Source organism: Heptranchias perlo, chromosome 9, assembly GCF_035084215.1.
Source record: "Heptranchias perlo isolate sHepPer1 chromosome 9, sHepPer1.hap1, whole genome shotgun sequence".
In the NCBI taxonomy this organism is placed as follows: domain Eukaryota; kingdom Metazoa; phylum Chordata; class Chondrichthyes; order Hexanchiformes; family Hexanchidae; genus Heptranchias; species Heptranchias perlo.
In genome coordinates, this window is record NC_090333.1 from 65,523,321 (window position 1) to 65,667,499 (window position 144,179).

Below are 144,179 nucleotides of genomic sequence, written 5' to 3' on the forward strand. Positions count from 1 at the left end.
CAAGCTTGTGTTTTAATCTTACAACTACACTCCAAAAGCACTGGCTGTAAAGTTGAGACATCCTGAGGTCGTGAATACAAGTTCTTTCATTAATGGATCATCCTGGAGGTCTCATCACATGACCTCTTGCCTCCAACCGCCCCGCCCCCACACTCCCGCCATCGGTGGCCCAACACGCCCATCCTCGCGGTGCTCCGCTTTCCCGCGGTCAATCGGACAGCGAATAGACTCTTCGTTACCCGATTGGATGATTCTTGACTGTCAGTCAAACAGGCTTTGTTCCCCTGTCCAGTATTTTTATAATTAGTAAACAAGTGTTCAAAGAAATTTATTTTTAAAAATAAAATCACTTTTTTTTTAATGCCCCTGTGGTTTTTCTCCCGGGTTGCTCACAGCAACGTCCTGGAGATTAATCGGCAATTCCCGGAGAGTCGGAAACCGGGAGCTCTTAATCCGACTCTGTGGATAAGGAAGGTTACTGGTTGAGCTTTGCCCATCTAAAAACAAAATGTCAGTTGTTCCTCCCCTCCCCACCGCCCCCATCTCCCCCCTCCTCTCATGTCTTGATACTCTGCCATGACAACCGAAATCTATGATTGAGGTCAAACAAAACCTGACTGGATGATTGTTTCACCAGCAATGGGAGTCTGCTGCTCTTTATTTGTCACCGTACAGAACCTTTTATTTTTCTGTACAATTAGACAGTGAGAGCAAATTCATTTCAGCCCCTCACAATATTCAAAAGCGTTGGGTTTGGCTTTGATCTCGGCAGAGCCACTGGAAGTGACTCATGCTAGTCAGCTTCTTAATTGAGGAAAATAACACATTTATTTATTTATCACTTTGACCTACATTGGATTCTCCGTAATTTTGCCTGGTGTCATCAAGGTTTTTCCCCCTCTTCGCCCACACGCGATTCTCCATCTGAGTGGGCAGCCAGGTGAACTACTTCTGAGGCTCCGTCAATGCTGCTCTGCAGCCGGCCACTAGGAGGTGCAAGAGAGCAACATAAAAAGAAAGAAAGACTTGCATTTATATAGCGCCTTTCACAACCTCAGGAACGTCCCAAAGTGCCTTACAGCCAATGAAGCCAATGAACGCGGCAGCCAATTTGCACTCAACAATGAGATAAAGACCAGATAATCTGTTTTTTAGTGATGTTGGTTGAGGGATAAATATTGGCCAGGACATCGAGAACTCCCTTGCTGTTCTTCGAAATAGTGATATGGGATCTTTTACATCCACCTAAGAGGTTTAATGTCTCATCCAAAAGACGGCACCTTTGAATCACCATCTGATCCTCATGTCCTTTATTTTTTGGTGGGGGGGGGTGGGGGGAGGTGGGAGGTGCCATTCCTGTGCTCCCCTCCATCTCCCTCCGGTGGCCTGGCTGAGATTGGCAATCCGAGCTTGAGAAATCGGAAGGGGTGCTACCACTCTGAATCGCGTCCTCCTACATCACTGCCGTAGTTTTGGGGTTTCCCATTAAACACCGCAAAGCCACAGCTAAAAGGATCAAATAGCTTGTAATTAAAAATAAGTCTTTGCAACGAATTTTTTTTTTAAAGTCTCCAAGAAGCGCCCGCACTAAGAGTTTATTTCTGGCAATGATTCCTAAACCATCTGTGGAAAGCAGGTTAAAAGAATGAAAAGAAAGACTTTCATTTACATAGGGCTCTACAACCAATGAAGTACTTTTTGAAGGGTAGTCACTGTTGTAATACAGGGAACGCGGCAGTCAATTTGCACACAGGAAGGTCTCACAAACAGTAATGGAGATAAAGACCAGATAATGTGTTTTTTTAGTGATGTTGGTTAAGCGATAGATATTGGCCAGGACACCGGGGAGAACTCCCCGGCTGTTCTTTGAAGAGCTGTATATTGATGCTGTTGACAGAAGCAAACTCAGTTACGGCCCACAGCGTTCGACTCAACCATCCGGCTCAGCCCTGCTGGGCGCTCGCTGCGTTGGCATGAATTTCTCATAAAAAGAGAGATTTCTCGTATTTTTCTTTCCTCTCAAGAAATCGAAACTGACACCTGGAAAGGAAAAACAAAAGGCGTGTTGTTGAGTCAAGTTATTGTTTTTAAGGTCGAATCTGATTCAGCAACTTTCCGAGATTCTCAGCACGATCTGGCTCCTTGTTTGACGCTAAAACAAAAGTAAAATGCGGGTGCTGGAAATCTGAAATAAAAACACTCAGCGGGTCAGGCAGCATCTGTGGAGAGAGAAACAGAGTTAACGATTCAGGTCGATGACCTTTCCTCAGAACTGGAAGGCGTTAGAGAGGAACAACTTTTAAGCAAATACAGAGCCAGCGAAAAGAGGTGGGGGGGGGTTCAGGGAAAGAACAAAAGGGAACAAAAGTCTGTGATAGGGTGGAGGGCAGGAATGATTCAATGAAAAAAGGGAATGATGGTCCAAAGCAAAGGTGATGATAATGAGACAAGTATAGAAGCAAAAGAGGGGTCCAGAGAAGATGTAAATGGCTACAAAATGTCCGAGAGCAAATAGGAGCAGAGGTTAAGGTCTAAAGTTGTTAAACTCAATGTTAATCTCAGAAGGCTGACGGCCTGGGGTCAGTTCAGGATCAAAGCCTAAAATTCAAAGAAGCTTGCTGTCCTAATTTAAAGGTGCATTTGTGGAAATGGGACTGCAAACCTTTCTTGGTTAGAGGGGGTTCAGATGACACAGAACATCTGTGTCATCTGAACCACGAGATAAATACAAAGGTGAGAGAGACCATTCGGCCCATCTTAGTTTATCCATCTAAAGAAACCCACAGTTTCCCTCCATCGCAGCATCAAACTGTCCCTTAAGCCTTAGGATGCTATTATTTCTTAGGAGTCCAGGTGTCTGGAAATGTGCAGAGCCCCCTCTGCTGCTGCACTCCATAGTATCAACACTCCAGTTTTGGGGAACTCGTGACATCATAGACCTCTGAAAACAAATGAGCGATCAGATCAAGGCTGGACTTGGTTCTAGGAAATGAGGTGGGCCAAGTGGAGCAAGTGTCAGTGGGAGAGCATTTAGTGAGCAGCGATCATAGTATCATAAGGTTTAGAATAGCTATGGAAAAGGACACATACCACTCTAAAGTAAAAATACTCAATTGGAGGAGGGCCAATTTCAATGGGATGAGAACAGATCTGGCCCGGGTAAATTGGAATCTAAGATTGGCAGGCAAAACTGTAATTGAACAGTGGACGGCCTTTAAATAGGAGATGGTTCAGGTACAGTCTAGACACATTCCCATGAGGCAGAAAGGTAGGGCAACTAAAGCCAGAGCTCCCTGGATGACAAAAGAGATAGTGAGTAATATGAAACAGAAAAAAGGGGCGTATGACAGATGTCAGGTTGATAACACAGTGAGAACCAGGCAGAATATAGAAAGTTCAGAGGGGAAGTGAGACTGGAAATAAGAGGGGCAAAGAGAGAGTATGAGAATAGACTGGCGGCCAACATAAAAGGGAATCTAAAAATCTTCTACAGGCATTTAAACAGTAAATGGCAAGTAAGAGAAGGGGTGGGGCTGATTAGGGACCATAAAGGAGATCTACTCATGGAGGCAGAGGGGATGGCCGAGGTACTAAATGAGTACTTTGCATCTGTCTTTACCGAGGAAGAAGATGCTGCCACAGTCTCAGTAAAGGAAGATGTAGTTGAGATACTGGATGGGCTAAAAATTGATAAAGAAGAGGTACTTGAAAGGCTAGCTGTACTTAAAGTAGATAAGTCACCCGGTCCGGATGGGATGACTCCTAGGTTGCTGAGGGAAGTAAGGGTGAAAATTGGAAGATTATGGCCAGGACCTCCGCAAACATCCGTAGATACAGGGGTGGTGCCAGAGGACTGGAGAATTGCTAATGTTACACCCTTGTTCAAAAAAGGGTGTAAGGATAAACCCAGCAACTATAGGCCAGTCAGTTTAACCTCAGGGTGGGGAAACTTTTAGAAACGATAATCCGGGACAGAATTAACAGTCACTTGGACGAATGTGGATTGATTAGGGAAAGACAGCACGGATTTGTTAATGGCAAATCGTGTTTAACTAACCTGATAGAGTTTTTCGATGAGGTAACAGAGAGGGTAGATGAGGGCAATGCAGTTGATGTGGTGAATATGGACTTTCAAAAGGCGTTTGATAAAGTGCCACACGGTAGGCTTATCATCAAGATTATGACCCATGGAATAAAGGGGGCAGTAGCAACATGGATACAGAATTGACTAAGGGACAGGAAACAGAGAGTAGTGGTGAAATGTTGTTTTTCAGACCGGAGGAAGGTGTACAGTGGTGTTCCCCAAGGGTCAGTGCTGGGACCATTGCTTTTCTTGGTATATATTAATGACTTGGACTTGGGTGTACAGGTCACAATTTCAAAATTTGCAGATGACACAAAACTTGAAAGGGTAGTAAACCGTGAGGAGGATAGTGATAGACTTCAAGAGGATATAGACTGGCTGATGGCATGGGCAGACACGTGGCAGAAAAATGCAAAGTGATACATTTCGATAAGAAGAATGAGGAGAGGCAATATAAACTAGAGGGCACAAAGGGGTACAAGATCAGAGAAATCTGGGGGTATATGTGCACAAATCGTTGAAGGTGGCAGAGCAGGTTGAGAAAGCGGTTAAAAAAGCATACAGGATCCTGAGCTTTATAAATAGAGGCATAGAGTACAAAAGTATGGAAGTCATGATGAACCTTTATAAAACAATGGTTCGGCCACAACTGGAGTATTTCGGAAAGATGTGAAGGCCTTAGCGAGGGTGCAGAAGAGATTTACTAGAATGATTCCAGAAATGAGAGACTGGAGAAGCTGGGGTTGTTCTCTTTGGAACAGAGATGGTTGCGAGGAGATTTGATAGAGGTATTCAAAATCACAAAGGGTTTAAACAGAGTAGATAGTGAGAAATTGTTTCCATTGGCGGAAGGGTCAAGAACCAGAGGACATAGATTTAAGGTGATTGGCAAAAGAACCAAAGGTGACATGAAGAAAAACTTTTTTACACAGCGAGTGGTTAGGATCTGGAAAGCACTGCCCGAGGGGGTGGTGGAGGCAGATTCAATCATGACCTTCAAAAGGGAACTGGTTAAGTACTTGAAAGGAAAAAATTTGCAAGGCTACAGGGATAGGGCAGGGAAGCGGGACTAGCTGGATTGCTCTTGCATAGACCCCGCACGGACTCGATGGGCCAAATGGCCTCCTTCCGTGCTGTAACCTTTCTATGATTCTTTGATAATGCAGCCAGCTTCTGTAAAGATAAATGTGGGGAGCTTGTCCCCCACATTATCGTTACATTGCAGGGCCACAGAGAAAGAACAAGGGGGAGTGGGACTAATTGGATAGCTCTTTCAGAAGAGCCGGAGCAGGCACAATGGGCCGAATGGCCTTCTGCGTTGTAACATCCTATGATTAAACAATTGGGGTTCCCAGTGCACAGCACAGGCCAATTCAAACCTCACCTGATTGAAATCTAGAAAGGAGAGTGGTGTTTAAAGGTTCCCTGGACAGGAACAGTGGAAAATAGGCAGTTTAAAAGCAGTTTTAAATGACTACAGTTTTTCAATTCGCTATCCTACCCACAATTCTATTCCAAGTTTTAGTCACACTTTATGGGACAAACTTACTGATATGATCCTAAATTTAACTTTCACCTGTGACCCCCTTTATCCTATTTTCATGACATGCTTTATAATTGCGTTCAAATTTAGCTTTTCTGTAACATTTAATATTTTTATACTTCTTCGAGATCTCCTAACAGTCGCCTCCTATCAAAGCTAAAGAGCCCAATTTCCTCGTACTTCAATCCTCTGACGTGACTGATCAGCTCCATTGGCTCTTCTCTCTCTACGGCCTCCAGGGTTCCTGTCTATACTTCTCACTGCAATGATGTCGCACAAAAACAATGCAAGGATGCAATCTGGCACGGTTTGCATCATCGTGATATGTGTTTGCAAACCAAAGAAAATAGAACTTACCAAACACATATTTACAAGCACGGCCCCTCTTTGAAAATGGAGCAAAATCACTCGCTCCCACGAGTTCAACACTAAACGCTGAAGGTGACCATTTTCTACACTTCCACCAGAGGGCACCTAACTCCTATTTCTTTGTTCACAGTGAATGTTACAGTGGTAAACAATTTTACAACACCAAGTTATAGTCCAGCAATTTTATTTTAAATTCACAAGCTTTCGGAGGCTTCCTCCTTCCTCAGGTGAACGATGTTTTTTTTCACATCGTTCACCTGACGAAGGAGGAAGCCTCCGAAAGCTTGTGAATTTAAAATAAAATTGCTGGACTATAACTTGGTGTTGTAAAATTGTTTACAATTGTCAACCCCAGTCCATCACCGGCATCTCCACATCAGTGTTACAGTGAGAAGAGGTCATGTTATTTGGCTACACAATCAGCAGGAAGTTCCTGAGGAGCTTCTCCCGATCGGCTGGACTAAGTCCAGCGGGAAATATCAGCGGAAAACCCGGATACACCGAGTAAACGTAGTTTCTGCTGAGGTTAAGAACATAGGAACAGGGGTAGGCCATTCAGTCCCTCCAGCCTGTTCCGTCATTCAATTAGATCATGGCTGATCTGCATCTTAACTCCATCTACCCGCCTTGGCTACGTAGTCCTTAATATTCTTGCGTAACAAAAATCTAACAATTTCAGTTTTGACATTTTAATTGACCCCCGGCCTCAACAGCTTTTTGGGGGGAGAGAGTTCCAGATTTCCACTGCCCTTTGTGTGAAGAAGTACTTTCTGACATCAACCCTGAACGGCCTAGCTCTTATTTTAAGGTTATGCCCCCATGGTTCTGGACTCCCTCACCAGAGGAAATAGTTTCTCCCTATCTACTAATTCTAATTTAAAGGTGCATTCATGAAAATGGGACTGCAAACCTTTCTTGGTTAGAGGGGATTCAGATGACACGGAACAATCACGAGATAAATACGAAGATGAGGGAGGCCATTCGGCCCATCTTAATTTATCCATCTAAAGAAACCCACAGTTTCCCTCCATCGCAGCATCAAACTGTCCCTGAAGCCTTAAGATGTTATTGTTTCTCAGGAGTCCAGGTGTCTGGAAATGTGCAGAGCTCCGTCTACCGCTGCACTCCATAGTATAAACACTCCAGTTTTGGGGAACCTCTGAAAACAAACGAGCGATCAGGTTAATAGAGCCAGCTTCTGTAAAGATAGGAGCAAAATACTCCGGATGCTGGAAATCTGAAATGAAAACAGAAAATGCTGGATACACTTAGCAGGTCAGGCAGCATCTGTGGAGAGAGAAACAAGAGTTAACGTTTCAGGTCGATGTCCTTTCATCAAAAGTTTTTAATTTGATGAAAGGGTCCAAAAAGGAGATCTACTCATAGAGGCAGAGGGTATGGCTGAGGTACTAAATGAGTACTTTGCCTCTGTCTTTACCAAGGAAGAAGATGCTGCCAATGTCAGAGTAAAAGAGGAGGTAGTTGAAATACTGGATGGGCTTAAAATTGATAAAGAAAAGGTACTAGAAAGGCTGGCTGTATTTAAAGTAGATCAGTCACCTGATCTGGATGGGATACGTCTTAAGTTGTTGAGAGAAGTAAGGCTGGAAATTGCAGAGGTGCTGGCCATAATCTTCCAATCCTCCTTAGATATGCGGGTGGTGCCAGAGGACTGGAGAATTGTAAATGTTACACCCTTGTTTAAAAAAGGGTGTAGGGATAGACCCGGCAACTACAGGTCAGTCAGTTTAACCTCAGTGGTGGGGAAACTTTTAGAAACAATAATCCAGGACAAAATTAAAAGTCACTTGGACAAGTGTAGATTAATAAAGGAAAGCCAGCACGGATTTGTTAAAGGCAAATCGTGTTTAACTAATTTGATGGAGTTTTTTGATAAGGGAACAGAGAGGGTTGATGAGGGCAATGCAGTTGATGTTGTGCATATGGACTTTCAAAAGGTGTTTGATAAAGTGCCACATAATAGGCTTGTCAGCAAAATTGAAGCCCATGGAATAAATGGGGCAGTGGCAGCATGGATATGAAATTGGCGAAGTGACAGGAAACAGAGAGTAGTGGTGAACAGTTGTTTTTCGGACTGGAGGAAGGTATACAGTGGTGTTCCCCAGGGGTCGGTACTAGGACCACTGCTTTTTTTGATATATATTAATGACTTGGATTTGGGTGCACAGGGCACAATTTCAAAATTTGCAGATGACACAAAACTTGGAAGTGTAGTAAACAGTGAGGGGGATAGTGAGAGACTTCAAGAGGATATAGACAGGCTGGTGGAATGGGCAGACACATGGCAGATGAAATATAATGCAGAGAAGTGCGAGGTGATACATTTTGGCAGGAAGAATGAGGGGAGGCAATATAAACTAAATGGTACAATTCAAAGAGAGTGCAGGAACAGAGATATCTGGGGGTATTTGTGAACAAATCTTTGAAGGTGGCAGGGCAGGTTGAGAAAGCGGTTAAAAAAAGCATACGGAATCCTGGGCTTTATAAATAGAGGCATAGAGTACAAAAGCAAAGAAGTTATGTTGAACCTTTATAAAACATTGGTTCAGCCACACAACTGGAGTATTGTGTCCAATTCCTGGCACTGCACTTTAGGAAGGATGTGAAGGCCTTAGAGAGGGCGCAGAAAAGATTTACTAGGTCATGGGTTCAAGTCCCACTCCAGAGACTTGAGCAAAAAATCCAGGCTGACATTCGAGTGCAGTACTGAAGGAGCGCTGCATTGTTAGAGGTGCCGTCTTTTGGATGAGACATTAAACTGAGGTCGCATCTGCCCTCTCAGGTGTACGGAAAAGATCCTACGGCATTATTTCAAAGAAGATTAGGGGTGCTCTCTGTGGTGTCCTTGCCAATATTTATCCCTCAACCAACATCACTAAAGCATATCATTTGGTCATTATCACATTGCTGTTTGTGGGACCTTGCTGTGCGCTAATTGGCTGCCGTGTTTCCTATATTACAACAATGATTACACTTCAAAAATACTTCATTGGCTGTAAAGTGCTTTGAAACGCCCTGAGGTCATGAAAAGCGCTTTATAAATGCAAGTCTTTCTTTCTTTCTTTAGAATGGCTCCAAGGATGAGGGACTTCAGTTATGTGGAGAGATTGGAGAAGCTGGGATTGTTCGCCTTAGAGCAGATTTGATTGAAGTGTTCAAAATCATGAAGAGTTTAGATAAAGTAGATAAAGAGAAACAGTTCCCATTGGCGGAAGAGTCAAGAACCTGAGGACACAGATTTAAGGTGATTGGCAAAAGAACCAAAGACGACATGAAGGAAGTCTTTTTTACGCAGCGAGTAGTTATGATCTGGAATGCACTGCCTGAAAGGGCAGATTCAATCGTGACTTTGAAAAAGGAATTGGATAAATACTTGAAGGGAAAAAATTTGCAGGGCTGCAGGGAAAGCACGTGGAAATGGGACTAACTGGATTGCTCTTACAAAGAGCCGGCATGGGCTCGATGGGCCTAATGGCCTCCTTCTGTGCTATTAACATTCTATGATCCTACGTCATCGACCTGAAATGTTAACTGTTTCTCCGTCCACAAAAGCTGCCTAACCTGCTGAGTGTTGCCAGTATTTTCTGTTTTTATTTCTGTAAAGATAAATGTGGGGAGCCTGTTCCCTACATTATCGTTACGGGGCTACAGGGAAAGAGCAAGGGGGAGTGGGACTAATTGGATAGCTTTTCCAAAGAGCCGGCACAGGTATGATGGGCTGAATGGCCTCCTTCTGCAGTGTAACATCCTATGATTAAACAATTGGGACTTCCCAGTACACAGCACAGGCCAATTCAAACCTCACCTGATTGAAAACTAGGAAGGAGAGTGGTGTCTAAAGGTTCCCTGGACAGGAACAGTGGAAAATAGGCAGTTCAAAAGCAGTTTTAAATGACTACAGTTTTTCAATTCTCTATCCTACCCACAATTCTATTCCAAGTTTTAGTCGCACTTCATGGGACAAACTTACTGACAGGATCCTAAATTTAACTTTCACCAGTTTGAACCTGTGACCCCTTTACAACAACAACAACTTGCATTTAACGTAGTAAAACGTCCCAAGGCGCTTCACAGGAAGGTTATTAAACAACAATTTGACACCGAGCCACATAAGGAGACATTGGGACAGGTGACCAAATGCTTGGTCAATGAGGTATGTTTTAAAGGAAGAGAGGGAGGCAGGGGAGTCGGAGAGGTTTAGGGAGGGAATTCCAGAGCTTGGGGCCCAGACAGCACAAGGCACGGCCGCCAATGGTGGAGCGATTAAAATCGGGGATGCGCAAGAGAGCAGAATTAGAAGAGCACAGAGATCTCGGAGGGTTGTAGGGCTGGAGCAGGTTACAGAGATAGGGAGGGGTGAAGCCACGGAGAGATTTGAAAACAAGGATGAGAATTTTAAAATCGAGGCGTTTTAGTGGCGTTCAGCTTTAGCTTTGCTTTAGCATTTAATATTTTTATAATTCTTCGAGATCTCCTATCAGTCGTCTCCTATCAAAGCTAAAGAGCCCAATTTCCTCGCACTTCAATCCTCTGACGTGACTGATCAGCCCCAGTGGCTCTTCTCTCTCTACGGCCTCCAGGGTTCCTGTCTATACTCCTCACTGCAATGATGTCGCACAAAAACAATGCAAGGATGCAATCTGGCACGGTTTGCATCATTGTAATGTGTGATTGCAAACCAAAGAAAACAGGATTTGCCAAACACTTATTCACAAGTACAGCCCCCCTTTGAAAATGGAGCAAAATCAGTCGTTCCCACGAGTTCAACACTAAATGCTGAAGGTGACCATTTTCTACACTTCCACCAGAGGGCGTCAATCTCCTATTTCTTTATTCACAGTGAATGTTACAATAATAAATGGTCATGTTATTTGGCTACAATAATAACTTGCATTTATATAGCTCCTTTAACGTAATAAAATGGCCCAAGGCGCTCCATTGAACAAAATATGACACCGAAGGACATAAGGAGATATTAGGACAGGTGACCAAAAGCTTGGTCAAAGAGGCAGGTTACACAATTACAGGAAGTTCCTGGAGAGGTTCTCCTGATCGGCCGTCGTAACTCTGGCGCATCAATTGGGGACTCTCTTGTATCCATTTATATGAGAGCTTATCTAGGGTGTGGTGTGTGTTGTGTGGAGCTCTGTGAATAAAGGCTTGGAAATAACTGAGGACCAGTCTCTGGTATTCCATCCTTCACTGGGCTATCCAGTTTACTACACTGGATGGGGAGGGAGCCTCGTGGTGGTGTGAACTGGCAGGTTGGGAGCGATGGAGGGCAGAGATGGCGAATGGTGGATGCTGGAAGGGGAGGGATCTGGTTAGAGGCGGGAGGTGGTAGGACGGAACGGGCAAGGGGTGGATAGGCATAGGAGTTCATGGTGGGATGAAGTGAGAGAGAGGGAGAGAGAGAGAGAGAGAAAAGAGCAAGGGGCGGGAAGGAACGGGAGGTTGTGACCCTGAGGTAGGACGTGGAAGGACACAGAGGGAAAGGCCGAGGGGTAGTTGTTTCAGCTGAGAGGCGGTGAGGTGAGGGAACCAGCGAACAGGAGTGGGGCAGAAGCTGAGCATCATCGCCCCACTTCCCCCATAGCATAGTTGTAAAGCTGATTCCGAATACTAGAAAGGAATTGCTGCTCACCAGCACACTGTTTCAGAGAGAGCATTTCTCATAGTGACTGGTGCCTTGTCCAACATTCCTCCTTTAAACAAAACTACCTTCGGTAAACGCAAGGATCTTGTCTTCATTAATCAAAAACACATTAATTTCCCACTCATTTCATTGCAGTTTACTGGACTTCACTGTGCACAAAATTGCTGCAGTGACAAAACATCAACAGTCACTGCACGTCGAAGCAAGTGAAGCACGTGAAATACTTTGGGATGTTTCGGAGAGTTGCTATATAAATGCAAGGCTTCTTTCTGTCGTTCATATAGTAGAGAGTATTGCTCTGATCAGTCTTAGTCCTAAATACATCGATGCCCACACATAGTGGAGCATTTTAATAGTGAGCGCCAAGTGTGGCACATTGCACTACAGGTAGCAGGATGCAGGTGTGCACTTGTGATTACTGACGTGGGGAGTTCCTGATCTCCGCAGACTTTTGCTAGGAGCAGCCAAGTGGAAGTCACATGCTCCCTCACAGGAAGGGAGAAGGAGAGGGCCAGTCACACTGGGATGCTCTCACACAACTTCTACTGCTGCTTTCAGACCTCACTAGTGAAAATAGGCAATACTGGTCCATGACATGTCACCACTATTCGGAACATAGGACCATACTACCTCTGCTGAATCTAACAGAAAGCTATGGTCTGTTGTGACCTCTGACCTCTCCATGCGCCCTGTTTGGACAACCTTCACAGTTCATCCAGGTTCACATTAGAGGTTCACACTGCATCCTTTGGAGCAGGAGATGTGAGTGGGCAGTGAAGGAACAAGCACTTAAAGCTTGTTTGCCAGTAGCTAGATTATGGGATGGCATGGGCACCTAGCATCCTAGCCAGCTCAAATAGAGGATGCAGTGGATGCTCCGAGCTTTGCAAAGCCATTGGCTCAGTAAAGATCCTTTGCTTTTGGTGAGATTTCGTCCACCAAGGGTTCACCGTCCTGCCCAAAAATGGCCCATTGGGATGTCAGGTTACTCAACTATGTTGTATGAATTAACCAGTAATTGTATCTTTGCCCACCCTTCACTACAAGGAGGTCTTACTCATTGAGAGCAAATGACCAGTCATCAAGCTTAAAATTAAATCAAACTCTCCTTTGGGCACCAAAGCTATAGTATACTGATACTGAAAACTGAAACCGATTTGTACACATCCATTCTTTTAAACTCAATAGATTTTGGGATAATATTGACTTTGTGCGTTAAACGGGTGATAGCGAGTCGGCAGCCCTTTTTACATCTCTCCCCTTTTTATTTCTATTGACCTGTTTTACACTATCGCACAAAGTCAAATCTACCCCTTTGTCTGTTACTATGCATAGGATACAATGATTAGCTCAGCGGGTAGCACTTTTGCTTCTGAGTCAGAAGGTTGTGGGTTCAAGTCCAACTCCAGAGACTTGAGCACAAAATCTAGGCTGACACCCCAGTGTAGTACTGAGGGAGTGCTGCACTGTCGGAGCTGCCATCTTTTGGATGAGATGTTAAACCGAGGCCCTGCCTGCCCTTTCAGGTGGATGTAAAAGATCCCATGGCACTATTTCGAAGAAGAGCAGGGGAGTTCTGCCTTGTGTCCTGGCCAATATTTATCCCTTAATCAACATCACTAAAACAGATTATCTGGTTATTGTCACATTGCTGTTTGTGTGACCTCGCTGTGTGCAAATTGGCTGCCACGTTTCCTACATTACAAGTGACTACACTTCAAAAGTACTTCATTGGCGGTGGAGCACTTTGGGACATCCTGACAATGTTAAAGGCGCTATATAAATACAAGTCTTTCTTTCTTTCTATTGAGACCCATGAATACTCAACTACTTTCTATCATTTCAAAAACTTAGAAGGAGAACTGATCTGCAGGTCAATAGCTCCTCTTGTGGTTCTTTTAAGTTAAAAGAGCTCAGTAGCATTTAAGTCTTTCACCTATCTCCACAAGTGTGACCACTGAGGCTCCGGTCTTGTTTTCTACTCACTGCTCTGCAGGTGTTGTTTTAATTAATATCCACAGAACCTTCTAGCTAGTCACACATTTATACCTACGTAAACATTCAGGAACCTTCCCAATTGTTACCACATTGTTAGCAGCACGATCTTTTCTTTTTTATATTTATGTTCTTTAATGTGTAGTAAAAAGGTTTTCATAGACTCACTTTTCACCAGTTGACTAAAGCAAAGTATCTGTAATCCTGAAAGTCCCCAGACTAAAGTTACTATTATTGTGGCACTCACACACACTACAGACGACAGGAGGCAGATTTACCAACCGGCCTCCACCAATGTTTCAGCAGATCTGCAGTTAGCACTGCGGAAACTTCCTCAGTGTCCAATGTGAAATGGTCGGTGAAGGGAGCCTGGAGGATGAATCACAAAGGGCCAGTGCTGGCACTCTCAGGAGGAGATTGGCACAGGTCCCAGCAACAGCACCAAACATTTTAAACCAAGAAAAAAATACAACCTTTAGTGATTTCTTCCTTTCTCTCACTTCCTTCCATGAGACCTGCCACAGCAAGTCTCCACCTCCCCAGTGCCACCCCAGTGCCACCCCCCACCCCAGGTCTGGCGTGATTCCACCTCCTGTGTGCAAATGACCCAGGACCAGAAGTACAGCAGAGATCAGGAAGGCATCACTCGGGTGGAAGATGGTGGAAGTACCACCATGCTGGACATGTGCCCCTATCAGGAGATCCAGACCCACATCAATAAATTGTAGCCCCCATTGTCTATTGTAAAATTGTGAGACAACCAATTCAGTCAGAGTGTTCAAATGGGAATTTGTGCAGTAGAGTTAGGTTGGCTCAAGAAACAGTCTGACCTTCTGGGAGAGATGTGAACAACAGTGAAAAACCAGACTGATCCAAACTGTGCCAAATATAATTTCCTTCAGGAATAGAAACTTTGCTCCATTATAATAAATTCAAGTTTTATTTGGCCTATCTCTTTTTTAAAAATTAGAAGCTCACATGCTCAGAAACAAAGGGGTGGAATTCCCATAGAGTTCTCCCAAACTCCAGTTGTGATTCAGTGGAATATCAACAGAAACCCTACAGAAAAGATACAAAACAGCCATTTACACCATTTCTTCTGGATTTCCGCCAATCTTCCACTGAAGAAGTTGGAGCTGGAGATTAGGAGAAGCCCTGTGGAAATTCCAGATGGAAATATCCTTCTACAGATGGACTGGAATATCCCTACCCTGGCATACGCTTCCCTGCTCTAATTCCACATTGCAAGTGAATGGCAAACATAATATAACGTATCTGGACCCCATGAAATCTCATGGCATCAGGTCAAACATGTGCAAGGAAACCTCCTGCTGATTACCACCTACCGCCCTCCCTCAGCTGATGAATCAGTCCTCCTCCATGTTGAACACCACTTGGAGGAAGCACTGAGGGTATCAAGGGCACAGAATGTACTCTGGGTGGGGAACTTCAATGTCCATCACCAAGAGTGGCTCGGTAGCACCACTACTGACCGAGCTGGCCGAGTCCTGAAGGACATAACTGCTAGACTGGGCTTCGGCAGGTAGTAAGCGAACCAACACGAGGGAAAAACTTACTTGACCTCATCCTCACCAATCTACCTGTCGCAAATGCATCTGTCCATGACCACCGCACAGTCCTCCTGGAATCGAAGTCCCGTCTTCGCACTGGGGATACCATCCAATGTGTTGTGTGGCACTACCACCGTGCTAAATGGGATAGATTCAGAACAGATCTAGCAGCTCAAAACTGGGCATCCATGAGGTGCTGTGGGCCATCAGCAGCAGCAGAATTGTATTCCAGCACAATCTGTAACCTCATGGCCCGGCATATTCCTCACTCTACCATTCCCAACAAGCCAAGGGGATCAACCCTGGTTCAATGAGGAGTGTAGAAGAGCATGCCAAGAACAGCACCATACGTATCTAAAAATGAGGTGCCAACCTGGTGAAGCTACAACTCAGGACTACATGCATGCTAAACAGCGGAAGCAACATGCTATAGACGGAGCTAAGCAATTCCACAACCAACAGATCAGACCAAAGCTCTGCAGTCCTGCCACATCCAGTCGTGAATGGTGGTGGACAATTAAACAACTAACGGGAGGAGGAGGCTCTGTAAACATCCCCATCCTCAATGATGGCGGAGTCCAGCACATGAGTGCAAACGACAAGGCTGAAGCGTTTGCAACCATCTTCAGCCAGAAGTGTCGAGTGGATGATCCATCTCAGCCTCCTCCCAATATCCCCATCATCACAGAAGCCAGTCTTCAGCCAATTCGATTCACTCCACATGGTATCAAGAAACAGCTGAGTGCACTGGATACAGCAAAGGTTATGGGCCCTGACAACATCCCGGCTGTAGTGCTGAAGACTTATGCTCCAGAACTAGCTGCGCCTCTAGCCAAACTGTTCCAGTACAGCTACAACACTGGCATCTACCCGACAATGTGGAAAATTGCCCAGGTATGTCTTGTACACAAAAAGCAGGACAAATCCAAACTGGCCAATTACCGCCCCATCAGTCTACTCTCAATCATCAGCAAAGTGATGGAAGGTGTCGTTGACAGTGCTATCAAGCGGCACTTACTCACCGATAACCTGCTCACCGATGCTCAGTTTGGGTTCCGCCAGGACCACTCGGCTCCAGACCTCATTACAGCCTTGGTCCAAACATGGACAAAAGAGCTGAATTCCAGAGGTGAGGTGAGAGTGACTGCCCTTGACATCAAGGCAGCATTTGACCGAGTGTGGCACCAAGGAGCCCTAGTAAAACTGAAGTCAATGGGAATCAGGGGGAAACTCTCCAGTGGCTGGAGTCATACCTAGCACAAAGGAAGATGGTAGTGGTTGTTGGAGGCCAATCATCTCAGCCCCAGGACATTGCTGCAGGAGTTCCTCAGGGCAGTGTCCTAGGCCCAACCATCTTCAGCTGCTTCATCAATCAACTTCCCTCCATCATAAGGTCAGCAATGGGGATGTTTGCTGATGATTGCACAATGTTCAGTTCCATTCGCAACCCCTCAGATAATGAAGCAGTCCGAGCCTGCATGCAGCAAGACCTGGACTTGGGCTCATAAGTGGCAAGTAACATTCGTTCCAGACAAGTGCCAGGCAATGACCATCTCCAACAAGAGAGATCTAACCACCTCCCCTTGACATTCAACAGCATTACCATCGCCGAATCCCCCACCATCAACATCCTGGGGGTCACCATTGACCAGAAACTTAACTGGACCAGCCATATAAATACTGTGGCTACAAGAGCTGGTCAGAGGCTGGGTATTCTGCGGCGAGTGACTCACCTTCTGACTCCCCAAAGTCTTTCCACCATCTACAAGGCACAAGTCCGGAGTGTGATGGAATACTCTCCACTTCCCTGGATGAGTGCAGCTCCAACAACACTCAAGAAGCTCGACACCATCCAGGACAAAGCAGCCTGCTTGATTGGCACCCCATCCACCACCCTAAACATTCACTCTCTTCACCACCGGCGCACAGTGACTGCAGTGTGTACCATCCACAGGATGCACTGCAGCAACTCGCCAAGGCTCGTTCGACAGCACTTCCCAAACCCGCGACCTCTACCACCTAGAAGGACAAGAGCAGCAGGCACGCGGAAACAACACCACCTGCACGTTCCCCTCCAAGTCACACACTATCCTGACTTGGCAATCTATCTCCGTTCCTTCATCGTCGCTGGGTCAAAATCCTGGAACTCCCTTCCTAACAGCACTGTGGGAGAACCTTCACCACACAGACTGCAGCGGTTCAAGAAGGCGGCTCACCACCACCTTCTCAAGGGCAATTAGGGATGGGCAATAAATGCTGGCCTCACCAGCGACACCCACATCCCATGAAAGAATTTTAAAAATGCCTGTAACCAAGGCAACAAAGTGTTAGTGACTTGGTTTAGTTGGTGCATGGGGTTAGGATTCCAATTGTATAGTCTAGTGGTGGCTCAGTTTTGCACAGTGGGTGAGCAGTCTCACTCCTCTTCACTCCAGTATCAAATCAGGCCCCAAATCCAGATTCAGGCTACATTTACACTATAGCATTTCACACCTATGCTACAATTATAGTGTCAAAGCAATCTGAGAAAGGGTTGGTGGATTGACTGGTCCACAGATGTGTATCTGCACCTCATCCCTGGTGGTGGAGCTGTCAGTATAATGTTGAGATAGCCTGTGTTCCCTGGGGGTGTAGAGAGACTCGTGCCCCTGGGATGAGAGGGTTGTCCTATGAGGAGAGATTGGGTAGAATGGGCCTATACTCTTTGGAGTTTAGAAAAATGAGAGGTGATCTCATTGAAACATATAAGATTGTGAGGGGAGCTGGACAGGGTAGATGCTGAGAGGTTGTTTCCCCTGGCTGGAGAGTCTAGAACCAGGATAACGGTCGGCCATTTAAGACTGAGATGAGGAGGAATTTCTTTACTCAGAGGGTTGTGAATCTTTGGAATTCTCAGAGGCTGTGGATGCTGAGTCACTGAATACATTCAAGACTGAGAATGATAGATTTTTGGACTCTAGGGGAATCAAGGAATATGGGGATAAGGCGAGAAAGTGGAGTTGGGGTCGAAGATCAGCCATGATCTTACTGAATGTCGGAGCAGGCTCGAGGGGCCGTATATCCTACTCCAGCTCCTATTTCTTATGCTCTTATGTTCTTCAGTCACATTCAATTTCGCAAACGCTCGACCTACAAATCCGAACTTTGAATCTAGTTCTGACGTAGGAGCTACGCCTGAAGTGCAACACGTCTGTTGTCTCCACAGAGGCTGCGTTTTCTGTTTTTGTCGCAGCTTTCCAGCAGCTGCAGTTGTTTTCTTTTGCCTTTTGTTGAATCATAATCTAAGCCGTTAAAAAAAAATCAAACTTACTAAACTCGGACCTACCGCAAGCTACATTTGTCACATCGCCATAGAAACAGTACACGATACTTGTCAAAAGAAGCTATGACAACAAAGAAGCCCCAAATCCATTTATTGCAATTGAAATGCTTGACCTATTTTATCTGTATGTTTTGTTTTTAAATCCCATTAAGCTTACTTGAGCAGTTTCATTCCCTCAGCACTATTAAAGATGCCAAAGCCAGTTGGTCCCCATTATCTATTCACAAAGCAAGCAGTATGATTTGTCTTGTTTTGTCTGCCCAGTCATATCTTTATTATATCAAGGCGATTTCCCCTCATGTATTATATATTTTTTTTTAATTATGAGGTGATTAATATGTTGTGAACTACATGTGACATTGACTGCTCACAATGAAGAATCTTGCCTGCATTCTACAAAAAGTTACTCAGGAGACCAGCTAAAGGCAGAGTCTCAAAGCAGAATAGGAAAAGATTCTTGCATCCCTTTGAAGAGTGATTCATAAAGAATAAATATTGCTGACACTTCAGGAAAAGGAAGTGAGCCTATTTTTTTTTTAAAGAAAACAGCTCCTACACAAAACGTCTTACTGATCAAGAAAAGATGTATTCTCTTTGTGTCATCGTGAATAGGAAGAAAAACAAGCAGTGATCTGATTCTAGACTATTATATTTGCACAATTAACAAGGAATCTCACCTCTTGATTCAATAAAGCTAATGATACACCCTCCACCTTTCTGTGCCTTTATTCTCCTCCAGTTTTTCTCCCCTTCCTCCCTTAAAGGTGCCATAATGTTGTCAGTGTCTAGCTCCGTGGGAGTCAGCAGTCCTCCAGTGACTGACTGTTCTTCATATTTGAGGCAAAAACAGTGCGTATCAGCAGACTACACTACCATATTGGACATCACGGACCGAGATACCTTCTTAGGTTCAGCGCTCAGAACTGACCCAGCAATAGCCTTAGTTCCCCGAGTTTCTTCAGGTGTGGGGAGCCTGAGACCTTGTCCAACTCGGTCAGCAACTTCTACAGCTGCCTGCGCTGGACCAATAAGGGTCTCCTCTTCTCTGAGCTTCTTGTCCATAAACCCCTCAGTATCTACATCATTACTTCCTAAACCTTTGAATGGCATTGACAAATAACCCTCTACTTCTGTGACCCCGGCCTTCCAGATCACAGCAACTCACTGCATAAAAAATTTCTCCTCATCTCCCCTCTGGTTCTTTTGCCAATTACCGTAAATCTGTGTCCTCCCGTTACCAATCCTCCTGCCACTGGAAACATTTTCTCTCTATCTACTCCATCAAAACCCTTCATAATTCTGAATGCCTCTATTAAATCTCCCCTTAACCTTCTCTGCTCTAAGGAGGACAGCTTCTCCAGTCTCTTCACGTATCTGAAGTCCCTCATTCCTGGTACCATTCTACTAAATCTCCTCTGCACCCTCTCCAAAGGCATTGACATCCTTCCGAAAAATGTGGTGCCCAGAATTGAACACAATACCCCAGCTGAGGCCTAACCAGTGATTTAGAAGATGGTCGAACTCCCCTGTATAAATCACACTGGATGGGAGCGGAATATTGAGCAAGGAGCAGTCCCTGTTACCTACTGCTACTTCTGGGATTTCCCGCTGTAACGAACACTGTGCGATCAATACGTCTGCCCAAATATGGGTCGGAGTATTGGAAGGATATCCAGGAACACATCACACAGCTGTTTACCCAACAGCATCCCTGATGTGCAGCATCGCTATGGCAACTATAAATCCCCCACCAAGAAGGATGACTCACATTCACTCTGGCACAATTTAAACATTTATTTATTTTTTTGAAAATTAAATTTTCTTTTTCTGCGCCAGAGACTGCTGAGGAGGTCACTCTGCCTCAGGCTCCCGAGGCCTACAGCAGCAATTTTCCTCTCTCCTCCGAGGCAACTCCCTGACGTATGCAGGAATCCTGCTGGGAGCCCACGATCCTAATTAAATGAGCCTGACCCCCGGGACATTAGCGGGGTCAGGGTCGCAGGCTTTGGGAGACTGGCAGAGGTCCAGCAGTGCCAAGGTTGCCCCACCACAGGCACCGGGGGTTAAATCGGCCTCCCCTCACCCTCAACCACCGCCCCCCCCCACCCTACCCCCTCCCACCCCTCCCGATCTGCCGACCAGCTCAGTGTGGGAGCCAGCTGATTTGCTGCTCTGCCACAGTCGGCAAACTGCAGCGAGGCTCGTTTGGCCCCAAATCTCTGCACCCCCCCCCCACCACCGCTCTGCCCACCACACCTTCTCCGGCAACTTCTCAACCGTTCTGGGCAGAAGTCGAATTTCATCCCCACCCCCACCCCCACCCCCCGCGTTTATAAAGAAGGAATTGCTCATTACTGCCATAGGAGGGAGGCAAAGCATCAGGGTATCATTTAGCTGTCTGTTAGGGTAGCCTTTAAGAGCTCGCACATTACTGTGCGCATGTTGTTCCTCGCCAACACTGTTATCCAGCCTGAAATGAAACTTTGACTGGATTACCAACAGACTGCAGATATCGTGATGTTTAAGGATTACACACCATGTATCTTTAATTATTGGATTGCAAGTAGCTGAAACTGTGCATTGAGATGTAAAAATGCACAAATACATTTTTGAAAAGGCCTAGGAGATAAATTTTTGAAAAGGCCCCAGAGGGAGTGTTCCTCACCTGCTTACAAGATCCTTGCCCAGTGATCAAACACTTAAGTCAACTTTGGGCAGGTTTAAAAAGTACCCTGGACCACCTGAATAATTTTTTAAAACCCAAGCTGGACACCATACTGGAGTTATACGCCCCGTGATGAGAGACTGTCTCCACCAGCAGTTCTTAGTCTGCTTCTCTCCTGGGGCAGGCCCACACTCCAGTCTTATACTGCAACCATAGCATTGTTGACAAGCACAAATTGCTTCATAGTCGCTGCTAAAGTTACAATGGGCCAGATCTCACTGGAGCGGGGCATCTCACTGGAGCGGGGCATCTCACTGGAGCGGGGCATCTCACTGGAGCGGGGCATCTCACGGTATGCGGCATCTCACGGTGTGCGGCATCTCACTGGAGCAGGGCATCTCACTGGAGCAGGGCATCTCACGGTGTGCGGCATCTCACTGGAGCGGGGCATCTCACTGGAGCGGGGCATCTCACTGGAGCGGGGCATCTCACGGTGTGCGGCATCTCACTGGAGCGGGGCATCTCACGGTGTGCGGCATCTCACGGTGTGCGGCATCTCACTGGAGCGGGGCATCTCACGGTGTGCGGCATCTCACTGGAGCGGGGCATCTCGCGGGAGCGGGGCATCTCGCGGGAGCGGGGCATCTCGCGGGAGCGGGGCATCTCGAGGCGTGCCCGGTTAGACTTTATTCTGCACTCTTCAGCTCGAAAATGTTTGTCCCGTGACTTGCTGGAAGTGCGAGCTGATAACGGTGTGTCGAGGGAAAAGGGGCATCTAGGACCTTAGTGAACGGTGGGACTAACAGTGTATCTCAGTTTCCCGATTGCGCCCCATAGTGGAAACTCTACTCCATTCTGGATAAGTTATCGGTGTAGTTCACAAACGGTGATAGGAAGTATCTTAAATCATATTGTGAAATCTTGCTTAGGTGGGTGTGGGAAACCATCCCAAACAAGCACATTTGAATGAGAGGTCTAAATTTAAAGTGTGCATTATTCAAATAGTTATTTGAGATCTTGCAAAGTGCTGCCCTTAATTTTGTAACACGGCTCAAATTCAGTGCTCGCTATTCCCGTGGAGGTGGCTTTACCGTGACGAAAGGCGCAAGTCATAACTTTTTATCAGAAAGCTTAAAAGTATATCGCTGAGGTGAGATAGAAATAGCAATAAATTGCCAGTGTTGCACACACAGTGCACGGTTTAAATGGTGTCATTTGATGATATCATTTTCCATCACAAAATTTTACCAAGTTCTTTTTCCTTTGTAAATATGCATGAAGTATATTTACTTTAAGGAGGTGGTAAAAAAAGACTTTTGTTTTTACATTGCTTTCTCACGGGACTGTCTCTCTAGGTGAATTCACATGCATCAAAGAATAGAGTAGCCATTTTGCGCACTGCAAGATCCCAACCAACATTGACGATGACCAGTTCATTTATTTTTGGCAGTTTCGGTTGAGGGACGAATGTTGGCCAGGGCACCTTGCTCTTCTTTGAATAAAAAGAGAAAGGAAGAACTTGCATTTATATAGCGCCTTTCGTGACGACAGGACATCCCAAAGCGTTTTACAGCCAATGAAGCACTTTTTGAGGTGTGTTCACGATTGTAATGGAGGAACAGTGCCTTCAGATCTTCAAACTCTATTCGAACTACCGGAGTGGGCAGACTGAGGCTGTGGTTTAACATCTCACCCAGGAATCAGCCCCTTAACACATTAATGAGGATCAGATGACCCATTCATCTCCCCTTTCCTGGAATTGTGATAGTTCTGACTCAGTTTTCCAACCTGAAGTGTGATGAAAGGAAATGGAAACACAGCCTCACTCCATTATGATGCAGCTTGTCACCTTCAAACACTTCGGATAAACATTTCACAATCAAATTCCTATACAGTAAGTGAGTCATATCTTGCAGTGACTGTAACTCCAGTTTTGTAGAGAATCAGATTCAGAATTATTATCTAGTTGATGGAAATAAACAGTTGCATCTGGTGTGACAAGAGAATGGAAAAATCTGAATCATTTCTGTGGTGGGGAGCGGGTGGAAGTGACAGTACAGGTGGAATGAACAGTAATTGTTTTTTTGTTTTTCGATGCTCTCCTATCCTCTCCTAAAGCTGGTGACTCAGTGCTGCAATCCAGAGCTACTGGCACTGACAGACAGGCTGAATGCCCATTTATCATGTGTAAATCTAGGCAGTAAGGGAGTCATGTTAACCGAGCTCGCTGGGCGAGCAAGCCACGGGATCAGGTGGAACACTGGTTTTACACTCAGCCCGACATGTCTCTCCATTGACTTCAGGTTCTCGATGGGCAGGTTAGGTTAAAATTGTGTCAGCAGGCTATTTAACTACCGAGGGAATCCCAACTGAGCCTTGTTCTCGACCAATCTCCACACGTGTAGAATTTCCAATAGGGACACTGGAAAAATGATCAGGGAATCCAGAGTCTTTTTCCTCCATTCTAGGGCACTTAACTCGGCTAAATCGACACAGACCAGGGATGAAGTTTGGGGGCGGGGGGGGGGGGGGGCTCTTACCATGTCTCAATTCTGCTCCATCTCCTTTGACATGAACCCAGTTGGTGGCATGTTGTAGTGCTGTAAAGTCCAGGGAATCTGCACAGATGTAATTAAAGGGCATGAGGTAGTTTTATTGAAGAGCAGGGTGTCTGGATTATCTAGGCATTATCACATTGCTTTTTGTGGGACCTTGCTGTGTGCAAATTGGGTGCCGCATTTCCTACATTCCAACAGTGACTACACTTCAAAAACGTACCTAATTGGCTGTGAAGCGCTTTGAGACGTCCTGAGGTTGTGAAAGGTGCTATATAAATGCAAGTCTTTCAGGTATTTATTATTTAACTGCTCATATAAATTCTTGTTTTATATAAACGGATTTCTTTTTTAAAATGAGTATTTGTCTGTATTTGAAAAAAATATATTTATCCATTGTGTCAAATATCATGGGGGTGGGCGGAGATAGTAACTTTAACACTGCAGCATTACACTGCCCGTCCTGAGCATCTTCGAATCCACACTCCTTGCTGCTGCTGTGTCACAAGCGCTGCCATCTCTGAGCTTGGCCACCAGATGGAGCACTTTTCCATCTATGTAGATAGCAGATCTGAATACACTGTTCAAAGTCCAATGAAACTTGTCAGTCTTGCATCATAATTAGTGGCTTTCACCATTAGTATCCATGGTTAAAATTATGTAGACAACAAATTATGATTAACGTTAACACCCTGTTGATTTTTTTTAAAAAGGACTTTGTTTAAATAGCATAATCCAGAAAACTGACTCGGAGGATTTATTAAAGCTGACAGTTTGAGAGAATTAATTTAGAGGCACTATCAATTTATTTAGATTGCCTCAGTAATCGTGTCATTTTTCCTGTATGTTTATGATTCAGCTCCCACACACTGCCATATCCTGTAACTTTCTAACCCTAGTCAAACAAAAACATTCCACAAGAAACTAGAGAGAGAAAGAGCAAAGTCAAGCCAATATTGTTTTTAAAAGGGAATCCATTCTTCAAATTCCATATTTTATTGACCAATGCCCTGAAAAATGGCAGTAGTCTAAACTAAAATTTTTTGTTTATTCGTTCATGGGATGTGGGCGTCGCTGGCGAGGCCAGCATTTATTGCCCATCCCAAATTGCCCTTGAGGAGATGGTGGTGAGCCGCCTTCTTGAACCGCTGCAGTCCGTGTGGTGAAGGTTCTCCCACAGTGCTGTTAGGAAGGGAGTTCCAGGATTTTGACCCAGCAACGAAGAAGGAACAGCAATATATTTCCCAGCCGGGATGATGTGTGACTTGGAGGGGAACGTGCAGGTGGTGTTGTTCCCATGTGCCTGCTGCTCTTGTCCTTCTCGGTGGTAGAGGTCGCGGGTTTGGGAGGTGCTGTCGAAGAAGCCTTGGCGAGTTGCTGCAGTGTATCCTGTAGATGGTACACACTGCAGCCACTATGCGCCGGTGGTGAAGGGAGTGAATGTTTAGGGTGGTGGATGGGGTGCCAATCAAGCGGGCTGCTTTGTCCTGGATGGTGTCAAGCTTCTTGAGTGTTGTTGGAGCTGCACTCATCCAGGCAAGTGGAGAGTATTCCATCACACTCCTGACTCGTGCCATCTAGATGGTGGAAAGGCTTTGGAGAGTCAGGAGATGAGTCACTCACCACAGAATACCCAGCCTCTGACCTGCTCTTGTAGCCACAGTATTTATGTGGCTGGTCCAGTTAAGTTCCTGGTCAATGGTGACCCCAGGATGTTGATGGTGGGGGATTCGGCGATGGTAATGCCATTGAATGTCAAGGGGAGGTGGTTAGACTCTCTCTTGTTGGAGATGGTCATTGCCTGGCACTTGTCTGGCGCAAATGTTACTTGCTGCATGCGGGCTTGGACTGCTTCATTATCTGAGGGGTTGCGAATGGAACTGAACACTGTGCAATCATCAGCGAACATCCCCATTTCTGACCTTATGATGGAGGGAAGGTCATTGATGAAGCAGCTGAAGATGGTTGGGCCTAGGGCACTGCCCTGAGGAACTCCTGCAGCAATGTCCTGGGGCTGAGATGATTGGCCTCCAACAACCACTACCATCTTCCTTTGTGCTAGGTATGACTCCAGCCACTGGAGAGTTTTCCCCCTGATTCCCATTGACTTCAATTTTACTAGGGCTCCTTGGTGCCACACTCAATCAAATGCTGCCTTGATGTCAAGGGCAGTCACTCTCACCTCACCTCTGGAATTCAGCTCTTTTGTCCATGTTTGGACCAAGGCTGTAATGAGGTCTGGAGCCGAGTGGTCCTGGTAGAACCCAAACTGAGCATCGGTGAGCAGGTTATTGGTGAGTGCCGCTTGATAGCACTGTTGACGACACCTTCCATCACTTTGCTGATGATTGAGAGTAGACTGATGGGGCGGTAATTTGCCGGATTTGATTTGTCCTGCTTTTTGTGGACAGGACATACCTGGGCAATTTTACACATTGTCGGGTAGATGCCAGTGTTGTAGCTGTACTGGAACAGCTTGGTTAGAGGTGCAGCTAGTTCTGGAGCACAAGTATTCAGCACTACAGCCGGGATGTTGTCAGGGCCCATAGCCTTTGCTGTATCCAGTGCACTCAGCCGTTTCTTGATATCACGTGGAGTGAATTGAATTGGCTGAAGACTGGCTTCTGTGATGGTGGGGATATCAGGAGGAGGCCAAGATGGATCATCCACTCGGCACTTCTGGCTGAAGATGGTTGTAGGTAAATGTTATTGAGTCCTTCTTATTAATCACATTCATTGCTAACCAGTGGTATTTAGAGCTGGTAACCCAAACTTCAAATGATGTAACTGGTATCTATGATAGTTACTGCTCAAATCTGCTTTCAGAAGTTTCAGTCCAAATAACGTTGAAAACATTCCCTCTTTATCAATTATTAAAATCTTAAGATGTCATCTCACCTCTGAGCATAAAGGTTGTGGGTTTAAGTCCCACTCCAGACGCTTGAGCACAAAATCTAGGCCGACACTTCAGTGCAGTAATGAGAGAATGCTGCACGGTCGGACGTGTCGTTTTTCAGATGAGACATTAAACCGAGGTTGCGTCTGCCCTCTCAGGTGGATGTAAAAGATCCCATGGCACTGTTCGAAGAAGAGCAGGTGAGATCTCCACATTGCCCTGGCCAATATTCATCCCTCAACCAACATCACTTAAATAGATTATCTGGCCATTATCACATTGCAGTTTGTGGGATCTTGCTGTGCACAAATTGGCTGCTGCATTTCCTGCATTACAACAGTGTCTACACTTAACAAAAAAAGTACTTCATTGGCTATAAAGCGCTTTGTAAAGGTCATGAAAAGCACAAGTTATTTAGAAACACACAAGGGACACTTTGAGTCCAAGGCCATCATGAAGGGCACTACAAAGAATTCCAGCATTTAAATGTTCTGTTAATTGCGGAGCTCCGGGACAAAAAGGCTGAAGCATGAATCCTGTCAGCTGTGCTGGTAAAGTGATGCAGTTGACCACACGCCCCACAGTTAGTCAATGCAAAGTGAGAGAGCGCTGCATGGTGCGTATTGAATCTCTACCTTTCAGCATATTAACGTATTACTGACGCCACGTTGTGACTGTGACGCCAGAGAGGGTTACCCTCAAGGGGCGACAGTGAGCCGAAGCTATCACAGTCTACTTTCATATAAACATCTAAAGCTGCGCCAATGGAAAAATTACATAGAAATTACAGCACAGAGACAGGCCATTCAGCCCAACTGGTCCGTGCTGGTGTTTGTACTCCACACGAGCCTCCTCCTACCCTACTTCATCTCAACCTGTCAGCCTATCCTTCTCGGATATGTTTATAGGGCGAGATGAAAATGAAACAAATAAGTTCTGATACTGTTAAAATTAAAGGTGGGGGAGGGGTGGGGGGACTAGCTCCATCTGAATATGTGCAGCAATAAAAATGTTTCTTCCAATTTGGAATCTGGGAAAGGCTTGATAAGCAGTGCACTGGTTCTGTTCAAGTCTAATGTAAGTGATGTGAAGATGTGTTTCAACAATTCTACATTGCCCAGTGATTTGCAAAAAAATAATAATCAGATATCACAGAGACAGTATTCCATTACGGTTCTTTCCCTCCAGTTTAATATATTCCAACACCACTAAAGTGGTCTTATCAATGCTTCTGGCTTAAGACCCACAAGACGACAGGGTAAAAAGAGAATCCGGCTGTCAGTTGATCTTAGGTAAATTGCTGTTCCTGTTTAATCTTCACTGATGCAGCTGTGTACTGGGAGGCGATTTTAAACCCTACCCGGCCTGGCGGAAACTGGGCGATAGGGCAGTTAAAATTGCCCAAGTTACTTCCCCCGCTCTGGGGCCGTTGGGAGCCCGCAGGTTTGTATTTTAACCTGCTCTCCTGAGCAGACAGCAAGGATGCCCCCCCACCAAAAGCCAACGGGGTCCTTATTAACAGAGGCACGTCGGGTCCCTAAGTGATCATAAGTCCCCACTGCAATTTTTACTGGAAGGCCTGAGTGGGAAACGACCGTGAGTTTCCCACTCAGGCCCACCCAGCGCGGAGGTGGATCGGGGAACCAGAAGACACTGGAAAACCGAAATTTAATTTTTTTTCCCTTATGGGGCCTGGAGGAGCAGGAACATATATCGATGTGGGTGGGTTGTTAGTTCCACGCAAAAAATAAAAGCTAAGGCCTCCCCTACCGTAATCTTGCCACCCTCCTCCCCCCCCCCCCCCCGCTCCGCTCCCGATCCTGTGGAGACCCCCACTGGACGGCCCAGTCAGCCGAGTATACTGATAAAGGGAATGTGATGGATGTTGCCAAATTGAAAATTCTCCTTGTTTTCAAATCCCTCCATGGCCTCGCCCCTCCCTATCTCTGTAACCTCCTCCAGCCATACAACCCTCCGAGATCTCTGCACTCCTCCAATTCTGGCCTCTTGCTTAATCACTCCATCATTGGCAGTCGTGCCTTCAGCTGCCTAGGCCCTAAGCTCTGGAATTCCCTCCCTAAACCTCTCTGCCTCTCTACTCTCCTCCTATAAGATGCTCGTTAAAACCTACCTCTTTGACCAAGCTTTTGGTCACCTGTCCTAATTTCTCCTTATGTGGCTCGGTGTCAAATTTTGTCTGATAATGCTGCTGTGAAGCGCTTTGGGATGTTAAAGGTTCTATATAAATGCAAGTTGTTGTTGTATACATAGGTTTTCAGAAGCCATTTACTAATTGCAGTCAAGATCATGGACTCAGGGCAATCAAACCTGCATTCTCCACTGCCATAGTACCAACGTAAAGCATCTTAATGCTGCTGCATCCATTGCTCGAACTGTGGAATTTGACAATCTCAAGTAAATTGACTGTCGGTGCTGGGAGACTAGAAAGATAAAGGAGGCATTACCTTTTCATTGGGGAATGAAGACAGCTAGGAGCCCGAACTGTGCTTCAATTTTGTCACCAGAATGTCATATCATAATGCTTAACAAATACTTTCCAGTACAGCCAGTGCCTGTTTAAAGGTTGCTTTGAGCCCTGCTATTTTGTTCTCCTACCCAAGGAATGTCAGGCTGGGGAAGTTAAGTATCGCAGAAACAGTCATATAAAATCTAGTGGCAAACATTCTGCTTACCTGACAACAAGATTGAGTGTCTATCTCAAAGTAATCATGGCACATTTTTTAAGAAAAATGAAAAATAGAAATTGAACAATAAACTGGCCATACAAATCATCCACTGAGAGGCTGACATCTTTATACCGTGACCCCTTTATTTACAGATCAACCCTCAGATCAGACTCCAAACAAAATATTACAAACGGGTCCTTTTTGTGTAGTGTTGAACAGGTATTAAAATCTAAACATAATTACATTTTTAAAAAAATTATACTAAACCTGACAATCATCTATAATTAAAACTATTACCCAGATGTGACAACAGTGGTGTTCCACTGAATTTTAACAATAGTGACAAGTGTACTTCAGTCGTATCACTGAACGGCTCGTAGGCAATTGCATTTTAGAGAGCACTAGAACATTCCAGATAGCACAATTTGATAAGTTGACCTACACAAATTAAGTACACAGGGGTTCAAGAATGTTGTTACCGAGTCCTCATGAGGACGATTAAAATGGATCCTGGCGATTTCATTAAGTGGTTGAAGCTTCACTAGAGGATCTGATTTTAAATATTATGTGGCTAACAGCATGATCACTGATTTGTTCTCTCCCTTCATGGTTTGTGCGACATAGTCATGCTCAAAGGTTACTACAGCACAGAGAGAGAGAGAGAGAGAGGGGAGAGATCCATTGACAATTGAAACCAAATTCACCAAATCACTCCCAATTCATTCCATCGTACAGAACTCTTGGTTCAGAGATCATGCCCTTGCACATTGTTAGCACAATCGCTGCTCTTAATTCAATACAACACCTCAATTCCATTTTATGCACCGTGATCCTTGCAAAGATAGTTTACATGAACTAGCTGTTCTCTTGGATTCAGCTGTGGCACAAGTCATTAAATGGACCGAGCTACAAATATTACAAACTGATCATGTTTAAATAAACAATTTATATAAATCCCACTCAAGTACCACATTTCTTAATAGGATACAAGTCTAAAAGTGGATGACTCGGAGACAGATTAGCACCAGCGAAAAGATGTTCTGCAGCAAAGGGCACAAATATGAACAGCTGAGATTCAACTACTTACCTCATGAGGGGTCTAGACAGAGTAGATAGAGAGAAACTGTTCCCATTGGAGGAAAGGTCGAGAACCAGAGGACACAGATTTAAGGTAATTGGTAAAAGAACTAAAGGCGACATGAGGAAAAACTTTTTTATGCAGCGAGTGCGAGTTATGAACTAGAATGTACTGCCTGAAAGGGCAACGGAGGTGGATTCAATCATGGCTTTCAAAAGGGAATTGGATAAGTACTTGAAGGGAAAAAATTTGCAGGGCTATGGGGAAAGGGCGGGGGAGTGGGACCAGCTGGATTGCTCTTGCAGAGAGATGACACAGGCACGACGGGCTGAATGGCCTCCTTCTTTGCTGTAACCATTCTATGATTCTATACCTAGAGGGGGGTGAATATAAGTAACAGGCAGCTGGGGAGGCAGTCCTGGGGGGGGGGTTGGGGGGGTGCGGTTTAACATTACCCCTGTGGTGTCCCAGCACAAAGCTGTGCGCCGTGTACTAAACCATTAGGCTTGCCCTGCTGGAATAGTGTGCAGTACTTCTGAACCCTGGGACCAGCCAGATGCAACACAGAAGCTTTTGATCCTGTGAAAAAGCTTCAATCTCATGTGTACAGGGCATTGAGATGGAAATTTAAAGGCTAAGGGAGGAAACTTATAATGAATAACACACCGTGCCTTCTCTCTAGAGAGCAATGCAAAAAGCATGTTATGAGTAATATATTTGCTAAGGTTTCTCTATGACAGAGGAAAGCATAAGCCTCTGTTATATTGGAGATTGTGCAATTGGGTACTGTATTTACTGCTGGTTCAATTTTCATTCCAATAGCCCTCATTTTCTTCTTCCATGTCCAGGTCTTATTTGCAATAAGACGGGACCTGATGTGTGTTCAGTCTTTGCTACATGAAAATGTGTTTCCAAGCCTTCAGTGCCTTGGGAAAATAACCCAATACTCAGTTACCGCCTCCCCACTAACCCTGCTCACTCACTTACACTCACACTGGTATCCAGCTGTCAACAGCAGATGGAGCTTTCAAATATCTTTTCATTTCATTCCTGTGGACTTCCCATCTGCTTTCTCAAATTATGTAGTTTGTGTTCAAAAGCATTTTGTAAATATTAATAGATGCCACCCCCCATTGCTTACTAATAGCCTGGTATTGCAGTACATTTGCGATGATTAACTAATAACCTGGCCAGTCCCTTTAAACCTGCAGTTCAAATGTTTCCGGTGAGAATCCAGTTAATTGCAGCTGCTTATAAATTGGTAACTATAGCAGAGGTCAATAACTTGCTTGTAACTTCCAAATTTCAAGTTAGAAGAACCAAGGATAAAATACCTGGCTTTTTCTCTCTTTAAGATTGCTTTGCATTTGCAACAAAAGTATGATGACAGGCTAGACTCGAGATTTTTATTGCATAGGGGAGCACTAGAGTGTGGAAGTGGTGAAGGAGAGCACAGGATTTGGAAAGAAGTCTGTAAGGGAGCTCTCTGTTAGCAGTAAAGCAAGAGTTTTTTGATTGATTCCTAGTAAATAGCATTTCCCTACCCACTGCAGTAGATAAAATAAATACCACGGTCACCTAAATGTACGAACAATTCTTGTTTTCAGCTTTTTAGCATAAACAAATAGAAAAACAGCAGCTCTAACCATTTAGAATACATTACAAAATATTGTTCTATCTCTATCTTTCATGCTCCCTCCCCTTTGTCTGCTGTCTCTATAAAAATCATTGCTTGAAAATAGGTTCCTGTCAAAGCTTTTCTCGGAACCGTTCCAAAGTTCACACTTTAATATGTTTGATGCCTTTAGGAAAAACAAACTCATCATTATTGTTATAGCCTGAGGAATAACAATGTTCAAGTTGTACTGCACAAATTAACCAGGGAAAGTCGTACTTATGCCTACTGGGAGTTCTTTCCACAGTGCACATGCTCAAAGTGTGGCATGCTGAAAATTGTAATTGTTTCTTCAGCTGCCAACGCTAGTAAGCCAATAAACTCAAGCCCCAGGCTTTTCAGAGAAGCTGAGGCCTCTGAAGGGACTCAAAAATACAAAAGACAATGCTATAAATAAAGTTGTCAGCAATATAATTTTTATGAGTTTATGTTAGAAACATCATTTTCAGCAGTATGTAGTTCATTTACTGAGAAACCAAGATGGCAGCTAAAAGTATATTCACAAATATTTGGAGCAATTTGTGAAAGTTAAGGAATCCATTCAGAAATCAGTTGCTTGCATAAGAGTTAACTGATTATGAAATGTGCATATCAGCCAATCATCTGCAAGTATAACACAGAGGTTTGCCTAGGTGTTTGCTTCTAATTAAGTATGGTACAGAAGTCTGACACAGGGGGCCCGATTTTACCAGGGGTGCGGGTTCTCGGCGGGTAGGCCAGCGGGCGCGTTGAAAATGCGCCCGGTGAAATTAGTGGGTTGCCCGCGCGATCGTAGCAGGCAACACACTAATTGGATCCACTTCCCTGCTCCTCCGGGTTCCCCGATGCTGATCTGCGCGTCGGGCGGGCTGCGCATGCGCAGTAGATCTGTCAGCTGGAGGCGCTCTATTTAAAGGGGCAGTCCTCCACTGACAGATGCTGCCACAAACAGCAAAAATTACAGCATGGAGCAGCCCAGGGGGAAGGCTGCTCCCAGTTTAATGATGCCTCACCCCAGGTATCATTAGATGGGGTGAGGAGGAGGGGGAGGACAGAGATCTTCCCCCCGGCGGGCGGGAGAAAGCGGCCCACCTCTGCCACCAAGAAGGCCTGGCTCGAGGTGGCAGAGGGGGTCACCTGCACCACCAACATATCGCCCATCTGCATACAGTGCAGGAGGCGCTCCAATGACCTCAGTAGGTCAGCCACAGTGAGAACACGTAGTCTTTCCCCTACACTCCGCCTGCCACAACACTGCCCCCACCCCACATCTCCTTCGGCACTGCCAACACTACTCTGTCACATGACCCCTCATACCCACTCAAACCTCATCCTCAACTTACCTGCACCTACTCACCTCGCGAGTACTCACCCCGCCACTACCACTCAACCCAATCCTCATACAATCTCATGGCTTCATCCCATAGTCACCCTCTCGTGCATCTCTCTCACGGCCAGCCTCACTCAACCTGCCACCACCTGTGCTGCAGCCACAGGGCATGCATCACATATGTGCAGTAGGCAGCGTAAGGCAAACGTGTCGTGAGCATGAAGGGGATGCACAAGGGTGTTTGAGGGATTGTCATGGTTCTTACTTCTATTGAATTAAAGAACAACTCACATCACACATTATATTGGCACCACTACTGCCATGTCTTCGCGAATCCTGTCCGGTTTGTGCAATAATGCCCGCTCCTGGGTATCCCTATGAGGACCCACCACTGATGCCACCCAGTGTGTCACTGCAGAGTGGGTGTAGGTGTATTTGCAGGGCTCTTCTGCGCAGACGACTGAGAGACATCGGGGATGTCCCCGGTTGCAGCCTGGAAGGATGCGGAGGAGAAGTTGTGGAGGGCAGTGGTGACTTTGACAGCGACAGGTAGGAAGATGGTGCACGGGCCAGCCAGGAGCAGCTCGGCATGAAAGAGGCTGCAGATGTCAACGGCTACATGTCGAGTGACTCTGAGCCTCCGTGTGCACTGCTGCTCAGAGAGGTCCAGGAGGCTGAGCCTCGGTCTGTGGAACGTGTGGCGAGGGTAGTGCCCTCTGCGACGCATCTCTCTCTGCGGTAGCCCTCCCTCCTGCTGTACAGGTGGATGTGTCACAGCACTGTGCTGTGGAGCTCCACGCGTCAGAGGTGGACAGCGTGGATGGCGAAGCTGGTGAGGCTGGTGATGCCGTTCGCCCTCCGAGGAGGTCATGACTGCAGCTACGGCGGCCCCCATCCGCAAAATGTACATCTGAGGGGGTCCGCAATGTAGATACATGTCTCCGGACCCCGGGGTAAGTGTGCAGGTTGGTGACTTCGACCATCAGGAGGAGGGTGGTGGAGGCCAAACTTTGTCCCAAGTGACAGAGCAGCCTCCTGCAATGGCTGAGGGTCTCCCCCCACCCCACCTGTCAAATGGACCTTTGCAGCTGCCACAGGCTGACGGCTGCAACACGTCCATTTCAACTGGGACTGTTTCCCCCAGTGTGTGAAACAGTCCCATGTTTATCCAAAATCACACACAGTCCCTTAATCAGGTCTGTTAATGACCTGAACAACCAAAGTAAATACACTCAAGTGGCATCCCGCTGGCTTTAATTGCCTGCGGGATTCCCACCAGCGGGGGCTGCGCACGCACCCCCGCACGTCAGCGCAGAACCCGGACGTGGGCGGGATCGAGGCGCGATCCGGTCCCGCTCCGGGATTTCGGGATTTTCGGGGCCCCCCCGCCGAGAACGCACCCGGTAGCGGGTGCTAAAATCGGGCCCAGGAAGTTTGGACACAAACTACACTACATCTGCCCTTTTTATATAAAGAAAGAAATTGTACTTGAATCTTATAATAAAATCTTCAATTATACCCACATCATCGCTAGTTGACCTTCATCCCCAAGACTTTTTAATACTATCTTTGTTATAGATTACTGGTCATTAACTATGAAATGAACTTCATACAAAAAGAATATTGTATTAGGTGCATTACAAGGTACAGCTAGAGACAATTGCGTTAAGGACAGGCACCTCACTAACTTGCATTTATATAGCACCTTTCACTATTTCAGGACGTTCCAAAGTGCTTTACAGCCAATTAAGTACTTTTGAAGTGTAGTCACTGTTGTAAAGTGTACTGGTGTGTCCTCCAGGGTATAATGGGTCAGATAATACTGTCTTATAAGAACAGAAGTAATGCATAAAATACCATGCTGCTGTTAAGGTAGAATTGAGTTTCCTTAAGGCCACAAAGTCTATTTGTTATGTGGACAGATAGTTGGGTCAATCAATTATTTGTTAGTTGAGCAAAGAGGATGAGGTCAATCAGAGTGTAACAGCTTTTCATGGTGTAAATTGGAACCACCTGGATGAAATATGTGGCTTTTGTGCTTTTTGGTAAGTGTGAGTGCTAAGGTTATTTTCAAGACGTAGGCTACAAACATTCTGGCTCCTGGGTTAATGAAGTATTCTGTTGGTTGGGGACTTTCTCTGTATATTCCGAACGACCAATTTTCTTTCCCTTTGAAAACATAGTTGGAAGAACCACACGGCCATAGACAGCACAGGAGGCCATTTGGCCCATTGCTAGAACAATTCAAAACTATCCCCACTGCCATGTTCTCTATCCCCATAGCCCTGTATCTCCCTCTGCATCAAATGCCCCTGTCTCAACTACTCCTTAATAGATGTGATGGTCACTATCTCAAATGCCTCAAGAAATAAGCCAAATAGTTGCGAGGAATTTGCCTGGAATAAACTTGCCTATAATTATTATTATTATAAGTTATTATAAAGAAGTGTAACAAAGTGTGTGATGTAGCAGATAAGGAGCGTAGGCGCATGTACCATTTTAATTATATTTCTAGGAAAGCTCCCCTGCCCACAGTGAGTCTAAGGAAGGGGATATATTGTGACATTCGTTACCGTAGATGAGACAATGCGATGTGTGGGAGTGAGTTATTTATGTTTTTTAAGGATTTGGGAGGAGTAATTAATTGGGTCGAGGAAGTGAAATGTCAATCCATCACTTCTCCCTCCCCCCTCACCCCGAAACCCCCTACTATCCGCAGCAGCCCCCCACCCCCCAAACCCCAGGCCAGCTCTGATCAAGGGGGAAGGATATAGCTAAAACCTGAAGTCACTAAATAAAACGTTCAGAATAGAGGGCTGCCAGATGCCCAGGAGAAAGATGGGACTCTAGGGCCAATTTTGCAGTCCAGGTTAAGTTTAGGTTTTTCTGCCTAGCCACTGGTGCAAAGCTGGCCAACCGGTCAGTCAATCGACTGCCCACAATTTTCAGGGGTCAGCTTATTTGAATAATTATTCATAGCTGCCTGTGCAGCTTTGGCCTTGAGCAGGGAGCTAGCCTACATATCAAAGGCACAAAACCCAGCCAGTAGCCCAGATTTAAAGGGATATGCCCACTTAAAAGTATTTGGCCGCACATGGGCACAAATATTATTTCAAACCTTTATGAAGCTTCAAAATAAACCTAAAATATTTGTCAGTCTTTGCCAAACATTTGAGTGGGGAAGAGTCACAAATAAAGTGAAAAGAAACCCAATGAGAGACACTAAACAGATTCTCTGGGCAAGTGACGGAGCAGTACGATACACGATCTGCTATTTAATGGCTGGCGAAAGATGAAGTCGGTGCGAGGAGGAATGCCCGTTTGGTACTTCTGGGGCATCCCTCCTGGAAGACAAATGAACCATTCCTGGCAGTTGGTGGTGACAAGGTTCAGCACTATGTACATTACTGGCAGGACCAGTTCACAGATGTCTCAGATGATGGCACACTGACCAGGTGACCAGGCCAGTCCCTCACCGGGTGACCAGACCAGTCCCTCACTGGGTGTCCAGGCCAGACCCTCACTGGGTGACCAGGCCAGTCCCTCATTGGGTGACCAGGCCAGTCCCTCATTGGGTGACCAGGCCAGTCCCTCATTGGGTGACCAGGCCAGTCCCTCATTGGGTGACCAGGCCAGTCCCTCATTGGGTGACCAGGCCAGTCCCTCAACAGGTGACCAGGCCAGTAGTGATCAAAGTGTGTTTGAGTCTGCAGCCCTCAGAATGGGGTGTTGTAGCGGAGGGAATGGTGGGGTTTGAGACTGGGATTCATTGGGAACATGGGCATTGAAGTGGAAGTGAAGAAACTGTTGAACAGGACAGCGGAGGCAGCGATGTTGTGAGGCTTGGTCATAGACAGGTCTGTTGAAAACGAGAGAACATCTAGTTGAGGGAGCTGGAGGGATATAGATGGTGAGGGAGATGAAGAAGTGATTAGAGACAGCGCTGTCAGTAAAATCACACAGCTAAAACAAATTATCCGGGCATTATCACATTGCTGTTTGTGGGATCTTGCTGTGCACAATTGGCTGCTGCGTTTCCTACATTACAATAGTGACTACACTTCAAAAGTACTTCATTGGCTGTAAAGCACTTTGGGACATCCTGAGATCATAAAAGGCACTATATGAATGCTAGTTCCTTCTTTCTTTACTCCATCATAGTGTTCAAAGTAGCTTCCAGGAAGTATGGAACAGTTTATTTTTAATATTGTAGCAACGCTTTTTATTTTCCCTTGAAACAGAAGTTAAAATTATTGTATATGAAACCCTCAAAAATGTACTCTTCTCTTGACTTCATCAGGCCTTCACGGGTTAACACTTAAAACCCATGACATAATCCCCACAGATATTTCAGTCAGAATCTTGATGGGAAAAATAGCCACTGAAATATGAGTTATACAACCAGGATGCCAATGCCTTTTAAGGAGCTAAGATCCGAGTCAGAAGTGAATAATAAAGTCTATTTGTACTCATACCTACTGACAAGGTCACGGCCATTGCCAACCATCTTGCATGAGGTTATCATGCCATCATTCATTTCAGTTGTGCAGCTTGATGAACGCGGATGTCCTTGATGCCTAAGCAAGCGAGTTTCATTTGCTCGCAGCCCTACCTATGAACAAAAGAAAAGTCAAGGACGAGATAAGGCCATTCGGCCCATTGAAGCTCGTCTCTCTATTACCCTGACTCTATCGCAGCATCCAGGCGCATTTTGAATATTCTTAATGTTTTTGGCTCTACTACCCTGATGCAACATTTCCCACCCAATCATTTTCAGTATCTGATCTCCCTCAGCTGACATGATTTGAATCAAATAGACAACGTATCCTTGTGTTGAAGCATTTACTCGGGTAAATCCGATTCAGATAGGACTGCGTGGTCTGTGTGGATCTGTAGAATTAACTATTGCCTCAAAACAAACCAGGGAAAGACATGGATGCACTGATTCATAGTGCCCGAGGTACCAATGATTCAGCTCCAGATCATTATTAAGATTAAATCAAATGCGATCAGTTTGATAGCAATCAGCTAAAATAATCATGGATGACACACCAGAGGTCTGATTCTAATCAGCACCCATCTTCCTAAAGTCGATGTATATTGTGCAGTTTGTGAGATCTGCTGCAGAGTATCATTAGATATTAAGCCCCATGGGGGAACCAAATCATCTGTGCATTCCCACTGCAGAAAAAAGAAACAGCATCTCTTCTAACTGTCGGTGGAACTGTTTCAAGTTGGTCTCTTGACGTATCTACAGAAATACCAAATGTTACAATCGCTTGTCATAATCATGTTTACGGTTTAATGTTCTGTAGAGGTATTAGTGATGAAACTGTGATGTTTTTCTGTACGATATACCAAAAACAATATTGCAAAGAAAGCATTTTATTGCTTTCTCACAGGGATAAACAGCACATGACTGCATGCTCAGAGGCATGGCATTCAGTAGAAGAGCTCAGAGTTAAAGGGGAAATGTATTCATCTGAATTGTCAAAATTCTAATTTTATAGAGTAAGTTATCTGCCCATTTAATGGTGTCTGTTGGTTTATTGTTTCTGTGCTTATGTATTACAAATACTAGTGGGCTTGGCATCGCCTAAATGCTACTTCCTGATTTATTCTTTTATTAACCTTGCACTGTGGGTCTTGGCCCTCCACCTTGGTTTTGCAATTAAAATAAACTTTGGAACAGATTTTTTTCCCCCCACAATATCCTCCTACAGTGACATTATGAATGGGAACAATGGGCTATGAGCAGCACTTCCCAATAACAGTGCTGTGGGAGAGGATGTTACAATGTCACTGCAGGGGAATTCCATTCATAATCTTCACCTCCAGATTTCCGTTTTTCTTTATTGAGAAACTAGGCCCAAGGCCCACAGTGCTGAACTGCGCCGGAGGCTGAAAAGAATAAAAGAGGTAACAAATAGTAGGTAACCTACGTGGCGGGCAATGCTGATCACTGACCAGACAAAAACAAACAGCCATCTCCTCCTGACCTTCAATATCATCACCATCACTGAGTTCTCCGCCATCAACATTTTGGGAATGATCACGGTCCAGAAGCTTAACTGGACCAGCCATATCAACACCCTTGGCTACAAGAGCGGGGCAGATTTTGAGTACTTTGTGATGAGTGGCTTACCTCCTGACCCCTCAAATAGAGTCCACCATCTACAAGGCACAAGTCAGGAGTGTGATGGAATGCTCCCTTCTTGCCTGGTGCAGGTGTATCAACATTCAAGAAGCTCAACACCGTCAAGGACAGAGCAGTCTGCTTGATCGACACCCCTGCCACTTGACTTAATATCCACCCTCTTTGACACTGACATATCCCAGGGGCAACAGTATAGACTATCTGTGGGATGCACTGCAGCAACTCACCAAGGTTACTTCAACAGCAACTCCCAGCCTGGCAACCTCTACCGAGAAGGACAAGAGCAGCAATGATATGGGAACACCACCACCCCCAAGTTCCCCTGCAAGTTACAGACCATCCCAACTTGGTCATTTACTGCCATTTCTTTATCTTTGCTGGGTCAAAATGTTGGAATTTCCAACCTAACATCATCGTGGGGGTATCGTCAGCACAGTTCAAGAAGGAGGCCTACTACCATCTTCTCTGGGCAACTCGGGATGGACAATAAATGCAACATTTTGTCAGCATCGTCCCCATCCTGAGAACAAATAAAAAAAGATTGAAAAGAGTAAGAGAGAGGACAAGATAAATCAAAAAGTAGTGGATAATTGATGCCAAGGTTGTGTTTAGAAAACCTGTGGCTAACAAATTCAATAGTATAAAATACAGAAACAACATCCAACTGTGGCAGGTAGATTGAGCTCTCCATACATTTATGATCAGCAATAATTCCAAGTGCGCAGAATAACAGGACTTTCCACGTTAGATGAAGATGGAGGATTGAGCTGTTGAACAGGTCCTGATATGCTGTTGCAAGAATAGAAGAATTTTGGGTTGCCTCTGAGGCAGAAGATGGTCAGTTCAAGGCCTACTCCTGAGACTTGAGCACATAATCTAGCCAGATATTTCAGTGCAATACTGAGGGAGTGCAGAGTGTCAAAGGTGTCAGCATTCAGATGAGACGTTTGTCTGCCTGTTAGGTAGATGTAAAAGATGCCATGGCAGTCCCAATGTCCCGGCCAAAATCCCTCTCTCAGTCAACAACACCAAAACAGATTAGCTGGTTATTCATCTGATTTGCTGTTTATGGGACCTTGCTGTGCACTTACTATGGCACATTTACTTACGTAACAACAGTGACTACATTTCAAGAAAGTAACTTATTGGATCTAAAGGATCCTGATAAAGTATTATATAAATACAAGTTCTTTCTTCTCTCAAAGAAGGGCCATTTGTGACTGACTATTTTTACTGCATTCTGATCCATAGACAAACAGTGATATGTCATTTTTACTCCAATAGCAGGTAGTGACAAGGAACTCTTTGTTTCATTGATATTGTTGAAGAAATAACATTTTCATTAAGCTGCATTAAGTTTGTTTCATTTGGTGCAGAAATGCTATGGAAAGTCAGTACAATGAACACCACACCAGGTTAACAATAAAAACCCTGGCAATGCCAGCATCTGTGGCATCCACTCCTCGCTGGCAATCTTTCAGCTATTCAGAGTTGGACATTTTTCGGCTCCTTTCTTCATTTCCCTTCGGTGGATTTTTTTTCTGCACTCCAGGGATGACAGGACAAGAAAAATGTAATTTTATAACTGGAATTAATGTCGAAGTTGATACAAATGGTATTTAATCCATGTTAAACGGTGGTCGTGCAGTGAGCACAAGTGATGATTACATCTGTTCCAGAGGATCCCATTCAAAGGAAATGGCCACCCAAAAGAAACACTTTTGGTTATGCACCATTTTCAGAATCATTCAAATATCACTAGGAAGATACCAGTCATGACAGAATGTAGTTATGGCAAGAGATTTGGAAAAACTACTCACCAGAGCAGAAAAGGTTAAGGGGGATCGGATAGAAGTGTTCAAAACATTGAAAAGTTTTGAGAGGCTAAGCAGTGAAAGATTATTTCTACTGCGTTTCCTCATCTGCATGCTGGCCGTCAGATTCCCACCCAAATCCGGCGGGAAGCCTCTGCGGGCAGGAGCAGGGTTTCAGGAGGCAGTGGGTCGCTGCTGGGGACCCGAAGGAACGATCCCCACCAGTCAGGTAAGTGCGTAGGATGGAAAGACATTGCGGTCGGGGGCATGGGGTGGGGGGTGGCTGGAGAAAAGAGAGGGGCTGCAGTAGCCCAAGGTTTCCTTATGAAGCACTCTTGCTTTTCCTGGCCCGCAAAGAAACAAAAAAAAATTAAAATAACTAACTTCTCGGGGGCCTTTCTGGCCCCGGATCCACTAGCCTCCAGGTTGGCTGGACGGGAAACCACAGCGGCTTCCCCATGCAAGCCTGGGGTTAAAATTCCAATCGGGCCCTGATGACATCATCGGGACCCGATCGGCATATTTAAAGAAGGACCCCGCTGCCTTAGGGCGGGTGTCCCGGGAGCCTGTTAAAAACAGGAGATCGCCTGATTTGCTGTGCATCGACTGCTAGGAAATGGTTACAGGCCAAGAAATGGCCTCACAAACTCAATCATTCTGGCATTGGTGGGGCGAGGGGAAGGGGAGGGGAGTGGAATTCTATCCCAGTGGGAGGAAGGAAAATCAGAGGCATCAGCCCTGCACTGCACTGCGCTCTTGAAATAACAATGTTATATTGCGATGGTGGCACTTGCCATACAAAAGATTAAAAGCTCGCCTCCTCAGCAGTCGCGCATTAACCCCAGTAGCAATTCAAAAATCTGATACTATTGCAGTTGCAAAGACAGTAAACTCGCGTACAAAGATTTAAACGACTGAATGGAATGTTAATGAGGCCAATGAAAGACTGCTGCCTATTATTGAAGTTGGGATTTAAAGCTAGAATATGGCGCTGACTCATGATTTGTGCTTCAATTGGCCTCCAGCTGGTGGATGAGTTGCAGATGTCTTTACCACAGTGCAAATCCTCTCATCTGCTGAGTCAATGGACAACACTTCCTTTCTGACCAAGATGCTCCACACCCGGATGTGTTTCCTCAGGGTTACCCCATCTAGTGGGCTGACTAAGAATTGATGAAGCTCATCCCTCAGACCTGCAGCCAGTATATTCCAGCGTGAAGGAAATGCCTTAAATATAAACATTTCTTGGATTGGAGAAATCCGGGAACCTATTGTTCTAGGAGTGCTCCTACATTAACTCCATTTGATGGAAATTTGGACTGTTTTTCTTCCCCATCTCCAAATTGTATCCAATCTGTTTTGTTTCCCCTCGGACAACTCCCACTTTTTTTTTATTTTTTCGGTCCCTGCCCGACTTTCTACTCAACCCTTTTGTCAACTATTCCCTACTCTAGTCTTCCTCCTCATTTAGCTCCTGTCTTGCTTCTCCCTGCCTCTTTGATATCTCCTACCCTGCATCTGTCTCCATACCCCTTCCCTGCCCTGCATTTGGTTCGTCCCCTGTTTTCTGTTTACTACGTCTGTCAGCTCCTGTCCAGCTTCAATTTCTTGCCTCTGTTTGCTCCTTCCTTACTTCCTTTATCGGCTTCTTCCTTTGTCAATCTCCTTCCCCTGTCGCTTCCGGTCCGGTTTCAGAGTTCTCCACCAACATTGGTGTCGGCCGTGGCTCAGTTGGTAGCACGCTTACCTCTGAGTCAGGCGGTCATGGGTTCTTAGTCCCACTCCAGAGACACTGAGCACAAAATCTAGGCTGACACTCCAGTGCAGTACTGAGGGAGTGCTACACTGTCGGAGGTGCCATCTTTCAGATGAGATGTTTACCCAGGCCCTGTCAGCTCTCTCAACTGGATGAAAAAGATTCCATGGCACTATTTCAAGTAGAGCTGGGGAATTCTCCCTGGTGTCCTGGCCAGTATTTATCCCCCAAGCAACATCACTAAAATAGATTATCTGGTCCTTATCTTATTGCTGTTTGTGCGGCCTTGAAAATTGGCTGCCACGTTTCCTACATTACAACAGTGACTACACTTCAAATGTACTTCATTGGCTGTAAACTGCTTTGGGACATCCTGAGGTTGTGAAAGTCTTTCTTTAACTCCTATCTACCCCTTTTTGCTGTTGTCTTCCCTGGTCTTATCTCAAATCCCTCACTTTTATCCTCCCACAGATTATTTACACATTCACTTTTCCTTATTGTCGCCAACACATTGGAGAGTTTAAACATGCTGTGTGACTCAGGCTGACAGTCACTCCCCACAATTCTGTACCTTCGCCTGGATTATAAGCTAAATCTAGCCAATCAGACCGACAGAACTGATAGGCACAAATGTACATTTTATTACCAAATGATGCAGCGTGAAAACGCAGGCACACACTGCATTTTTATTTTTATTTGCCACTGTTCCACTCCCAAAGAAGCTGTGCTTACTGATTGTAAATAATTCAATTATAATATGCGTGGACATGAAGTGCAAACACCTGGCACTATGGAGGAGATAGTGTGTTCGTTTTGATCTGACATTCATTGCAATCTGTCCCTGATTTTTTTTTAATACAATATATGTCGGCCACTATGTACAAAAGCCTTTCTTGGTGAAATAAGGGTTTCATGTTTCGCATTGGCACTTGTAAAAAAGAACAGCTTGCTTGGCACATCGCCCATCCTTTCCCCCAATGCCTTCATCCAAGATGTGCCTGTTATTCTTCAGAGTAGTGTTGTTCCGCATATATTAATATATTAAAATGGGTGCGTGTCACAGCTTGTGGTGCCTGGAGTGATGCAGGGTTGCAAATTCAAATGTAAAAGAAATCAAATATCACAAATCAGCTGAGGCACTGGTGTGTACTTGCACTGTACACCACCCCTGAGTTACTGTGATCAGACTGTGTTAAATTTACGCACTCACAAAACTATTTTTTCCACCATTCTTTCTCCAATCCTTTCTAAACTAAAGGCATTTGACTCCTTTACTGAGTACAGTTCCAAAAGCATTAGTCGCTCTCTGGCACCTCACCTAAAATAGCCGTGACAGCAATTCTTGGCAGGCTATTCTGCCTTTTAGGGGCATAGAAATCATAATTGAGTTTGATCCTGCCCACTCCTGACATTCACCCCAAATGTATTTCCAGCAGAGATAGGGAGGGACAAGGCCACAAAGTCATTTAAACACAAGGATGAGAATTTTCACTCCGATGTACTTCCAGCAGTAAAATCTTGCCAGATTCTCCCCTCCCTAACTCAAAGGGTACTCGGGTGAGATGTAGAACTCCTGTTACTGCCCTGGCTGAGATCAGTTAAGTCAGCACAGACTGGGGTATCAAACCTGGGGCCTTCTTAGCCTTGAAACTCTGCTACCCATGTCCTATCCCGCAACAAGCCCTACCACCCATCGCTCCTGTCCTCGCTGACCTATGTTAGCTCCTGGTCTCCCACAATTTAAAATCCTTATGTTTAAGTCTCAGAAGGGCCTCTATTTTGAGGGATGCCCAGAAGAAGTAGGCTTTTGGACCTGTGCCCAGCAAAGTCCCGAATACTGGAAATATGAATCTGGCATTCAAATAGTCGTCTTCTTGGCAGCCTCGTTGTAGTTATTAAACTATTCCTCCCCCATCATCTCCCTAGTTTTTCGATTGCTAGTAAAGACATTCAAACACTCAGCCGCCTCAGCCCAGGCCATATTACCGGCTCTAGCTTGTTGGATTCATGGTAGTCGCAATTATGGACCTACTTTACAAATATCGACCTTGTAAAATATGACAATTTTGCAACAGTATTACTCTGTGGCAATTTATAAAGGTTCAAGGGCTTAATTCAGAATTAATTGAGTTGGTTTAGACCATCTTCTGGATGCAGGTTTAGATCAGATGGCCTCACTTCCCATCAGTGTTAAATTATCAGATGAAAAAGAAACATACTAAACAATTCAACAGCAAAATTGTTGAACTGTTGCCAAAGTGGCCTTAACACCTCCAGCCAGACTGATTCCAGACGGGTTTTATTCCAGGAAGCACATGAAGTTAGACTGACACACCAGTGCGGTGCTGAAGGAGTGCTGCATTGTCAGGGGTGCCAACTTTTGGATGAGACATTAAACAGAGGCCTCATCTGCCTGTTCAGGTGGATAGGTAAGATCCCATGGTACCATTCAAAAAAAAGCAGGGAACTCTCCCAGTAACATTTCTCCCTCAACCAAGATTAACAAAATCAATTTAACTTCGAATTCATTCAATTACTGTTTTGTGGGATATTGTTAAGCAAATTGGCTACCGCATTTTCCTGTACAAAGGTTATTCCGTTCCCATTGTATGTGAATTATTTTGGGCCATTTGAGGGATGTGATAAGCTACCATCTAAAACCAGGGCCTCAATATTAACCACCCCCCCCACCTCCAACCCCACGACGGGCAGGAAAGGGTCAGGGGGAGGTTAAATAATTAAATACGGAGAACACGTCCCCAACACGCCACGGAGACAGATAATGGGGCGTCCGAGTTTCCCGCTGTGGAGAGGCGGGACGTTTAATTGTCATATTTAAATCATGCTCCCACAGTGCAATTGGGAGCCTAATTTAAAACTGACTGCTGCATGGGTTTTCCAGGGGTCGGGAAAACTGGCACCAAAAGAGAGGTGGGAGCTGCCGGCTCTACAAGATAAGTGCCTCTTTCAGCACTCCTTGTGGGCCAGGAGCAAGAGTGCTTCCCACAGTCCCTCAAGGAAGCCTTCAACCTCCCCCAACCTCAATTGGCAGCCTCCTCCCCCCCACCCCCCCCCAAGCCCTCCCGATTGCGGCCTCTCTGCCCCCTCTCGTTCTCCGAATCCACACAACCCTTCCCTCTTCCTGATTGCCAGGGACTGTCCCAAAGATTACTGGCTGTGGCCTCCTGCCTCTGGTATTCCCTCCCACCCACCGGCCTGGCTGGGGAAAACGGAACAGAGAAATGTTAATGAGGCCCTGCCAGCAGCACCTCTGCCTCCCCGGCCTTGCCGGCTTCTTCCGCCATTTTCGGCCTCCCACACACCATCCCCACCTCCCCATAAATATCGGGGCCAGAGTCTTGCTTTTTACACTAATAGTGATGTTTAGGAGCATGTAAAGGTACATGAAGGTTTGCAGTGTCGAGCTAGGTGTTGATTAACGAATAATCAGCTGCTGGTTGACATTTCAAGTGAAAAATTAGACTAGGGATTAGAATTGTAAACAATAATCCGATGTTTAAATGCAGATACAGGATGCAAAATAATACATTTGATGACCCACTATTAGGCATTTCTAGTTTGCAAACCAGAAAGTCCTGATTACAGGGGCAACATGACACTAAGTCCAAAATGCACACGCTAGACATGAACATTTTGATTCAGACTGAAGTTTTGAACCATTTAAAATTCAGATTTTCTGAAGCTTAATTTGGTGGGATGGGAGAAGAGAACAGGAGCTCAAAAAAAGAAAGACTTGTATTTATATGGCGACTTTCACAACCTCAGGACGTCCCAAACCCCTAATAGCCAATGAAGTACTTTTTGAAGTGTAATTACTGTTGTAGGAAATGCAGCAGCCAGTTTGCACACAGCAAGGTCCCACAAACAGCAACGTGATAATGAGCAGATTATCTGTTTTTTTAGTGATATTGGTTGAGGGATACATATCGGCCAGGACACCGGGGAGAACTCCCCAGCTTTTCTTCGAAATAGTGCCATTGGATCTTTTGCGTCCACCTGAGAGGGCAGACAGGGCCTCGGTTTAACGTCTCATCTGAAAGACGGCACCTCCGACAGTGCAGCACTCCCTCAGTACTGCACTGGGAGTGTCAGCCTGGATTTTGTGCTCAAGTCTATGGCTAGGCTACTGTACTAAAGCTATTTCCATAGACAGATCTCCCCAGAGCACTCTTTTACAATCTCACTCTCAAATATCTGGATAAAATATTTGAAATGGGTAGTGACTGGAAGAGAAACCTATGAAATAGTTAAGCAAAGGATCAAGTTAGATGCCAGAAAAGATTTCTTTTCGCAGGCGAGTTGTCTCCCTCTGGGTCAAGTTTTTTAAAAATTCGTTCATGGGATGTGGGCATCGCTGGCGAGGCCGGCATTTATTGCCCATCCCTAATTGCCCTTGAGAAGGTGGTGGTGAGCCGCCTTCTTGAACCGCTGCAGTCCGTGTGGTGAAGGTTCTCCCACAGTGCTGTTAGGAAGGGAGTTCCAGGATTTTGACCTGGTTACTGGTGGATGTGGTAAGTTTGCTTCAGTCCTTTAGAAAGGGATTGACAAATTCCTGAGAAAAGAAAGTGTGGGCGTGTTAGGATGTGTGGGTTAGTTAAAATGCTTAGTGATGTGTCATGGGTAACTGCAGTCTCCTGGAGATTGCTGGATTGCCTTATGGAGCCAGGGAGGAATTTCTCAGGAGTTGTCCTCGAAATTACCCACAGGTTTTCTTCTCCTATTTCATGCCTCCCCCAAGGGGTTAGTGTTGACGCAGATAGGGAGGGTGATGGACCAGGTTGCACCAACGGGTGGATAGAGTGAGCACTGATGGCCGTGAGGAGATTTTCTCAGCCCTCCTTTTTGTATGTTTTGTGCTCGTATTCACAATCTCACCTTGTGCGTGCATTTTCTCTCCATCATCCCATATCTCACTTTCACGCCTGTGGGCAATCAATACAGGCCCACCTGTTGCCATACTGTCCTTCACTCCCTACCCCCGGAGATTAAGATAAAAGAAAATCACACAGCCAATCCTTTTGACCTCCACTCACTGCAAGACACAACACTTGGCAAATGTGAAAAGAGTTTTCAAGTACTAATTAAATTATTTAAAGTTAGTATCATTCGAGGTAGAGTTCAGATCTCAGCTGTATCTGGTTCCCGTTTCTAAAATCTTAATTATTTCTTTGTTAATGAACCCATCAATACTTTACTGTCCTTTCCTTCATATAAAAAGGATTTCTTTAACTCGAGAGTTTGGTAACGTAACTTATTGAAATGCAGCTTCCTCACTCTTGGGATTTGAGTTTGAATTCAGTTCAGAGAGATGGGTTGAATGGTGGGCGGTTTGCTATGGGATGGCTGGTATGGGTCCCAGGGAAACTAGCTTGGGATAGCCTCAGTTTAGTTCCAGGTGGAACGAGCCCACAGCGCAAAACTATTCGCCAATTCAACAATAACTGGCAGTAATTCAGCAGTGCTTCTTCAAGATGTCGGCAAAATAGAGTGTGGGAAACGGAAATGATGCAGAGAGGAGAGCTTTTCTGTAGATAGATTAGCGGTACCACAGTGATATAAGAAGAGATTGTTTGCAGACCAGAAGCCACACCATATCAGTACTGCAAGTAACGGGAGTTGTGGACGAAGGATTCATTTTCCAGCATGTTTGGTACGGTCAGCTGAGTGCCTATTTCTGCATTGGTCAGTCATTCAAAGGCATTGACCAACATTGGGCATGTATTTCACACATAAAGTCTTCGAAAGTAGAAGATAGTCTGTGAAAACAAAGGCAGCATCCTAATTTTGTAGACACATCCCAAGCATGTAGTACAAACCTTATGGACTTATGAAACAAATAAAATTGAAACGCACAAAGAATTCAGACAGTTGGGGTTGCAACATATTGGCCTGGAGTTTCCGCTCAGTTTCTAAGATCGCGGAATTTAAAACGCAAGTGAGTTACGCCCATAACCATTTACGCTCGAGATTCCGCTATCTTTTGCGCTGGTTCGCCTGAAGCAGACCCAGCTGTCAGAACTGGCTATGCGCCCCAGGTCGGCATGATGGGAATGGAGAATTTCTGCTGACTGTGCCCGTTTGCGGCCGCTGTGCCCGCTCGTCATATTGCGCCCGTTTTCTTGGGTGCGCAGGCACCCGTAGTCATGGGTTTCCAGCCTGCCTGCAGTTACCAGCAGTGAGTCCAAGCTACTTACCTGCCTGACGTAAACATTAGAAGCAAACACTAGGAAAAAAAAATCATTAAATTCAGTCAATTGATCTGTCCTTGGCACATAGACCTGTGACTAGGCCCTGCTGCTGCTGCAAACAAAATGCCGCATTTCTTGGCCATTCCACTCCTGCTTGTGATGCTGGAGGTTGAGGTGGAGGAGGAGGAGGAGGCGGAGGAGTCATCGTCGTCGTCTGTTCGGTTTTAAGTATATTCGCACAACTATTGTAACATTGTCTGATCTCCACTCTCTTCTACACTTGTGGGTATGTCCCTATTGCAGAAATTCACTTCCTAGTGCGTCACGTTCTCCTCCACTATGTGATTTTTTTTTTGTGGTGATCACTTTTTGCCCATTCCGTAAATTCCCAAATTGATAAATATATTGTGTGACAACCAGCCCAGATATTGCAATTATTAGGAGTGTAAGTTTGTCAGTGAAATTACAATGTCACAGGCAAAATATCATGTAAAGAGAATGAAGTTATTTACTGATCTTGGCATGTCTGTAGTGGTGTTTTAACATAATTTTCCACTCAAATCAGAGGGGAGATAAGATTTACATTAGCGCAGGGTCAGTGTGAAGAATTGCGTGTTTGTACTCCGATATTAAACCTTGCTGATTAATGTTTCCCTCTCCAATACATTTCATAAAATCCCCATTTGCGAATTCTCCAGCAGTTGCTTCATTGGTAGCAATGGATTTTCAGTGTTGTTTCGAGCTGTTTAAAAAGTCATACCACAAACTTCTTTCTAATTCATTCTTGAGATGTGGGCGTCGTTGGCAAGGCTGGCATTTATTGCCCATCGCTAACTGCTAGTCCACTTCAGAGGGTAGTTAAGAATCTACCGCATTGGTGCGGGATTGGAGTCATGTATAGGCCAGATTGGGTAAGGACAGAAGGTTTCCAATTTTAAAAAGGACATTAGTGAACCAGTTGGGTTTTTTTTATGACAGTCCATCAGCTTCATAGTCACTTTTACTGATACCAGACTTTTTATTTCCAGATTTTTCAAATTCTCAAACTGCCATGGGGGGCTTGAACTCATGTCATACTGGACTATTAGTCTAGGCCTCTTTATTACTAGTCCAATAACATAACCACTATACTACCGTACCCCCTTTCAATCTATCCTTTAGTAATTGTGAAGATGAAAGAACACTCCGCAGCGACAGCTCCCATTATCGTTACAGCCATTAGGAGGGTATTAGAGAGTGACCCACCAGGCCAAAGGTGCTGATTTTCCTAATAGATGAAGCATTTGGCCTCCACACAGCTCCTCACTTTAACCCTCAGATAATGAAGCAGTCCGTGCCCGTATGCAGCAAGACCTGGACAACATCCAGGCTTGAGCTGATAAGTGGCAAGTAACGTTCGCGCCAGACAAGTGCCAGGCAATGACCATCTCCAACAAGAGAGAGTCTAACTACCTCCCCTTGACATTCAACAGCATTACCATCGCCAAATCCCCCACCATCAACATCCTGGGGGTCACCATTGACCAGAAACCTAACTGGACCAGCCATATGCAACCATCTTCAGCCAGAAGTGCCGAGTGGATGATCCATCTCAGCCTCCTCCCGATATCCCCACCATCACGGAAGCCAGTCTTCGGCCAATTCAATTCACTCCACGTGATATCAAGAAACGGCTGAGTGCACTGGATACAGCAAAGGCTATGGGCCCCGACAACATCCCAGCTGTAGTGCTGAAGACTTGTGCTCCAGAATTAGCTGCGCCTCTAGCCAAGCTGTTCCAGTACAGCTACAACACTGGCATCTACCCGACAATGTGGAAAATTGCCCAGGTATGTCCTGTCCACAAAAAGCAGGACAAATCAAATCCGGCCAATTACCGCCCCATCAGTCTACTCTCAATCATCAGCAAAGTGATGGAAGGTGTCGTCGACAGTGCTATCAAGCGGCACTTACTCACCAATAACCTGCTCACCGATGCTCAGTTTGGGTTCCGCCAGGACCACTCGGCTCCAGACCTCATTACAGCCTTGGTCCAAACATGGACAAAAGAGCTGAATTCCAGAGGTGAGGTGAGAGTGACTGCCCTTGACATCAAGGCAGCATTTGACCGAGTGTGGCACCAAGGAGCCCGAGTAAAATTGAAGTCAATGGGAATCAGGGGGAAACTCTCCAGTGGCTGGAGTCATACCTAGCACAAAGGAAGATGGTAGTGGTTGTTGGAGGCCAATCATCTCAGCCCCAGGGCATTGCTGCAGGAGTTCCTCAGGGCAGTGTCCTAGGCCCAACCATCTTCAGCTGCTTCATCAATGACCTTCCCTCCATCATAAGGTCAGAAATGGGGATGTTCGCTGATGACTGCACAGTGTTCAGTTCCATTCGCAACCCCTCAGATAATGAAGCAGTCCGAGCCTGCATGCAGCAAGACCTGGACAACATCCAGGCTTGGGCTGATAAGTGGCAAGTAACATTCGCGCCAGATAAGTGCCAGGCAATGACCATCTCCAACAAGAGAGAGTCTAACCACCTCCCCTTGACATTCAACGGCATTACCATCGCCGAATCCCCCACCATCAACATCCTGGGGGTCACCATTGACCAGAAACTTAACTGGACCAGCCATATAAATACTGTGGCTACTAGAGCAGGTCAGAGGCTGGGTATTCTGCGGCGAGTGACTCACCTCCTGACTCCCCAAAGCCTTTCCACCATCTACAAGGCACAAGTCAGGAGTGTGATGGAATACTCTCCACTTGCCTGGATGAGTGCAGCTCCAACAACACTCAAGAAGCTCGACACCATCCAAGATAAAGCAGCCCGCTTGATTGGCACCCCATCCACCACCCTAAACATTCACTCCCTTCACCACCGGCGCACTGTGGCTGCAGTGTGCACCATCCACAGGATGAACTGCAGCAACTCGCCAAGGCTTCTTCGACAGCACCTCCCAAACCCGCGACCTCTACCACCTAGAAGGACAAGAGCAGCAGGCACATGGGAACAACACCACCTGCACGTTCTCCTCCAAGTCACACACCATCCCGACTTGGAAATATATCGCCGTTTCTTCATTGTCGCTGGGTCAAAATCCTGGAACTCCCTTCCTAACAGCACTGTGGGAGAACCTTCACCACACGGACTGCAGCGGTTCAAGAAGGCGGCTCACCACCACCTTCTCGAGGGCAATTAGGGATGGGCAATAAATGCTGGCCTCGCCAGCGACGCCCACATCCCGTGAACGAATAAAAAAAATAAAAAAATTTTAAAAATATATAAATACTGTGGCTACAAGAGCAGGTCAGAGGCTGGGTATTCTGCGGCAAGTGACTCATCTCCTGACTTCCCAAAGCCTTTCCACCATCTACAAGGCACAAGTCAGGAGTGTGATGGAATACTCTCCACTTGCCTGGATGAGTGCAGCTCCAACAACACTCAAGAAGCTTGACACCATCCAGGACAAAGCCGCCTGCTTGATTGGCACCCCATCCACCACCCTAAACATTCAGTCCCTCCACCACCGGCGCACAGTGGCTGCAGTGTGTACCATCCACAGGATGCACTGCAGCAACTCACCAAGGTTTCTTCGATAGCACCTCCCAAACCCGCGACCCCTACCATCTAGAAGGACAAGGGCAGCAGGCACATGGGAACACCACCACCTGCACGTTCCCCTCCAAGTCACACACCATCCCGACTTGGAAATATATCGTCGTTCCTTCATCGTCACTGGGTCAAAATCCTGGAACTCCCTTCGTAACAGCACTGTGGGAGAACCGTCACCACACGGACTGCAGCAGTTCAAGAAGGCAGCTCACCACCATCTTCTCAAGGGCAATAAATGCTGGCCTCGCCAGCGACGCCCACATCCCATGAACGAATAAAAAAAAACACAAGGTTGGGATGGGAAGAATCCATATTCTGCTATTCATGCCCGTTCATGCAAATCATTTGAAGTGTATCTGCTGATGCTCTGTGTTGCTTCATCGGGCCAGTTTCAGCCACATGCAACATCCTTATTCATTTTGTGAGCATTTAAAGAATTCTTTCTTTCAAAACGTATGTACATATTCCACATGGGAACGCAGTTAAAACTAATATAATGCCCTAGATACAGTACATAAATCCATATGGCAAGATGCATTAGTGCTAGCAATTAACAGATTCAAAACTAAAAGTGCTATTCAAAGCTGAATGAATATTTAGAGCTTACATTTAAATATATTACGATGCAGCACAATGCTGGAACAGTACTGATCAATGACCATACAACCAACCAGTATATAAGAAGCCCATTCCCTGCTACAATCATTGTTAGGAATAAAGGACTGAATGATGTTGCTAATGGTACAATTATCTTTGGAAAACCCTGCACTGCCAGGATCAGGTGCTGATACACAGTTTTAACTAATGGTTGTGAGACTGGGATGGAAGTGATGGCATATCATCACTACACCACTTTCAGATGGTCATCAGTCTGCCTCAGGGCTCAGGCCCGGGCAATGCTGAAATAAGTAGTAATAATTGCTGACATTGATCACTGCATTTATCTGCCCTTGTCTCTCCACAACATAGAGGGCCCTAGGCTGTATTCCCACTAGGAGCACTGATGTCCATGAAACCATACAAGTATACAGTGCAGGAAAGACCGTTCGGCCCACTGCGTCTGTGCCAGCTCTTTGCTAGAGCAATCCAAAAACAAACCCGCTGCTCTGCTCTCTTCCCACAGCACTGTGTCTTCCTCTGCTTCAAATATTTATATACCTTTCCTTTAAAAATGCAAAGATCTCTGCCTCAACTATCCCCCATGGCGAAACATTTCTAACAGCTCTCTTCATAAAAACATTTTCCTTCACCTCTCTCCTCACTCTCTCAGTAACAATTTTAAATGAAAGCTTCTGTCTTGGGGTAATATATTTGTAGCAACATCTGTTCTATCCTGGGAGTGCTTGATGCTGACACTGGGTTCAAAACTCCCTCTGCTCTGCTGGAACAATGAGTGTTAGCCACGGCCTTACGCTAATACCCCTTACTACACCAGTGTAGATTTACCATTTCCCACACTACCTAACCTTCTCACCTCTCCGAGCGAGATTGCCAAATTGTGTTTTGTTTTGTGGCTTAATGCCCATCGGGATGACTTTGCCCAGTTGCCTAGCAACATGTTAAAATAGAGGTGGGAGTATAATAACTTACAAAGTGACAGATGCCTCTCTGTTTGGTGCCTGCACAGGTGCAGACCGTTTTAAGATCAGAAGAAATTCTTGGAACCTGTAAATTGAGCAAGTTGTTAAGGTTCGGGGAGATGAATGGCACTGTGCTCGAATGCAGATTAACCTGGCGGCACACCGGATGATTGACACTGTGCAAATGATGCTTTTAATGCGCGCACGACACCTAGAATTAACAGCCTTTTTTCCTTTTGTGATGAAAGGATCAATCGATCAACAACTAAAGGAAGAACTCGCAGCTGGCAAGGGCTTTGTGCCAGCAAAGTGGCACAGTGCATGGTGCCAGATTACCCATGTTACAAAATACATGGCCCCCCCATTTTGACTCTGGGCAGGAATCGGTGGGGGGAGGGGCGAAAAGAGTGGCAATCTGTCCGGCCCCTAAAGTGTGAGGCCAGGGATTTATAAGCCCCGATGGTGACTCTAGCCCAAGGCTGGCGGAAATTATATCAACGGGCCTCACCAGCAAGGCAAATGATGTTGTGGGGGGGGGGATGGGCAGAGTTCACAATTGGGGGAGCGGGAGAAGCCTGAGGCAGGGGAAGCCCAATGGGAGGCCCAAATGCACTTCCTGGCCCATAAGGAACCTGTAAAAAGTTTTTAAAAATAAACATAGCTGGGCTTCCTTTGACCAGGATGCTGTCTGCCACCAGCCACCAGCTTTTGCTGCCAGGTCCAAGACTGTGCGGTCCTTAGTTGGCCTGCGGATAAAATGGCGGACCCCGCACCTCTTGAAGTGGATAGCCTTCTTGTGCCTGATTTCAGGGAAGTTAAGATGAGGGCGGGCAAACCCCTCTGTCATATTAGAATCATAGAAAGGTTACAGCACGGAAGGAGGCCATTCGGCCCATCGAGTCCACGCCAGCTCTATGCAAAAGCAATCCAGCTAGTCCCGCTCCCCCGCCCTTTCCCCGTAGCCCTGCAAATTTTTTCCTTTCATGTACTTATCCAGATCCCTTTTGAAAGCCATGATTTAATCTGCCCCCACCACCTCCTCGGGCAGTGCATTCCAGATCCTAACCACTCGCTGTGTAAAAGGGTTTTTCCTCATGTCACCGTTGGTTCTTTTGCCAATCACCTTAAATCTACGTCTTCTGGTCCTTGACCCTTCTGCCAATGGGAACAAATCTACCCTAATTTGGAATACCTCTATCAAATCTCCTCGCAACCGACTCTGTTCCAAGGAGAACAACCCCAGCTTCTCCAGTCTATCCACATAACTAAAGCCCCTCATAACTGGAATTATTCTAGTAAATCACTTCTGCACCCTCTCTAAGCCTTTCACATCTTTCCTGAAGTGCGGTGCCCAGAACTGGACACAATACCCCAGTTGTGGCTGAACCAGTGTTTTATAAAGGTTCATCATGACTTCTATACTTTTGTACTCTATGTCTCTATTTATAAAGCCCAGGATCCCTTATGCTTTTTTAACCCTATTAGGGATGGGCAATAAATGCCGGCCTTGCCAGCGACGCCCACATCCCGTGAACGAATAAAAAAAAAACCACTTTCTTAACCTGCCCTGCCACCTTCAATGATTTGTGCACATATACCCCCAGATCTCTCTGTTCCTGTACCCTTTTTAAGAGTTGTGCCCTCTAGTTTATATTGCCTCTCCTCGGTCTTCCTCTCGAAATGTATCACTTCGCATTTATCTGTGTTAAATTTCATCTGCCACGTGTCTGCCCATGCCACCAGCCTGTCTATATCCTCTTGAAGTCTGCCACTATCCTCCTCACTGTTTACTACCTTTCCTAATTTTGTGTAATTTGCAAATGTTGAAACTGTGACCTGTACACCCAGCTTGTAGCTTGTAGATTTCAAATAAAATCGTTGGACTATAACTTGGTGTTGTAAAATTGTTTACAATTGTCAACCCCAGTCCATCACCGGCATCTCCACATCATGTACACCCAAGTCCAAGTCATTAATATTTATCAAGAAAAGCAGTGGTCCCAACACTGACCCCTGGGGAACATCACTGTACACCTCCCTCCAGTCCAAAAAACAACCGTTCACCACTACTTTCTGTTTCCTGTCCCTTAGCCAATTCTGTATCCATGTTGCTACTGCCCCCTTTATTCCATGGGCTGCAATCTTGATGATAAGCCTACCGTGCGGCACTTTATCAAATGACTTTTGAAAGTCCACATCAACTGCATTGCCATCATCTACCCTCTCTGTTACCTCATCAAAAAACTCTATCAGGTTAGTTAAACGCGATTTGCCTTTAACAAATCCGTGCTGGCTTTCCCTAATCAATCCACCCTCATCCAAGTAACTGCTAATTCTGTCCCGGATTATCGTTTCTAAAAGTTTCCCCACCACCGAGGTTAAACTGACTGGCCTATAGTTGCTGAGTTTATCCTTACACCCTTTTTTGAACAAGGATGTAACATTTGCAATTCTCCAGTCCTGTGGCACCACCCCCGTATCTACGGATAATCGGAAGAATATCGCCAGTACTTCTGCAATTTCCACCCTTATTTCCCTCAGCAACCTAGGATGCATCCCATCTGGACCGGGTGACTTATCTACTTAAAGTACAGCTAGCCTTTCAAGTACCTCTTCTTTATCAATTTTTAGCCCATCCAGTATCTCAACTATATCTTCCTTTACTGAGACTGTGACAGCATCTTCTTCCTTGGTAAAGATAGATGCAAAGTACTCCTTTAGTACCTCAGCCATTCCCTCTGCCTCCATGAGTAGATCTCCTTTATGGTCACTAATTGGCCCCACCCCTCCTCTTAATGCCTGTTTACTGTTTAACCCTCCCCCACCCCCACAGGTCCCACCAGTATGATTTCATGAGTGGAACATACTAGCTAATTTGCCAGGCATATCCATCATACATTTTGCAATAAACTTTAAGACATACACCAGGAAAAATGCAAGGACGACAAACTCCACCCTTGGTTTACAGGAACTGACCCTAGATATTGGAGTATACCAACAACCTTCAGCACGCAGTGTATTTCATTAATATGGAGACCTGATGTGCCCAAATCTTTTTATCTCTCTGGTACGTAAGTTTGCTCCATGACTCAGTACTTTACAGTGATAGAAACATGACAATAACATACTGCATTATATTATGATATATAATGACCCGGCAATCGTTATATAGGCAACTTTTTCTCCAACCCAAGATGATGTTATCCTCAAGCGTTCATCTGAAAATAGTATTTCCGTAACTCTTTTAAAAAAAGAATCACAACAGTTCTGAAGTTGTACCCTGAAAGATGTTTTGTCACTTAGCATGAGCCCTGAGCAGGCCTCTTCCCTCCCCCTCACTTGACGTTCTGGTAGCCAAGCTTAACTGATAAAAACAGGGTTCCATGCTAACCTTGGAGTCTAAGATAACAAGGGAGTTTCTAAAATTTATTTATTCATCATTTTTTTAAAACTATCCACAGGAGTGCTATAAATACTTGGGGAAAAGCCACTTTAGATCCTCAGCCTACAGTTTTTCTTTAATAATTTCAAACTGGTTTGGAACTGGCAGACATAAAATTATTTTTAGAAATAAACTTTTTTTTTAGTACTGTGGAATGTATTCTAGAGAGGTTTGACTCTCCCTTACAATGGGGCCCTCTGTAATTACTGATTGAATTGTCATTCCATTGTTTCAGTTTCCATGTGTACCATGTATGGAAATAATGAACATTGGAGTATCTTAATAATGGATTCTAAACCGACTAATACTCCAATAAACCGATCAATAAAACTGAATTGGGCCCTGCAGTAAATGAAGAGAGGACAGTGAAAATGGAGTACTTTTAGACATGGTGCAAAAATGTTGTTGTCATTCTTAAAGTTGAATTGTCCTTTTTTCCATGGGACATTGTTGCACAATAAAGATAGACGTATTTAATACAGTGCGCAGCAAAGATGACTATTTTAGCTTGGGAAGATAAACATGACCTGCCTTGCATGTTGGCTTGGTATTCCCAGACACATGGAGGGTTGAATGCTTTATGTCTTTTATGTGCTTATCAGAATGGATTCAAGTCAGTAGCGACGTTTACAGCAGGTGATAAAATACCAGCATGTTATATTTTCCTACCTCTGTATCAGATATTCTATTCAAAATGCATCTATTATCTTAGCCTCCAGTGAGGCTGCGGTGATGAATACTATGAGTGTAGCTCCTCTGGACTCATTTTACTCTCTCAGATTTCACAGGATCGCAGAAAACTGTTATGAATTTTGTAGATTGAATTTGGAAAAGCTTAACAAGAATATTCAGGCATGTCCACCTTCGGGCACACGGGGATTGATCTCTCTGCTTGAATGGTGAGGCCCAACGCGCCCCTAATATTGGGCCTCGGGTCTCATTACCATTGGGGCAGCAAGCTGGTGAAGCAGGATGGAAGATCGGGCCCCTGCGACACCAGCAGCAGCCCTCAGGTGGGGGAAGGGGGGGCGACCAGGAAAAGGGGAGGGGTGGGGGGGATGAGGTTGGGTCGGAAGAGGTTGGGTCGGGAAGGGGAGTGATTGGGGCTGGCAGGGGAGGGTGGGAAGTAACAATGGTCAGTGGTAGGGAGTGGTGGATGGGAGGAGGAAGGAAGGGGAGCGATTGGAGAGTTTGGAGAGGGGGTGGAGGTGGGGTTAGCAATGGCCAGAGGTAGGGAGTGGTGGATTTTGGGGGAGGGAAGTGGTAGTGATCGGGGGGGAGGGGGTGATCAGTTGGCAATATGTTCAAGAATTCAATTGAGGAAGTATCCTGGACCATGAGAAACGTTTGACACCGTTGATATTTGGGAGGATCTGAAGACTCTGAGGTATTCAATGACTGTGTCAGGATATACAGTCTACTCCTAATAATTCAAGATTGCTTTTTGCACAAAAAATAAATTGAATTGTCCAATAATTTGAATTAAGCAATAACTCAGAAAAGTGAAAATTTAATGCTAAAAGATAGTTGAATCCAGCGTGATGATCTGGACTGCACTGCCTGAAAGGGTGGAGGAAGCAGATTCAATAGTAACTTTCAAAAGGCAATTGGATAAATACTTGAAAAGGAGAAGTTTGCGGGGCTATGGGGAAAGAACAGGGGAGTGGGACTAATTGGATAGCTCTTTCAAAGAGCCGGCATAGGCATGATGGGCTGAATGGCCTCCTTCTGTGCTGTATGATTCTATGATTTGAATTAAGAGAAATAGAATGTTGATATTCCAGTCAACATATTTTTGGGCAGCATGTTGAGAATTTTTAAATTAGCCAACTGAGCTGTTGAAGGTAGGAGCTGGTCCCATCTGCAAGTACATAATGTTGTTTATTGGGTTTTTCTGAGAGGCCAATAGTTTGCTCAGAGGAACATTTTATCGGATGAATCTGGCATAGTTATAATACTCTTTTTGCAATAATATTCTTCACGATGTTGGGTTATAACTCAACTCTTTACCTAACGAGAGGTCAGTTAGACACATGTACATTTATCACTTTTACTGGTGGTGACCTTATGAAGTTTATGCCTACAATTTTTTTTAAGCAATGACTGTGGGAAAACATGTTCACTTTGCACAGCTGGGTAAGTTTCATTTCACAACGGTTTACAAAACTGTGGACCAGGGGTCAAATCAAATGGTTTTGATTTTCGTAATCTCGGAATCTTTGGCATGGCCTATGAAGTCACGCCGATCCCTGCTGAGAGAAACGGTTGTTTTATGGGGTTTAAACACATAGCAAGCATCAATGGCATGGTTTTCAAAGCAATGGCTTTTATAGAGCGTTGTCTTGCTCCTCCAAATTATCTTTCAGAGAAGGTTTCCGATATATTTTATGTGAGGTGGAAGATCTGTGGCAGGAAACAATGTGGGAGTTTGATATTCGATTTCATGTGACATGGGGGAGGGGTGGCAAAGAAGCTGACTGCAAAAGTAGAAGGAAAGGGCAGACTTGCATTTATATAGCGCCTTTCACAACCTCAGGACGTCCCAAAGCACTTTACAGCCAGTTAAGTAATTTAATTTAAATAATAATGTTATTATTTAATAACAATTAATAAGCACATAATCTATGGCTGTCATTTCATTGCAGAACTGAGGGAGTGCTGCAGTGTCGGAGGTGCTGTCTTTCAGAGGAGATGTTATACCGAGACCCCCTCTGCCCTCTCAGGTGGAATGAACGATCCCATGACACTATTCAAAGAAGTGCAGGGGAGTTCCCCAGTATCCTGACCAATATTCATCCCTCAACTAATATCACTAAAACAGATTATCTGGTCATTATATCAGTGTTATTTGTGGGATCTTGCTGTGCATAATTTGGCTTCCGCGTTTCCTACTTTCCAACAGTGATTACACTTCAAAAGTACTTCATTGGCTGTATAGCGGTTTGGGATGTCCCGAGGTTGTGTAAGGCGCTATATAAATGTAAGTTGTTCTTCTTCTTTAACTTGGTATCGACTCCTGTGGCAATCTTCATAATCTGCCCAGTCTGACAGTTTAGGTTCTGGGTGATAGGAAGTTGTATTACCACATGGCAACAGCATATTGAAGCCATCTTTCTTGGCAAGATTAGTTCTGGAAGGCACAGGGATAAGAGTGTGGAGGAGTGATGGCTGTTGTGAAGTTGTGTGTGTGTGAGAATTCTGCTAAGGATTGTGTGTGTGTGAGAATTCTGCTGTCATCCATGCATTTGTTACCTCTAGACTCAACTATTCCAACGGTCTTCTGGCCGGCCTCCCACCTTGCACCCTCCATAAACTTGAGCTCATCCAGAACTCTGCTGCCTGTATCCAAATTCGCACCAAGTCCCATTCACCCATCACCCCTGTGCTCGCTGACCTACATTGACTCCATGCTTCCAGCAATGCCTCAATTTTAAAATTCTCATCCTTGGGTTCAAATCCCTCAATGGCCTCACCCCTGCCTATCTCTGTAACCTCATCCAGCCCTACAACCCACCGAGATCTCTATGCTTCTCTAATTCTGGCCTCTTACACATCCCTGATTTTCATCGCTGCACCATTGGTGTCCGTGACTTCAGCTGCCTCGGGCCTAAGCTCTGGAATTCCTTCCCTAAACCTCTCCCCCTCTCTCTCCTCCTGTAAGGTGCTCCTTAAAACGTACCTCTTTGACCAAGCTTTTAGTCACCTGTCCTAGTATCTCCTTTTGTGGCTCAGTGTCAAATTTTGTTTAATAATCGCTCCTGTGAAGTGCCTTGGGACGTTTCACTACATTAAAGGTGCTATATAAATGCAATTTGTTGTTGTTTGGTGGGGTGGGGATGGGATGCTAGTGTTAATGGTAGTTCAGGAACAAAACACACACTGCATGTGCCATATCTGACTGGGCAGAAGATGGCTTACTAAAATTTACAGTGCTCTGGTCAAACAGCACTGGTCCAGTTTTGGACACTGGGATACAAAGGAAACATCTAAGTTCTAGAGACTTGCATATTGTTAATTAAACACTAGATGGCCCTCTGATGGGAGTAAGCACACTGTAGCAATTACAGTCGCGGAATGTTCTATAGTGTCGGAAAATAAAAGCATATTACACAGATAGTGCAGAAACGAGCCACAAGGCTCATCCCATTCATTAGAGAAAATAAAGCAAGACTGGAGAAACACAGGGCTGAACGGATGCTACAAAGAGGGAATCATGTAAACAGAAGAGAGAAAACAGCATAGAAAAGATATAAAAAGAACACTATTTTAAGCTAAACCATGGCAACAGAAGAGGGGCACATGTTCAAATTGGTGAAAGGCAAATTTAGGCCTAAGGGCAAGAAGTTCTTCTTCACACAGCTATCACTGTGTTGCAGCTCTCTCGCCTTTGAGTTAAAAGGTTGTAGATTGAAGCCCCACTTTAGTTTTAAGCACGTAATCCAGGCAGACTCTTCAGTACAGTACTGAGGGAAATAAAGTCATTCGATGAGATGTTAAACTGAGGCTTTGTCTGTCTGTTAAGGTGAAGGGAAAATTCCCATGGTACTATTCAAAAAAGAGCAGAGTGTTCTCCTGGTGTCCTGGCCAACATTCAGCCCTCAACTGGTGACTTACCTCATTTGCTGTTTGCAGAACCTTGCTAGGCACAAATTGGCTGCTTTGTTTGCCTACATTACAATAGTGACTGCAGTTCAGAAAGTAATTCATTGGCTGTAAAGCACTTTATGACATTCAGAGGACATGAAAGGTGCTATATAAGGGCAAGTTTGTTCTTTCTGTCACACAAAGAATAAAGAGTAAAAGGGTACGGCAGTGTAGTGGTTATGTTACTGGACTAGTAATCCAGCGGCCTCGACTAATAATCCAAGGACCATGAGCTCAAATCTCACCATAGCAGTTTGTGAATTTGAATTCAGTTCAAAAAATAAAAGCTGGTATCAGTAAAAGTGATCAGATTGTCATTAAACCCAACTGGTTCACTAATGTCCTTTAGGGAAGGAAACTTGCCATCCTTATCCAGTCTGGCCTACATGTGACTTCAGTCCCACATCAACGTAGTTGACTTTTAACAACCCTCTGAAGTGGCCTAGCAAGCCACTTAGTTTTATTAAACCATTAAGAATGCAGCGGTTCAAGAAGGCAGTCCACCACCACCTAGACAGGCTTGGGCAATAAATGCAATATCGCCCGTTTCGTACTATCACCCAAAGTCAAAATGACCAAGTATTATTTCTATGGGGGGGTATTTGTGGTGTAGCTGGTTGTTCTTGGCAGTAGGACAGGTATGGTGGGGGGAGAGGCAGGGGGTTGACTATTTCCTTGCCTCGGAGCCTCCAGCAGTCCACCGGGGCTCCAGGATTCCACTGTGAGCACAGTGGTTTTATCTTAACCTGCCCCTCCTTTCAATTTGTCACATGTCACAGATGGCTTCCTACTCGGCCATCAGCCATTGTTATTTTCAGGCCTCTCTTTTCCCGGCGACATTGTTGCTGAATTGGTATTTTCTGTGTACCTGAGAATGAGGTTGGTGTATTCCAGTAAAACTGGTCTTTGTGGGAGGGTCTCGAGTGGACAGACAAGTGAGTCATTCCCAATTAGAACTGTTTGTCAGGGAATGATCGATTTGTAGTTATTGGAAAAAGTCCTTGTCTATTCTGTACATAAGAACGTAAGAAATAGGAGCAGGAGTAGGCCATCCGGCCCCTCGAGCCTGCTCCATCATTCCATAAGATCATGTCAGATCTTCCACCTCATCTCTACTTTCCCGCCTGATCCCCATAGCCCTTGATTCCCTTAGAGTGCAAAAATCTATCTATCTATCAATATACTCAACAACTAAGCATCCACAGCCCTCTGGGGTAGAGAATTCCAAAGATTCACAAGCCTCAGTGAAGAAATTCCACCTCATCTCAGTCCTAAATGGCCGACCCCTTATCCTGCGACGATGCCCCCTAGTTCTAGACTCTCCAGCCAGAGGAAACAGCCTCTGAGCATCTACCATGTCAAGCCCTCTCAAAATCTTATATATTTCAATGAGATCACCTCTCCTTCTAGTCGGCTTTGAGGTCTCCAAACTCTTTGTGGATGCATTGGCCCCACTTAGTTTTAAACACAATGTTGTCATTTTGACTTTGTGCGATAATATAAAACAGTGATAGCGAGTCGGCAGCCCGTTATTAATTTTTTTTTTACTTCAATGGAAATAAAAATGGGGAGAGATGTAAAAAAAAGGCTGCCTTACTTGCTATCACACGTTTTATTTTATCGCACAAAGTCAGTATCTACCCCCAATATCTACTCTAGTCCCACTTAAAGTTCCAGTGTGGGAAACAGAGGAATTCAAACCTGGAAAAAATGAACCCCTGATAAGAACTTACCTTTATGAGATTGTAATAATGAGGTTTGACAATATTTGTATCGGTATAATTTTGGGTATATAAGGTTTGTATTAAATTAATATTTGAGTCACTGAGATACTTTGTGGTTATAAAAAAAAATTTAGAATTATAATCAGATAATTATGTTAAATGTACAATAATAGCAATGATAAGACTTAAGGCTCCCTTCCTTTTTGACTTTGAATTTAGTATACATTTTACTGTATATATTCACTGTACATACTTGCAGATTTCTGCCACTGTCTAATTAATTGTTCAAAATCCTTTTATGCTATCCAAGACAATGCCTCAGAAAGCTGAAACTGCTTGCCAAAATTTTAAGAATGTGGATACTCCCACAAAAGAACCTTTCAATGCATTTCTCAGCAGGAGACTGGACTTTTTATCTGCAGAATCAAAATGAAAAAAAAAATGGATTTTAGTGTAAACCTTTTCAATTCTGCCCCTCTCTTATCTCTCAGCTGCAAGCCAAACCACCTTAGCACAAGCAAAAAGCCTCCCTTCCTCCTTCTCCTCCCTCCCCCCTCCCATGCCAGATGAATTTTGTATGAATTCTAGGGCTCTGAATGCATTACTGTCTCGAGCAAGGACACAGAAGGAGCTTGGTACAGACTGTGCCCTCAGAGACTGCAGGAGCCAACAATAGCTGGAGCTTGTTAGGATGCAAGACTGGCATACAGACAGTTCCCCTAGTGAGGCTTGAGTAGAGACAGAGTGAGCAATCTGCCTTCACACAATCTGATGTACCAAGAGATACCCGACGGTTTTATTCAGAGCATTCCTGCTCCAGTACTGACTACCAACTGCAAGAAAAGCCATTTTAGAGCTTCATTTACATTGTTTACAAGTGCCAGAAAGGTAAGGTTTATGCCTTGTTAACTGCCTTGCAGTTTATAAGTGTGAATTCCAAATGCTATGTTAAAGTAGAAGATATTCCATTACTAATGTAAAATATTTTATAACAACAAACCTTTGCAACTTGCCGTTTCTCCTGCTTCACCTTGCTTGGTGAGAGCAAACTCTATTGTTTGTTTTTACATCTAACATGGATGAATTTTGGAATGCTGACTTTGCTCATTTTCCCTTGTTCTTGGATTTATGTGCAGAATGTAATGGGTAATTATTAACTTTAAAAGCAAATTAATTAGACTTTTTGGAGGGTTCCTTGGGCATGTTAAATCTTGAGTAAATGCCTTTTTTAAAAATCAAAATAAAGATTTGATTCCTGAATACTTTTTTAAAAAAATCTTTCGAATACCATTCATTTCTTGGAGCCTTCAAACCACATATGAACCTCGTAAGAAAGGAATCCTAACTAAAGGAAACTTGGCTACTAAAATACAAGATTGGCTACCAAATTTCAGAAGCTTGGTTGACCACTAGTTATCCTTTTTTTTTTACAAAGAAGGCACCATGCAGACTCAGTATGATGGAGATTATGCCAGCATAACATGGCAAAAACACACTTAAATAGGTCACCTTCTTACTAGCCTTCTGTAAAAAGAAGCCACTTCCATGATGGGCTGCATACATTTACAGTGAGGCCACCAAACCTAAATATGCAGGCAGGCATCACTTGCCTGTAAACTAGAACTGAACAACTGGGCAGAATCGTGTAATATTTCTTTACTGATGCTATTCTCTGGAAAAGCAAGAAACAAACTTGATATATGGCGTGATGCATGTCATGACTGAATGAGACTCACATTCAGAGGCAGGGCTGCCCACGTCTGCATCAGATGTGCTTAAAATGTTGAAGTGTGGACACAACCCGGGCAGCAGTCAACACCTATACTTATTTTTATCAGGCGTGTGTAACACATAGCCAGCTATGGCCAAACTTCAGTTTCAAATCACACTTGCAGTGTCTATAAAGGGACACATTCCTACTGGTTTCTAGAAAGGAGAGGACTTATATTTACATAGTGCCTTTCATGACCTCAGGACATCCCAAAATGCTTAACAACTAATGAAGTACTTTTGAAATGTAGTCACCTTTGTAATGTAGGGAAACACGGCAGCCAATTTGCACACAAGATCCCAGAAGCAGCAGGGAAGTAAATGACCAGATATCTTTTTTTTTAAATGATGTTGGTTGAGGGATAAATATTGGCCAGGTCACTGGGAGAACTCCCCTGCTCTTCTTCGATTGTGCCATGGGATCTTTTACGTCCACCTTTGAAGGCTAACGGGAGCACGATTCAACTTCTCATCCGAAAGACAGCATCCCCTCAGTACTGCACTGGAGTATCGGCCTGGATTATGTGTTCAAGTCTCTAGAGGGGGGTTTGAACCCAGAACCTTCTGAGTCAGAGGTGAAAGTGCTACCACGGCTGACACCAGAGGTACCGGGGAAGAGAAAGATTACATTAATCTTTTTAATGTTGACTCAGAATATGAATTGTACTAATCAATTTTCAGGCAGGCCCTTGGTGTAACTCATCAAAAAGACGGCACCTAGGACAGTGCAACACTCCCTCAGTACAGCACTGAAGTGTCAGCTTGGGTTATGTGCTCAAGTCTCTGCGGTGGGCCTTGAACCCACGACCTTCTGAGGCGGGAGTGCTACCACTGAGCCAAGGCGGACACCCTGAAGGTGGAAACGTTTAGAAACTGGTAAAACAAAAGGTCCCCATCACAGTCAATCATACCATGGTTCCCCACCAAAAAGTGCTTTAGCTCCATCGAGCCTGGCATTTAACCCCGTAGCTGCCGCCCCACATTCTCCATCAGTTCAAACGGACACTTGTTAAGCTCGGAGTAAGTTCCACTGAGATCCAAAATGGGTCAATGTGTGAGCAGACCTCCTCGTCACTTTTTTAAAAAAATTAAATGTATGACCTTTGGAGAAATAACTGATTTATTCAAGAGGAGAGCCTGATAACGACCAACAAAATCAGCATTTATTAATAGGGCTACATGGGGAAAAAAAAAATTCCCACATGGTTACAAAACTATTATTTTACTCCTCCCCCCCCCTCCCCCCCATAAAGAGAGTTAACAACATGAAATTGCTTCACAGCTAAAGTATTGCCACTATGCAAAGATATTGTATTTGAAGGCAGTGCTTTGGCAGACTGACTGGACTGGAATAAATCCCGCTGTTGCAGCCCAAGGCTTTTTAGCATTCTTAGCTCCAGCTTTCTCAAAAGGAAAACAAATGGCTGACTTTCTGATTGATGGAGCGTATCATTGCTAAGACATCTGCGCAGCATTCATCCTGTAGCATTTATAGAACCTTTTCAACCCAACTCTGATTGCATTCATTGCATTTGGTCCAGTGCCTGCACAATGTGCACATTCGAAGCAAAAGGGGAAGCTTTGATCATGTTAGGAGGCTTTCACAGAGAGCATTTCTGTTTCTCTTTCAAGCTGTGTTACTTCTAGGTAGAGGTCGTTCATATCCTTCAAGTGCTTAACTGCAGTTCCAGTCTTTTCGGTCAAATTTTTCAAACATCTTAATCTGTGAGTGCTTTATGCTGAAGCTTAAATTGAGGCACATTTAGAAACATAAAATATTTAATTGAATTTATTTTGGAACCATCAGTTTTTCTTTACCTCCTCCCCTCTCTCATCAAAGGCCACGCACAATTCTTTGGACAGGATGGTCGACGAGGCCTCGATTGCATCCCCTCACTAGTGCTACTCTGTAACTTGCTCTTAGGAGCTTACACAACATTGGTCCTGGGCGACAGGCTCACTGGCTTTTGCTCCCCCTTATAGGGGAAATGCCCAGGCACTGCTGGAAGCTCATGCGAAAGGTGTGCCAGGTATCAGGAGCTTAATACATGGGGAATCACAAGAGTGAACCCCATGTCCACCACTTTAAGGAGATACACCACATAAAAGGTGTACTCACGTGAAGTTAAAAGGCACGTAGGTCTTCTAGGGCATGCAATACAGGAGATAAAAGCATTACAATATCTTGATGGATGGACCCTATGACATCATGACACCTGCGCAAGTAAACTCTCCAATTCATGGGGCTGCAAGAAGCCAGCACTGCTCTGCTATTATTTATTTTGCTGATGCAAAACTCCTTCTGCTATCAACTTATATGTAAACTGATTCCTTTCTGACCAGTAAGGTAGCCCAGCCTGATCCAATCTTGACCCACAGCAAATATAAAAGAGTTCATGACCATACCAAGTTATAGGAAGAATAAACACATCTTGGAACTAAGTGCTTCACTGGCTATTTCAACGATCAACGGGTGTCACCCCATTTGAGCGCAAAGTCACCCAGCATTGTTTACTGGGAACAAATGCATTAATACATTCATATCAAGTTCCTTTGTCTGCTATCTTAAAGGTCAAAATAAACTGGGTTAATATCTTCATTTAAATAGCAAGCAGAGGAATTTCATACGAACATGTTAGCACATTTATTATTAATATTGGCAGAGAAATATTTCAACCCAATTCTGCCCATCTATAAGAAGGGATCAAAGTCGGATCCCAATAACGATGGAATATCTACTACCAATCATGTCAAAACTCATGGAAATGATAAGGAGCGATACTATTAATGTCCATCACAAATTTAGAGCAGTACCCCCTCAACATAGCAAGATAATACATTCCATTCTCAGTGAGCTTCTTGTAGTATCTGCGGCCTGCTGAACTTGATGTACTCCTCTCTCAGAAGATGCAAACATTGGGTCACAGTGAACGAACACTCATCTTTGTACTGAAATATTATGCAGGAATTCCTCAGGTAAATGGCCCATCGATGAAGAATGGCTCCATTCTTCATCGATGAGCTGGTGGATGTCATCAAAAATGATGTCTTTCGCGATGCTGATGCCACTCCCTCTACAGATTGAGACGTCCCCAGCTGGAAGATAAGCAGCAGTTGAATCACTATGGCAATGATTGGATAGAATTGGCACAGCATGTTCTTCACACCACCGAGGGGACCAAGTGGTAATCTCTCTCAATAAATGTTATCTCTCCACCCTTACTCAATCAATACCGCTAACTCTCCTCAGTTAGAAAGAGAAAAAAAAATAACTTTCTGAAAACAAACTCCATATTCTTAAATGGTCAACAGAAAGAAGCAAATCAAAAATGGTTACTTAAAATCAATGTATTAAGTGACTCATCCTGAATCCGGAGTAATGTTCTAGCATTTGTCCTAACTGGGTTTCCCCCACCCCCAATTTTCTCTGCAATTACTTCTCTCCTCTTGGTGGCACTGGCTTCTACTGAGATACATTTCCATTGGGTTAGCACCCATCTGCGTACCTAACCTGAGCATCTATTCCTCATGTGCCAGTTCGTCAATTGATGTCAGCAAACTATTTGACAGCAGGGAGCATCAACGCCAAGCCTACTCCTGTCCACAACCTGTAGGGGTACTGGTCAGCAATCAGGAGCGGGAATGCTGACGGATTTCTCCGCTCCCTGTCCTGGGGTCGCTGAAGTGCAATTACCATCTTGGCAGGGATCAACCAACTCAGCACAGACTAGAGATCAAGTGCTGGCCACCCTCCAGAATCTCATCTCTATTCTTCATCTGTGAGCATGGACAGAGAATGTCAGCAGGTTATTTAGCAGCAAAGGGTATCAGAGCTAAGCTCAATTCTGTTCTCACTTAATATGCTCAGATGCACACTCTCCAGCGAGAGTCATTGAATAGCAATCTGAAGCAGAAACAATGGCTGATTCCCCTCTCCGCTTGTTAGTCTAAAGGTGTTGAGGTCAGTCACCCCAACAGTTACCTTGGTTGAGATCAGATCACTCAGCATGCACCAGACATTGAATCTCAAACATTCTGCTTTGCATCATATCAAAATTATATTTGCGTTACAAAAACACAAATGCATTTTTGCTGCATGGAACTACAAGCTGCTTGTCATTTTTAGTGCTTGTGTGTTCAAATTGTAAACCCTCAGTTTTGATGAAAGGACTAAGATTTTGAACCCTCCAATAGTTTGGTGGGTGAATGTACCATGTAGTGCGGCAGTAGGATACGATAATTGTTCTCGGGTGGAGAACGGGTTGGGGGAGGGGCAAGGGAACAGAGGGGGAAAGGAGAAAAAAAAAATCAGCCAATGCTCTCTTCCCCTCCCTCACCTTTCCCCAAATGTTCTTTAGTAGCCAATGCTGGGAAGTATGCAGGTATACATGTCAGTGGAAGAAAGGATCAGCTTAGTTGTGATGCTCTTGCAGTTGAATAGCCTGCTGCCAAAGACTAATAAAAAGAACAAAGTGACAATAAAAGGAAGCAGATAGAAAGAAAAAGAAAGAAGAAGAAGAATTGAATAAAATAAATGTCTAGATTGACACAACCATGTCTGTGATTTGAATAAAAGGTTAGGTGGCATTTTATAACAAAACGTGCTGAAGCAGGTGTTGTCATCTCACTTATATGACGGAATGTTTAGACTGCTGAGTTTCTGAGTGAAATGCGAGCTAGGTTAGGAAATTGTTGGACGACTAATGATTTCAAAGGCTGGCATCGCCGCAGACACAGTCAACAGTGATTGAGCGATCCAATCTGCAAATCACCGTTTAATTCAGCCTCAGAGAATACGGATGACTTATTTTTTTTAGGGAAAGTAATTTGTTACCTCTCAGAAACTGGCATTGCCTCTGGGACCTTATTTGTGGAAAATTGCATCAAGGTGTCGCGCCATCCCCCGGTGCACTGCGTCAAGACACTTGACCTACTTAGTCCATCTCATTATCGCTGTGGAAGTAGAAGGGCCAGGGTAGGCAGCAGTAAGGCAAAGAAATCTGTCTAACCAGTGCCAACATCAGGCCCTAAAAGTGACTAACAGATTGTCTGTGTATTTCATGCTTTCAGCTTTAGAAGGTCAGGCTTAATTGCTGAGATCGTTACAGTTAACTACTTATTTTTTTCATACGGAAAGTGTAAGAACAGTGCAGCTATGTACACACTTAAAAATAAACATGACACTGGTCTAGAAAGCTGACTGTGCATTGCTGGGATGAGTTGGATGCTTAAAAACAGCATGTCACAGAAAACCTACCTCAAAACAGCTCTTGATAAGAACTGTGTTACAATGAGCATTAATGTGTAGACAAGGAACTCTCTCTCACTAATAACACCTGTACATCATTTGGGCACCTCTGAGAGATTATGCAAATTTTTTAATCCCAATGGCCTTGTTAGTGTGGCACATCTGCACAATGGGTGCACTTCAACCCTCATGGGAAGATTTAATTAGCTATGTTTGGAAATCTCCACACATTCAGCTGCACATTATCTTCCATGAAAGACCAACAAGCTGGTTAGAGCAGCAGTAAAATTACCACACACCAAATTCACATTATCATAGAATCATAGAAAATAGGAGCAAGAGTAGGCCATTCAGCCCTTCGGGCCTGCTCCGCCATTCAAAACGATCATGGCTGATCATCTAACTCAGTACGCTGTTCCCGCTTTTTCCCCATATCCCTTGATCCCTTCAGCATTAAGAAATATATCTATCTCCTTCTTGAATATATTCAGTGACTTGGCCTCCACTGCCTTCTGTGGTAGAGAATTCCACAGGTTCACCACCCTCTGAGTGAAGAAATTTCTCCTCATCTCGGTTCTAAATGGCATACCCCGTATCCTGAGACTGTGACCTCTGGTTCTGGACTCCCCATCCTCTCTGCATCTAGTCTGTCTAGTCCTGTTAGAATTTTATGTTTCGATGAAATAAACTCTCATTCTTCTAAACTCTAGTGAATATAGGCCTAGTCGACCCAATCTCTCCTCATACGTCAGTCCTACCATCCCAGGAATCAGTCTGGTAAACCTTCGTTGCACTCCCTCCATGGCAAGGACATCCTTCCTCAGATAAGGAGACCAAAACTGCACACAATACCAAGGCCCTGTATAACTGCAGTAAGACATCCCTGCTCCTGTACTCAAATCCTCTTGCAATGAACGCCAACATACCATTCGCCTTCCTAACTGCTTGCTGCACCTGAATGTTCGCTTTCAGCGACTGGTGTACAAGGACACCCAGGTCTCGCTGCACCTCCCCTTTTCCCAATCTATCACCATTCAGATAATAATCTGCCTTTCTGTTTTTACAACCAAAGTGGATAACCTCACATTTATCCATGTTATACTGCATCTGCCATGTTCTTGCCCACTCACCCAACTTGTCTAAATCACATTGGAGCCTCTTTGCATCCTCCTCATAGCACAAATTCCACTCCAGCTTTGTGTCATCTGCAAACTTGGAAATGTTACATTTAGTTCCCTCATCCAAATCATTGATATATATTGTGAATAGCTGGGGCCCAAGCACTGATCGCTGCGGTACCCCACTAGTCACTGCCTGCCACCCGGAAAAAGACCCGTTTATTCCTACTCTCTGTTTCCTGTCTTTCAACCAATTCTCAATCCATGCCAGTATATTCCCCCCAATCCCATGTGCTTTAATTTTGCACACTAACCTCTTGTGTGGGACCTTGCTGTCTATCGGATCTTCTACGAATTGGCACTCTGGCAACATTACTACGTCTATCATGGTGCTTTTGGTTTGACAAATCTATTGTCAATTGCAAAGGTATAAAGTCAGCTTATGGTTTTTAAAAAATCTTCACATGAAGTTAGCTCGTTGCTGTTTTGAAGCGATCGGAATGAAATGACAAATTATATTTCCTTCAGTCTTCATGCTCCCTGCAAGCGCTCCTTCATTACAGTGAAAATATTAGCGATATTGCACAGGAGTAAATCTGACTCGCGATCTCTGCCTTGTGCAGCACGGCACACGAACAGAGGAAGAAGAGTAACATCAGAACAGGGCCCAAAAAGCTCATCACCATGGGAACCAAGTACACCAGTGTAATTCCACAAATTCTATATGGTTCAGTAACATTTCCAAAAGAGTATCAGATCAGGAAGAGTGCCCTACTGGATCTGTTTCACTAGTGGACTGAGGCTTAAAATGACCAGTCTTTAACAACCGTGAACTGAAATGTGCCTGTACCAGTGCAGCATCCCACGTAAACCCAACGTGAGGAACGACACAATGGCTAGGAATGAAGTCCTGGCACTTCCTGAGGGGGAGAGCCAGCTTTTTATCCTGTTAAACACAGAGCAAGGGTGGGGAGTGATTTTTATTTCCTTCCATTTATACAGAAACAATAAGAAACAAGATTCTCATTATTCGGCCATTAAGTGCCTAGAAGAATAAGTGAAAGCAAAGGGTACAACTAAATAAAGTCAGTGGTCCTAAAAGTCTTTCATCAACCTTCTTTATCAGGCTTTTCGTCTTGCTGCTGGACTATGCATCACACAATAAGATCATTTGTTTCACTGGAATTAGTCATTTTACTCGTTCACAACAGCCACTCTGTCTCAGGCCCTACTTGGAAAGCGTTTCCTTTTAACTCTTTGTCAGAGGAGCGCTGTTGTGTTAGGACACCAGTTTGGCAACTGCCTCCTCCTCTCCAACAATGAATAATTGTGCTCAGCAGTTCATAGATCCAGATTTTATGATTGGAACCTCTAAAAGTCACACACACCGCACACACACACAAAAAAACTGAAGAAATGAGTGTTTTTCACAGCCATGTCTAGGAGACCGTTCCAAGGATTTCATCATCAGTCTCTAAAAATGTAATTGCTTCAAACAGCAACAAACCAACTTCGTGCAGATTGAAAAGTGACTGGTCTGCACAAGTACAATTGCTGTTTCATTTCAGAACGTGTATCTTATTTAAAATATCACTTTTTTCTCCCTGTACGGAACTAAAGAAAGCAGCCCACCCAGATTAAAACAAAAGCAAAATACTGCGGATGCTGGAAATCTGAAATAAAAACAGAAAATGCTGGATATACTCAGCAGGTCAGGCAGCATCTGTGGAGAGAGAAACAGAGTTAACAGCCTGGATTTTCACTCCAGGCTGTGGAGATAGCAGGGAGGTGGGGAGGCATTTCTGGATGGGAAACCCGGAAGTTTGGGTTTCCTGGACGTCCTTACAATTTTGACGTGAGGGGACATCTTTTAAATTTTTTCTGCAGGTTTCCCGCACGGCAGCCAGCCAGATTGGCAGGTAAGCTGCCTGTCGGACGGCAGAGCATCTGGGGATCAGGTGCTAGCGGGTAGGTCAGACATCGGTGGGGGGGGGGGGGGGGGTCGGCTGATGTGTGTCGGATCGCGGCAGATAAGCTTGTTGCGCCTGGAGGAAGCACTCGCCCTCGCCCACAAGCAGTGCAATAAAGCCAGTTACCTGTTGATCCGGGACTTCTCGCCTCCTCTTACGTGGCGTGAAGCAGAGGGCCCGGGAATCCCGATCCCTGAGAGTTAAAAATAAATAGGCTATTAAAAGGGAGGCACGCAGCCGCCTTAAAAGATTTGAGTGACCGACCCGCCTCCTGATAGCAGCTTGGTCGCCCGCCCCTCGACCTGCCTCCGTTAAAACCGGAAGTGGGCAGGTTTTACGTTTTTACCTTCCCCCCTCCACCCCCCCCAACCCACCCGTCCTTGGGGGTTAAAATTACCCCCAACGTTTCAGGTCGATGACCTTTCGTCATTGCCTGTAGCAGTATTGAGTCATACAGATTAACCTGACATGCTGACCTGCTGAGTATTTCCACTCAGATTAAATGTGTCTTTCCAGCATTGTCCATTATGGAGATTCACAACAGAAACCATTTTCAGTAAGTGTACTCATGTGTTGACCTCTGCTCTATGAACCCTGGGCTCTGGAGCTTGGGCCAGTAGTGCAGGTCAGTGGTGTTAGTACACAGACCACGGTCCTGAAATGATCCTTTACTGCATAGCCTTCCATATCTTCTCAGCAACAGAACTAGAAAGAGCGGGGGTTAAATTGGATTAGGCCATAAACCGGGCCCGGGTACTGTGATCCGTGACTAACCTACACCTGGTGCGTCCTGCGCAGGCAGGACGAGACATTCGTCCAGCCTCAGTACACTGAAAGCAGCGTTGCAAATCAGCGTTGACACGAGGATTTAAGGACATTCTCACTTTTCACCAGCAGGGGGAGCCCCAACCTCTTAAAGGCAGGATGTCTGTCTGACAGCCTGCCAAAATCTCTTAAAGGTAGCCGGTCGGTACCTGTTATTTGCTAAAAGTAACTATCTGCACAGAGTTTGAATGGAGATCAGACATTGCACATGTAAAACACTGATGCAGGTCCTGTCCCTATGTTTACACACTGATGAGTTATGTTAAAACATTGAATAAAGGTTGCGCGCAACTAAATCCCACATCCTCCAATCTGCATGCCACACCTCACCGATCTGCCGGTCCGAGTTTGTACCGGGCCTGCGCGAGTGCGTGCACCAAGGTTTTCTGATGATGCACTAGAGGCCTTGGTGCAAGAGGTGGACAGAAGGAGGGACATCTTATATCCAGAGTGCAGTGGGAGGGCAAGAGGCCCTCCAGACAAATGCTCAAAAGGCAGTGGGAGGCAGTAGGGGACGCAATCAATGCCAGGCGCATAGCACCACGAACATGGATGCAGTGCAGGAAGAAGTTCAATGCTTTGACACGAGTGGTCAAGGTGAATGAGGTCAACTGTCAAGTGGCATCTCCTACCAACTGCACCACTAGCCACATCCACTGCTCCACAAACTACACCCCCCCATCACCCACATCCCAACAAATACGTTCCATCAGTATGCAACTCTTCCAATCAAATGCTTCCTCTCACCCTTACACATTACCACTGTTGCAAGCCGCACATCCACAACTTTCAGGTCGCACACACCGGCAGCTATTCAACCATGACAGGCACATCACCCAGACACACGTCCCGCTTTCTTGCAGGAGAAGGTGTTGCATAACAGGAGGCAGCAAGTGGCAGTGGCATTTAGCCCCTTGAGACTGTTCCGCCTTTCAATAAGATCATGGTTGATCTGTGACCTAACTCCATATACCCACCTTAGCCCCATATCCCTTAATACCCTTGGTTCACAGAAATCTATCAATCTCAGATTTAAAGTTCACAAATGAGCTAGCATCAACTGCCGTTGCAGAAGAGCGTTCCAAACTTCTCCCACCCTTTGCGTGTAGAAGCATTTCCTAAATTCACTCCTGCACGTCCTGGCTCTAAATGTTAGGTTATGTCCCCTCGTCTTAGTATTCAAGTATAGGAGACCTCCAAAAACAGTCACAAATGCATCAGCAGCCAGAAGCAATAATCCAGCAACTAACCTATAAATCCTGCATGGTCCCTTTAAATAGCGCTAGTGGGGGAGTCCACCACGCACTCTAAGATCATGTTCAGATGGTCATGGTTAAGACAGTGCGTTGAGTGGAGCATTAAATCCTAAAATGGTGTCCATCACTTTAAATCAGCGGTGCACACTGATCGAACACATGTTCTCCCTACTTTACATGCTGCCGGTGTTCGTTATTTGTGCATGCGCTAAACCCTTTACCAAGATGGCATCCGGCGCGTCTCACGCTCGAAGTGTGCATGCGCATCCAAGACGCCATCTTGGATTTTCGGGAAGCTATGTAGCGCCGAAACAATGGGCACTAGACGGCCCAATTTCTAGCCCAACATGTTTGTTTCAAAGAAAAAAAAAAGAGTTCCCTTTTATTGGGTCCTACTAAAATGTCAAAAATACTAACTGGCACATACAAGTCCCTGGAGTTTTTACAACACGTGAAGACGCACAGTACCTTTTGAAAAACATAAATCAGCAAAATACAAAAATCTATTTTAAGAGCACAGTATTGTCTTCACAGTTATACAGTCACTTTCCTGTGGCATACTGAGTTGCCACAAGATACTTAAAAATTTTGAAAGGAGAATATCTGTACATTTCCTGGTGTCCATTAACCCCCTGTTCCTCCACCCCGCAGTTTTGCTCCACTCCTTTCAGGTGTCATGCCTCATGCTGCTGAACAGTTCCTTGGACACCTGCCGTCCTCGGGTACCTCACTCGGGTGGTCATTCTTCCACTGTGAGCTAAGAAAGTAAGTGGACAACATCACGTCACCATATCTGCTCCTATCCTCCATCAGGTGTCCACTCAAAGAAAGAAAGAAAGAAAGACTTACATTTATATAGCGCCTTTCACAACCTCAGGATGTCCCAAAGTGCCTTACAGCCAATGAAGTACTTTTTGAAGTGTAGTCACTGTTGTAAGGTACGGTTTTCCAGAAGGGGTTACTGAATACCTAGCAGGAGTAGAAACTCTGGTTGATATTTATACACCCTAGCTCTGGACTGTTGAGGTCAATTGTTGTGTCCTGAGACCTGCCAACTCAACACTGACCAGGGTTTAAAAGCTGGAATCTTTTTAATCTGTATGACTCAATACTGCAACGGGCAATGAATTTACTCAATTAAGCTATTGGGGGAAGAAAGAAGGAAGAGTTACACTGATTTGTTCTTGAAAATTGCTAGTTAGAGGTAGTCTGTGGGCAGACATGATGTTCCACTCCAATGACACCATGAATGATGACATCAGCACGGGAACAAAATGTCATCATGTCACATCTGGACAAAGTGTCCGTTACCACCCTACCTTAAACCAGCATTTCAGCAGTTACAAGGGATGTCTGGGAGACCCCAGTGAGTGTCTATATATCTCCTTTTACAATACTGAAGTATTATGGAGCAATTCAGTAAATACACTTCCCAATTAAGCGGCCTTATAAGAACAGAATAAAATAAATTGAAAGGTGCACCATCTTTTATTGGATAGGTTAACAAGTGAAAGTCACACATTATTCCCCTTACAATGACATGCAGGCAATTCAATTACACTTTTGCAGTTAAATAATGCATTTTGATGCAAGTTTCATCACTGCGTCACTATGTTTGGGGAGCACAGATAAATGGTTTACCAAACACATTTCAACAACGGCAATGTATTTAATAAAATGGGAATCAATCACTTAATCAATGAAAATGAACAGAACTGATTGGTAATTATTCAGACCATAAAATAGACAGAACGAGGATGTAAAAACATCACAAAAATACATGTAAAGGGATAAAATGATAATTTCAAAGTCATTTATTTACATTCTAAAATATTCACGACTAACTATAATAACGACTAAACATAGGCCAATCACACTGAAATATTAGGTGTGAAAAGGTTTAAGTGTGTTGTAAGTCAATAGAATTTCACATTGAGTTTGAATGTAATGTACTTAAGTCAGAAACTAGACTCTTAAACTTAAATAAAGCCAATTACATAGGTTTGAGGGGCGAGTTGTCAAAGGTAAATTGGGAAATTAAATTAAAGGGTTTGACAGTTGAAAAGCAATGTCAAACATTTAAAGACATATTTCAATATTCTCAACAGATATACATTCCATTGATAAATAAAAACTCCACGGGAAAAGTGATCCATCCGTGGCTAACTGAAGAAGTTAAGGATAGTATTAGATTGAAAGAAGAGGCCTGTAATGTTGCCAAGAAGAGTAATAAGCCTGGGGATTGGGAGAGTTTTAGAAACCAACATAGGATGACCAAAAAATTGATAAAAAGGGAGAAAATAGAATATGAAAGTAAACTAGCAAGAAATATAAAAACAGATTGTAAGAGCTTCTTTAAGTATGTAAAAAGGAAGAGAGTAGCAAAAGTAAACATTGGTCCCTTTAGAGGCTGAGACAGGAGCAATTATAATGGGGAATCAGGAAATGGCAGATACGTTAAACAAATATTTTGCATCTGTCTTCACAATAAAAGACACAAAAAGCACAGCAAAAATAGTGGGGAACCAAGGGGTAAATGAGAGTGAAGAACTTAAAACAATTAATATCACTAGAGAAAAAGTACTGGACAAACTAATGGGACTAAAAGCCGATAAATCCCCTGGACCTGATGACCCACATCCGAAGGTTCTAAAAGAGGTGGCCGCAGAGATAGTGGATGCATTGGTTATGATCTCCCAAAATTCTCTAGATTCTGGAACAGTTCCAGTGGATTAGAAGGTAGCAAATGTTACCCCACTTTCAAGAAGGAAGGGAGAGAGAAAATAGGGAGCTACAGGTCAGTTAGCCTGACATCAGTCATCGGGAAAATGCTGGAATCCATTATTAATGAAGTGGTAACAGGGCATTTAGAAAATCATAATATAATTAGGCAGAGTCAACGTGGTTTGATGAAAGGGAAATCATGTTTGACAAATTTATTAGAGTTTTTTGAGGATGTAACTAGCAGGGTAGATAAAGGGGAACCAGTGGATGTAGTATATTTGGATTTTCAAAAGGCATTCGATAAGGCGCCACATAAGAGGTTGTTACACAAGGTATGGGCTCATGGGGTTGGGGGTTATATATTAGCATGGATAGAGGATTGGTAAAAGGACAGAAAACAGAGAGTAGGGATAAATGGGTCATTCTCAGGTTGGCAGGTTGTAACTAGTGGAGTACTGCAAGAATCAATGCTGGAGCCTCAGCTATTTACAATCTATATTAATGACTTAGATGAAGGGACCAAGTGTGATGTATCCAAGTTTGCTGACGATACAAAGTTAGGTGGGAAAGTAAGCTGTGAGAAGGACACAAAGAATCTGCAAAAGGATATAGACAGGTTAAGTGAATGGACAAGAAGATGGCAGATGGAGTATAATGTGGGGAAATGTGAGGTTATTCACTTTGGTAGGAAGAATAGAAAAACAGAACATTTTTTAAATGGCGAGAAACTATTAAATGTTGGTGTTCAGAGAGACTTGGGTGTCCTCGTACAAGAAACACAAAAAGATAATATACTGTTACAGCAGGCAATTAGGAAAGCAAATGGTATGTTGGCCTTTATTGCAAGGGGGTTGGAGTACAAGAGTAAGGAAGTCTTACTACAGTTATACAGGGCTTTAGTGAGACCTCACCTGGAGTACTGCATACAGTTTTGGTCTCCTTATCTAAGGAAGGATATATTTGCCTTGGAGGAAGTGCAACAAAGGTTCACTAGATTAATTCCTGGGATGAGAAGGTTGTCCTATGAGGAGAGGTTGAGTAGATAGAGCCTATTCTCTCTGGAGTTTAGAAGAATGAGAAATTGAAATATATAAAATTATGAGGGGGCTTGACAGGGTAGATGCTGAGAGATTGTTTCTCCTGGCTAGAGAGTCTAGAACTAGGGGGCATAATCGCAGGATAAGGGGTCGGCCATTCAAGACTGAGATGAGGAGGAATTTCTTCACTCGAAGGGTTATGACTATTTGGAATTCTCTACCCCACAGGGCTGTGGATGCTGAGTCATTGAATATATTCAAGGCTGAGATGGATAGATTTTTGGACTCTAGGGGAATGGGCGGGAAAATGGAGTTGAGGTTGAAGATTAGCCATGAGCTTACTGAATGGCGGAACAGGCTCGAGGGGCCGTATGGCCTACTTCTGCTCCTATTTCTTATGTTCTTATGTTCGCCCATTGATATCAGGTTAGTTTAGGCTGGATGTGAGACTTCAATACGAACATACAAATATGGTGGTCAGGAAAAGACCAGCTAGTCCATCAAGCTTGCCCTATGCTCATGGTGCCTGGAGCATCATGACTAGACCCTTTATAACGCCCCCTACCCCCCCACCCTTCCACAGGTGTGTAATCTCCTGGGAGAGGCAAAAAAGCATTACCCCCACCAAAAAATACTCTAAACCCAAATCTGTGGAGTAAAATAGTCTAATTCACAAAAATAAAAACTAGAAATTGTTTGGTGTTTTGAAGTTCTATGTTCGAGCAACTGATTAAGTTAATAGATGGAATTTCATAGGACATTTATGAACGTTTTAGAACAATAAATACTTAATTGATGAATTAACTCTGTAAGTTCTTGATATTAAACAGTGACTTGAAACTCTAGGTACAACTTATGAAGAAAATATAATTTTGATAAAGTGTGGAACACAACCTTCCAAGCAGTCGCTGGCCTCAAAACCATCCTCAATAGGTCACAATGAAGCCTTAGAGGATGTACAAAAATTAATCACAAAACAGAATAAAATTTCTTGAGATTTATTAGGCTGATGGGATAGAGAAGTATCCATTTACAACTAATGTTGAACAGAAAAATGGTAATTAATAGAATATTGCATTTCAGTAGAGGCCAAGAAGTCCTGAACTTGGGGAAGGGAATTGAAAGGATGTTCAGCTGAAATACATTTGTATGGCAGGTATGGGGGACATAATGTAATCTTAGAGGGCATTTTAGGAGCCTGACTAATGTAATTAAGTACAGGACATTAGGAATCTAGCACACTTGCAACTGAGGTGTTTAAAGTGTTAGAAGGATTTGATAGGATAGATATGGAGGAACTATTTCCTCTGGTGGGGGAATCAAGAACAAGGGGACATAATCTTAAAATTAGAGCTAGGCCATTCAGTAACAAAATCAGGAAGCACTTTTTCACATAAAAGGTAGTAGAAATTTGGAACTTTCTCCCCCAAACATATGGATGCTGGGTCAATTGGAGCTTTCAAAACTGAGATCAATTGATTTTTGTTAAGTGAGGGTATCAAGGGATATGGAGCTAAGGCAGGAAAATGGAGTTGAGGTACAGATCAGCCATGATCTAATTCATTGGCAGAACTGACTCAAGGGGCTGAATGGCCTACTCCTGTTCCTATGTTCCTATGAAGTCAGACAGCCTGACTGAAGAATAAGACAGGAGGTTGGCTTTTTTGGTAAATCTGATGCCCTCAGTAACAACACATCTATTGTGGCAGTTCATTAATTTGATTTGATAATGTTTTTCTTTTAAACAATAATTAAATTAATATTCTAAAGCACACTTGTTCTTTCATCATTGATATTTGTGGGCTCTAAGGCAGCTGACTAAAATGGTAGCTTCATGAATGCTGCCCATGACTTTGGTTTAATGGGGAATGGAAATTAAAAGCCAATATTGGTTCAGTAGGGAATTCAAGTCACATGGTGTGCATTTGGCTGAAGATTTTAGCTTTGCTGCTGTTGAGATCTGGAAAGAGAACCTTACCTTTTACAATATGAATCTGGCATTCCCATTATTTTGCAATGTCTTTTTACTGGGCATCTTAATTTTATTTTTATGGGACTATTTTATACCAAAAGTCTGTACCAAGTTACAAGCAACAAGTTGTGATAGTTTGTGTAAACACTAAGTAATACAATATTTCTAAAAGTCCTGCATAAGGTAACTGGACCATCTCTGTACTGTGCCCATGTCTTTGACTCCCAGGAACATTGCAATAAAATAGGACAGTTAAATTATCTGGATTTCAGGATAGACAACAGATCCAACCTAGAGGTCAAGAAAAGTTGCAGTGACATGAAACAGCACACAAAATAAAAATTGGCACATCAGGCTAGATCAGTGAGGAGAATCTTCTATCGAGGGTAAATGGAGGGAGACTACAAGAGCACGACTTCTATTAGTGTTGATTACAGATCTCCATTGGTCCCCCTAACGCAGGTCTCCCTGGACATCCCTTCTGACGACGTGGATGTCTCCCATGACCTGGAAAAATATCCAGGGATAGAAGCCCCTGTCTCAGAGACAAAGATAGGAGGGAGGCTAAGTATATCTCCCACCTTTCTGTATTTGGGATAAAAGAAAGGGTACCCCTTTCAAGTGGAAAGCAGTGCTGTGTAGAACATGTTAACAGTTTTAGGCCAATGATGGGAGTTGGACACTGCTGTCCACTAAGTAGATATTTGCAGACATGCAAGGTTTAGCGAGCAGCAAGGGCTGCACTGTACCTCATTTTGAATGTCACCAAACAACAATCTGTTATCACCAACAACAACAACTTGCATTTACATAGTGCCTTTAACAGAGTAAAACGACCCAAGGTACATCACAGAAGCATTATCAGACAAAATTTGACACCGAGCCACATAAGGAGATATTAGGACAGGTGACCAAAAGCTTGGTCAAAAAGGTAGATCTTAAAGGAGGAGAGGGAGGTAGAGAGGCAGAGAGGTTTATGGAGGGAATTCCAGAGCTTGGGGCCTAGGCAGCTGAAGGCAAGGCCGTCAATGGTGGAACGATGAAAATCGGAGATGCACAAGAGGCCAGAATACACCTCCACTTGAATTACAATTCAGCTCCTTGGCGGCCCACACCCCAATTAAAATTCTTAATAGCGGTATTCAGCAACAGTTCCACCACAGCATACGTGAGAAATGCAAGCACTCAACAAAGCGAGTTTGCAGACGTGATACCAAAAAAAATGGCCAAAGCTCGATGTCGAGTCCCATGCAGCCAATCTGCCTGTTTCTGAATATGCACAGGGACATCTCTCCTACATGTTGGTCACATGGATCGTCTACTTTGCAAACAAGGAACAGTGGCCTCAAATGGAGAACATACTTATGTGACTACCTAGTGCATGACACTAATGTGAAATAGCAGTTTTGTTAACAATGACGCTTTCTTCAGCGCAGCAGCACATCTCTTGTATTATCTCACGGCAAAAACCAAACCAGCACAGTCCATTGTCCTGATATCCTGCAAAATCCTTACAAGGACAGTAACATTTGCAGCAATTCGCAAAATGCTTGTGACTGGTGCCCCGGAGTGTTAGCTGCAAACCATTTTCCATCAAATCTTGTATGCGTTATTTATGAATCTCTCTCTCTAAAAGTGAGCTTAGTCTATGGGCTAAATTTAGTTGGCTTTTTATCTCACTGCTTTAGCCTTCAGGGAATAATGATGTGAAGGTTGGCTTTTGCTTAATTAAGAATCTTTTCCCATTGCCTCTGTTTCTTTTGCTGATGAAACTCCACAGTAAGCATTATTATCTGTATCTGATATAAATACCAGCAAAGGGCACAGTGGCCTCAAAATGATAAAACTATATTTTATTTCTGAAACAGGACACAATGTTCTTGCTTTGAATACCATAGGAAATTAAACTACCTATTTTGGCCAGCGTGTCAGGTTATGCCCCCTTTTCGCAGCCTGGGGGAGAAAAACAAATGAGTCATCATTCAAATTCAATTCAATGCATCCCAAGAACACTTATCAAAACAAATGATTCCTATCGAAGCTGCTGTCAACATGGCTGACAACATCCAGTCATTTTCAGTAACAGTAGAGACACACGATAAAAAAAGGAAGCATCCTAGTAAGGTAAGCTTTTCAGTTTCCACCAATCCAAAGCAAAAATACACACAGTCATTGGAACGATTAATGGTGGATGACAAATATTATTGTGTTGAAGACAACAGAGTGCCTTCCTTTTGTTAATCGACATTCTTGTCGAGCAGAAAGCATTTTTTAAAAATTCCGCAAGAAATTGTACATTGATGGGGAAATCGGTGAGAGAGAAATCACACAGACTGCTTCTCCTATCTTCACAGCACAGCTTGTCCCAGCATCAAACAGACAGCTTGTCCGACTGCCGAATCCATAAAGAGAATCCTGCCGAGAAAAGGACCAGCGCAACACAGTAAGTGTGTTTTGTTTTTCTTCCGACTAGGGTTTCACAATATGACAGCCCAATCGCAGGTGCTGTTGGGCCGGATCTGCTGTCCCATTTTAATAGACTCTTCCCCAGCCAGGAAGGAAGCCTTACTAGGAGCTGGCCTAGATTTGACTGGTGAAATGGAATCCCAAATTCGACTAGGTTTCCTCTTTGCCATTGCGCTAGCATTAGTCTGCTGTTAGGGATTCAGTGGGAGACAGTTCATAAATCTGCATTTTTTGTGGCTATCATTAGGTGGAAGTCTTAGTGGCTAAAAGGCGAGGGAGCACAATTCACTCAGAATTTTACCCAGGAATATAAAAAAAGTGCACAAACCAAAACTTTTTATTTTACAAGTAGCTGGCAAAGTCACTGTGTGACTGAATCATACAGAAGAGGAGGGTCCCAGGTTCAAACCTCAGTTTGAGCTGACCTCAGCTAGGGTGACATAAGGGTACTTCAATTGTCTCAGTACTCTGGAACTGTGGGCAGGAATGGATATCCGCAGGGTTACTGCTCCCGATTGTAATCTAGTGACTCATGCTAGAAAGTCCACGTGAACATGGGGTGAGGACAGGATAGGACTCGGTCATGATACCTCAAGGTCGAATCCCTGGAGGCACTCAATATCCAGACTGATATCTTTCCTAAGGCCATTCTTCATGTATTAGATGAGAGCTGGCATTTGTGGAACTATACCCCACTAAGAGTCCGTGCTGTCAGGATACAACTGGGGAAAAAAGAAAACTGGCTAGAAAATCAAATTCAAACTCTTCAGAGATTATTGGAGAAGATTAAGGAATGTGGAATTAGGGGAAGGGTAGTAAATTGGATTAAAAATTGGTTAGAAGAAAGGAAACAGAGAGTAGGAGTTAAGGACAGCTTCTCAGAGTGATTGGAAGTAGATAGTGGTGACCCACAGGGTTCTGTCCTGGGACCGCTGCTGTTCACTCTGTACATTAGTGATCTGGATTATAGGCTGGAGTGGTGTCCAAATCTGCTGACGGTACTAAAAGAGGAGGTGCAGTAAATAATTCTGAGGACCAAAGGAAGCTGCTAGGGACATTGATAAGATGGTGGACTGGGCAAAACAAAGTGGCAACTTGAATTCAATGTCAATCAATTTGAGGTAGTTTTTAGTAAAAAGCAATAAAAGTAAGAATTATACTGTGAATGGAGGAAGGATAGGTGATGTGGGTGATCAGAGGGATGTGGGAATTGAGGTTCACAGGACATTAAAAGCATCACTGCGAGTGGATGAGGCTATAAAAATAGATAATGGAATATTGGATTTTATGGCAAAGGGTATAGAATATAAAATTTCAGACATAATAGTGAATCTATATAAAATCTTAGTAAGACCATATTTGGAGTATTTGCTGTAATTTTGGAATCATCCTATAGGAAGGATGTTGAGACAATAGAAAGGGTACAGCGTAGATTCACTAGAATGCTATCTGGTATGAGGAAGTACAAATATGAAGACTTGAAAAATTGTGACTGTTTTCGAACTGAGGAGATGAAGGGATGATTTAATACAGGGCGTTAAAGAACAAATGGGAAAATGAGAAAGGAATATTTTCACACATTCACACAGAACATGTAGCTATTGAGGCAGGTGCTATCAGATCATTTAAAAGGGAATTGGATAAGTGTTTGAAAAAGAAGAATATAAAAAGGACATGGAGACAGCTCCCATTGAAGCACACAGGCAGGATAGATCAAATCCTCTTCCAAGTGTCTATTGACACCATTGTGTCAGCCAATGAGTTAGAATTAGGGCAGGACTTACATCAACCAGTCTATTTCACAGTAAAGAAAACAAACAGCAAAGCAAACAAAGTCTATTTAAAAAGAGTCTCTACGAACTACAGCAAACAGAACTCATGATTGAAACTGCAGCAGCTTCTCCTGATAAAAGCAGGTCTATTTCTCCAGCAAAATGCAATGAGTGGAGGATAGTTACACACAAATTATGTGCGTAAAATCAATCCCAGTCACTTACAGCACTGCGGTATCCAGGCGTGATTGATGGGGGCAGTACCCAATCATCTCCATTCTGGCCGGGAATAGTGGTGTGATTATATGCAGCTAAAAGTCTCCTTCTGTGCTGTGATTCTGTAATGTGGTTTTATGTAGATGAAAAAAAAAGTGAGCTTTTGTAATACTCTAATGGAACAGGAGCATACGATTAAAGTTACAAGTGTTATGCTAATAAGGCTCTAGGCAAATAATTTATCAGATCTCTGGGAACCACCTGAAAGTTCCCCCAAATTATAATAACAAATCGGTTACATTTTATAGAAATGACAGTGATTATATTAATGGCCTAGTGTATCTCCACGTCATTAATCTTGGCTAGCCTGAAAATTCAGCGATAGTTTTAATTGTTATTTGCCGTGATGCACTATGGTGACGATTTTGCTTTTTAAATTTTTCTTCACAAAATCTGGTTCCAAAATAGCAAATCAACAGTTTTTCCCCCCCAAGAGTAAGGATCACTTCTTTTAATATTAAAGCTGCTTTTCCCCTTCTACAATGTCTTGCTTCCTTTATTAGTGAAGCTTTGTTGAACGTACAATTTAGCATTTCAGAACACAATAGAATTGTGTTTCCTTGTGTTCATTTGAAACAGAGTACTTGAGAGGGGTTTTTTTTAGCCCTCGGAGCCCCACCGATAGTATTTGTTGAGTCTACCATGCAGACTTCCTGACTATTCAGCAAATGTAAGAATTGGAACACAATACAGCATTCGCGGCACTATACGATCCAGTCAAGCCAAAAGCTCCATATCAGTTCACCCTTATCTTCTGTGCTGCCTTCTTTATGAACATGTTACCAAGGAAAGATGAGTTTTTAAAAATAGCAGAGAGTTTAATTTTCTGGCACGTTTGCTTACTTAGTTTAAAACGTAACGAACCAGCTCCAGCGTCTCTTCCATCTACTTAAAGTTCGATTGTCCCGAAGTAGGCCTTAGGAGGGGTAATTTTCCAACCTTGTGTTTTCTGGCTGGGAGTCTTGGCATTCGGTAGCACATATTAGGAATCCTGCTGCGTGCTGTGCCTGATTTTCCAAAATAGCCAAGAAGTCATGCTCAGCACTCTCCTGAACTTCCAATACGTGCTGCCCGTGGGGCATGGCTCCTCACCAAGGGCGTGAAGCTGCCCAGGCCCTAAGCAATGAAATTCCTGCCCTAAACCCCCTCCGTCTCGCTACCTCTCTCTCCTCCTTTAAGATGCTCCTTAAAATCTACCACTTTGGCCAAGCTTTTGGTCACCTGTCCTAATGTCTCCCTCTTTGGCTTGTGTCAAATTTTGTCTGATAACACTCCTGTGAAGTGCCTTGGGACATTTTACTATATAAAGGTGCTATTTAAAATGCAAGTTGTTGTTATAATTGGAAAATGGCCCCTTGGAGGTGAACCATTTATACCAAAAGCCGTTATCACCCTGATGAAAAATGGTAGAGAAGTGGGAGGAAGGACGGAGATAGTCCTTCACTTCAATCTGCTTTGTCAGTTCATTATTGGACTGTCACTGCACTCTGGTTTACTTAGGTTTTGTTGGTCTTTCATTTGGGATCCCATGTAACATCAAGTAACACTTGTAATCAAGACAGTCCCTGCACTGCTGTGTTCATCTTTCATAGCACATTTTTGTTTGATCAGCCAGGTGTCCGACGCATGCAAGAACCCATCACCGTACCAAAGATTCTTCAAACCAAGATATCTAGAAACCCACCCCAGTAGACCTTCAGTTTATTTGTTACACACTCTTCCCCTACAGGGACACAATTTACTCAAATCCACAGATTTTAGGTCCAGGCTGGCAAAAGCCAAGGCCCAGGGAACCCTTATGGGAACTTGCGGGCCCCCTGGGCCTTGGCTTTTTAAGTGGCTAAAACCATGCCATTTACCAGCGTAGGGCACTGGACAGCTTTCCACTGCTCGTCCAGCTACACCAATCCTACCCATGAGGACATTGACACATTGATCCAGAACTATGCAGTGATGATGATGAAGCTGCTGCTGAGCAATTACTTTATTACCAGGGAGTCAAAGCATGTCTGAATCAACTTGCTGCATGTGGCAGTAATAGGTTGACCTCTCCGCGTATTACAGCACAGGTTTCCCTTGCATCATTACCATAACCGTTATGATTTGCATTACTAAGTTATGCACAGTTCAGTAACCACGCCATGATACTGTTACTAGGCCTTGACCAGCTCCCTTTTACTTCTCAAGTGACACAGTCTGTTCCTAATATCCAATGATGTAATGACCAGGCCAAATTAATGACGTCTTCTGCGGGCAATTTCTAGCAGAGCTGCTCAGGGTGGTTTCCTCAGTCTTGCTCTCCTAATCATCCTCCCTGGTGCCAGCTCTCAACTTTCTAGGTCGAAACTCCCTGGCTTCCCTTGCTCTCTCTCTCTGCCGAACTCATGCTGTGTCCCGGGCTTCTTGTTCATTTTAACCTAACTCACCGGGCGGGAAATCCACGGAATCGGGTGGAATGCTGGTTTTACACCAGGCCCAATATTGCTCTCCACTGCCTCCAGAGAGTAAAATCAGACGGGGTGTAAAATCAGCATTGCATCCGATCTCATCAGTTTCCCGACTGGCGAGTTAGGTTAAAATTGACGCCTTAGTCTCTCTGCCAAATCTAGGGATCATGCTGTCCAGCTGCCCTCAAGGTTCTCTCCTTGGTTGTGATGCCGTCTCACTTGATTATCTGGATGTGACGCACTCTCAGTTTCTCACTCGACCTTTTCTCTCTCACTTATGAAACGATTCCTTATTCCCTGATGCTGTCACCTCTCTCTCTCTCTCTCTCCCCATCTTTCTGTACTTTTGTTTTGCTTCCTATCTTGCTCCTGCTTCCCATACCATTTTCTTTCCTGCTCCTCCTCTTCCTACAGCTACAGAGATCCATTGTTTCAAGCTTTATGCTAGAGAAGTGAGGAGAATATTTTGCCTCACTGCACTGTGCCAAAGGCCAGTAGGTGATCTGCTCATGCCTTAGGGTTCCCACAAGCAAGTCCCAGTAATGATCATTGCAGCAGGATGAGGTACTGAGGCCAAGACAATGTTCATTCACTAGGCTGGCTTAAAAAGTAGCATTGGCAGAAACATGGGAGCTTCCTGATTGGGAAGTGTGCATGGGAAATGGGGGAAAAGCGGAAATGGCGGAGGGGGGCGGGGGGGGAAAGAGAAAGAAAGAGGAAATGGCGCATGGTTAAGAAAACAAGGAAAATGTTCCAACACTGTGGAGCTAGCATGAATTATAACTTTTAAATTGTTAAGAGGAAATTATATGTTACATAAGTGCTGACCGGAATTAATGCACACAACATGAAGTACGTTAATGAAAGGGGACTTGGGCCAACGGATGCCAAGTAAACTATGAAAAGGGAATGTAAACTGAGTTCAATCTGTGGTGTAAATATAGTGTTTCATTGTTCAGTTGTCTTCAGTACCTCTTGAAAGATTGTTTTTTTTACATTATATAACCATGCTTGTTACAAGCTTCAGCGATTTCCATTATTTTCAATGTGAATTCTCAGCCACTTTGATTCCCATGGGCGGGGTGGGGTGGTGGGGTGTGGAGTGTGGGGAGAAGAGTCAGGGCTCAGGAAGTGCACAGAGTTCATGGTGAGGCCACTTAATATCACTTTAAAAGTAGCTGCAACGGAGATATGAATCCTTTGGGCATTTACCACCTTCACATTCCCCTCTTACTGAACAGGGCACAGATGATATAAAAATGCAGCTCCCACCCACATTGCGGCTCCATCGACATTTCAATATGTAATTAAATGACGAGCTCTTTTATGTTATGTCCCACATGCAGTTCGTTAATCCTCCAGTGTTCACATTTCTAGTCGGCCTCTCGTCATCTAATCATACTGTTGGAGGTTCTTCCCTTCACTTTCCCATATTGCGCTAAATCTAATTTCTGAACCTGCTCAGCACGTAATTAAAACATTATCTATTTAGCAAGCCTGTTCTCAATGTTACTTCCACTCTGGAAGACAAGTAGGAAAATACTTATTCCTTTTTAACATGCATTTCTCTGCCAAATTAATGAAAATGACCCAGACTGACATTCATTTTTTAGTGGCTCAACAAAGCCAAAAAATGCAAGCAAAGCACTGGGGTTCATTTCTAGAGGAAGAAAATTCAGAAGCGTACAAGTTATGTTAAGCTTATATAGAATCTTGGTTAGACCACACTAGAGTACTGTGCACAATTCTGGTCTCCATATTACAAAAGGGATATAGAAGTACTGGAGAAGGTGCAAAAAAGATTTACAAGGATGATACCAGAACTGAGAGGGTGCAGTTATCATCAGGAAAGACTGTACAGGCTGGGGCTCTTTTTTTCTTGACAGAAGACTGAGAGGTGGCCTGATAGAGATGTTTAAAATTACAAAGGGGTTCGATAGGGTAGATGTAGAAAAGATGTTTCCACTTATGGGGGGAGTCCAAAACTAGGGGCCATAAATATAAAATAGTCACTAATAAATGCAATATGGAATTCAGGAGAAATCTCTTTACTCAAAGTGGTCAGATTGTGGAACTCACTACCACACGGAGTGGTTAAGGTGACTACCATAGATTCACCTAAGGAGAAACTAGATGAGGGAGAAAGGAATTGAAGGTTATGTTGATCGAGTGAGATGTAGTAGGGAGGGAGGAGGCTTGTGTGGAGCATAAACAACAACATAGACCTGTTGGGCCGAACGGCCTGTTTCTGTGCTGTAAAAGTCTACGTAATCTTCTAATCTGCTGATCAAGTTCTTTTATGCAATTAATATAAAAAGATACAACTAAAGACATGTGACTTCAGAACAGCAACTTTGGTTTAATAGGTTTATTAAAATGAAACAAAGAACACCCACTGTTTGAACCATTTTTCCATGGATACAGCTGCTTATATAAATCTTCAAGGGGAATATACACTTCCACATCGCTTCAGTGCATTGTATGTATTTTTAAAAATAATTAGAAGTGAACTTACTCACATCCAACCCCCAAAGGCCAGATGTTGAAACAGATGTTGCCAAAAACTGACCTGCCTCTTGATTTCCCCCCCACACATTTTTAGTCCATTGTATGAAGGTATTTCTTGTGACCCTCACAAAGTTCAGATACCCTGACATGAAATATGTTTAAATGAGTTAATTAATATTCATTGTTTAATTGAGTGACATGGAATATCAGACAGGCTGAGCAAATTCAGTACAAATCCCATAAAAAGGTGTTTTTAGGCATAGCATATCATGATGGGTACAGGCCACTATTGAACAATGAGGTGCAGCCCTGAATTAGTGAGCTTCAAGCTAAGGGCCTGATGATCTCAGAACAATTATGACATTGATTTAATCTGTGGCTCTGGTTGGTAACTTTACTGACTACCATTAGTATAATCTAAAGGGAGATCCACATCCATATGACAAACCAAGTATTTTGCCATTGTTATGAACACATCTTTAACTGTGACTTTATCTCTGCATTCAATTAATGTTTATAAACGTTGGTTAAGTTATAATAGCTTGTAATTTGCTCTTAGATAAGGATTTTTCTGTATGCATTGTTTCTGTTCATTATTTCGCTGATTCTAGCTCTATTTCTGGCAAATTTGTATTTCATAGACATAACGGGGGTAGGTTTTGACTTTGCTATCACCCGTTTTATATCTCTCCCGATATTTATTTCCATTGCAGTCAGTGGAAATAAAAAATGGGGAGAGATGTAAAATGGTCTGCCGACTCGCTATCACTTGTTTTATACTATCGCACGAAGTCAAAATCTACCCCAGCATATTTATAACTTAATACTTTGGGATCATTTTGAGTTGATGTTATGAAGCAATCCTTACTGTAAACCTTGCAATGCACATTTGCACGCTAAATATATCACATTGTACAGCACCAGGAAGCGGAATACCTTCTTTCAAAGACTGGGATTGTTGCTGTGTCTTTCTGCAGGGCCAGAGCAATGAAGACCCGACTGGGCTGCTTATCACAGAAATCAGACTCCTACAGTGACTTCAGCACTTTTCTCCCCAATAAACATGAGAAGCCAATTAGATGCATGAAGTGAGTGATTTGTTTTCTGGTTTGGGGGGGCGAGGGGGAATAAAACCAATAGGTCTAAGTGTTTAAAGGGGCATGGCATTCATGAAAAATTTATTGGCCAAACAGCAGAGAGAATCAAGCATCATTTTCACTGCAACATCACGTACTAGTGATGCCAAGATATCCTCCAACACAGCTTACATCATTGCACCACTTGTTTGTAAACAGAACGAGGAAAGGCTTGCCAGACAGTTAGACAGTACCTCTTTAGATGTGACTCAATCTCAGTAATTTATAGTCATTCATTAACCACTTGTAATTTATAACAGTAAAGCTGGTTTCTTCACTTCAATCAAAAGCTGATCATTTTTCTTTGGCATTAAAACAGTTGGGTAGTGTAAATCTGTATCTCTCTTCCCCCAAAAGGTTGTGGATGCTGGGTCAATTGAAATGATCAAAACTGAGATAGATAGATTTTGTTAGGTAAGGGTATCAAGGGATATGGATCAAAGGCAGGTAAATATGGTTGATCTATACCTCAACTCCAATGTAATTAAATGGCAGAAGAAGCTCGAGGGGCTGAAAGGCCTATTCCTTTTCCTATGTTCTTATTGGCCTTTTGAGTGCAGAATGGATTTATTAAAAAGGCACAATTTTTTGTGGGTAAGGGAGGAAGGGATGCTGGTTAATAAAATCAGTCAAAATACAGGTAAACAAATTCGGTAAAAATTCTAAATGTTGTTGAATCTGATTTTTCAGAATCAATTTTTTTTCTCTGTTCCATCATTACTTTCTGCAATGAAAGGCAGCAGAACGGTACAAAATTAGTAAAATGGGGCCTCCAGTGAGCAGAAGCAGATGTACAGGCGGTGATAATATGTAACAATTCCAATCATTAGCCCTTTCAGCAATAACAGAAAATGTGAATCTCCATCTAGCAGACCATGCACGTTCTAACATTATATTTGAAAGATGGTGGGATAACACATTAACTCTTAACTTGAGTGGCTAGAGTGTATTGGAACACTAGCAGCAGAGTGGAGTGATGCAGGCTCAATTCCTCACTCCATTTAGTTCCTAACCTTGGTCATACCACCACAGGGAGGTTTGTGGGAGAGGGAGGAAGTAAAATTGAATGAGTTGCCACCGCCAGGACACTGCCACCTGTCTCCTAGCAATCGGTTAAGTGTAGCACTGGTGGTGATTTGGGATCTGCTGGCAGTAAAAGGAGCACAGACAGCCCAACAGGATGTAAGGAGTCGCACAACACCAGGTTATAGTCCAACAGCTTTATTTGAAATCACAAGCTTTCGGAGCTTTGCTCCTTCGTCAGGTGAGTGAAGGATTCCATAAAGTCATAGCATATATAGTCAGAGAACAATGTCTGGTGATTACAGATAATCTTTCCAACTGCCCGTTATCACACCTCGGCAGAGAGATAATCACAGCACTCAAAAGGAGTGGATGGCAGCCTTCGAGACACACGACAACGCAAAATCGTCGAGCAGAAATTGATAGCCAAGTTCCGCACCCATGAGGACGGCCTCAACCGGGATCTTGGGTTCATGTCACGCTACATGTAACCCCGCCAGCGAAAAAAAGTTATCTGTTTTTAATACAACTGGTCATTCTCTCTCTCTCTCTGTCGTTGTGATCTGACCTCTTGTGTATTCAGTATTCTTGGATGTAATGTTTCCCTGACTAACAGTCTGAACACCATCCACTCCTTTGATTGCTGTGATTATATCTCTGCCGAGGTGTGATAACGGGCAGTTGGAAAGATTATCTGTAATCACCAGGCATTGTTCTCTGACTATATATGCTATGACTTTATGGAACCCTTCACTCACCTGACGAAGGAGCAAAGCTCCGAAAGCTTGTGATTTCAAATAAAGCTGTTGGACTATAACCTGGTGTTGTGCGACTCCTTACATTTGTCCACTCCAGTCCATCACCGGCATCTCCACATCACAGCCCAACATGAAGCAGTGAGCAGAGAAAATAAAATGGGGGAGGAGGGGCAAGAAGGTGATGCTCTGATGGGATGGAACGTTCTTTAAAAAGACAAAACAAAGCCAATAAAAAAAAAACACATGTGGAGTTAAGGAGAAACTACAGTTGGATGTTACAAGCTGGACATGCCAGGGCATATTGGGGTAAAAAGTAGTTCATGCCCAAACTTGGAGATTATAAAAATTAAGCTGGGATGACTTGACAGGATAGTAATTGTTATTCTTTTCTGGGTTTTCAAAGGCTGTCCACAGAGGAAGCTGTGCAATGGACCGAATCATTCAGCGTACTTCTGGCTCATAAGTGTAAGTATGGTGATAATTTCATGTACCAACTGGAACAATAAATACAATGGCAGCGGTTATTAATGAACCATCATTCTAGAACTGATTCAACACCGCAATGAAAGGAAGACAAGAGCTGACACGAGATAATATCACCCCAAAGCACACTTACTTTGCTAATTTAACTGTATGATTCTGGTAGTAATAATATTAAAACAAACATTTTTACTTTTAGTTCTTTGTTAGTTTTGTTATACAGTGGGTCCCATTTAATTTTACTGAGTGATTGGGGGTAATTTTAACCCCCAAGAACGGGTGGGAAGTTAAAATAATAGCTTTTTGGAGTGGGACCGTATCCCGGTTCCAACGCACTCAATTCTGAGTTTGACCCAGGCAGGTTTGGATATGTGCGCACAACAGACACCTGGATGTCTTGTCCTCACTTAAAGCCAGCGGGCCGATACTTCAAGGGGCAATGTACCGCATTGAAATAGTTGAGGTACTTAATGTTTTGTGTATTACAAAAGTAAAATGAATTTAACCTGACCTGTTCGGGTTTCCCATTGCCTCTGATTCATGTCAGGTGAAAGCAGGTGGGAAGGGCCAGATCCATGAGGTGAATGCCTTTATCGCACTGCTTGTGGGCCCGGAGGAGCAGGAATGCTTCATCCAGGCCCAACAAACTCACCTGGCACAACATGACCCCTGCAATCGGCCGCTCCCCCCCACCAATGTCGTCCATGTCCCACCACCTCAATCGCTCTCTCTCCTTCCCGCCCCTGCTCTGATTTGCCTGTCAATCTGGCTGCCTGGTGCTTGGGAAACCCAGAAGCTCAAATACTCACTTTCAATTGAGTTGAGATTACAGATTGCGCTTCTCAGTCAATTCGCTTCTGGGGTCCTCACGCGAATATCTACAGACACGCGGAGTCCTCGGCTCAGAGATAAAATCATGCCCATTTTGTCAGCACGGAAAGCTGTTTTGTAATTAACCAGGCAATTAAATTAAATTAAGAAGTACTGACCTACCGAACAAAACGTTGGACAAACTGGAGTGCACACTGACCTTTCCACCGCATTAGCACTTGGCTATAATGTAGAGAAGGATCACATGGGATAAACTACCATTTGGAGTTTATGCAAATGAATCAATGATGAAGGAAATGATGCAAATACAAGGCTTCAGGCCATTAAATGGTTTAACAAGGAATGGAAGCACAGAAGCAGGTTTGCAAATAACTTTTATGCAGTTCAACATTTAAAAAAATACGATGGGGCCAAATTTTGTCTTCAGGTTGATATCAGTTCTAGATGCTTTAAAATATGTGCTAATCCCACCCAAGAGGTTCAGTACAAATTTCATTCAGTTCTCCAGCTTAGACAAATTTGCATCATTATTTACAACTCCAGGTGCAAACTCAGATAGTTCCAGGAGTGACACCATGGAATCATAGAACAATACAGCGCAGAAGGAGGCCAATCGGCCCATCGTGCCTATGCCGGCTCTTGAGCTATTCAATGAGTCCTACTCACTAGCAGTAAAAGAGGAAAAATTGCTAGTTAATAAAATTTAAAGGGACGGGGACAATTAAAGGGGAGTGTTACAATGGGGTCAAAAGCTTCTGGAGAGCATCTCAACCCATCAGCAGCCTTTGCCGAGGCTTTAGGACGGGGAATTAAGAAATGGTAGATCAGGGGAAAGGGGAGACCTAGATACGGCCATAAGTCGGCAGACAAGTGATGGAGGAGCCCAACTTCTGCCCCTTTCAACCCCCCCTCCCGTCTGATGCCTGCTGAAGTTGATGTGGCGTTGCATGAGCTGCTCACCAGGAGGGTTGATCACTGTGCCACTCCACGGTGACATCCCATAAGGTCAGCGCTGCAGCATGCCTGCAAGGAAGTGCAGCCAAGTTTTAAGACCACAGCTGACCATTACTGTCCCCTGCACGTGCAAGCTCTCTGCTGTAGGGTAGCCGCAGGTGTCCTTGCAGCAGATGGTACAGTTTAGCATTTGCCCATCTGCTGACTCAGTCCGAGAAGACAAACCCCCCCCCCCCGCCGCCCCCTTACCCCACAGTCATTGACAAGTAGGTGCTGCATAAATGGTTGGTTAGCATCTTTTCGATTCAGGCCAATCTGACAACACTGGCCCCTTGATTACCTTGGCCGTACCTTTATTCAATCCGTTCCACATAAAGCAGGACAGGCTTTGATTGAGGTGCTTCTGAAGAACCATCCTGCATCCAAATATTGTAGTGAAGCCATTGGGGATCTTCTGACGCAGCTTCCTTTGGGAAGAGAGGCCTCTTCCAGCACTACATCTTCCAAAGCAAGGTGATTTCACGTTTCCATACAGATACCAAGTTGCATGTGCCAGATGGAGGGCACAGAGCACCTCTCTGACAGCCAAACCTGCCTCATTACCCTTCCATTGGGTGCTCCTCTTCCTCCGAACATGCGAGCTCACAGGATTCCCAATGGCGCCTAGAAAGGGAGCTTGGTGGAGGGGTGGGTTGGGGTGAAGTGAATAATTAACAACTAGCACAAAGTCTCATAATAGTCAGCTGGGTATAAAGAAAAAATGATTAAAAAAGAGAGCACAGAAATGGCATACAAAAAAAACTTACCTGCACTGCTGTGGGTCTTTTAAAGGCCCTCCTACCTGAAAGGAAGGGAACCTCAGGGCAGAACTGTCAGCTTTCCTGGGCATGCTGGGAACCTGGCACCCAACATGTCCCCTGGCAGCAAAATGGAGCAGCGCTCTTCCCCACCCCCTAATGAAGCTCCTCCCAAATAGAAGAAAAAGACACTATTTGAATTGTTCACAATCCACATCTTGAGTTAAGGTTACACAAGACTACAGATCTAGGTCATATTTTCCAACCTCCAATCCATTCTATTTAACCTGGGTATGACTAATTGCACTGCTTTGGTTAGCTGTCTGAGCAACAGCCATTCAAATCAGTGACCATCTCTCCATTTTCACATTGACACTTAATACTGCTTTTTTATATACAGTTACCATCACCAGTAAGCTTTCAGGGGCCGATTGGTCAAAAATTCAGAGATCTTGTACTTTGCTGCATTTAAATGAAGTATGTTTTAGTCTACACATATTTGATTGAAGCCAGATCAATTGGACGATTCACTTACTTTGCAGGAAGAGGGAGACTTTATTCCTGAGCTAATGGGGGGAGAAACCTCATGCATCATCTTGGCTCAGTCGTTAGCATTCTTACCTCTGGGTCTGATCGTTGTGGAGTCGAGTCTCACACCAAGAGTGCATAATCTAGACTGACAGCCCAGTACAGTACTGAGGGAAGGCTGCATTGTCTGAAGTGCCACCTTTCGAATAATTTTATAAATCAAAGTGAAGCACTTTGAGACATCTGAGTGATGCAATAAGACACAAATAAATGCAATTCTTTCTTCCATGGCCATCCATTTAATGTATTTGCAACATAAATGGTGGTGGTATGTTGTAATGAGCATACCTCAGCCCAAATCATTGCTTTTAGCAGTGGAAGGAATAAAGGGGAAGGACATTGTTCTTGGGTGGATTGGAGCGAAGGCAAACTGTTGAATACTGAGGAGGATGCTCCTTTCTCACTTTTACCCCCTCCCAGGCTACTGGCAGCAATTCTTTCTGGCGTTGGCCTTAGTGCCTCAGTACACTAGATGTTACATTGAGTCAAGGTATGCATCTTGAAACGGTACAATAAGGTGATGGGAAAACATATAAAACATTATTGCATTCCTGTATAAAAATAGATTTTTTTTCGTGACAGGGAAACCTGTGCTTATAGAATGAAGCCATCAATCTTTAATGGTTCAATACAAATCTAAATACTGATCTAAATATCAAAAAAAACTTCAAAATTACAAGAACTGCAACAAATATGTGGAAGTTTAATATGTTTACTGAGTAGTGCAGTGATCCCAGAAAAAAAAATGGTGGACAATAGTAAAAGCCCAAGTCTGGCAAAAGAATAGTTTACTGTGCAAGATCTTGAGGTCAGAAATGTTACTGTATTACATGTGGCCAAGTCCTTAAAAAAACCCTTTGTTCACTTCCAAACATCTTAAAGCCAGCTGGATAATGTAAACAGAAGCAAAGTTGCAGCATGACTGTGAAAGTTGGAGATGTTAAGTCACTGGGGCCTGTCCCATTGCTCTGGAATCCCAGAGTATGGCTCAAAAACAGGGTCAAACCAAGGTTGTGTTACCAGCAGTAGGCCATGGGAAAAGAACTCTGGTCACATGCTCTGTTACGTTTCTCACGAACGCATCTTCTCATGCATCTTAAATGGTTATTATGTGATCCTTATTAAACAGACATGGTAACAAGATATATTGGACCTCAAAGCTGCAAATGTCTGCACACACATAGGGGTCTTTGGGAGTTTAGGGAGTATTGCAAATAAAGGAAACGATGCAAAGCTATTGGCCTAGAAATTCAGTCGCACAATGCCTGGTCTTCCTGCGCTAAACGGCCTCCTAAGCCTCCAATATTACAGGCAGGAAATGCATGCTCATTACGAGCTGGAAGTGTGCCGCCCGCCATATTGGTAAAGGCCAAAAATCGTCATGCAGTGCCCACACCTGAATCCGGTGTTAGACTCTTTGCATATGCAAATAAGAGGCCTAATGCCCGTTTGAGGCCCGCTCTGCAAGATTGGTTTGCCCTGAGGTAGCTGGCACCAGCTGCACTCAGGAAAACCAGGTCTACATGCAGCCTGACGGGCGGACCTTAAAGGGATTTTTAAATATATTTACACCTACATTCAAAAAACGCGGGCCACTGCAGGCCACCATTCCCTCAGCGATCGCCGCCACTGTCTCCCTCGCCGATGCTACACCCCCCTCAATCGCAGTCGTTTCTCCCCCACTCCGATCGGCGCTATGACCTCCCCCAACCCCCAGCCACCGCTACCTTCCCGACCTGATCCTCCCTACCATTGAACTGGTGACCAGTAAGGAGTTAGTGAGGCCCAGGCCCAATATCTGGTGTGCCTTGGGCCTCACCATTTAGGCGCAGTGAGTTTTATCTCTGGAATTTCTAGGCCATTGTCTATTACACAACATGATTCATTAAAAACAATCTCAAAAGAGGAGTTATTCAAATCTAAACAATATCATTGTAGGTGTAAGTTCTGTTTAATTGAAGCTTTGGATTTGGTCTGCTTGCATTATAGATTAGCTGAAATTTAAAGCCTAAAATGTAGGGAGAGCTTCCAGTGGATAGAAGGGTGCGATTGGACACTTAGTAAACCCTGAGTGTGTCAGATGCAAGGTTCACTAGATTAGTTCCTGGGATGAGAGGGTTGTCCTATGAAGAGAGGTTGAATAGAATGGGCCTATTCTCTCTGGAATTTAGAAGAATGAGAGATGATCTCATTGAAACATAAGATTATGAGGGGGCTTGACAGGGTAGATGCTGAGAGATTGTTTCCCCGGCTAAAGAGTCTAGAACTAGGGGGCATAGTCTCAGGATGAGGGGTCGGCCATTCAAGACTGAGATGAGGAGGAATTTCTTCACACAGAGTTGTGAATCTTTGGAATTCTTAAGCCCAGCGGTCGGTGGATGTTGAGTCATTGAATATATTCAAGACTAAGATGGATAGATTTTTGGACTCTAGGGGAATCGAGGAATATGGGGAGTGGGCGGGAAAGTAGAGTTGAGGTCAAAGATCAGCCATGAACTGATTGAATGGCGGAGCAGGCTCGAGGGGCTGTATGGCCTACTCCTGCTCCTATTTCTTAATTTCTTATGACCCCCACTAAATCATCAGCCATGCAACATAACATAAATGGAACATAGGATTTTAAATGTCAGACATCACCATGCTATTACAACTGCTGAAACTTTCCGAAGATCAAGGCAGATTTTTTTTTTGGCAAAACTAACAAATCGGTGTCAGAAATGTGCTGAATTTACATGCACGGACTGGCAAAATTTGTTTTTTGTACATGGCCGTGCACAAGGTCATTTTTTTAATTTTAAAAAGAGGGCAAGCTGATTGCAAATCAGACATGGTGATTGGACCAAAACTCCAACCACTCACAATTTGACTCAATTAAGATTTGGAAAAAGGTTTTGGTAGCCCTTGTCACACCTGCAAAAACAGGTCACAAAAACATTCCTTTTGCCAAAATAATGGTGGCGTCATACAGCTATCACTATTTCCATGTGCTTCTGCAGGTATTGGGCATGCAAGCTGGAAATTCCTAATGAAGTTGCCCCTTTAAAATGTTACTGCACACAGAAATTATATTTACAGTTTGTTATGGGAGGATTTTTTTGTGAAACCTTTTAGATAATATTGATCCCAGCAACAGCAACAACAAATAGAAAAATAAAACGTTAAGCTGTCTTGGCATCCCTTCCCCTTTCCAGATGGTCTGGCTGCCTTCAGAGCATTCCTCCGCTCAGAGTATAGTGAGGAGAACATCGAGTTCTGGCTGGCCTGTGAGGACTACAAGAAAACCAAGTCACCTGCAAAACTGACTTCGAAAGCAAAGAAGATTTACTCAGAATTTATAGATGTTCAAGCTCCAAGAGAGGCAAGTATTTGATTGTAAAATAAAACACCAGACTGCAGTGACGTAAAGTGTTTAATTTCTTACTTCCAACTGCAGATGAGGTTACACCTGACCTAAAGATCTCTGGTCCCTGTGTCGAATTTCAGTGTACTGAACCAGTTCCCATTTAGAATTACAATTCCCCAAAACAGGCCTAGCGCAAAAATGCATAACCCTGAAGCAGTTATTATAAAAAGTTATATGATCATTTGCCAGAATTAGCTAATTAAAAATCTATTTGCTTGAGCATTAAAAGGGGCAGTATCTTCACAAAAAAAGTAGCTTGTTTACCAGCGCATAATGATGATGACATAAATTGAATGCATCATCACACCACTTAGATGCAATCTCACGGTGATAAAAACCGTATTGAAAGAAAAGAAAGGCCTGTATTTATATAGTGCCTTTCATGACCTCAGGACGTCCCAAATGCAGCCAATGTATATGGCTCTTCTCTCTCCCCAACCCCCAAAATTGGACAGTGAGGACTAAGCCCATCATTGGGCAAAAACATATCTCCCTCAACTGTTCTTTTCCCCAATGTCAGCACACGTCCACAGCAACCAGCATAACCTCGGGTCGATTCTCTTCCTCAGATAAACATTGATTTTCAAACACGAGAGCTCACCAGGAAGAACCTGCTGGAGCCAAGCCACTCCTGCTTTGACGATGCACAAAAAAGAATCTACAGCCTAATGGAAAGGGACTCTTATCCCAGGTTCCTGAGGTCAAAGGTTTACTTGGATGTGCTAAACCAAACCCAGAGCAACAGCCAAACGCAAAGGAGGTTCAGCTAAGAAAGGCTGCACAAAGCAAATTGTACACGCGGAGTTCTGTCCTATTCCATTGTCTGCGCCATTCAAGTCATGAATTTTACTCTGCTGGTGTAAATTATTGTTGCAGTGAAGATGGGATAGATGGAAAACTTTCCTCTTGGTGCTCCCTTGCTCTTGGTTTCCAACCATTACATGGAATGCAGTTTCTTTTGACAGCAAATCTTTGCCCAAATGGACTTATCCCAGTGCCAGTCTCCTGTGCCCCAACTTACTTTTGCCTTCAAGTTATTTAAAAATATTTAGGATAATAGTTCTGTTTTTTAACCATCCAAGGCTTGTCGAAACACCTATTCCTACCCGTAAATCTTTGAACTGTAAAGGCGCTCGAAGATCAAATATACAACGTTTAAGTGCACATGTATTTAAGTGTTCAAAGTTTTAAAAAAAAATTAAATTAAGACATTGGTGTTTGTGATACAATGTGCATTTGTTGGCTGAACACTGTGCAAGTGAAAAAGACATACAATTTTATTGCATTTCTATTTGTATATTTATCATCCCCGCCCCCTTCAGTCCGAGTGTATTTATTAAATGAGACATTGAATAAAATGTGTTCGTCAAAACAAATCATTGTCTTTACTGGGACAACTTTGTATCTGGGACATGTGTGGCTTTATCATTTCAGTATAAAACTTTGAACAGGAAAAAAATGATTGAGATAAAGGTCAATCTGTTGCAATAGGATTTAACAGCGTATTTAACTGCACTTTAATACACTTGATGTCCAAATCCATGGGATATAGTACACTCATTATTTGATTGATTATATTCTGCTCTAAATCAATAATCAGTGGTCTTAACAGTATAGAAATATTTCAAAGTAGAAGCTTTTACTCAATTCCTTTATATTAAATTCCAGTGAACATGAGATCTATTTTTCTTACCATTTGCTTCTTTTCTCCCCCTCCTGTGCTGAAGGTTTTGACCCGTACAGGAGTATTGTCCCTCAGGTGCTTTGCCAACCCCTAGTCCATTCTTTGTATCTGTAAAGCTGGACAACATTTATTTAATTACCAGGGATCCCATAGCCAAGCCTGGTCTTTCGTCATCCGACATCCACATGCCCACACTTTATAGTAGGAGTCACTGGGAGGAATCTAGTTTGGGAACCATTGCTAGCCCAGGGGTGCCAAGACCATTTGCAGTGCCCCATTCTGCTGCCCTGGCTATGATCAGCTACCCAAGCATAGACCAAGGATTGAACCTGGCACCCTGCTGGTCTCTATCATTTAGTACCACCCCATAGTGCCCCTTCCCACCAGGCTGTACCATGGAATCATAGAAAATTTACAGCACAGAAGGAGGCCATTCAGCCCATCGTGTCCGCGCCGGCTGAGAAACGAGCCACCCAGCTTAATCCCACTTTCCCGCATTTGGTCCGTAGCCCTGCAGGTCACAGCTCTTCAGGTGCACATCCAGGTATTTTTTTTAAATGAGTTGAAGGTTTCTGCATCTACCACCCTCTCAGGCAGTGAGTTCCAGACCCCCCATCACCCTCTGGGTGAAAAAGTGTTTCCTCATTTCTGCTCTAATCCTTCTACCAATCACTTTATTTCTATGCCCCCTGGTTATTGACCCCTCCGCTAAGGGAAATAGGTAATTCCTATCCACTCTATCTAGGCCCCTCATAATTTTGTACACCTCAATCAAATCACCCCTCAGCCTCCTCTGTTCCAAGGAAAACAACCCCAGCCTATCCAATCTGTTGTCATAGCTAAAATTCTCCAGTCCTGGCAACATCCTCGTAAATCTCGTCTGCACCCTCTCGAATGAAATTACATCCTTCCTGTAATATGGTGACCAGAACTGTGCGCAGTACTCAAGCTATGGCCTAACTAATGTTTTATACAGTTCCAGTGTAACATCCCTGCTTTTATATTCTATGCCTCGGCTAATAAAGGAAGGCATTCCATATGCCTTCTTAACCACCTTATCTAACTGTCCTGCTACTTTCAGGGATCTGTGGACATGCACTCCAAGGTCCCTCACTTCCTCTACACCTCTTAGTATCCTCCCATTTACTGTGTATTCCCTTGCCTTGTTTGCTCTCCCCAAATGCATTACCTCACACTTCTCCGGATTGAACTCCATTTGCCACTTTTCTGCACATCTGACCAGTCCATTGATATTTTCCTGCAGTCTACAGCTTTCCTCCTCACTATCAACCACACGGCCTATCTTTGTGTCATCAGCAAATTTCTTAATCATGCCCCCTATGTTTAAGTCCAAACCGTTAACGTATACGACAAAAAGAAAAGGACCTAGTACCGAGCCCTGCGGCACCCCACTGGAAACAGCCTTCCAGTCACAAAAACACCTGTCGACCATTACCCTTTGCTTCCTGCCACTGAGCCCATTTTGGATCCAATTTGCCACATTCCCTTGGATCCCATGGCCTTTACTTTTTTGATCAATCTGCCATGTGGGACCTAGTCAAAAGCCTTTCTAAAATCCATGTAGACTACATCAATTGTGTTACCCTCATCGATCCTCCTTGTCACCTAATCGAAGGTTAGTCAGGTTAGTCAGATATGACCACCCCTTAACAAATCCGTGCTGACTGTCCTTGATTAGTCCATGTCTTTCTAAGTGACAGTTTATCCTGTCCCTCAGAATTGATTCCAATAATTTGCCCACCTCCGAGGTTAGGCTGACTGGCCTGTAATTACTCGGTCTATCCTTCACTCCCTTTTTAGACAACGGGACAATGTTAGCAGTCCTCCAATCCTCCGGCACTATGCCTGTATCCAGTGAAGTTTGGAAAATGATTGTTAAAGCCTCCACTATTTCCTCCCTGCTTTCTTTTAACAGCCTAGGATACATTTCATCCGGCCCTGGTGATTTATCCACTTTCAAAGATGCTAATCCCCTTGCTACTTCTTCTCTCACTATGTTTATCCCATCCAATATTTCACACTCCTCCTCCTTAACTTCAATCTCTGCATCATCCCTCTCTTTTGTGAAGACAGATGCAAAGTATTCATTTAGAACCATACCCACATCTTCCACCTCCACACATAGTTTACATTTTTGGTCTCTAATAGGCCCTACTATTTCCTTAGTTATCCTCTTAATGTATTTATAAAACATCTTTGGGTTTTCTTTGATTTTACCTGCTAATATTTTTTCACGCCCTCTCTTTGCGTTCCTAATTTCCTTCTTAACTTCACTCCCGCACTTTGTATACTTCTCTAAGCTTTCTGTAGTATTGTGTTCCCGGTGTCTATCATAGGCTTTCTTTTCTGCCTTATCTTCCCCTGAATGCTTCTTGACATCCAGGGGGCTCTAGATTTGGCAGCCCGTCCCTTTTTCTTTTTGGGAACATGTTTACCCTCAACCCCTTGAATCATCCCTTTGAATGTCTCCCACTGCTCTGACACTGATATACCTTCAAGTAGCTGTTTCCAGTTTACTTCTGCTAAATCACTTCCCAGTTTAGTAAAATTGGCCTTTCCCCAATTGAAAACTTTAACTCTTGTTCCGTCTTTGTCCTTTTCCATAACAATGCTAAAACTAACTGTATTATGATCACTACACCAAAATGCTCTCCCACTGCTACTTCTTCGACCTGCCCCTCTTCATTTCCTAGAACTAAATCCAGAACTGCCCCCCACACCACCCCTGCTCGTTAGGCTTGCTACATACTGGCGAAAAAAATTCTCCTGTATGCAATTTAAGAATTCTGTGCCCTCTATACCAGTCACACTGTTTGTATCCCAGTTAATATTAGGGTAGTTGAAATCCTCTACTATTACTGCCCTATTGTATTTGCACTTCAGAAATCTGCCTACATATTTGCTCCTCTATCTCCCTCTGACTGTTTGGGGGTCTGTAGTACACTCCCAGCAGTGTGACTGCCCCTTTTTTGTTCCTCAGCTCAACCCATAAGGCCTCATTTGATGCTCCTTCTAAAATATCATCCCTCCTCACAACTGTAATTGTTTCCTTAATCAAAATTGCCACCCCCCTCCTTTTTAATCCCCCTCTCTATTGCATTTGAAAACCCTGTATCCAGGGACGTTGAGTTGCCAGTCCTGCCCCTCTTTAAGCCAGATAACCATAACAACCGTAGTATCACAGTAGGTACAGTGCAGGAGGAGACCATCCTGCCTATGCCGGCTCTTTGAAAGACCTATCCAATTAGTCCCATTCCCCTGCTCTTTCCTCAATAGCACTGCAAATTTTTCCTCTTTAAGTATTTATCCGATTCCCTTTTGAAAGATACCATTGAATCTGCTTCCACCACCCTTTCAGGCAATGCATTCCAGCTCGTGCACAAAATAATGTTTCCTCATGTCACCTCTGGCTCTTTTGCCAATCACCTTTAATCTGTGTCCTCTGGTTACCGACCCTTCTGCCACTGGAAAAAGTTTCTCCTTATTTACTCTATCAAAACTGTTCATGATTTTGAACACCTCTATCAAATCTCCCCTTAACCTTCTCTGTTTTAAAGAGAACAACCCCAGCTTCTCCAATCTCTCCACATAACTGAAGTTCCTCATCCCTGGCACCATTCTAGTAAATCTCTTCTGCACCTTCTCAAAGGCCTTGACATCCTTCCTAAAGTGTGGTGCCCAGAATTGAACACAATACTTCAGCTGGGGCCTAACCAGTGTTATAAAGGTTTAGCCTAACTTCCTTGCTTTTGTACTTTATGCCTCTATTAATAAAGCCCAGGATCCCATATGCTTTTATAAAAAAAAAAAGCCTTCCCAACTTGTTCTGCCACCTTCAAGGATTTGTGTCTGAGCACCCCCAGTCTCTCTGTTCCTGCACCCCCTTTAAAATTGTACCATTTAGTTTATATTACCACTCCTCATTCTTCCTACCAATGTGTATCACTTCATACTTCTCAGTTAAATTTCATCTGCCATGTGTCTGTCCATTTCAGTCCGCCTACGTCCTCTGTTACTATCCTCCACATTGTTTCCTACACTTCCGAGTTTCGTGTCATCTGTAAACTTCAAAATTATCTCCTCTATAACCAAGTCCAGGTCATTAACATATATCAAAAATTAAGGAATCTTACAACACCAGGTTGTAGTCCAACAGTTTTATTTGAAAATCACAAGCTTTCGGAGGCTCCGAAAGCTTGTGATTTTCAAATAAAACTGTTGGACTATAACCTGGTGTTGTAAGATTCCTTACATTTGTCAACCCCAGTCCATCACCGGCATCTCCACATTATATCAAAAAGAGCAGTGGTCCTAATATTGATCCCTTGGGAACACCAGTAATACTTCCATCCTGTCTGAAAAATAACCTTTCACCACTATTTCCTGCATTCTGTCCCTTAGCCAATTTTGTATCCATGCTGCCACTGTCCTTTTAATCCCATGGGCTTTAATTTTGCTGATAAGTCTATCATGTGGTACTTTATCAAATGCCTTTTGAAAGTCCATATACGCAACATCAATTGCACTACCCTCATCAACCCTTTCCGTTACTTCATCAAAGAACTCAATCAAGTTAGTCAAACATGATTTTCCTTTAACAATTCCATACTGAATTTCATGTATTAGCCCATACTTTTCCAAGTGACAATTAATTTTGTCCCAGATCATTGTCTCTAAAAGTTTCCCCACCACCGGCGTTAGGCTGACTGGCCTGTGATTTCTGGGTTTATCCCTTGTGCCCTTTTTTGAGCAGGGGTGTAACATTTGCAACCCGCAGTCCCCTGGCACTGTCCCCATATCGAAGGAGGATTGGAAATTTGTGGCTAGCGCCTCTGCAATTTCCACCCTTACTTCCCTCAGTAACCTAGGATGCTTCCCATCTGGACTGGGTGACTTTTCTACTTTGAGTACTGCCAATCTTTTAAGTATCTCCTCTTTATCTATTTTTATCCTATCCAATATCGCTACTACCTCCTCCTTTACTGCTACAATGGCAGCATCCTCTTCTCTAGTGAAGACAGATGCAAAGTATTAATTTAATAACTCAGCCAGGCCCTCTGCCTCCACAAGAAGATCTCCTTTTTTGACCCTATATCAGTCCCACTCTTCCTTTGACTATCCTTTTACTATTTATATGTTTATAATAGACTTTTGGGTTCCCTTTTATGTTAGCCGCTAATCTATTCTCATATTCTCTTTGCCCCTCATTTCCTTTTTTAAATCTCCTCTACTTTCTGTATTCAGCCTGGTTCTTTACTCTATTATGAACCTTACATTCGTCATAAGCCTCCTTTTTCTGTTTCATTTTAACCTCTATCTCTTTAGTCATCCAGGGAGCTCTAGCTTTGGATCCCCTTCCTTCCCCCCTCGTAGGGATGTGTCTACACTGTACCCGAACCAACTCCTCCTTGAAGGCCTCCCATTGTTCAATTACTGTTTTGATTCTTAATCCACCTGGGCAAGATCCCTTTTTAACTCACTGAAATTTGCCCTCTTCCAGTTAAGTATTTTCACATTTGATTGTTCCTTGTCCTTTTCCATAACTATTTTAAATCTAATGATATTATGATCACTCTTCCCCAAATGCTTCTCCACTGCCCCACTTCATTCCCCAGAACTAGATCCAGTACTGTTTCCTCCCTGGTTGGGCTGGAAACACATTGAACCAGAAAGTTCTCAAACACATTTCAGGAATTCCTCCCCCTCTTTGCCCTTTACACTGTTACTGTCCCAGTCTATATTGGGATAATTGAAGTCCCCCATTATCACTACTCTATAATTCTTGCATCATTCTGTAATTTGCCTACAAATTTGCTCCTCTATCTCCTTCCCACTATTTGCCTATAGTATACACCCAGTAATGTAATAGCTCCTCTATTGTTCCTTAATTCTAACCAAATAGATTCTGTCTTTGACCCCTCAACTACTTCATCCCTTTCCAGTGCTATAATAGGTTCTTTGATCAATACTGCCACCGCCCCTTCTTTCCTTCCCTATCTTTCCTGAATACCCTGTAGCCAGGAATATTAAGTACCCGATCCTCCCCTTCTTTGAGCCAGGTCCCAGTTATCGCCACTATATCATAGTCCCATTTGGCAACTTGAGCCTGCAGCTCACCAACCTTATTTACAACACTGCATGCATTTACGCACATGCACTCCAGACTGCCTCGGATTTGCCCCCTGTCTGATCCTTCCTATTTCTGAACTATTCTTTACTTGTCCCTCCCAGTCCTCTGTGCACCTTGTTTCTCCTCTCTAATGTTTCATCCTGGTGCCCATCCTCCTGCCAAATTAGTTTAAGCCCTCCCCCACAGCATTGATTAACCACCCCATGAGGACATTGGTCCCAGCTCTGTTGAGGTGCAACCCTTCTGTCTTGAACACATCCCTCCAACCCAGAATTGGTCCCAGTGCCCCAGGAATCTGAAGTCCTCCCTCGTGCACCATTGCTCCAGCCACACATTAACCTGTCTTACCCTACTATTCCTATACTCACTAGCACGTGGCACTGGGAGTAATCCAGAGATTCCTACCTTTATTGTCCTGCTTTTAAGACTTCCTCCCTAGCTCTTGAAAATCTGACTGCAGGACCTCGACCCTTTTCCTTCCTACGTCATTGGTTCCCACATGGACCACGACTTCTTGCTGTTCCCCTTCCCCCCTCAAAATGTTCTGCACCCTCTCCATGATGTCCTTTATCCTGGCACCAGGGAGGCAACACACCATGCGGGACTCATGCCAGCGGTTGGAGAAATGCCTCTCTATCCCCTGACTATCAAATCCCCTATAACAACTGTATTTCTTTTGCATTTCGTGTGCAGTAAAGTCTCCCACGGTGCCGTGATTTGCTCCTGACTGCACTCCCCCAAGTCAACACTGAATACCGGTTTGTGAGTGCCACACTCCCTGGGGACTCCTGCACTGCCTGCCTGTTCCTCCTAGTCTGCCTGGCGGTCACCCATTCCCTCTCCGCCTGAACTCTCTGTAGCTGCGGTGTAACTACCTCCTGAAACGTGCTTTCCACGAAACCCTCAGGTTCCTGGATGCACTGTAGTGAAGCCAGCCACCACTCAAGCTCAAACTCTGAGCTCGAGTTCGAGCAGCTGGCGGCACTTCCCGAACATATGGTTTTCCAGGACACACGAAGTGTTCTGGAGTTCAGGCCCCAGCTGTCCTGCCATGTTAGCAACAGTTATTTAAACTGATGGTTTAGCTTTAAGGCAAGTTACGGTTTATCAAACTCTGAAAAAACACGAACCAACCATTAAAGACACTAACCACTAAGAGCAATAACCACCAAAAACACTAACCAATGAACTAAATATTTACTGACTTACCCTCGACAATCCTCCTTGTCTTGTGACGTCACTCTGACTATTTCGATTCCTCTTGTGCCTCCCTTTATGCTCCACTCAGTCTTATTTTTCAATTCTATGTTTTTTTTAAATTGAAGTTTTAAAAGTTGATTAGTTTATAGTTCCTTGGTTTAAAATCATTTAGCACCTCCTTCCCCCTAATTCTTACACTCACCAAATTCCCAGTTGGAAGCCCTCATTCTATTAGCAATTCACTCCGTTAGAGGTTCACTCTCTGTCTTTACCGATCTCTGTGCTCAACCTCTGTCTATTTATAGAGAGTGGACAAAGGAAAGTCACATAAACATGGTTAGCATTTGATCAGATTTACACCGAAAAAAATCTTTCATTGTGTTTGCACCACAGGATCAGTATTTTTTAAATGGTTTACAGGAACCTCTCTTCCCCCTCCCTTGCATTTGCAGAACATCACATTCCCTCTTTCAATAACTGCTGGAAGATAGGCCCTCATTTCCGCTGGGGGTCTCGGTCTCCAGCTGTTTGGTGTCACCAGAAGGCAAGAGGGCAAGTCTAGCGTCTGGGCCGATATCTTCTCGACAACAAGTCTGTTTTTATTTCTGTGCAGTAGTTCTGACTTTCCATCACTCTCCGCTCACGAGGCAAAAAGGGTGAAAATAACAAGGTTTCATTCCTCATGTTGTCCCATCCACAGAAACACTTCAAGTTGAAGTGTTGTGCAATAAGGACACAGTCAGTGATGCCAGTTTGTTTACAAGGACTAGTAGTGCAGTTTAACGGAGATGTGGGTTATTTTTACATTTGGAGGGAGCTGCAATCAATCAGATCTGACCAGTGTGACAGGAGAAAAATAATACAGATCCCATCAATTACACCGTCCACACTTGGCATGGACAACTGCCTCTATCCGGGAAATAGCACTAACCATTCACCATTACCATAGGCGTTAATTACAAAGACACCGCTTATAACGTATTAATCGCGTCAACTATTTCAGGCAGTACTTACTGAACTAAAAGGCTCTGCTGATTTTAACCAAAATGTGGAGATGCCGGTGATGGACTGGGGTTGACAATTGTAAACAATTTTACAACACCAAGTTATAGTCCAACAATTTTATTTGAAATCCACAAGCTTTCGGAGGCTTCCTCCTTCCTCAGGTGAATGTTGTGGAAATGAAATCCTCGAATCCTTCGCATTTATAAATCACAGAACAATGCCTGGTGATTACAGACAGTCTTTCCAACTGCCTGTTGCCACGGCAATCACAGTGTGCAGACAGAGAGGTGTTACCTAAAAGGCCACTGAATATACAAACGACCAAAAAAAGAGAGGCAGAAACAAACATAGAAAAGACAGCAAATGACCCGTTATATTAAAAACAGATAACATTTGTTCGCTGGTGGGGTTACATGTAGCGTGACATGAACCCAAGATCCCGGTTGAGGCCGTCCTCATGGGTGCGGAACTTGGCTATCAATTTCTGCTCGATGATTTTGCGTTGTGGTGTGTCTCGAAGGCCGCCTTGGAGTATGCTTCCCCGAAGGTCGGTGGCTGAATGTCCTTGACTGCTGAAGTGTTCCCTGACTGGGAGAGAACCCTCCTGTCTGGCGATTGTTGCGCGGTGTCCGTTCATCTGTTGTCGCAGTGTCTGCATGGTCTCGCCAATGTACCATGCTCTGGGGCATCCTTTCCTGCAACGTATGAGGTAGACAACGTTGGCCGAGTCACAGGAGTATGAACCATGCACCTGGTGGGTGGTGTCCTCTCGTGTGATGGTGGTATCTGTGTCGATGATCTGGCATGTCTTGCAGAGGTTACCGTGGCAGGTGTCGTGGACGCTGTTCTCCTGAAAGCTGGGTAATTTGCTGCGAACGATGGTCTGTTTGAGGTTGGGTGGCTGTTTAAAGGCGAGTAGTGGAGGTGTGGGGATGACCATAGCGAGGTGTTCGTCGTCGTCGATGACATGTTGAAGGCTGCGGAGAACATGGCGTAGTTTCTCCGCTCCGGGGAAGTACTGGACGACGAAGGGTACTTCAGGCAGTACTTACTGAACTAAAAGGCTCTGCTGATTTTAACCAAAGTCAGGTCTTCAAGCAGTTTCAATCAGAATGTTCACACCTCGTTAAAGTGTGATTACCTTCATCATGAGATTCTGGATGCAATTGCTAACAAGTAGGAGAGGCCGTTAATAAGTGAGATTTCCTGGGGTTTTTCTTTTTAATATGTTGGTTACTTACCTTTTTGGTTTTATTGTCCACCACTTCTAGCAGGCAAATCATGTTAGAACATAAGAAATAGGAGCAGGAGTAGGCCATACGGCCCCTCGAGCCTGCTCCATTAACACCACCGCACCTGCTATAAGCGGTGGGCACTATAATGTGTGATCATTTGTGTAACAAAGCAAAGCATGTAGTGAGTGAGTTAAAAAAGGTGGAATTCAGATTTGAAAATGACTGGGGATTAATTGAAAATACTGGAACTTTAAAAGCAAGAAATTGCCATTAAAATCATCAATGGAATTAATTTTATTTCTCCACATAAACCTTTTTAATAAAATGATATGATTACAATTAAACTCAATAAGACCATTAAAATAGATTTCAAATGTTACTGCACATGACCCGTACCACAAATACCAGCAAACACCAGATAGTATGGGACTAATATCACAGTGTGTTTGATACCAACAAACACCAGATAGTATGGGACTAATATCACAGTGTGTTTGATACCAACAAACACCAGATAGTATGGGACTAATATCACAGTGTGTTTGATACCAGCAGATACCATCAGATAGTATGGGACCACTATATTGTGTTTGATACCAGTAAAAGTTATCAGATAGTATGGAAAACATACACTATGCGGTTGATAATACAGACTCTGTGTAGCACCACAAGTGTTCGTGCCGGCTGAGAAACGAGCCCCCCAGCCTAATCCCACTTTCCCACATTTGGTCCATAGCCCTGCAGGTCACAGCTCTCCAGGTATTTTTTTTAAATGAGTTGAGGGTTTCTGCCTCTACCACCCTCTCAGGCAATGAGTTCCAGACCCCCACCACCCTCTGGGTGAAAAATTCTTTTCCTCATTTTCAGTCTAATCCTTCTACCAATCACTTGAAATCTATGCCCCCTAGTTATTGACCCCTCCGCTAAGGGAAATAGGTCCTTCCTATCCACTCTATCTAGGCCCCTCATAAATTTTGTACACCTCAATCAAATCACCCCTCAGCCTCCTCTGTTCCAAGGAAAACAACTCCAGCCTGTCCAATCTGTCACCATAGCTAAAATTCTCCAGTCCTGGCAACATCCTCGTAAATCTCCTCTGCACCCTTTCTAGTGTAATTACATCCTTCCTGTAATGTGCTGACCAGAACTTTGCGCAGTACTCAAGCTGTGGCCTAACTAATGTTTTATACAGTTCCAGCATAACCTCCCTGCTTTTATATTCTATGCCTCGGCTAATAAAGGAAAGCATTCCATATGCCTTCTTAACCACCTTGTCTACCTGTCCTGCTACCTTCAGGGATCTGTGGACATGCACTCCAAGGTCCCTCACTTCCTCTACACCTCTTAGTATCCTCCCATTTACTGTGTATTCCCTTGCCTTGTTTGCTCTCCCCAAATGCATTACCTCACACTTCTCCGGATTGAACTCCATTTGCCACTTTTCTGCCCATCTGACCAGTCCATTCATATCTTCCTGTAGTCTACAGCTTTCCTCCTCACTATCAACCACACGGCCTACCTTTGTATCATCCGCAAATTTCATAATCATGCCCCCTATGTTTAAGTCCAAATCATTAACGTATGCCACACAAAGCAAAGGACCTAGTACCGAGCCCTGCGGCACCCCACTGGAAACAGCCTTCCAGTCACAAAAACACCCATTGACCAAGATCCTTTGCTTCCTGCCACTGAGCCAATTTTGGATCCAATTTGCCACTTTCCCTTGGATCCCATGGGCCTTTACTTTTTTGATCAATCGGCCATGTAGGACCTTGTCAAAAGCCTTGCTAAAATCCATTAATTGCGCTATCCACTTCGATCCTTCTTGTCACTTCCTCGAAAAATTCAATCAAGTTAGTCAGACACGACCTTCCCTTAGCAAATCCGTGCTGACTGTTCTTGATTAATCAGTGCCTTTCTAAGTGACAGTTTATCCTGTCCCTCAGAATTGATTCCAATAATTTGCCCACCACCGAGGTTAGGCTGATTGGCCTGTAATTATTCGGTCTATCCTTTGCTCCCTTTTTAGACAACGGGACAATGTTAGCAGTCCTCCAATCCTCCGGCACTACGCCTGTATCCAGTGAAGTTTGGAAAATGATTGTTAAAGCCTCCGCTATTTCCTCCCTGGTTACTTTCAACAGCCTGGGATATATTTCATCCGGCCCTTGTGATTTATCCCCTTAATACTTCCTCTCTCACTATGTTTATCCCATCCAATATCTCACACTCCTCCTCCTTAACTTCACTCCCTGCATCATCCCTCTCCTTTGTGAAGACAGATGCAAAGTATTCATTAAGAACCATACCCACATCTTCTGCCTCCACACATAGTTTACATTTTTGGTCTCGAATCGGCCCTATTCTTTCCTTAGTTATCCTCTTGCTCTTAATGTATTTATAAAATATCTTTGGGTTTTCTTTGATTTTACCTGCTAATATTTTTTCATGCCCTCTCTTTGCTTTCCTAATTTCCTTCTTAACTTTACTCCTGCACTTTGTATACTCCTCTAAGCTTTCCGTAGTATTGTGTTCCCGATGTCTATCATAGGCTTTCTTTTTCTGCCTTATCTTCCCCTGAATGCGTCTCGACATCCAGGGGGCTCTAGATTTGGCAGCCCCTCCCTTTTTCTTTTTGGGAACATGTTTACCCTCAACCCCTTGAATCATCCCTTTGAATGTCTCCCACTGCTGACACTGATTTACCTTCAAGTAGCTGTTTCCTGTTTACTTCTGCTAAATCACTTCCCAGTTTAGTAAAATTGGCCTTTCCCCAATTGAAAACTTTAACTCCTGTTCTGTCTTTGTCCTTTTCCATAACTATGCTAAAACTAACTGTATTATGATCACTACCACCAAAATGCTCTCCCACCGCCTCTCGTTGGGCTTGCTATATACTGGCTAAAAAAATTCTCCTGTATGCAATTTAAGAATTCTGTGCCCTCTATACCAGTCACACTGTTTGTATCCCACTTAATATTAGGGTAGTTGAAATCCCCCACTATTTCTGCCCTATTGTTTTTGCACTTCAGAAATTTGCCTACATATTTGCTCCTCTATCTCCCTCTGACTGTTTGGGGGTCTGTAGTACACTCCCAGCAGTGTGACTGTCCTTTTTTTGTTCTTTAGCTCAACCCATAAGGCCTCATTTGATGCTCCTTCTAAAATATCATCCCTCCTCACAACTAATTGTTTCCTTAATCAAAATTGCCACCCCCCTCCTTTTTGATCCCCCTCTCTATCACATCTGAAAACCCTGTATCCAGGGACGTCGAGTTGCCAGTCCTGCCCCTCTTTAAGCCAGATAACCATAACAACCGTAGTATCACAGTAGGTACAGTGCAGGAGGAGACCATCCTGCCTATGCCGGCTCTTTGAAAGACCTATCCAATTAGTCCCATTCCCCTGCTCTTTCCTCAATAGCACTGCAAATTTTTTCTCTTTAAGTATTTATCAATTCCCTTTTGAAAGATACCATTGAATCTGCTTCCACCACCCTTTCAGGCAGTGCATTCCAGCTCGTGCACAAAATAATGTTTCCTCATGTCACCACTGGCTCTTTTGCCAATCACCTTAAATCTGTGTCCTCTGGTTACCGACCCTTCTGCCACTGGAAACAGTTTCTCCTTATTTACTCTATCAAAACTGTTCATGATTTTGAACACCTCTATCAAGTCTCCCCTTAACCTTCTCTGTTCTAAGGAGAACAACCTCAGCTTCTCCAATCTCTCCACATAACTGAAGTCCTTCATCCCTGGTACCATACTAGTAAATCTCTTCTGCACCTCTCTAAGACCTTGACATCCTTCCTAAAGTGTGGTGCCCAGAATTGAACAGTATTCCAGCTGAGGCCTAACCAGTGTTTTATAAAGGTTTAGCCGAACTTCCTTGCTTTTGTACTTTATGCCTCTATTAATAAAGCCCAGGATCCCATATGCTTTTTGAAAAAAAATAGCCTTCCCAACTTGTTCCGCCACCTTTAAGGATTTGTGTTTGTGCACTCCCAGTCTCTCTGTTTGCACCCCCTTTAAAATTGTACCATTTAGTTTATATTACCACTCCTCATTCTTCCTACCAATGTGTATCACTTCATACTTCTCAGTTAAATTTCATCTGCCATGTGTCTGTCCATTTCATCGGTCTGTTGATGTCCTCCAGAAGTCCTTTATTAGATTTCCCAGTTTTATGTCATCTGTAAACTTTGAATTTATAACCTCTATACCCAAGTCCAAGCCATTAACATATATCAAAAAGAGCAGTGGTCCTAACACTGAACCGTGGGGAACACCACTGTATACTTCCCTCCAGTCTGAAAAATAACCTTTCACCACTATTCCCTGCTTTCTGTCCCTTAGCCAATTTTGTATCCACGCTGCCTTGTCCTTTTAATCCCATGGGCTTTAATTTTGCCAGTAAGTCTATTATGTCGTACTTTATCAAATGCCTTTTGAAAGTTCATATACACAACTCTCTGTAGCTGCAGGGTAACTACCTCCTGAAACGTGCTTTCCACAAAACTCTCAGCTTCCTGGATGCACTGTAGTGAAGCCAGCCACCACTCAAGCTCAAACTTTGAGCTCGAGTTCGAGCAGTTGGCGGCACTTCCCGAACATATGGTTTTCCAGGACACACGAAGTGTTCTGGAGTTCCCGCATGACACAGGATGTGCATGTGACAGGCCCCAGCTGTCCTGCCATGTTAGCAACAGTTATTTAAACTGATGGTTTAGCTTTAAGGCAAGTTACGGTTTATCAAACTCTGAAAAAACACGAACCAACCATTAAAGACACTAACCACTAAGAGCAATAACCACCAAAAACACTAACCAATGAACTAAATATTTACTGACTTACCCTCGACAATCCTCCTTGTCTTGTGACGTCACTCTGACTGTTTCGATTCCTCATGTGCCTCCCTTTATGCTCCGCTCAGTCTTATTTTTCAATTCTATGTTTTTTTTAAATTGAAGTTTTAAAAGTTGATTAGTTTATAGTTCCTTGGTTTAAAATCATTTAGCACCTCCTTCCCCCTAATTCTTACACTCACCAAATTCCCAGTTGGAAGCCCTCATTCTATTAGCAATTCACTCCGTTAGAGGTTCACTCTCTGTCTTTACCGATCTCTGTGCTCAACCTCTGTCTATTTACACTGTGCTCATCCTCTGTCTATTTCCACATCATATTTATACAGAGTGGACAAAGGAAAGTCACATAAACATGGTTAGCATTTGATCAGATTTACACCGAAAAAAATCTTTCATTGTGCTTGCACCACAGGATCAGTTTTTTTTTAAATGGTTTACAGGAACCTCTCTTCCCCCTCCCTTGCATTTGCAGAACATCACATTCCCTCTTTCAATAACTGCTGGAAGATAGGCCCTCATTTCCGCTGGGGGTCTCGGTCTCCAGCTGTTTGGTGTCACCAGAAGGCAAGAGGGCAAGTCTAGCGTCTGGGCCGATATCTTCTAGACAACAAGTCTGTTTATCTTTCTGTGCAGTAGTTCTGACTTTCCATCACTCTCCGCTCACGAGGCAAAAAGGGTGAAAATAACAAGGTTTCATTCCTCATGTTGTCCCATCCACAGAAACACTTCAAGTTGAAGTGTTGTGCAATAAGGACACAGTCAGTGATGCCAGTTTGTTTACAAGGACTAGTAGTGCAGTTTAACGGAGATGTGGGTTATTTTTACATTTGGAGGGAGCTGCAATCAATCAGATCTGACCAGTGTGACAGGAGAAAAATAATACAGATCCCATCAATTACACCGTCCACACTTGGCATGGACAACCGCCTCTATCCGGGAAATAGCACTAACCATTCCCCATTACCATAGGCGTTAATTACAAAGACACCGCTTATAACGTATTAATCGCGTCAACTATTTCAGGCAGTACTTACTGAACTAAAAGGCTCTGCTGATTTTAACCAAAGTCAGGTCTTCAAGCAGTTTCAATCAGAATGTTCACACCTCGTTAAAGTGTGATTACCTTCGACATGAGATTCTGGATGCAATTGCTAACAAGTAGGAGAGGCCGTTACTAAGCGAGATTTCCTGGGGGTTTTTTAATAATATGTTGGTTACTTACCTTTTTGGTTTTATTGTCCACCACTTCTAGCAGGCAAATCATGTTAGAACATAAGAAATAGGAGCAGGAGTAGGCCATATGGCCCCTCGAGCCTGCTCCATTAACACCACCGCACCTGCTATAAGCGGTGGGCACTATAATGTGTGATCATTTGTGTAACAAAGCAAAGCATGTAGTGAGTGAGTTAAAAAAGGTGGAATTCAGATTTGAAAATGACTGGGGATTAATTGAAAATACTGGAACTTTAAAAGCAAGAAATTGCCATTAAAATCAACAGTGGAATTAATTTTATTTCTCCACATAAACCTTTTTAATAAAATGATATGATTACAATTAAACTCAATAAGACCATTAAAATAGATTTCAAATGTTACAGCACATGACCGTACCACAAATACCAGCAAACACCAGATAGTATGGGACTAATACCACAGTGTGTTTGATACCAGCAAACACCAGATAGTATGGGACTAATATCACAGTGTGTTTGATACCAGCAGACACCATCAGATAGTATGGGACCACTATAGTGTGTTTGATACCAGTAAAAGTTATCAGATAGTATGGAAAACATACACTATGCGGTTGATAATACAGACTCTGTGTAGCACCACAAGTGCTGGAATTTTTCAGGCATATGTGCGTGAAGGAGCTGACTTCAACCAGGAAGGCATGGTCAGCTCATTTGCATTGCTTCAAAAAGCTCCTAGCGCATTGGGCATGACACTTTGTGAGCTTGCCAAGTTGGCAGATGGTATGTCTGGCACTAACAACTAAGCACTGCCCACCTTTAAAGTTGGAAATTTAATTGAATGCCCAAAAATGACTGGGCACAGAGCGGTGCCATTCAGTGGAGGTCCTGCAGCAAAGGGTGGCCCTATTTGGAAGCAAGGGCTACACTTCAATAAAAAGTATAACCAGAGCAGTATGGATGGAGGCGACAAAGTGCATCAATGCTGCCTTACCTGCGCCCTAAACGTACAAACAGGTGTGGAAGAAATTTAGTCAAGGTAAGTGAGCATATGTGTGAAAACATCTAAATCGGTTGTTTTGCCAAGCTTGGCTATTGGTCTTTGCTGTAAACTTGGAACAGCATCACAGAGGGAGAAATCAAGCCACTTTCCCGATTCCTAATCTTTGTAACTTCACAGATATGTTCATAGTCTTCGGTTTGACAAAGCCATGTTGACATATCACTGTGCCACTCATGTTGCCCGGTAAATGGGTCAAATATCAAGCAGCAAGTCCAATGGCAGCACAAGGTTCCTTGCAGCTGCTTATGCACTCACCATGAGGTAGTTGTTGTTGATCTGGGCACCTGATTACAACTTACCTCAATCCTTTCATATCTGCTTGCAGAAGACGCAGCACTTGCAGACATTGGCCAGGGGTGGGGGGGGAGGGAGGCGGAGAAGAGAGTCACCAAACCCCTGAAACATGACTCCTTGGGAGAGGGCCAACAAGATTATGGGGCGTTGAGTCAATAGGAAGGATGGGGGAGGCTGAATTCAGAAGCTTCCCTCATGACTAGTACCTTCTGTTTCTTGTTATTGCTGATCTCCTTATTTACTTAACCATTCATTCTCTCCTCCCTCTGAGGGATTACTTAGGTTAGGAGGTAGACGGCACACCCCACATTTTAGTGCGACACATTACAATCTCGTGCCATGTACAGTTGGCTGGGCTAGCCATGTTTCAAGGAGGGTATTACTGCAAGCAATGCAAAGCATTTTCTTCCTCTGCTCCCCCGGATACCCAAGAGGAGAAGCCAGCTCCACAGCCTCGATCCAGCAACTCACAAAATTCTAATGTCACCCACTCCTACAGTAGCAAACACGAGCACGGATCTCTGCGCTCTGGGAGCCTCTAGTGATGAGTTGCAGGAGGACCACTTGATGGAGCACTCGGCACAAGGGAAGGAGGAGAAAGTGCAGGTGGAATTACATGTGATGCAATCTGCTGACGAAAGGGCCAGTGCAAGTCCCTATTCGTTGGACCTCAATGGACTTGCCGGCAAATGTTCTTTGGTAGCTCAACATGAGTGCTTCATGGGATGATTTGAAACTGTGCCATGTAGCCTGTACAGTTTAGAGGCATTCACAGAGGAGTCCACAACCCACATCTGTGCAGTGATGTATGAACGCCTGACTGAGCTACTGACCACCATGCAGAGTGTGGCCACTCCAGAGCCATCTGCAGTGACCATCCTTGGCCAAGGCTCCAAGATCAGGCTCAGCTTCTCAGGAATGCATGGACTGGTGCTATGGAAATCTTGTGCTTCAACATACTCTGTCCTCTGTCTTAGCCACGTTGTGGCGAATCAGATTGAGACAGCCATAGTACAGTGCGGCCCAGAGGTCACCCCACTCAAATGGCTACCGAACAGTTACACAAAGTACAAACCCAGGCATCAATAGCCATAGCAACTTCACTTGCAGGGCCTTATGATCCAGCAGGAGAGACCGAGTCAACTCCATCCCTGTGCCAGTTACTGAAACCCAGCAGCTGTCCACCTCACTTGCTGCTCCTACTGACAGGTCAGTTAGAGGGAACACAAGGTTAGGAAGTAAAAGATACAGTCTTTACACCTTGATCAAAGGGAAGAACGGGGGCAAAAGACATTGAGCAGACCTGCATCACACACTAAGTAATAATATAAAGTTGCATTGGCAGATACTGGAATTTGCTTTGACAGTACTTCTGTTCTGAGGCCATTCATATTGTTGGGGAGAAATAGGTTCTGATGATATACAGCTGGGACCAATGGAGGAAAAGTATTATTTAAATGGAGAATGAGTATGTGGGGAAGACGGTTAGGTATTGGTGAGAAATTGACTGTGGTATTAGATCTTGTTTGAAAATTACAGCAGTCTCAACAGCTCATTCAATCTTGCTTGGCCTCATCTTTTTGGGTAGCTTCATGCTGCTGTTTTTCTCCTCACTGCTCCATCATTAGACATGACGGACATCAATAACTTTACTGGCCTTGAATTGGCTATACTGTAGAACTCTCCCAACAGCGAGGATTCCGGAGGTATGTGCCACTATGTCCCTGGTAGATGTTCGAGCCGCATTGTACCTCTCCGGCGATCTTACCGTGAGCCATGGTTGCATGGTGTATCCTTGGTCCTCCGAAAGCTATCCCTGGAATCTTCTTTAACCCTTTGGATACGGCTGGCACCATTGACTGCTGCAGAGTGGAAGAATCACGGAAGCTGCCAGGAAAACATGCATCTACGTGCAGATCAGCTGTATATCAATGGAATGGTAGCCCTTTCTATTCATGACTGGCACAGCATTTGGGTTACATATGGCCACATGATCACAATGATGTCCCTGCACTTATGAGGAAATCCTCCCAGATTATAGAGGTGAAGGTGTCTCTCTTGCTGCAGGAACATGGTGAAATCCCTGGCATTGGCCCTGGCCCGTCACATATGGTACCATATTTATTATTGGACTTGGTTTCCAAGTCCAATTGCAGAACTGTGCAACGTTTGGTGATTGTTTCAGTTAGCACTGACAGCTTTTTTCAAAGCAGTTGAGATAACAGCCTCTGTTAACATCCCCAAGTGTCAGCATAAGGATGTGACCACAGGCAGCATTGAAGGGTGCAATCTCATCAATTTTTCATGCTTCCTCTGATCCATGTCCTTCTCCTCCAGAGTTAAGCCCATAAGAATACTAATAGCTGAAAGGTATAGATCTCCCTAGCAATCTATAACTGTACCAACAGTCAGTGCAAAAGAGACACTACAGCTTTAGGTAGCTATTAAGAAGTTTCAAGAACTATTCTTGTAATTGTTTCTGCTGTATTTTGCACAACAACAACTTGCATTTATACCGTGCCTTTAACGAGGTAAAATGTCCCAAGGTGCTTCACAGGAGCATCAAACAACATTTGACATGGAGCCACATAAGGAAATATTAGGACAGGGAACCAAAAGCTTGGTCAAAGAGGTAGGTTTTAAGGAGCATCTTAAAGGAGGAGAGAGAGGCAGAGAGGTTTATGGAGGGAATTCAAGAGCTCAAAGCCAACTTGTCCAACCTTTTCTCATAAGATTACCCCCTCATCCCAGGAATCAGTCAAGTGAACCTTCTCTGAACTGCCTCTAAAGCAATTATATCCTTTCTTAAATAAGGAGACCAAAACTGCACACAGTATTCCAGATGTGGTCTCACCAATGCCCTGTACAACTGTAGCAAAACATCTCTACTTTTATACTCCATTCCCCTTGCAATAAATGACAACATTCCATTTGCCTTCCTAATCACTTGCTGTACCTGCATACTAACAGATCCCTCTACCTCAGAGTTCTGCAATCTCTCCCTATTTAAATAATCTACTGCTTTTCTATTTCTCCTGCCAAAGTGGACAAGTTCACATTTTCCCACATTATACTCCATCTGCCAAATTTTTGTCCACTCACTTAACCTATCTATATCCCCTCACAGACTCCTTATGTCCTCTTCACAGCTTACTTTCCTATCTACCTTTGTGACAGACAAGAGAGAGGCGGCCAGGCAGACAGACAAGAGAGAGGCGGCCAGGCAGACAGACAAGAGAGAGGCGGCCAGGCAGACAGACAAGAGAGAGGCGGCCAGGCAGACAGACAAGAGAGAGGCGGCCAGGCAGACAGACAAGAGAGAGGCGGCCAGGCAGACAGACAAGAGAGAGGCGGCCAGGCAGACAGACAAGAGAGAGGCGGCCAGGCAGACAGACAAGAGAGAGGCGGCCAGGCAGACAGACAAGAGAGAGGCGGCCAGGCAGACAGACAGACAAGAGAGAGGCGGCCAGGCAGACAGACAGACAAGAGAGAGGCGGCCAGGCAGACAGACAGACAAGAGAGAGGCGGCCAGGCAGACAGACAGACAAGAGAGAGGCGGCCAGGCAGACAGACAGACAAGAGAGAGGCGGCCAGGCAGACAGACAGACAAGAGAGAGGCGGCCAGGCAGACAGACAGACAAGAGAGAGGCGGCCAGGCAGACAGACAGACAAGAGAGAGGCGGCCAGGCAGACAGACAGACAAGAGAGAGGCGGCCAGGCAGACAGACAGACAAGAGAGAGGCGGCCAGGCAGACAGACAGACAAGAGAGAGGCGGCCAGGCAGACAGACAGACAAGAGAGAGGCGGCCAGGCAGACAGACAGACAAGAGAGAGGCGGCCAGGCAGACAGACAGACAAGAGAGAGGCGGCCAGGCAGACAGACAGACAAGAGAGAGGCGGCCAGGCAGACAGACAGACAAGAGAGAGGCGGCCAGGCAGACAGACAGACAAGAGAGAGGCGGCCAGGCAGACAGACAGACAAGAGAGAGGCGGCCAGGCAGACAGACAGACAAGAGAGAGGCGGCCAGGCAGACAGACAGACAAGAGAGAGGCGGCCAGGCAGACAGACAGACAAGAGAGAGGCGGCCAGGCAGACAGACAGACAAGAGAGAGGCGGCCAGGCAGACAGACAGACAAGAGAGAGGCGGCCAGGCAGACAGACAGACAAGAGAGAGGCGGCCAGGCAGACAGACAAGAGAGAGGCGGCCAGGCAGACAGACAAGAGAGAGGCGGCCAGGCAAGAGAGAAGCGGCCAGGCAGACAGACAAGAGAGAGGCGGCCAGGCAAGAGAGAAGCGGCCAGGCGGACAGGCAAGAGAGAGGCGGCCAGGCAGACAGACAAGAGAGAGGCGGCCAGGCAAGAGAGAAGCGGCCAGGCAGACAGACAAGAGAGAGGCGGCCAGGCAGACAGACAAGAGAGAGGCGGCCAGGCAGACAGACAAGAGAGAGGCGGCCAGGCAGACAGACAAGAGAGAGGCGGCCAGGCAGACAGACAAGAGAGAGGCGGCCAGGCAGACAGACAAGGAGACGGCCAGGCAGACAGACAAAGAGACGGCCAGGCAGACAGACAAGAGAGAGGCGGCCAGGCAGACAGACAAGAGAGAGGCGGCCAGGCAGACAGACAAGAGAGAGGCGGCCAGGCAGACAGACAAGAGAGAGGCGGCCAGGCAGACAGACAAGAGAGAGGCGGCCAGGCAGACAGACAAGAGAGAGGCGGCCAGGCAGACAGACAAGAGAGAGGCGGCCAGGCAGACAGACAAGAGAGAGGCGGCCAGGCAGACAGACAAGAGAGAGGCGGCCAGGCAGACAGACAAGAGAGAGGCGGCCAGGCAGACAGACAAGAGAGAGGCGGCCAGGCAGACAGACAAGAGAGAGGCGGCCAGGCAGACAGACAAGAGAGAGGCGGCCAGGCAGACAGACAAGAGAGAGGCGGCCAGGCAGACAGACAAGAGAGAGGCGGCCAGGCAGACAGACAAGAGAGAGGCGGCCAGGCAGACAGACAAGAGAGAGGCGGCCAGGCAGACAGACAAGAGAGAGGCGGCCAGGCAGACAGACAAGAGAGAGGCGGCCAGGCAGACAGACAAGAGAGAGGCGGCCAGGCAGACAGACAAGAGAGAGGCGGCCAGGCAGACAGACAAGAGAGAGGCGGCCAGGCAGACAGACAGACAAGAGAGAGGCGGCCAGGCAGACAGACAGACAAGAGAGAGGCGGCCAGGCAGACAGACAGACAAGAGAGAGGCGGCCAGGCAGACAGACAAGAGAGAGGCGGCCAGGCAGACAGACAAGAGAGAGGCGGCCAGGCAGACAGACAAGAGAGAGGCGGCCAGGCAGACAGACAAGAGAGAGGCGGCCAGGCAGACAGACAAGAGAGAGGCGGCCAGGCAGACAGACAAGAGAGAGGCGGCCAGGCAGACAGACAAGAGAGAGGCGGCCAGGCAGACAGACAAGGAGACGGCCAGGCAGACAGACAAAGAGACGGCCAGGCAGACAGACAAAGAGACGGCCAGGCAGACAGACAAAGAGACGGCCAGGCAGACAGACAAAGAGACGGCCAGGCAGACAGACAAAGAGACGGCCAGGCAGACAGACAAAGAGACAGAAGAGAGACAGAGAAACGAAGGAAAGAGAAAGAAAGCAAAATACAGACTAGGAAGATCCCAAGTCAGTGGTTGGTGAGCTGAACTTGTCTGTGATCTGTCGTTCCTTTGCAGTCAAATAGCTTGTCGACACTCGCCATCAAGGCTCATACATGAATAATTACCACCTGGGTGAGGTACTGGAGGGGAAGAATCATCACCTGTAAGACCATACTCTTAAAAGGAATCAACACCTTCAGGAGAGAAGATGAGAAAATTGGTAGAAAAAAGGTGGGGGGGGGGGGGGGGGGGGGGAGAAAAAGATCAAAATATATCTGTAAAGCATTCAAGACCTGCAACCAGCCAGAAGCTTCAATTTACACTGCTTAGAGCTGCAAAAATGGAAAGGATTCAGAGCTTTGAAGGTCAATAGCCATGTGACGAGCATCGATGAAAGGACACTTTTTAAAAAAATGTTGTGTACTACAGAAAGCGTTAGTTTGACAGCCTCCCTCTATCTCTATTTCATTTGCGAAATATTGCAAGACTCCTTTATTTTCAACCTTGTGGAGGCCCTTGATGATTTCATGGAGGATAAAAGCCCAGAGGGTACGAGTAATATTCTTCAAAAATATAAAAAAGCAAGTTTTTCTTCAGACTATGCCTGAAGGAGAGGATACTTCTATATGAATACCATTGAAAGAGCAGAAAAGAAAATTAAAACTTCAAAGTATACTTTCTAAAATTTTTTTTTAAAATCTATTGTTCCCTTCATCTCCAAACTTTTTACTGCACAGGTCTGAAATCTCTTTTGGATCATCTCACTGCTGCACACATGTGAGTATCATGTGACATGTGACACACAAGTGAGTATCCGGGCTGAAATATTTCATGAGTAAACTGGTTAGAAATGATAAATTCGGGCATTCTTAGGCCCAATCTAAAGAACCTATCTTGGCAATTGGTGCACCAGTCTTGTAAAGTAGATACATCCCTTTGGAACACCAACTACCGAAAAATGCTGTGCACTTTCATCTATAGAACACCAGGCATATGATGGAATCCCAACCTACTCCCTCAAAATTAGATTGCTGATGCCACCAGGGAAAGACTCCCCCACCTCCAGACAGACCCACTCACACACCATGAAATACTGATCAAAATGGTATGAACCACCAATGGGCTCAGGAGCAGATGTGGAGACCACCTAGAATTTTGTGGGATTCACAGGCAGATCTTGGTTTGGGTAAGGTCCTGGTTGCATTCTCTTAGGCCGAATGTTGTTATTAATGGCAGTGGTTCTGTGTGGGGATCAGTTAATAGTGGACTCCCACAGGGATCGGACTTATTACCATAGCTCTTCACAATCCTTACTAATGATCTGGATGAAGGTGCTGGAGGAAACTGTCCACAAGTTCATGGGTGATACAAAGATTGTGCGCGTGTTAGGATCAAAAATGAGAAGAAACGACCAAATTCGGATTTAGGTGCGATGGGGGAAATGGGCCCACTTCTGGCAAAAGTCATTTAATATAGATAAATGCAGAGTTATGCACAGGAGTAGAACTAATGGCAAGCATATGTACACTGTGCAGGATTCCAAGCTAAAGACTATTGAATGGGAAAAAGACCGAGGTGGTATAGTACATGAATCTCTAAAGGTTAACGACCAGTGCAACAAGACTATTGCAAAAAACGAGTATTAGGATGTATTGCTAGGTCAATCCAATACAAAAGAAACTACCGTCCATGCACAAGACCTTGGTTAGGCTTCATCAAGAATATGGTGTCCACTTTTGGTCCCCCTACATGATGGTTGGTATAGAGGTGCTGGGAAAGGTTCAGAGGAAGGCCACTAGATTGACACCTAGTTTAAAAGTCCATAGTTATCGCAATAGGCTTAGTGAGGAGGGGATTTTTACTCTAGAAAAGCACAGACATCAAGGAGATTTGATTAAGGTCTTCAAAATAATGAAAAGATTAGATTCGGTCCATGCGGATAGACTATTTGAATTAGATAGGTTAGGGAGGACCAAGGGTCATGAGTACACATTATAAGCATAGAATTAATTTAGATTTCAGGATGTTTCTTTCCATCGACCCTTGAAAGGGAGCAGAGCTCTTGGCTGTGGCTGATATCACAGTGTACAAAAACTAGGTGAGGTATTAGATGATGTGTCTCACGATCACTGTGGTCTCCTGCAACTCGTTTTGATCACCTTTGGGAGTGGGAGAGAAAGTTCAGATTTTTGTTTTTCCCCGAATTGGTCTGGGGTTCCCCCACCCCCACCCCCTCTGTTTTTGTATCACTCCCAGGAGATTACATGGCTGCTGGTGGTTGGGGTGGGGTGGGGTGGGGTAGGGGTGGTGGTGATATGGTGCAATTGAGCATCATGATCCCTAATGGTATGGGACAGGTTTGATGGCCCATCTGGTCCTTTCCTGTCCATTTTCATATGCAAGTGTTAACATACATTCTGGAACACATGTGGTGCCAATTGCTGATTTGTAATTCAGTTCTCATGGGCTGCCAAAAAATTAAGAGTCCTTATAATAAAGTGCAGTAGTCATTCTGCTCAAATTCCATTTGAATAGCTGTTGGCTAAATGCAAAACTCAAAGAAAGAATTTGCATTTACATGACCGTTTAAGCTGTTTTTGGTTGAGGGACACACGTTGGCCAGGACACCCAGAGAACTGCCCTGCTCTTCCTCAAATAGTGCCATGGGATCTCTCATATCCACCTGAACAGATAGACGGGGCCTCAGGTTAACATCTTATCTCAAAGCTGAGAACCTCAGACAATGCAGCAGATCCTCAATACTTCACAATCTCAGCCTAGAGTTGCTTTTGAACCCACAACCTTCTGACTCAGAGGAGGTGCCAACTGAGTCAGCGTTGACCCTTTGAAAAGCAATGATAGTAAACTCCATTTCAAACATTTATTAATATGATTAAGACAAGAGAAAGCACTTCCTTGGTAAAAACATTAGCGCAAGAACAACAAAAGCTCACTCTTGGTGCCTATTGTCATTCTCAGCACAGTGCCCCCTATGCAGCTTTCAACCCATTGATACGAAGGATGGAAATTTCCACAACTAATGCGAAGAAGGTAACCAGACATCACTTTCCAAACAGTGCACTGTTAAAACTGAAAATCAGCAGCTTCACTGCTCTGAATCACAACACCAGCAATAAATCACAATAATCTGACTCCTTAACACATTATTGGGTAGAAATGGAAATTTCCGTACCCTGCAAGCACTTTGTACGGTGACTGCCTCGCAGAGTTACAGCGTGCCCTGTGTATAAATACCCGTTCTTTTTGACTTGCTTGTCTTCCCTATCATTTATACATTAACACTATGTACATATTTTACAAAAACAGTGTCATTGCTCTATATTTATAGACCAGACAAATGTCACTGTTTTATCATCTGTCAATGATACGTTTCCCAGGAGTTTTCAGTGAGGCTTAAAATTTAAGGTTAATGAGACAATAAAACAGCCATTTCAATTGTTTACGTAGCTTTACTGTCCAGCAAAGCCCCGATTTAAGGGCTGGATTTAAAAGTATCAAATGTGTAAAAGGTGATTTGTCTCTCTCCCCGCCATTTCCCAGATTTACTGAAAATTACATGTTTTTATTTCAAAATCGGCAGATTGCTTTCCTGTAGTTTTCCACTTTGAAACGTTACCTATTCGTGTGTGAGAGAGAGGAAAAAAGAGAGAAAACTTTTGACAGCTAATGTTTGCTAAATATGCGGAAAAAACTCTTGTCGCAAACTACAGTGACACTGTAAATATATTCAAAAGTATTTGCTTACAGTTACTAGAGATAGTGACCAGAGTGATTATTTCCTCTATATGCTTTCACCAGCATGGGATACACACATCCGGCCTGGTAATATGCTGCTAATGGTCATCCCAACCATCCCAAATAAAAATACTAATTTTGCACATTATCAAGAGTAATGAGTCACCAATGGTCCTCATCTCCTTAATGCAGGTGGCTTGCTGTTATGCCTGATATTCATAAATAAACATCAACAACTTGCATTTATATAGCACCTTTAACGTAGTAAAACATCCCAAGGCGCTTCACAGGAGCGTTAGCAAACAAAATTTGACACTGAGCCACATAAGAAGGTATCAGGACAGGTGGCCAAAAGCTTATAGGAACATAGGAACAGGAGTAGGCCATTCAGCCCCTCGTGCTTGCTCCGCCATTTGATAAGATCATGGCTGATCTGTGATCTAACTCCATATACCTGCCTTTGGCCCATATCCCTTAATACCTTTGGTTGCCAAAAAGCGATCTATCTCAGATTTAAATTTAGCAATTGAGCTAGTATCAATTGCCGTTTGAGGAAGAGAGTTCCAAACTTCTACCACCCTTTGTGTGTAGAAATGTTTTCTAATCTCACGCCTTAAAGGTCTGGCTCTAATTTTTAGACTGTGCCCCCTACTCCTAGAATCCCCAACCAGCGGAAATAGTTTCTCTCTATCCACCCTATCTGTTCCCCTTAATATCTTATAAACTTCGATCAGATCACTCCTTAACCTTCTAAACTCTAGAGAATACAACCCCAAGTTGTGTAATCTCCCCTCGTAACTTAACCCTTGAAGTCTGGGTATCATTCTAGTAAACCTACGCTGCACTCCCTCCAAGGCCAATATGCGGTGCCCAGAACTGCTCACAGTACTCCAGGTGTGGTCTAACTGGGGTTTTGTATAGCTTGGTCAAAGAGGTAGGTTTTAAGGAGCGTCTTAAAGGAGGAGAGAGAGATAGAGAGGCAGAGAGGTTTAACAAGGGAATTCCAGAGCTTAGGGCCTAGGCAGCTGAATGCATGGCTGCCAATAGTGGGGTGATGGAAATCAGGAATCCACAAGAGGCCAGAATTGGAGCAGTGCAGAGATCTCGGAGGGTTGTAGGGCTGAAGGAAGTTACAGAGATAGGGAGGGGTGAGGCCAAGGAGGGATTTGAACACAAGGATGAGAACTTTACCTGTGAGGCGTTGCTGGACTGGGAACCAACGTAGGTCAACGAGCACAGGATGATGGGTGAACAGGACTTGGTGCAAGTAGTTGGATTGAGTGCAATTCCCATTGATGCCATATTTGTTACTGTCTCTTAAGACCATCTATCCATAATATATTAAAAATCTTATGCCTGCACACATTTCCTGTCAACTTTTTCAATTATAAATTGCTATGTCCATAACTGCTCTTGGTGTAATTACACTTCCCTGCCAGCAGGGGCACTGCAACCCCTGTACCACATTCTCCCAAAAAATTCTAAATGCTGTTTGAGAGACTTGCATTTATATAGCAGCTTCCACAACCTCAGTCGTCCCAAAGCACTTTACAACCAATTAAGTACTTTTGAAGTATAGTCTCTGTTGTTGGTTTATCTAAATTAGATCCTCCTAATAATGGACTGTCCTGATGTTTTTTTAGTCTATGAGCAGTGGTATAGTAGCACTGGGTTTAATCCTATGCAGAAAATACAGTATGGCAGTAACTGCACTAAAAAGTAGCATTACTGCCACAAGTAACATGCCATTGGAAGCCAACCGATGGTAACATTAGAGCACAGCTGAAAATAAACCATCCTCATCCTTAACCCTCTCATATCTCCTTGTTCAACAACAACTTGCATTTATATAGCACCTTTAACAGAGGTAAACATCCCCCAGCACTTCACAGGAGCATTACCAGACAAAATTGACACCGAGCCAAAGAAGGAGACATTACAACAGGTAACCAAAAGCTTGGTCAAACAGGTTGGTTTTAAGCAGTATCTTAAAGGAGAGGGAGCGGTAGAGAGTCAGAGAGATTTGGGGAGGGAATTCCAGAGCTAAGGACTTAGACGCTGACGGCATGGCCTCCAATGGTGGAGTGAAGGAAGTGGGGGATACACAAGAGGGAGAGTTGGAGGAACGCAGAGTTCAAATTCGTTACAACTTCAGAAACCACTTTGTGTTTAGCACAAAGTCCAGTTTTCACTCAGCTTTTCATGGCCTGTGAGACTTGGGGTGAGAATTTTACACTGACAGAAAGCATACACCTATCTTCAACAATAATAATTACCCAGTATTAATCTGTGAAAACTATTGTATTTTGCTTTATTGTTACTCGGAAGCCAGATTGAAAATGCAGCTTGAACCTGACTTGGTCTTTTAACATTATAGTATTCTAACTTAATGATGCACTAAGCCTTCATTTTCATTGAGTTTCTTGGCACATTAAGTGGAAAAATCAGTTATGTATGAATCCAAAGAAAACATTTGCCAATCAAACACTACTTACTGGGCTATTCTTATAATAATATGAGTATTGAAAAAGTCAGCATAGCATTCACTTACAGATCGAGGTAATTTCGGAGGGGAAAGTTCACATGTGGTAAGCAATAATTTTGAAAAACAAAAGTACTATTGAAGTTAAATAGTAAGAACATAAGAAATAGGAGTAGGAGCAGGCCATCCGGCCCCTCGAGCCTGCTCCGCCATTCAACAAGATCATGGCTGATCTTCTACCTCAACGCCATTTTCCTGCACCATCCCCTTATCCCTTGATGCCTTTAACATGTAGAAATCTATCGATCTCTGTTTTGAACGTACTCAATGGCTGAGCCTCCACAGCCCTCTGGGGTAGAGAATTCCAAAGATTCACCACCCTCTGAGGAAGAAATTTCTCCTCATCTTGGTCCTAAATGGACTACCCCTTATTCTGAGACTGTGACCCCTGGTTCTAGACTCCCCAGCCAGGGGAAACATCCTCCCTGCATCTACTCTGTAGAGCCCTGTAAGAATTTTGTATGTTTCAATGAGATCACCTCTCATTCTTCTGAAGTCCAGAAGAAACATGCCTAGTCTACTCAATCTCTCCTCATAAAACAATCCTGCTATCCCAGGAATCAGTCTGGTGAACCTTCGTTGCACTCCCTCTATGACAAGCATATCCTTTCTTAGGTAAGGAGACCAAAATTATGCATGACACTCCAGGTGCGGTCTCACCAAGGCCCTGTATAATTGCAGTAAGACATCTTTACTCCTGTACTCAAATCCTCTTGTAATAAAGGCCAACATACCATTTGCCTTCCTAATTGCTTGCTGCATCTGCATGTTAGCTTTCATGTACAAGGACACCTAGGTCCCTTTGAATATCAACATTTCCCAATCTATCACCATTTAGAAAATATTCTGCATTTCTGTTTTTCCTACCAAAGTGGATAACTTCACATTTTTCCACATTACATTTCATCTGCTATGTTCTTGCCCACTCACTTAGCCTGTCTATATCCCCTTGAAGCCTCTTTGCATCCTCCTCACAACTCACATTCCCCCTGGTTTTGTGTCATCAGCAAACTTGGAAATATTACATTTGGTCCCTGCATCCATATCATTGATATAAATTGTGAATAGCTGGGGCCCAAGCACCGATCCCTGTGGTACCCCACTAGTCACAGTCTGCCAACCTGAAAAAGACTCATTTATTCCTGCTCTCTGTATTCTGCCTGTTAACCAATTCTCAATCCATGCCAGTATATTACCCCCAATTCCATGTGCTCTAACTTTGTTCACCAGCCTCCTGTGTGGGACCTTATCGAAAGCCTTCTGAAAATCCAAATACACCACATCCACTGGTTCCCCCTTATCTATTCTACTAGTTACATCCTCAAAGAACTCCAATAGGTTTGTCAAACATGATTTCCCTTTCATAAATCCATGTTGACTCTGCCAAATCCTATTATTATTTTCTAAATGTCCTGTTATCACATCCTTTATAATAGATTCTAGCATTTTCCCTACTACTGATGTCAGGCTAACCGGTCTGTAGTTCCCTGTTTTCTCTCTCCCTCCTTTCTTAAATAGGGGTTACATTTGCTACCCTCCAATCTGCAGGAACCATTCCAGAATCTATAGAATTTTGGAAGATGACAACCAATGCATCCACTATCTCTATAGCCACCTCTTTCAAAACCCTGGGATGTAGATCATCAGGTCCTTGGAATTTATCGACTTTCAGACCCAATAATTTCTCTAGTACTTTTTTTTTTACTAATACTAATTTCTGATCAAAACATTCATGCATGAAATTCAAAACCTAAAATGACGTCTCATAACGTAACACTGAAAGCTCAACTCCCAGTTATGTTCCATTTTATAGCACCTATCACAACTTCAGGCCATCCCAAAATGCTTTACAACCAATGAGGTAATTTTTTGACGTATAGTCACTGTTGTAATGCAGGAAACGTAGCAGCCAATTTGCACACAGTAAGGTTCCACAAACAGCAATGCAATAATGTCCAGATAATCTGTTTTAGTGGTATTGGTTGAGGGATAAATGTTGGCCAGGACACCAGGAAGAACTTCCCTGCTCTTTTTAATCCTAATATAGACTGGGATAGTAATAGTGTAAAGGGCAAAGAGAGGGAGGAATTTCTGAAGTGTATTCAGGAGAACCTTCTTGATCAGTATGTTTCCAGCCCAACGAGGAAGGAGGCATTGCTGGATCTGGTTCTGGGGAATGAGGTGGGCCAAGTGTCAGTGGGGGGACATTTACGGAACTGTTGAGACATGAATGAGGGAAAGAGAAACAGTGAAGACTGATAGGGTTGAACAGTCACCCAACTAAAGACAAGTCGAGACAAGTCCTTGCCTAGCAATTGACGTCCTATTCTACAGATGCAAATTGGGTATTAGTCAAAGTCCGGGGAAAATATACATAAGATAATTAGCTTTGAACTTGCTACATGGTGAATGACAAATGGAGACAGCCAGTCTAGGGAACAAAGATCAGTCAAATACAGGGAAGTCACACCTCACTCCAAAGAGTGGGGTGTGACACTCCAAAATATGGGATTTCATTTCCACATTCACCTGAGGAAGGAGGAAGCCTCCGAAAGCTTGTGAATTTCAAATAAAATTGCTGGACTATAACTTGGTGTTGTAAAATTGTTTACAACACTCCAAAGAGGACACAGTAATCTGTGCAAGATTGAGTTTGAAGGGAGAAAACTCACACCAAATTGAGGTGAACAAAGGCAGAGCAGTCTTTGTGGGGGAAATGGCTTTTCCAAAGCCAGTTAGTTTTAAGTGGTGTTTGAGTGGCAGACAAATATACCCAGTCTGTGTGTGTTAGGTGGGTTTCGGTGGGCATGTCCAAGGTATGAGCAAAGGTAGCATAAAGGGACCACGCTATGGCTGTTGGGGGGGGTTACTGTCCGAAGAGCTCATGCCTAGGCTGGACTGTATCCTGCTTATCGTACTGTAACATTGAAATAAAAGGCAAGGCAAGACAAGAAACAAGGACCGAGACTGCCTATCATTTTACCCGATGGATTTAACTTCAGGAACAGTGATCATAGTATCATAAGGTTTAGATTAGTTATGGAAAAGGACAAGGATCAAGCTAGAGTAAAAATATTTAACTGAAGGGCCAATTTCAGTGGGTTGAGAACAGCTCTGGCCCAGGTAAATTGGAATCAAAGATTGGCAAACAAAACTGTAATTGAACAATGGGTGGCCTTTAAAGAGGAGATGATTCGGGTACAGTCTAGGTACATTTCCACAAGGAGAAATGGTAGGGCAACCAAAGGCACAGCTCCCTGGATGATGAAAGAGATAGAGAGTAAGAGGAAGCAGAAAATGGGGGCACATGACAGAGGTCAGGTTGATAATACAAGTGGGAACCAGGCTGAATATAGAAAGTACAGAGGAGAAGTGAAAAAGGAAGTAAGAGGGGCAAAGAGAGAGTATGAGAATAGACTGGCAGCTAACATAAAAGGGAATCTAAAAGTCTCCTAAAGACATATAAAAATAGTAAACGGGTAGTAAGAGGAGGGTTGGGACCAAAAAGGAGACCTACACTTGGAGGTAAAGGGCATGGCTGAGGTACGAAATGAGTACTTTACATCTGTCTTTACCAAGGAAGAAGATGCTGCCAAAGTCACAGTAAGAGGAGGCAGTTGAGATACTGGATGGGATGAAAATTGAGAAAGAGGAGGTAATGGAAAGGCTGGCTGTACTTAAAGTAGATCAGTCACCCGGAGATGGGATGCATCCTAGATTGCTGAGGGAAGTAAGGGTGGAAATTGCGGAAGTACTGGCCATAATCTTCTGATCCTCCTTAGATATGGGGGTGGTGCCAGAGGATTGGAGAATTGCAAATGTTACACCCTTGTTCAAAAAAGGGTGTAAGGATAAACCCGGCAACTACAGGTCAGTCAGTTTAACTTCGGTGGTGGGGAAGCTTTTAGAAATGATAATCCGGGACAAAATTAATAGTCACTTGGACAATTGTGGATTAATAAAGGAAAGCCAGAATGGACTTGTTAAAGGCAAATTGTGTTTAACTAACTTGATTGAATTTTTTCATGAGGTAACAGAGAGGGTTGATGAGGGCAATGCAGTTGATGTTGTGTATATGGACTTTCAAAAGGCATTTGATAAAGTGCCACATAATAGGCATGTAAGCAAAATTGAAGCCCATGGAATAAAAGGGGCAGTGGCAGCATGGATACAAAATTGGCTAAGTGACAGGGAAGAGAGAGTAGTGATGAACGGTTGTTTTTCCACCAGGGGTCGGTAATGGGACCACTGATTTTGTGATATATATTAATGACTTGGACTTGGGTGTGCAGGGCACAATTTCAATATTTGCAGATAACACAAAACTTGGAAGTGTAGTGAACAGTGAGGAGGATAGTGATGGGCTTCAAGAGGACATAGATAGGCTACTGGAATGGGCAGATACATGGCATATGAAATTTAAAGCAGAGAAGTGCAAAGTGATACATTTTGGCAGGAAGAATGAGGAGAGGCAATATAAACTAAATGGTACATAATAGGAGCAGAAATAGGCTATACGGCACCTCGAGCCTGCTCCGCCATTCAATCAGATTATGGCTGATCTTCGACCTCAACTCCACTTTCCCATCCGATCCCCATATCCCTTGATTCCCCTAGAGTCCAAAAATCTATCCATCAATGACTCAGCATACCCAGCACTCTGGGGTAGAGAATTCCAAAGATTCCCAACCCTCTGAGTGAAGAAATTCCTCCTCATCTCATTCTTAAATGGCCGACCCCTTAACCAGAGAATATGCCTCCTAGAACCCTGGTTCAATGAGTAGTGTAGAAGAACATGCCAGGAGCAGCACCAGGCGTACCTAAAAATGAGGTGCCAACCTGGTGAAGCTACAACTCAGGACTACATGCATGCTAAACAGTGGAAGCAACATGCTATAGACAGAGCTAAGCGATTCCACAACCAACGGATCAGATCAAAGCTCTGCAGTCCTGCCACATCCAGTCATGAATGGTGGTGGACAATTAAACAACTAACGGGATGAGGAGGCTCTGCAAACATCCCCATCCTCAATGATGGCAGAGTCCAGCACATGAGTGCAAAAGACAAGGCTGAAGCATTTGCAACCATCTTCAGCCAGAAGTGCAGAGTGGATGATCCATCTCGGCCTCCTCCTGATATCCCCACCATCACAGAAGCCAGTCTTCAGCCAATTCGATTCACTCCACATGATATCAAGAAACGGCTGAGTGCACTGGATACAGCAAAGGCTATGGGTCCTGACAACATCCCAGCTAAAGTGCTGAAGACTTGTGCTCCAGAACTAGCTGCGCCTCCAGCCAAGCTGTTCCAGTACAGCTACAACAATGGCATCTACCCGACAATGTGGAAAATTGCCCAGGTATGTCCTGTCCACAAAAAGCAGGACAAATCCAATCTGGCCAATTACCGCCCCATCAGTCTACTCTCAATCATCAGCAAAGTGATGGAAGGTGTCGTCGACAGTGCTATCAAGCGGCACTTACTCACCAATAACCTGCTCACCGATGCTCAGTTTGGGTTCCGCCAGGACCACTCGGCTCCAGATCTCATTACAGCCTTGGTCCAAACATGGACAAAAGAGCTGAATTCCAGGGGTGAGGTGAGAGTGACTGCCCTTGACATCAAGGCAGCATTTGACCGAGTGAGGCACCAAGGCACCCCAGTAAAACTGAAGTCAATGGGAATCAGGGGGAAAACTCTCCAGTGGCTGGAGTCATACCTAGCACAAAGGAAGATGGTAGTGGTTGTTGGAGGCCAATCATCTCAGCCCCAGGACATTGCTGCAGGAGTTCCTCAGGGCAGTGTCCTAGGCCCAACCATCTTCAGCTGCTTCATCAATGACCTTCCCTCCATCATAAGGTCAGAAATGGGGATGTTCGCTGATGATTGCACAGTGTTCAGTTCCATTCGCAGCCCCTCAAATAATGAAGCAGTCAACATCCAGGCTTGGGCTCATAAATGGCAAGTAACATTCGCGCCAGATAAGTGCCAGGCAATGGCCATCTCCAACAAGAGAGAATCTAACCACCTCCCCTTGACATTCAATGGCATTACCATCGCCGAATCCCCCACCATCAACATCCTGGGGGTCACCATTGACCAGAAACTTAAGTGGACCAGCCATATAAATACTGTGGCTACGAGAGCAGGTCAGAGGCTGGGTATTCTGCGGCGAGTGACTCACCTCCTGACTCCCCAAAGCCTTTCCACCATCTACAAGGCACAAGTCAGGAGTGTGATGGAATACTCTCCACTTGCTTGGATGAGTGCAGCTCCAACAACACTCAAGAAGCTCGACACCATCCTGGACAAAGCAGCCCGCTTGATTGGCACCCATCCACCACCCTAAACATTCACTCCCTTCACCACCGGCGCACAGTGGCTGCAGTGTGTACCATCCACAGGATGCACTGCAGCAACTCGCCAATGCTTCTTCAACAGCTCCTCCCAAACCCGCGACCTTTACCACCTAGAAGGTCAAGAGCAGCAGGCACATGGGAACAACACCACCTGCACGTTCCCCTCCAAGTCACACACCATCCCGACTTGGAAATATATCGCCGTTCCTTCATTGTCGCTGGGTCAAAATCCTGGAACTCCCTTCCTAACAGCACTGTGGGAGAACCGTCACCACACGGACTGCAGCGGTTCAAGAAGGCGGCTCACCACCACCTTCTCAAGGGCAATTAGGGATGGGCAATAAATGCCGGCCTCGCCAGCGACGCCCACATCCCATGAACGAATAAAAAATAAGTTCTAGACTCTCTAGCTAGGGGCAACAATCTCTCAGCATCTACCCAGTCAAGCCCCCTCATAATCTTACATGTTTCAATGAGATCACCTCACATTCTTCTAAACTCGAGTGCATAGGCCCATTCCACTCAACCTCTCTTCATAGGACAGACCTCTCATCCCAGGAATGAATCTAGTGAACCTTTGTTGCTCTAAGGCAAGTATATCCTTTCTTCGTTAAGGAGACCAAAACTGTATGCAGTACTCCAGGTGAGGTCTCACCAATGCCCTGTACAAATGTAGTAAGACTTCCTTACTCTTATACTCCAACCCCTTTGCAATAAAGGCCAACATGCCGTTTGCCTTCCTAATTGCTTGCTGTACCTGCATGCTAACTTTTTGCATTTCTTGTACGAGGACACCCAAGTCCCTCATTTAATAGTTTCTCACCATTTAAAAAATATTCTGTTTTTCTATTCTTCCTACCAAAGTAAATAACCTCACATTTCCCCACATTACTCCATCTGCCAACTTCTTGCCCACTCACTTAACCTGTATATATCCCTTTGCAGATTCTTTGTGTCCTCCTCACAGCTTACTTTCCTGCCTAGCTTTGTAGCGTCAGTAAACTTGGATACATTACACTCGGTCCCTTCATCTATGTCATTAATATAGATTGTAAATAGCTGAGGCCCAAGCACCGATCCTTGTGGCACCCCACTAGTTATAGCCTGCCAACCTGAGAATGACCCGTTTATCCCTACTTCCTGTTTTCTGTCCTTTAACCAATCCTCTATCCATGCTAATATATTATCCCCAACCCCATGAGCCCTTTCCTTATGTAACAATCTTTTGGCACCTTATCGAATGCCTATTGAAAATCCAAATATACTACATCCACTGGCTCTCCTTTATCTACCCTGCTAGTTACATCCTCAAAAAGCTCTAATAAATTTGTCAAACATGATTTCCCTTTCATAAAACCATGTTGACTCTGCCTAATCATATTATGATTTTCTAAGTGCCCTGTTACCATTTCCTTAATGATGGATTCCAGCATTTTCCCGACGACCGATATCAGGCTAACTGGCCTGTAGTTCCGTTTTTTCTCTTCCCTTCTTGAATAGCAGGGTAACATTTGCTACCTTTCAACCCACTGGGACCTTTCCAGAATCTGGAGGATTTTGGAAGATCATAACCAATGCATCCACTATCTCTGCGGCCACCTCTTAAAACCTTCGGATGTAGGTCATCAGGTCCTGGGGATTTGTCGGTTTTTAGTCCCATTAGTTTGTCCAGTACTTTTTCTCTAGTGATATTAAATGTTTTAAGTACTTCACTCTCATTTACCCCTTGGTTTCCACTATTTTTGGTATGTTTTTTGTGTCTTCTACTGTGAAGACAGATACAAAATATTTGTTTAACGCATCTGCCATTTCCTGATTCCCTATTATAATTTCTCCTGTCTCAGCCTCTAAAGGGACCAACGTTTACTTTTGCTACTCTCTTCCTTTTTACATACTTGTAGAAGCTCTTACAATCCGTTTTTATATTTCTTGCTAGTTTACTTTCATATTCCAATTTCTCCCTTTTTAATCAACTTTTTGGTCATCCTTTGCTGGTTTCTAAAACTCTCCCAATTCCCAGGCTTACTACTCTTCTTGGCAACATTATAGGCCTCTTCTTTCAATCTAATACTCACCTTAACTTCTTTAGTTAGCCACGGATAGATCACTCTTCCCGTGGAGTTTTTATTTCTCAATGGAATGTATACTTGTTGAGAATATTAAAATATTTCTTTAAATGTTTGACATTGCTTTTCATTGTCAAACCCTTTAATTTAATTTCCCAATCTACCTTTGACAACTTGCCCCTCAAACCTATGTAATTGGCTTTATTTAAGTTTAAGACTCTCGTTTCTGACTTAAGTACATTACTTTCAAACTCAATGTGACATTCTATCATATTATGATCACTCTTCCCCAGAGGTTCTTTTACTGTGAGATTACTAATTAACCCTATCTCATTACACAATACAAGATCTAAAATAGCCAGTTCCCTGGTTGGTTCCATGACATATTGCTCTAGGAAACCGTCTCGAATACATGAACTCATCTTCCAAACTACTTTTGCCAATTTGATTTGCCCAGTCTATATTCAGATTAAAGTCCCCCATGATTACTGCATTACCTTTATTACAAGTTCCTATTATTTCATGATTAATACACTGTCCAATGGTACAGCTACTATTAGAGGGCCTATAAACTACTCCTACTATTGCTTTCTGCCCCTTGTTATTTCTTATTTCTACCCATACTGATTCTATTTCTTGATCCTCCGAGCCAAGATCCTTTCTCACCACTGTCCTTATGTCATCCTTTATTATTAGGGCTATCGCCCCTCCTTTTCCATTCTGCCTGTCTTTTCTAAACGTCATGTACCCTGGAATATTTAGTTCCCAACCGTGGACATTTTGCAACCACATCTCTGTAATGGCTATTAGAGATAAATGGGTTTGACCTATTTGTGCAATTAATTCATCTATCTAGTTACGAATGCTCCATGTATTCAGAGAAAGAGCCTTTAATTTTGACTTTTCAAACATTTTTTCCTGCTTTGACCTTACTTGTTGTTGCACTATTATTGGTAAACTCTCTGTGCCTTCCTGCCACACTCTGCTTATCTTTACCCATTGTAAACAATTTTACAACACCAAGTTATAGTCCAACAATTTTATTTGAAATTCACAAGCTTTCGGAGGCTTCCTCCTTCCTCAGGTGAATGTTGTGGACAACATTCCACTCCACAACATTCACCTGAGGAAGGAGGAAGCCTCCGAAAGCTTGTGAATTTCAAATAAAATTGTTGGACTATAACTTGGTGTTGTAAAATTGTTTACAATTGTCAACCCCAGTCCATCACCGGCATCTCCACATCTTATCTTTACCCAATTGTCAACCCCAGTCCATCACCGGCATCTCCACATCTTATCTTTACCCAATTGTCAACCCCAGTCCATCACCGGCATCTCCACATCTTATCTTTACCCAATTGTCAACCCCAGTCCATCATCGGCATCTCCACATCATATCTTTACCCAAGTCACTACACGGTTCTATTTTCTTAACATTTCTCATTAGATTTCTAAATTTCCCCTCACCGGACCCCTCCACCCCCCCTTTTTAGTTTCAAGCCCTATTCTAAATTCTAGCCCAATTCTAAAGGGGGTGCAGGAACAGAGACTCCTGAGGGTATATGTTTATAAATCTTTGAAGGTGGCAGGGCAGGTTGAGAAAGCGGTTGAAAAAGCATACAGGATCCTGGGCTTTATAAATAGAGGCATAGAGTACAAAAGCTTGGAAGTCATGGTGAACCTTTATAAAACACTGGTTCGGCCACAGCTGGAGTATTATGTCCAATTCTGGGCACCACACTTTAGGAAGGATGCCAAGGCCTTATAGAGGGTGCAGAAAAGATTTACTAGAATGGTTCCAGGGATGAGAGACTTCAGTTATGTGGATAGACTGGAGGAGCTGGGGATGTTCTCCTTTGAGCAGAAAAGGTTGAGAGGAGATTTGATAGAAGTGTTCAAAATCATGAAGGGTTTCGATGAAGTAAATAAAGAGACACTGTTCCCTTTGGCAGAAGGGTCAAGAACCAGGAGGTGATTGGCAAAAGAACCAAAGGCGACATGAGGGAAAACCTTTTTTTTAAATGCAGTGAGTAGTTATGATCTGGAATGCGCTGCCTGAAAGGGTGGTGGAAGCAGATTCAATTGTGGCTTTCAAAAAGGAATTGGATAAATACTTGAAAGGAAAAAATTTGCAGGGCTGTAGGGAAAGGGGACTAACTGGATTGCTCTTACAAAGTGCCAGCATGGGCCGAAAGGCCTCCTTCTGTGCTGTACCATTTTATAATTCTTTGAAATAGTGCCACGTGATTTTTATGTCCACTTGAAAGGGCAGATGGGGCCTCAGTTGTCATCCGAAAGACAGCACCTCGGACAGTAGAGCACTCCCGCAGGACTACACTGGAGCATCAGCCTAGATTTTGTGCTCAAGTATCTGGAGTGGGACTGTGAACCCACAACCTGGAGACTCAGAGGCGAGAGTGCTAACAACTGAGCTACGGCTAATACAGAGTGGCACAAAGTGCAACCCTCCTAACAACCATCTCATGCAGCAATGTCACCACTTCAGCAACTATCAAACTGGGGGCAAAATGCTGATCTGCTCTGTCACAGGCCTTCAGACTCATGCTTGCACCTGGATGGAGTTTTCTTTCCCTTCATTGTTCTCTGTCATTTCTCAGTCCCCTCACCCTGAAGCCTTGGCAAAGCCGTTCCAAAATTTTTGTCACCTTATTATGACAGCCCCTTAAATTGTGCCCATCCTTTTAAATTTCACTTGTACACTATCGGACCAAATGCTGGAATATGGGATTAGAGTAGACAGGGCTGATGGCCGGCGCGGACACGATGGGCCGAAGGGCCTCTATCCGTGCTGTATAACTCTATGACTCTATGACTATTGTCTGTTCCCACCATTAGTGTGTGCCCTGCAAATGTGGAGCCATGTGCAATTATTATCATGCACTGACCCTCGGAACATTGGGTGCAAATAACACACTTCTATTTGCATCAGTGCAAAATCTAGTTCTAATCTTCCGGATATCATCTGCATCAGTTTTTTTTCTCTAACCCAAATGGAATGCTGATGACATTCCCAGAGTCTTCAGCCCACCACTTGCGGAACGAGAGTCACTGACTTGGAAACAGGAGAGTTCTTCTCAGTCATCCACTCATCACATGGAGAATGATAGAAGTCACTTGTTATTCGGGTTTATTCCTCCACCAACCCCACCCCCCCACCCCACCACCCCGTCTACCAGCTCTCTCAGTCAATAATTCTGTACTACAAAGTTATTTTGGAAATTGGGCCCTGAACTGTTCAAGCCAATTAAGGTTTTGCATCAGACGTCAGTATCTTGCAGGAGCACCATTGTTTATGAACAATACAACAACCTACATGATGCCAATGCTCGAACGAAAGTTCCTTCATCAATCACGGAGCCACGAAGCATTTTAACACAACTGACGTTATCGTGACTTTTC

At 44.1% G+C, this 144,179-nt stretch overlaps 1 protein-coding gene and 1 long non-coding RNA gene across 4 annotated transcripts; one reads left to right on the forward strand and one right to left on the reverse strand.

The window, feature by feature from the left end:
- Window positions 1-695: 695 nt before the first annotated feature.
- LOC137325494 (uncharacterized) lies at window positions 696-118,217 on the reverse strand. Of its 2 annotated transcripts, none has more exons than XR_010963886.1 (4): window positions 118,033-118,217; window positions 117,840-117,933; window positions 103,405-103,511; window positions 696-2,040 (listed from the first exon to the last, which is right to left on the reverse strand). It is a non-coding gene; the product is annotated as an uncharacterized lncRNA (long non-coding RNA). The 2 variants fall into 2 exon arrangements; XR_010963885.1 differs by lacking the exons at window positions 117,840-117,933; window positions 118,033-118,217 and adding exons at window positions 110,756-110,849; window positions 110,949-111,079.
- Window positions 64,924-103,087, forward strand: LOC137325493 (regulator of G-protein signaling 8-like). 2 transcript variants are annotated; one of them, XM_067990652.1, is made up of 6 exons: window positions 64,924-65,240; window positions 84,627-84,715; window positions 92,719-92,829; window positions 95,062-95,123; window positions 101,500-101,666; window positions 102,281-103,087. In XM_067990652.1, exons 1-6 carry the CDS (start codon window positions 65,124-65,126, stop codon window positions 102,479-102,481), a joined length of 747 nt encoding a protein of 248 aa, XP_067846753.1. In that variant the 5' UTR covers window positions 64,924-65,123; the 3' UTR covers window positions 102,482-103,087. The 2 variants fall into 2 exon arrangements, with proteins under 2 accessions (XP_067846753.1, XP_067846754.1); XM_067990653.1 differs by lacking the exon at window positions 64,924-65,240 and adding an exon at window positions 84,182-84,396.
- Window positions 118,218-144,179: the final 25,962 nt, after the last annotated feature.

Coding starts and splice junctions, on each gene's coding strand:
- LOC137325493 (XM_067990652.1), top strand. CDS start 65,124: ATGTACCAAGAGATACCCGACGGTTTTATTCAGAGCATTCCTGCTCCA. Junction 95,124..101,499: donor CGTACTTCTGGCTCATAAGT/GTAAGTATGGTG, acceptor TCCCCTTTCCAG/ATGGTCTGGCTGCCTTCAGA. Junction 101,667..102,280: donor ATGTTCAAGCTCCAAGAGAG/GCAAGTATTTGA, acceptor TCTCTTCCTCAG/ATAAACATTGATTTTCAAAC.